Source organism: Photinus pyralis, unplaced genomic scaffold (genome assembly GCF_008802855.1).
Source record: "Photinus pyralis isolate 1611_PpyrPB1 unplaced genomic scaffold, Ppyr1.3 Ppyr1.4_LG1, whole genome shotgun sequence".
NCBI lineage: Eukaryota > Metazoa > Arthropoda > Insecta > Coleoptera > Lampyridae > Photinus > Photinus pyralis.
Window position 1 is genome coordinate 17,781,031 of NW_022170249.1, and position 144,179 is coordinate 17,925,209.

The 144,179-nt window shown below is 36.4% G+C and overlaps 4 protein-coding genes and 1 long non-coding RNA gene across 5 annotated transcripts; 3 read left to right on the forward strand and 2 right to left on the reverse strand.

The window, feature by feature from the left end:
- The first annotated feature begins 45,467 nt into the window (after positions 1-45,467).
- Positions 45,468-47,650, forward strand: LOC116159415 (GTP-binding protein Rit2-like). The gene is made up of 4 exons (XM_031472383.1): positions 45,468-45,852; positions 45,907-45,963; positions 46,011-46,084; positions 46,133-47,650. The coding sequence occupies exons 1-4, from the start codon at positions 45,657-45,659 to the stop codon at positions 46,574-46,576; spliced, it is 771 nt and encodes a 256-aa protein (XP_031328243.1). The 5' UTR covers positions 45,468-45,656; the 3' UTR covers positions 46,577-47,650.
- Positions 47,651-51,160: 3,510 nt separating this feature from the next.
- Positions 51,161-61,461, forward strand: LOC116170696 (spatacsin). The gene is made up of 9 exons (XM_031487204.1): positions 51,161-51,318; positions 51,366-51,557; positions 51,608-51,950; positions 52,329-54,154; positions 57,511-57,690; positions 57,740-58,892; positions 58,940-59,238; positions 59,980-60,902; positions 60,949-61,461. The coding sequence occupies exons 1-9, from the start codon at positions 51,292-51,294 to the stop codon at positions 61,304-61,306; spliced, it is 5,301 nt and encodes a 1,766-aa protein (XP_031343064.1). The 5' UTR covers positions 51,161-51,291; the 3' UTR covers positions 61,307-61,461.
- A 491-nt stretch (positions 61,462-61,952) lies between these two features.
- On the reverse strand, positions 61,953-89,946 carry LOC116158938 (adenosine deaminase-like protein). Its single transcript, XM_031471814.1, has 5 exons — positions 89,914-89,946; positions 63,102-63,144; positions 62,378-63,056; positions 62,231-62,331; positions 61,953-62,183 (listed from the first exon to the last, which is right to left on the reverse strand). The coding sequence occupies exons 2-5, from the start codon at positions 63,141-63,143 to the stop codon at positions 61,986-61,988; spliced, it is 1,020 nt and encodes a 339-aa protein (XP_031327674.1). The 5' UTR covers position 63,144; positions 89,914-89,946; the 3' UTR covers positions 61,953-61,985.
- Positions 89,947-106,037: 16,091 nt separating this feature from the next.
- On the reverse strand, positions 106,038-106,621 carry LOC116171090. Its single transcript, XR_004145372.1, has 3 exons — positions 106,449-106,621; positions 106,265-106,402; positions 106,038-106,208 (listed from the first exon to the last, which is right to left on the reverse strand). It is a non-coding gene; the product is annotated as an uncharacterized LOC116171090 (long non-coding RNA).
- A 294-nt stretch (positions 106,622-106,915) lies between these two features.
- Positions 106,916-108,194, forward strand: LOC116159030 (ATP-sensitive inward rectifier potassium channel 12-like). The gene is made up of 2 exons (XM_031471923.1): positions 106,916-108,014; positions 108,064-108,194. Exons 1-2 carry the CDS (start codon positions 106,958-106,960, stop codon positions 108,075-108,077), a joined length of 1,071 nt encoding a protein of 356 aa, XP_031327783.1. The 5' UTR covers positions 106,916-106,957; the 3' UTR covers positions 108,078-108,194.
- The last annotated feature ends 35,985 nt before the right edge of the window (positions 108,195-144,179 follow it).

A 144,179-nucleotide genomic window follows, 5' to 3' on the forward strand; every position in this document is an offset into this window, starting at 1 on the left:
ACACATGCACATTTTTATGGAATTATTAATTTCAATTTTGACATTTAAACTGGTTGCCTAGTGATGTACACCATACCACTTTGATCATTTCGATTTATTCTGCTCGTTCATTTCTTAGTGCATAGTTATATTGGTTGGATAATTTTAATTTCGATCGCGCAAAAAATTTTATAAGCACGTCGAACGTTAAGGGTTACCGTTCTCAGACAATAATTGGAGTCGTCGCTTCGCTCCTCCTCCAAACCATTGTCTTCGAACGGTAAAAATCCCTTACCGTTCTCCATACTTAATATACTATTTTTAACAGAAATCTGCATATGCATATCTCTACAGGGTGATTCCTATAGTACCTGCCACCGTTTGGGAGCGTATAGGGGGTGCCTAGGGGAAGTCTTTTCATATAGGACACTTGGGGCCGGAAATCCAAAATAAGGGCGCCAGAACCAAATTTATCTTCTGGAATTTCACGCCTGTATGTAGGCAACCCAACCGACCGACGTTTCGCGCGGAGCGATGCAGAGCGAGTTAGCGCGAGGAAGCGACATTGGAGGGAAGGAGGGAAAACGACAGTCAAAAGCAATAACGTTTACAAGTGTTCAACGTGGCCACCGTTGTTCTCAATGCACTTCCTACATCTAGCCAACCACTCCCCTCGAACTCGCGTGAAGACTCCTATGTCCTGGCGAACAGCCTCTCCGGCCATGACGACGCGCGCTATTAAGTCCTCTTCGGATTCGACGGGAGTCTCGTAGACGTGCGCTTCCATCACACCCCACAAGTAAAAATCTAATGGGGTGATGTCGGGCGAGCGGGCAGGCCACTCCACCGCACCTCCACGGCCGATCCATCTGTCCGGATAGGTTTGGTCCAAGTGTTCCCTCACCTGCCGCCCGTAGTGAGCAGGGCACCCATCGTGCTGGAACCAGTGGTCCCAGTACAAGTTCACTGGAACATCCATTAAAAGTTCTGGTAGCACCTCGCGCAGGAAAATCAGGTAATTATGGGCATTTAGACGCGGAGGGAGGATGTAAGGCCCCAGTAGGTTGTCCCCCAGGATGCCAGCCCAAACGTTTAAAGAAAACTTGTCCTGGTATCCTCGCGTAAACGTTTCATGAGGATTGTGCTCCGCCCAGTAGTGGCTGTTACGAGGATTGAAGGTCCCCTCTCTTGAGAATCCTTTCTCGTCAGTAACTAGCACGCTCCTCAGAAAGTTCGGATTAGCTTCTTCCTCCTGGACGACTAAGTTGCAGAATTCCAGCCTCCTTTCATGGTCACCCGGCCGTAACTCTTGCACTTTCTTAAACTTATAGGGGTGTAAGTTGTTGTTGTTGGCGATGTTCCACACTGTGTGTTGACTACAACCCACCTGATCTGCTACAAGTCGAGTGCTAGTACGCGGGTTTGCCTCGAAACGTTCCAACACATCCTCCTCTAAGGCATTTACCAACGGGCGATCGCGATCACGGGCGCTAGTGGGCTGCGAAATAGGAGGAGGTCGGTGTAAACAAACAAACTTTTCGAAATGGGTGCTTAAATGACCCAAGTATCGATGTGCATCACGAATCTGTGTGTAAAGTTAAGCCTCCGTCAGCTTACCTGCAATTGCCCTGTCTCGCACAGTCGGAAGTGAACTTCTTGAAAGACCTGTCTGCAGGGTAACTGACGGTTTGGATACCGCTCAGCGTACGCTCGTCGTGCAGCTCGTGCGTTACCATTTGCCAATCCGTACATGAAGTGCATGTCCGCGTATTCCGCTCCCAAACAGTGGCAGGTACTATAGGAATCACCCTGTATATGAGAGAGTAGAATATAAAAAAATGCACAGCAGAAAATTTAAAAAACCATACCAGTGAGCAAAATTTCCTAATTACGTCACAGTGGCACAAGGCTCGCTAGCTAAAAAACCGTTTGAGATCGACTATGGGTCAAGATCGTTAGATCAATCTCGGCACATTAGCTCTTGAAGCACAACTTGCTAGAGAAATTAATTTTGAGCGAGTGATACCTATTCACTTTTACCATAGTATGTTATATTATGCTTTTACTAATAAGAAAATCCGCAGAGTTAAATTGCAATTTGGTTATTTGAATTCTAACAATTCATAATAAATTATGAAAATTGCGGTGTCTGTATGAAAATTATTCAAATGTTCTCTTTTAAATCCAAGTAGTAAAGATTGAAAATGTCTAGTTTAAGATAAGGGTGATGGACAAAAAAAATTTCAATTATAGGGGCCCGGTCAAAAAATATTCCCGGGGCCCGTCGAGGCTAACGGCTGCCCTGCGATTTGTGCTACCTACCCCAAGTAGGTATTGTAGGTAGCACATCCAGTTGGAAAAGCGGATTTACAATAAGGAAATTTAAACATCACGAGTGAAAGTTACCCACGTGGAATAAAACACTTAGGCGAACTCTCATGCTGGTAATCCTTCGGATCAAAGTGAAATTTTACACATTGCACACGTATTTCTTTATACACTAATGCGTTACATGAGCGTCAAAGTGGCTATTTAAATTAGTGTCTTCGTTAAATATGGAAAAACGGATCTAAATATAAAATGAATTATGAATGTATTCGTAAACTTACTGTCATAATATGTTTACAGAAGCGGTTAAAGTTGTTAACTTCCTTATTGTTATTTTCATTGCCTTCTATCAAATTGAAGCATTAAGTCATGAGGCATTTCGCTATTATCCAAGTCTAAATATACAACCACAATGATAGCTACTGAAGGGGAATAACAATAACGCTACAACTCTTACCGTTTGCTAAACTAAAGTGTTTCTTCCATTTTGGAAATTCATGTTACCTAATTATAATTATGTAACTCTTGTTACAGATACAAGCCAAAAATTGTGATCTATCCCTAGATTTGTTTAATTTGCCTGTTTTCCATTTCTCAACTTCCTGCATACTTTTCGAATTTCGGCGCCTTTTTGCAATTTAACATCGGTTTTTTCAAAACGCCAAGTGTTTTGTACCATACACGACCAGAACAATTACTGAACGCCCGAATGTTATTCATAGTAGTTAATAGTCCATTGCACTCGTAATTAATTGAAATGAGCCAGTTGAGTTGAGAAACTAAATCGGTTAGGAAAGAAAATGTATGCAAACACTCATTTATTGAAAATGAATGTTAACGCAATATTAACGACTAACGAGACTTCTTGGGCACCCTCTGTAAAGCCATTGCGTAATTAAGCACGAATACTCTTAACAATGCCTTTTCGACTACACAAAGAAAATTTCTAAATGGCAGAATGGGATCAAGTGTTTTTGTTTGGTAATGAGAATGAGGTTTTCGCCTAGTAATTATATCTTCCTCCATCTTTTTTTTGTCGAAAAATTATTATAATGCGTAAACGAAGAACGAAATTTTCGAACTCGATTATAACGACTTTAATGAAAACAGATTAAAAATGTTAATAGCTCAACTTTATTTCATTACTCTGGCGATGGAAGGGCGACTGCTTTTATTTTGTATTAAAAGATTAAATGGGCTGTAATTTACGAGTTTTGAAACGGAAAATTTTAATTTCCCGTACCTATAGAGCGCGGTTTTCTTTCTTTATACAATTTCGTAGGAAGTGATTTAAAAAAATGACATTTGAATTAATGCGGCCACTTTAGTTATCATTCGAAGAGCAGTTAATTCATAAACACCCTCGTTTCACTCACATAAATTTACATAAACAGCTTGGAATATTGAAACGTGGGTATTTACTTACCGAGCACTGGGCACACGCACGGTGAAATAAGTTCACTAATAAATACTTCCATTACATGTGCCACGAGTTCGAGACTAGCAAAGTTATAATTACGGAAACGAAATTTTTTTAGTTAGGTACATAAAAATGAAGATAAATTTTGATTAGCTTCATCGTATTAATGAAAGAAGTTAGATAATAATTGTTTATTCTCCAAAGTAAGTAGCAAATTCAGTTTTATTAAAAATGATGAGCCGTACTTTCACAATTATTATGGCTACCTTTTCAGCTACGTTTTTACGAAATACCAGTTGGTGTCGCTCGTCAATCACTGGCCACGATATAAACACATATCACAAAATAAATCAATTAAACGTTAATTAAGAAAAACTAGTGCAATATCATGGAACCATCTTTCGTCGGTGTCATCGGTTATTAATTACATTGCGAGCTTCCAACAGCAATTTATTGTCGTTATTAGATGCTGAAGCTGCAGCGGCTCTATTATTCTGTTCCAGTTCTCTAGGGAAGCTCATGATAAAATGCAACGAAATACGGGTATGTGTGTTAAATGATATGATTCAGTTTAATCTTCGTTTTCTGCTTTCAACTGTAAATAATTAACATTAATGTAGCTCAAAATCCAGTTGACATAATGCTTTTTTTTTATTGTTTATACAGGGTGTATCTTTTCGAGCGAAAAAACTCTTCACTACGTGATTCTGCATGATTTTCTGAATAAAAAAGTCAACTAAAAATTTTCCTCTACATGACTACTTCAGAAAAAGCTATCCTAGTTCACATAACCCACTGCTAATAACTATGATTCAGTACACCATCAGGAAGTAAAAATCGGCAGTCAAGGTATAAGTACCCTTTTGCAATTATTAACCTTGGTTATAAAAAGAAAAAAATGAATAAACGGCCGGAAAAGAAGGAAAAAAATAGCGTTATCCGTACATAAATGAAATTAGAAACCGTGTAAAAACCTAAATTATCCTATAGCCTAAAGTAGCTATTGAAGTAAATTTTTAACCTAAACGAACTCGAGCTCAGCAACAATCATTACTTTTATTTAGCATATATCGACCACCTTCTAATGACGTCAGGTTGTTTATAAATCAGCTCGAAAAACTTTCACATTATTTTGTAAATAAAAATTCGCTAACCTTTATTTGTGGGGATTTTAACATCAATTTATTAGAAAAGAACGCCCAAGCCGACGACTTCATAAACACCTTCTCTTCATTTGGACTGCATCCATGCTTTCGAGAATGCTCACGTTTGCAGGGCCCCTCTAGGACATTGATTGATAATATCATTACAAATCATGATATGACTCAAATTGCTTCTCAAACTGTTGGCTGTTACCTATCTCATCACTTTGCGCAAATTATAGATGTCACTTTACCAAATCATATAAACCTATATCCAAGTACCATGACGTACACAAAAAGAAACTTTAGGAAAGACACTAATATAGCGCATTTTAAAGAGTTGCTTGCAAGCGAAAAATGGGACTCTGTATTCGCCCAGCATACCTTGGATGACAAATTTTCCAATTTTCTAGAGAAATTCCAATATTATTTGGACAAGGCATTTCCGATAGAAAGTGTGCACAAGAAGGCAACGACAGCATGTAAAACTAAACCTTGGATTACTAGGGACATCATAAATAGAGGCTCTCTTCTGCGTGAAATCTCTTTTATATGCAAACGTAGCGGTGACGCAAACTTAAAAATAAAATACAACTTACTCTACAAACACCACAAGGAACAGATTGAATCTGCAAAGAAACAATATCACGACTCTATCTACGAGAACGCTCCAGTGAAGTCCAAATGCGCGTGGAAAATAATCTCGCAGGAAACCAAATGCCCCTCTAAGCATAGTGAATATCCGAAAGAATTCCGAGATGCCACAAACAACACTTTAGTTGGATATGCGGCCATCGCGGAGAATTTCAATACCCTTTTTATTTCCTCAGTAGAAGAGCTGTCTAGAACCACAAACCCTACAACTTCCAACATCGCTATCGGCACCAACTGTAAATACACTTTATTCTTAAAACCCATCGATGAATTAGAAACTGAGAATATTATTAGGTCAATCACCAATAAGTATTCTGCAGGAAGTGATGGAATTCCTTGTGCTATTTTGAAACACATTACTAGCGATATTACACCCGTGCTGTGTCACCTAATAAATACATCTTTTGCAGATGGAACATTTCCAAAAGTACTAAAAACTGCAATTGTGATTCCGGTACACAAAAAAGGCGCCTTAAACGAATTTGGAAATTACCGGCCCATATCTTTGCTATCTGCTTTCTCAAAAATTCTTGAGAAAGCGTTTTATGCAGGATTAATGAACTTCTTACTACGCCACAAGATCCTGTATCCGCATCAATTTGGTTTCCGAAGAGGATTATCCACCCAAGATGCAGTCCCTTCATCTGTACGCTGTATCTTCCGAAATCTCGAATTAGGGAAAAAAGTCACTGGACTTTTTTTTTATTATTCTAAAGCATTTGATGTAGTAGATCAAAAACTCCTTTTACATAAACTACAACACTACGGAGTCCGGGGTATTGCTTACCAATGGATAGTTTCTTATTTAACCGGACGATCACAAATTGTCTCTATAGCGGCGGAAGGTAGTAAGTACAACTCGTCACGGAAAGAAGTGTGTATTGGTGTTCCTCAAGGAAGTACTCTAGGGCCTTTACTTTTTGTCATTTTTTTAAATAATTTAATAGACTCTTTCAACAATAACATTGAACTTCTGACTCTATTTGCGGACGACACTTCAGCGTTAATTACAGCTGATACGGTACAAGCGTCAACTGAAGGTGCAAACAGGTGCGCGTTAAAAATGGCGGATTATTGTCACCGAAATGGACTTATATTAAACAGTGAAAAAACTAACGTAGTGACTTTTTCCACCAAAGTGCCTAATGACAGTCTTTTATATAGTCAGACTCGACAATAAATGTATTCGCCAATATCAAACCATGAAGTTTTTGGGTATATTTATTGATTGCAATTTCACGTGGCACTCGCATATTGTGCAATATTTTGTCTAAAAAATGTTATGTGCTATGGCGCCTCCGTCATTCTGTTAGTCTTAAAATATTGCTTAATTATTATTATGCCCACGTACACTCTATAGTGTCTTATGGTGTGGTACTTTGGGGTAATAGCTCGAAACTTAACAGCATCCTTATTATACAAAAGAGAATGCTACGGACAATTTGTTACAAACCTTACGGGTACCCATGCAGGCAATTGTTCAAGGACTTGCACGTACTTACAGTGCCCTCGGTATATATTTTGCAGTGCGCGATCTATGTCCGTAAACATAAAATTCACCTCTCCGCCGATAGGCAGGACAAATACGATCTACGGCGGGACGACCATCTACCCCTACCGGCCCACAAATATACCTTGTCGGCAAAAAATTGTTATATCATGCCTATAAAAGTGTACAATAAATTGCCTAGAAACATTAAAAACATTCTATCAATCAGCTTCACATTTTAAAAACTCTGTGACAAAGATGCTAATTGAAAAAAGTTATTATTCCCTTAAGGAATATTTTGATGACAGATTATAAACCAATTCCAATTTGTATGTTCTATTTCTTTTGTTATTTGTGTTTACTGATTGTATTTCTATTGTAATGACGTATCCCACAACGATCAAGTTCAAGGGACGAATAAAATTATTATTATTATTATTAAAAGAAAATAATTAATGCTCAAGTTTATAAATTAGGATCTTGCTCTAATTTAACTAATTTAATATGTAGTAGTAGTAGTATTAAATACTATTAAATGATGCAAAAAACAAAAAAAAGGTACTTCTTAAATAAATGCAATATGTATAACTATTTTTTTTTAATGAAAGAACCTCGACTGTGGCTAACCTTGTAGTTGCTTTCGACGCCTGTCGTTCCAATGGATTTTTGAGGCTGAAGTGAAGTTCTGACGAATTACCAAGATGCTGGCTGCTAATTAGCTTAGAGTGAAGACGGACTATCACGATGTTGATTGCTAATTGGTTTGGAATGAAAACTGCCTATCAAGATGCTGACTTCTAATTGCTTTAGAGTGAAGACGGCGCTGGTACGTACTTAATTTCGTTTATTTTCTTTGTATTAATTAATTCCTTTCAGGGTTCCAAAATCCACTAAAAAAAACTAAAATGTTTTGATTTAGATAATTATATATTTTTTAAATTAAACTTACGGTACTAAAGACCTTTTTTTCCAAATCAATCAAACTTCCTATCGGTATAAATTTAATTTTTGTAACGTAACCAATTTTGAAAACATGTACTATCCGCTCAAGGCGTACGATTACAAGTGCATGTCCGATTTTGATAATCAATTTTGGTAATATTTTAAACATTTAAAATTAGTCAGCCTGATACATGCAGTGGCATCTAACAGTGAACGTGAATAATAATGTGTCTTTATTAGAATAACGAGTGGCAATTAGGTTTTATTATAACCATGTAATTAACATGTTTACCCGTTAATCTAATGAGGCGAAGTTCAGATGCTTTGGTACAAAGAAACCGGTCATCTGCTAAAGAAAAAATATCACGTCCTAACTGGTAATTCAAATAAGTTTCGTTACACTGAACTATACAATTTAATACGTATACACAAGGGAGAGTTAAAATACCATATTAAAAAAAATATATGTTTCAAAGGCTCAAGTACCGAACCTTGCGGCACTGACTCGCTATTCTCAAAACTATCTAAAATATAAGCTGTTTAATGCACTGCTTGTCGATCATTTGTAACGGAAACATTAGAAAATAAATTATTTGTTTCAAAATAATCCATGATTTGTTCTTTTAATAATTTTTCAAAAATTTTTGAAAAAATGGGGTGATATCTTTAATTTGTCAAAAATGCAAGCATTTACCGCATTAGTCAATGGAATTAAAATTACATAATGATCTTTACAATTACTATTCTTGATGCTATTGACATTATCTCGCACATTATTTTAAGATACTTCACAAAAATCAAAACATGTAGAATTATTTATATAAATATTAAAGTAGAACATCGGATTATTTTTCTCATCAGGAATTGATGATGTAATATTTTCTGCAATATCAACAAAACGGTTGTTAAATTGATCAGATGTCATAAATTACTACTGACAGGAAGGAAAATATCAGATGAGATAATTTTGTAACGAGTGGGTAAATTTTTTGGGTTTTATTCGATGAAAAATTGCAATAGGTATAGGAAGTTAATAGTAAGTTCATCATCATCCAGGACGTGTCTTTACGAAAGCTGTAGTCGGAGTTAATCAGCCATGCCGTCGGAGTAGGAATGGGTTTGCAGCCATCATTTTGTCAACTTTACCAACGTAAAGAATCATCCTCGTGGGTTGTAAACCACCTAGGTCTCACCACCAAAGATCGTCACGACAAGGTTAGTTACGCCATTGAATAAAAACACTTTATTCAATGGTTACGCATAGTGGATTGATATTGTAAAATCTGATCAACAGCTTCATTGTCTTTAAGAAAAACAAATTTTCAAATAGTACTAGGCAAATTAATTTCAGAACCGGATCATAAAGGTGTCTATAGAACTTATATAAATATGCATAAATGTTTGTATGCTCATGAAAGAAATTTCGGAGTTTGCCACCAGTCTTTACAGGGTTTATCATAGCTTTCTGGAATCCAAGCGACTTTCAATTAAGATTCATGTTAAGGGGGCGAACTCGAACAAAAAACTTCATTTCAATTCCAAAACATAAAATCGCTCTTTTAAGGAGATCGTTTAGTTGTTATGATGCACCTAAAATATATAACGACCTGTACCTCCCTTCTGATTTAAAATCATTATCACAAAAATCTTTCAGAAGAACTTAAAACCAATAGCAGCAACCTCACTTGAGCTCTTAATACTTATGCGTGCCCTTTTCTCAAAACGAAAAATTCATTTAATAAAACGCGTACGCTGACGCACACATACGGTAAGGCACATTTCACATCTAATTGTAAAATTGCTCTGCATGTTAATCTCGGAAAATCCACGGACAACTTAATGCCCTCGGCGTTTTTTTTTGCTTTGTCTGCAATTTCAATTTGCGGAAAGGGATCTGTACGTGCTAAACTTCCTTGCCCAAGAAAACCAATAGCTTTAGATCAATTTCCGCATAAATTGTTAGGGTTTCCTAAGGACTGGTTCGCTAATCTTATTTATCAGCGTAAAATTCGTTTTATTGAAGTATATGTACGTGTTTTCCTCAGCGATCGTCAAACTGCCCAAATTGTAAGCCCTTGCACCACGTGGTATATGGAATTTTCCTAACTGCATTATTTAAAAATGTAGACGTACTTTAGCCTTAGATATCTACTTCGTGTTATAAATAGTATATAAGATATCGATGGTGCCTTCTACCCTTTGCTTCAATACCTTGAAATTCGATTTGGAGAAGCGACGGGTATCTATAGTGTACAATAATACACCCCCTGTTAATTTTCGTTTTGCACGTTCTCACGTAGTTAGATTAATTCAAATTTTATTGAATATTATATGTTATTCCGTAAGCCGATTTTATTCGCCTGTCGAAAATCCCACCCACACTAAAGAAATTTCGATTAATTCTCGAGATTTCCACGCGTATACAATCAGTACCTATCCCGTTTCAAGTAATTCAATTTTGGAAAGGAAGGATTTTCAGTGGTACATCGTACTTTGTCACATTAAATTGCTACACAATCGTTGTCCTTAATTTAATTTATCCCGAAAACTTCCAAACACATAAATGTCACTTATCTACAAAAAATAGGAAAGTTGTACATCGTTTCAGATTTCTAAATTACAGCAAACGAGAGAAACACAAAGAAAAGGGAGTTGTAGCACCTCTCAAATCCACCCCGACATAATTTTATCTTCGCTCTAAATAGAGCAGGCGACAATTCTCGTTATGAATACCTTCACAAGTCTACGACGTTGAAGAGCAATAATTTTTTGTTGCAAGGAAGCGCATTGTAACTTGGTTTCCGCGTCACCTTTTATGAAGACTTATATACTGATGCATGTTATGTATTATTATTACGAAAACGGAACGGAAGAGACATCTCCAGAAATTACGTAGGCATTTTTAAGGGTCCTTCAGAATTTTAGAATTTGGATGCTCTCTGCTTTCGAAATTGTCTTCGTAATGGATGTCCTTATTGTAAAATTATGTAAAGGACGGTCTCCTGTCTATCTTTCCATTTCGGATATATTCGATAGAGAGGCTATCTCTTATTATCCTATTTATTCTGGACCGCTATACTTTCATTTTTATCGTAGCATATACTTTAGTAGGCTTAAAGTATGAATTTCAGAAAGTCTTTGTGGTATACTGTAATATCTAAGAAGGATGTTATAGTAAATGTCACCCGCAGTGATGTTACGATTAGATTATTACGAGATGCCGGTATTTAAGAACAATAAATCAGCATTTAGTAGCTTGTGTTGGTCGTAAAACTTCCCAAAGTACCGTGGTCGTAAAATGCTTAGTGTATTTAATTGCCGAACAAAATGTAACGTATATCAAAATATGTCTTACACAAGACATAATCCAACTTCCTATCTCTGCAAATATTAAATATATAAAGCAACTTCTCTTGTTATTAACAAATTACAAAATAATGCAAAAAATGTTGTTCCCAGGGAAGCAATTCCAAGATTAATCCCAGAGGTAATCGTCCGAAAAGAAGTCCACCCCAGGGGAAATTACACTCGCTCTGATAACTGATACATACCCAATTATTCTATTTGAATAATCGATGAACTCGCCATTGACATAAGAATAACTACAATGTGCTCAACTATTGGTATATTTCTATGACTTGACCTTTCTTCAAAAGATTTTGTTAGAATCCCCTTAAAAAAGGGTCTGCAATATTCTTCACAAGAGAATTTGTTCCTCAACAACTCCTGAAACAAAATGCACGTCCAGGAAAACTCGCTGTTGTTCAATAACTGTAAACTACTAAATTGCTATCTTTGTTTCGATCTGAGCTGTTAGAATAGCCAAAAATGCTCGGATGCCTATTTCTGTAACCCAAATCTTTTCTGGAATCTCTGCCCAAGAAACTCCATATTAACAACATCACTAAAAGTCCTCCTCGGAGTTGAATTGAAAATGTGCCACGGAAAATTTGCTCACGAATCCCGTATTAAAGGATTTTCCAAAAGATTCGATTCGAACGGAGAAAATAATTATCAAAAACATGCACTTACTCATGAATCAAAATACTAAGAGGCGAACATTTAGTTTTCTTGAGATTTTTTGAAGACTCGGAAATATGCGCCCAAAAACCTAACGTGAATGTTCGCCCTAAGAAAATGGGACGGGAAAGAGGGTCTTTCCCTTGAAAATTCTCTCCAAGAGAAGTAAGGACAAATATTCCGAAGAGGATTTAACATGCATTGATTTTTCTTAGTAGCCCTTTGTTTGTTTGCAAAAGCGCCTCCTTGTAACTTAAATCCATGGAAAATTCACGTTGTCAAAACCATGACACTAAGAGAAATTTCTCTCAAGAAAACTACTTTTGGATTCGTTATGCTGCAAAATACAGCTACACCAAATTTAGCGAAAGTCATCATCATTTGTACTCATATTTAGGGGTTGCGGTAGGAATTTTAGAATTTTTATTGCTAAAAGAGGTGCACTCCAAATCCAAGGTAACGTTGATAGTTTCAGCATTTATCGTGTAATAGTTATCGCTTTGGATTAGCTCTAATTTTTTGTATTTTATTTGAGGTAAATTCGAAATTTTTCAGATTTTAAGATTTTATGAGTTAAACTACTTAAGGCATTCCGTATAATGTCATATCTACAGGATGTAAAAAAATAGAGGGTGAATGTTTCAATAAATTATATTTGGTGGAATTTAAAAAGTCCGTGAGTGTTTGGTAGTGGACATGAAGATCGTCCTTTCTGCGTATTTTCAATTGAATGGAATATTGTTCTCTTAAGTAGGTTATTGTTTCGGAAACCAAAGCGACGATATGTCGCGGATTAACATCATAAATAGGAATTCGCGGTTTAATAACCGTGGTGACCAGTGTGTGGTCCTTAAAAGAGTTTGTAATTGATATCGCGTTGGGTAACGGGTTGAAACATCTTAATTTTACCTACGGGGTGGTCCCAGTGCATAGTTTATTTTAATCTGATATCACGCAACTAAAAAGCTCGCAAAATTTCCCTGGTCGGAACATTAATCTTGGAGAATACAGCGAAAAATGCAGGAATTGCTTGAGGAAATGAACAAGAAATTAGATAGAATGGAAGAACGAGACCAACACATGGAAAAAAATGGATACCCTTTAAATAGAACTGAATAAAATTAAGGACGAAAACAATCAGCAGAGAAAAGAAAACCTACAACTTAAACAAAGAGAAACACAACAAGAGCAGAGAATGGAAGGAATAGAAAGAGAAATGAAAAGAAAGAAAATAATCATGAAAGACATGAAGAGGAGAGCGACCTGCAACTAAAACAGAAAGTACGGACAGTCCTAAGGGATTTGGAGGTAACAATAGAAATGGAAGAAGGGATAACAGAAATTAGAAGAATTGGTACGCAGCAAAATGAGAGAAACAACCCAATCCTGATGGCACTAAAAAAATTGACAAAAAATGGAGATACTGAAAGCGGCAAAAAAACTAAAAGGCAAAATAATATGCATAGAAGAAGATTATTCAAAGTAGACCCAAGAAACTAGAAAAGAGCTGGTACAACATAGGAATAGAATCAAAACAAAGGGACATTACGCAGCGATTAGATACAACAAACTAATAGTAAATGAAGATGTCTACAACCTAAAACAATTAAATGAAATGGAAAGGAACAGCAAGAAGAGTAGAGAACATGTGAAAACGCCTGCAGGAAAAAAGGGAGGAAGAACAATCAGTTAAAGATCCCCAGAGGAAGAAGCAAGCACAACTAATCAAAATAATCAGATCTAATAGTAACATTGGTACGATCCCAAAAAAACTTAAATATGACGTAACCTCACAAAACGAAGAACCTACAATGCTACAAAAAAGAAACAGGACACGAAAAAAGGCAAAGACATAGGAAATGAAGAGAAACGGATAGGAATTTGGAACATAAGCACATTAACACAGAAGGAGATAGAAATAACGGACGAAATGGACAGCAAAAACATACAAATCTTAAGGCCAAATTAAACCTGTAAGAGAAAGGTCGAAGGAAGCATGTACTTATCAAACAAATACATACCATACTACTCAAAGTGAAACCGGAACAAAGATCAAAGGAGGGAGTAGGAATAATAGTCATAGAGGAAATGAAGAAAAGAATAACGGATTTTAAAGCAATCAACTTGAGAATAATAGCTATCAGTATTCAGTATAAAATGGACTAATCAATTACCATCATACAAATATATGGGCGAGTAGAAGGAACAGCAGAAGAAGAAATTGCAGAGTTCTAGATGAGTTGAAAGAAGAAAATGAGAGGACAATCATAATGGAAGACCGGAACAGTCGACTAGGAAAGGACTACAACAGAGGAATGGGATGTATGGAAATACATGGGAAGATACACTAAATAGAAATGGAATAAAAATGATAAGACTTTTGCAAAGAAAACGCCCTAATAATAGGAAACACAATGTGGGAACAACCAATAGAAGATAAATATACGTTTACGGCAGAAGAACGAAACGCTAAAAGCCCGATAGACTACATATAGGGAATGCAACCCCGCAGCAAAATCTCAATCCCGGTATTTGCGGGATTGTTAGATTTTAATCCCGCGGGATCCTGGTATTTGCGGGATCCCGCAAAACTTCTCCGTTATGCGTTTTATTAACAAAGTAAACAGAGTCGTCCCCTTGGTCGATAAATTCCTCAGTCCCGCAAATCCCGCGGGATCCCGCTCCATTTATGTGCGGGATTAATCCCGCAAAAATGCTGTGGGATCCCGGTATTGCATTCCCTAACTACATAAATATACACAAGAATTAACAGGGACAATACAACGAATTAAAACGATAAAAGAAGTGGAATTAAGGACACAACACAGATTAGTAACAGCAATAGTTACCGAGGAAGACTAAGCGTATCAAAAACGTACAGGATATCGTCCAAAAAACGTTATTTTACGTTATTTAGTACATATCTATGGGCGAAAAATCGTTCCCTAGATAAATATAGGATAAATATAAACATAAATTAACGTCCAAAAACTCGAACAAAAATCACAATTAAGTGTTTGTGCAAGTTATATACAGGGTGTAACAAATAATTAAAGAGAAAACGCAAAATGTGGGACTTTTCGTGAATGGTTCCTAAGCGACACTTTTGAACCTCCCGTGCATTAGCAAAAAAACAATTGAATTGTGCAGATAATTAGAACCATGAAAATGCGAATGTGAATGTGATTACCCAATCCAGACGTTTTTGAAGCCTAGAATTCTTTTTTTTTTGGAAACTCAACTCTTTAAATCTCTATATACGTCCACTAATTTTGGATTCACGAAACGACACATAAAGTAAAATTCAGGCGTCAATTTTTAGCTTTTAACAGTGACCAATAAATCGCGGGAGTTGCGCACAAATTAGCAAAAAAATGAGTACAAATTAGTTTAAGACTATTCGGCTCTTGAACATGGGGCAACAAATTAAGGCCCGTCTTATTATCTCTAAGATTCTGTTTCAATTAAATAGACCGACTGTGAATATTAATAGCAAAAGGGTGCAAATTAGAAATGTGGTTTATAAAATAATGTATAAACTACTTTGTAGTGGAATTGCTTCTCATTGGATGGTACACGTCAAATGTAAGAGCTCAAATAAATGACAAAGACGTGTTTAATAATGGTAGAGAGTTTAATACAAAAAAGTAACAATGTCACACACGCTTGCCTGTGCATAAATGCGAAGCTTTACGAAAAGCGGTATTATTTTGAGAGAATGTAGAAAATACAACATTACAGAAATAATACGTTCTTAAAAGCGTTAGAGAAACAGTTGAGCGTACGCGTATAGGAAAAGCGATTTTCTGTCATCTTAAAAAAATAAACTTATAGCTTAATATTAACACACATTTTCTTTGTTACCCTCTTCCGCTTTTAACAAAAAAGCCTGAAGCCAAACACAGGTTTTCCCCATTTATTTTGATGTGCACCAAGAAAACGGCCCGCTATATTTTATCCGAATTACATGGGCAACGTTTCTTTATTCATGTTGATCCATTTCAATCATTTCAGTCCGCGCAAATAATCCATAAACCTTCACTGCGGGTCTATGAAACGTTTGAGCTATCTTTACTTTTAACAGAAAGTGATGGAATTGGCCACATTAATCAATGTATGATTGATCTCGTTTACTAAGTTCTCATAAATTTACCTTAAACTAACCGGATGCTGCTCAATTTTGCATATGAGCGAAAAACTTAGAATATTGCTTAGAGGTCAGCCAATCTTTATTAATTTACTTAACGACTTTTTTGCTGGTGCTGGCAAGGTAAAGTTTAGAACTTTACTTGCATGTAAAATTTCATTAGAAAGTTTAATTGCAATGTCTATAACAGACATTTTCTTATGAGATAAAGTCTTTACATTATGATCGCAGTTTATAATTGCATATGTCGAAAGCGTATCATAAAGTCAACTGTTTACAACAGACCACTAGAGTTTGCTAAATTATGTAGAACTTTTTTAGCAAATTGAAAACATGGCACGCAAAGAAAACCGATTTAATTTATTTTAAAAGGTATCAGTTTACTGAAATCACTATACTTTTGTTTTTCAAAAGGCGCGTTCCATTTCAAAATGACAAAATAAGGTTCAATTTCTGGTGCAAATCATGTGTCAATTTTGAGATTGAGTATAAGGGAGTCTATTAATATATAATACAATTACCTTTTTCTTGCGACCTAAATTGAGTAATAGAATATTAAAGAGGTACGATCTTCAGCATCCCTTAATTTTATCTTTTATTCATCTCCATTGTAACGAAATTTGTCGTCCTGTTCAGAAATCGAATATACAAATTCGAACTTCAATTAGGCAAATTTTTCATAGGGTTACAGAAATTTAAAAACCTCAATTATTTGGCGAAAATTAACCTCTGCCAGCAGCCGTAATGATTAAAAAAAAGAGGGAAGGTAACAGTATAAATCGGTACAAAAAATTGCCCGTGACGGTAGAGAAATTATTAATTCTCATACATATTTAATGGAAACTCTGAAGGGAAATCGCATGAATTTCTATTCTGCTGGACGCGTACTTTAAAGCGCAATTGAAACGGATGGACTCCCATTTAAATAATTTAAAAGATCCTTTTATTCGGCTAATTAAGTATCTACCAATTTTAATTTTGTACCTATCGACTAATTCGTGCAATTTAAAATAATGCCAAGGATTATTAGAACCTCGATGTGAATAATTAATTTCGACAACCGTAAATAAACAAAAAGTGAAATTTACCCTTCATAGAGACATAGTTTCTTGCGCATTTCATTAGGACATGTTGACCGTTCGTCCGTTCCTCACTCTACTTTCCACCAACAAATATAAACAATACCTCGTAATACAAATGCGATATTTAATCTTTCGGTTATTATAACGAGCTCCTAGCGAGTTTATAATTTTGCAGTGTCTGTCCGTCCGTCCGTCCGTCAGTCCATCAGTTAGCACGATAACTCATTACAATGAAATTTTGTAGGTGGATTCTTTATCAAATTTCTAGATCCGAGTTTGTGAATTGGCAATGTAGACAAAAAAATAAAGTAGGCCCTTTTGACATCTCCGTTAGTTATGAACCGAATTGCATGAAACTCAATACGCGCATAGCTTTAGCCATAAAACACAATTCCAAAAGTTGAGCCTAATCGATTAGCATTCACAGTGCTCTTCACTGAAAAAAAGGTTCACGTAAGAGTCCATAACTTAATGTTGGCTATTTTGTAACCAACGATAAGTATGGTGAATTTCCAACGCTAAATGTAATTATGTTTTTGCATAACATACTGTGTATTTAATTAACGCTATTCGTCTTGTTTAATACATAAATTATTATTAAATTGTCCCTTAATAAATCCGGTTTTTTAAAAAATTGTCTTGCATATAACCCAAACTGATAATGTAAATTTACACATGTATTTTGAAAATTATATACCTTACTATTCCAATTTACCTACATTTATTAATATGATTTTTTAAATCATAAGCTGGAAAATAAACTTAATTGATAGTGCCATATTGCAAACTTATTTTGAAAATTATCAAACTTGTTATTAAAATTCACACTGATTAATTTGCTTTTTTAAATCATGTGGTGTAAATATACTATACTAGCAATGTAATTTTACAATTTAATTTTGGAAATTACATAATTTGGTATTAAAATTTACTAGTTATTAATCTGTTTTTTTTTTAAATCACAAAGGTGTAATTGGACTGAAACTGCAACTGATAATGTAGTTAAAATCTCTATTTTGAAAAATACATACTTACATAATATGTTTATTAATATCTACATCCTACATACAACCTCTTCGAATCATATACATAGTCTGTCTCATTCACTGGTTAACACAACTTTTTAAATTTGTTCTTAAAATTGAATACTTTTCTTCAGGATTCTCTGCAGTAGTTCTAACGATGTCGAATACGTTTTGGAATGGTTAAGTAGAGCTAGAAGTAGAGTATAAGAAAAATGCTACTTTTAGGGCATCTAGGAAACAACCGTATCCGTCTGGATTAACAGATTGTTTTTCCATATAGGGTACACGTAGTCATTTTCTTGCGACTCTGAAAAGAGAATATGTAGGTATATCAGTAATGTTTTAAAAACGGACAATCGAATGGGAAAATATTTTTTAAGAGGTTTTAAACGTTAACAATGCATAAATCTATTGCTGTAGTTGGTTATAACCAACTACAGCACACTTCTTTTAAATTTGGAACTGATTCCAGCAGACGACGAGTTGATTGTTTCGCGAAAGATTACACTTGGACATTTGATTGGTTAAAATTGAACATTTTAAATTAAAATAAGTATTATGTAGTACTTACCAGTTTGTTTTTGTTATATCACTACCTTTAGAGCACTTCACGAGCGATAAAAAACAAAGCTTCCAATTTGAATGTTCACCTTGCATCTTACTCAATGCGCATGTGCAAGATTTTTTTCCAGAAACAATCACGGAAACTTGCAGATTAAGAAGTAGTTTTCCCAATTTCCTCCGGATGTTTCATATTTAATCAGTAAAATTACTTTGTGTTTCATTTTTTCATTACATATAGTGTAATATCACTTTGTATTTTCATTTCACATAACATGTTTTGAAAAAATTATTTTTCACTAACATACCCTGGATATTTCGCAGAATTTAACAAGGAGATTTCCTGCCCTTTTTAGCGCATTTCCACAAAAATTAAAAAAAATGCGCTATTGTGGCCACTTTGTCCGTCCGTCCGTCCGTCCGTCCGTCCTCTCGTTTTGCGACGCTACTAGTTCTTTATCTTAAGAGCTATTGTTCTACTTTTTTCGCTATTTGGTTCGTTATGGTGTCGAGTCTTGTACCAAGGAAGGATTTTTTCTGTACCGCTTACAAAAAAAGTTATTGTAAAAAAAACAAAAAACCGTTTTTTACATGTTCCATAATTTTACACTTTTGCCGTTTATTAACGATCCTAGAGATCTTTTATAATTTTGTATTGCTGTCTGTCGCTGTCTGTTGGTCTGTCCGTCTGTTCCTTTGTCTGTCTGTCCCTGTATCTGTCCGTGTGAACGATAACTTTGTTTAGAAATGTCCGATCGCTTTTACATCTCCGTTAGTTATTAACTGAATTGCATGAAATTCAATATGGGCATAGCTTTAGCCATATAATACGCAATGCCAAAAGTTGAATCGAATCGATTCAAAATTCACAGTGCCCTTTTCGCATCTCGACCATTTATAAACCGAATTGCAAACTTTTTTAATTATAAAAGTATTTGAATGAAATTTGATACATAGGCACTTGGAATAAAGGAAAATCAAACGCCAATTTCAAAATTTGGTTTTGCGCATGCGCAGTGCCAACTTTTTTATTTATGGAAGAATTTAAACGAAATTTGATACATAGGCACTTGGGATAAAGGAAAATCAAACGCCAATTTCAAAATTTGGTTTTGCGCATGCGCAGTGCCAACTTTTTTATTTATGGAAGAATTTTAACGAAATTTGATACATAGGCACTTGGGATAAAGGAAAATCAAACGCCAATTTCAAAATTTGGTTTTGCGCATGCGCAGTGCCAACTTTTTTTATTTATGGAAGAATTTAAATGAAATTTGATACATAGGCACTTGGAATAAAGGAAAATCTAGCGCCAATTTCAAAATTTTATTTTGCGCATGCGCAGTGCCAACTTTTTTTATCTATGGAAGCATTTAAGTGAAATTTGATATTTAGGCGCTTGGAACAAAGGAAAATCTAACATTAGTTTCAAAATTTAGGTTTGCGCAGGCGCAGCTCCAACTTTCTTATTTAGTTTTGCATTGAAATGAAATTCTTCTCATAAACTGAACTTGAAGAAGCACGGCAAAAATGGATTGCCCATGTGCAACGCTATCTTTCATATTTGTGGCCGTATTTTTACGATTTTAACAGAAGTTGCATCTTAGAAATGGGAAATGAATGCAAGTGGAAATGCGCTTTGTGTAAATCGTTTACGATTACTTTTTAACTTGTTTTCAGTGTTTGTGAATCTCGACTATTTACAGACCGAATTGCAAACTTTCTTATACGAGTATATGAAGGTACCTATTTAAATGAAATTTGATACATAGCCACTTGGAATAAAGCCAAATTTAACGCGAGTTTCAAAATTTCGTTTTGCGCATGCGCAGTGCCAACTTTCTTATTTATGGAAATTTCATACATTTATACACTTTAAATAAAAGCAAAACTAGCATCAGGTTTAAAATTTGGTTTTGCACATGCTATAGCCATACCCAGGAGCTCGTTTGCTACATTGGTGCTAGAGTCTGATAATAAGAATAACCGAACGATTAAATATCGCATTATACTACTAATTTCGCCTGTCTATCCATGCCACGCCGTTTTAACATTTAATATGCAAAAATATTATAATCTTACAATAAAATTCTGTCACATGATAAAACTCAATCAATTAGGCTATCTTCCTAATAATATTAAATTAATCTTTTAACTCCAATGATCTGAGATAACATTAAATGGCGCCGTGCGATCTCTTTTTGATCCTATAAAGCAGCATTTCCATCTCAGTATAAGAAATTGTTGATTGTTGTTGATCATTTTAATTCTGCTATTTAAAGTTATAATTATAAAAAAAATTATTTTATTGTATTAAATAGGAGATATCAACAAGATAATGAATGATGATAGATAAATATAAATACAAGCATTAAAATGATCTATAGCAAATAGATAACAACGTTATATTCATTATCTTTTTGATAAAATAATGCCAATTTGATAAAATATTTTTATCTTTATGTTAATAACGAATAATTTTAATTCTTCTGCCACTTATTATTATCTTATCTAATTTTAAAGGGTCACCTTTTGTAACGGCTATAGGGGTGAGACACCCCTCTTTAAAAAAAAAAATTTTATCCTCTACGGCACTGGTAAAAAATTTACTGCAACAATTAATTTTTTGTAATGAAATAGCTAATACAACGGCTAGCTCAGTAATGAATAAATTATCCATGACTCGTACGTAGCGGAAGGTTGGTTCTTTATCTCCACTTATGATCTGAAAATTAAAACCTGGTACTCCGGTTGAACTATACTAGCGCTCATATAAATTGAATTGTTTTAGTATTTTGTTGAAAATAATCCATTTTTCTTTACATGGATTGTGATATAAAAGATTGATGTACTTCATATAATTAATACAACATAAAAGTTTAAACCTTGTCTGGTGATTAGGTACGTCCATATCTAATTAATTACCTACATTTTTTACTCTTTATACATACCCCATTCCCAGAAATATAATAATTTTTATGTGTGTTGTAATTTCACCTGTTGATATCAATTTTTTTAAAATAGAGGCGCCTACCATGTCGGTTTATCCATTTAACTTTAACTTGGACGTGTTTAGTACAATTTGTAAGTTTTAACACTTTAAAAATGTATTAAATTACTTGGTGAGTCCAAAGAAGAAGGACAGCGATCAAATACAGTTACTGAATCAAGTTCTCTTTCTTTGGCCTACCAACTTTCAGCTCTATTCTAAAGAAGACCGCCATAAAAAAATTATACACACCAGGATGTATCATTAGGACTAGAAACCAAAAGTAAAGCAAATCAGGAAGAACATCTTAAAAGAAGTGTCACTATAACTTCAGGAAGACAAGCAAAAAAGTCTATAACTGTCGTGAAAACGGTAGGAACTATGGAAACGACAAATCGGCAAAGAAAAGGGTATGAAAAACAAGGTTCACACAACCCAACGTAAAAGAGGTAACCCAAATAAATAGTAATAATGGAGAAAATTAAAAAAAAGTTCTGTGATAATTAAAGGATAGCATGGAACGTAAGAGAAGGTTGTAACGGGTGATTGCTTTGCAGTTTCGAAAACTTTTTTCGAAATTGTATTTCGTTGAACATAGGAAAATTTGAATTTGTACCGCTTCATTGGAAACGTGAACTAAAGTAAGTCTGGCGATAAGCGAAGCGCGTTTAAAATTAAATCTGGACTGGAAAATAAGCAAAGCGCGTAACTGCTGTGACGGAAAGGCAAACTCTCCCGCTTCACTAGTTTCCGTCTTCGGATTTTTTGCTGGGCATCTACAAATATTCAACAAAACCGGAAAACCGGCATTCGCAACTTGGCTTCGACCGCAAGAACGTAGAAAATTTCAATCACGTAGCTGTGAATGCGTTCTAATTGCGATAAGGTGCGAGTTCTTTCTTTTTCCACGCCAAGTTTTGAGTGCACTCGAGATAAAATTTAATGTCCGGAAATTTCAACACAAAGACAGATAATTAAACGATTCACAAAGCAAGCTCAACTTTACCACCCCGAGAGCGATCCAGATTTCATATTTTCTCGAAGAATCTTTGTACTATTTGTTGACATAACTGAATCCATACAAAAAAATTTCATTTTAGCAATAATTGCATGGATGTCATTTTTGTTTAGCCCTAAGAAGCGTGTACAAATATTTTGTATAAAAAATTAGCAAAAAAAAGCTCTATAACTGTCGTGAAAACGGTAGGAAAAGTAACTAAGCCGTTACAAATTATGAACAACGGGAAATAGATTTGGTCTCAGAAGCTAAAAGATATAATGTGGCAAAATGGCAAATCAGATCAAGAAGTTAAATAAAAATGCAAATGGATCTGTACGCAATTTTGCTTTAAAAATTAAACTAAAATACTGTTTTTAACTGTCCTAATTATGTGGACATTTCGTCGACGAAACGGTCCAAAACACGTTCCTTAATTGACAAAAACAATTTCTGCTGCTTTGTAGACAATTACGTGCACAACCATGGGGAGCTTCATAAACATTGCGTGCATAATTTAAAGCACTTCTAAATGGCTTCCTGAAATCGTAATGCCTCGTTTTAAAAGAATTCGCGTTTATACTTTAGCTTTTTCAAGCAAGCAGTGAAACACAAAAACAGCGCAAAAAACAAACAAGCCTTTAAAATAATTACATTTGTGTCTTTTATCTGTCACTTAGGTGAATATAAACAGCGAGATACGGAGAGGTTTTGCCATAAATAAATGTTGAGTGTATGGAGTCTGCATAATCTGCCTACATTTTTTATATGGCAACATTAAAAATTGGATTAGAGAGTGCGTGTGTCCACATATTTCATAATCGGATCTACACAGCATCCTACGTAAAATCTACAATTTTCAAAGAGCTCCCGAATGTTAAGTTCCATTCGATAGCGCAATACTTCATCCGCTCGTAAAATCCGATTTCAGTTCATAAATATTCGGAATTTTTGGAAATTGATTTAGAAAATCAAAGACCCCAAACACGGACATGTAGCAATGGAAAAATAAATGAGAACTTCTCTACTTCCAGTTTGATCGGTCCGGCCGTTACTGTTTTTATAGTTACCTGGATGTAAATTGAGATTTATGAGAATCTGAGTTTTGAACTTAAATGTGAATTACAAGTTGGTACATGGATACTATAACAAATAAAAATTTCGATCTTAGTACAGCTTTAATTAAACGTAACGTTAGTGTATTTGCACCTTTAATTATAATTTAGCAAGAATGGGGTAGTTTTCTTGATACAATAAAAGTTGCTAAATACGAAAGTAATGAATTTTTTGAGTCAAGTAAATACCAGTATAATATCAGGAGATGTAGATGTTCTTCTGATGCATTGACTTCTTTCGCCATAAAAGCGTCGCAATGCAATGAAAAATTAGCAAATACAAAATAGGATAAGATTTTGCTGAATCTGGAAGGCATCGAAGAAAACCGACTGATTCTTTTCTTTTCATCTGTGACCTTTTCTGTGATGGGTGCACCGAGGAGTGTCGAATTTCGTTTTCCCTTTCCATAATTTTATGCACATCTGTCTGGGCAATTGTGGGATCATTAGAAATTGTGTCGTCATCAAGGAACCAAGAGTTACGCTCTGACTCCATTGCTAATACGATGGGATTAATTATAAAAAAAATAAAGACGTCCTGGACACTGGCACTCCCCTTTGTGAAAGGGAATAAGAACAAGAATTTTCTCTGTAGGCTTGATGGAAGAATGCGTAGTGCCATTGGAACAACTCTTTTACTCTTTGGAGGACCACAATTTATTAAATTCGTTCCTGAAGTCGATTTGAAGGATGTTTTGCAGAGAACTAGCTTGAATCCCCATGAGCTCCCATCTCTCAGCCATTCTTAATACCAACACCAAGTTCATTGTGGAAAAGATCCAGAAATATCCATAAACATCGAGGCGCCATGAAAGATTAGTCATCGGTGATAAAGAACGAAGACGGATGTGACGTAATCTTTCCCTGAAATAGGACGTATTTTGTTATGAAATGTTCGCGACCGATCGGGAACACTTCTTTACTATATAAGCAAATTGTTGTAAATTGTGTATTCATGAGTGATAAACACCTAATATTTTACTGATATAATCTTTTCATTTCAAGACTTATAAATGCATTGTTAATTAGTTGTAATAAATAAACTAAGTAATTGAATTTACAGTATAGCGCATGTAATAAACTATGCATATGTAGCTAATGTAACTATACATAATTAACATTGTTACTCTATTCCACCCTGAGGTACGTTTTGACAAAGGTAGAGTAAACAAGATGTGGGAATGTTACACCAACTACTAATTATAGCCCTTCTCAAGCAGCCCATTGTCCCATATTTTCTCATCCACGTCGTTAGCTACGAGCTGCTAATTGGACTAAGGATTTTATCGTAACAACCTCTGACGTACCGAATGGTGAATATACTGTAAAAATGTTCCTTTTTAGGATTTATTTGACAAAGAGCAGCGTAAGATTTGAGTTTAAGACATGTGGATCATGAAAAGCTTCCTGATCTCGAAAAGGAAAGCGCACGGTTTTCGCCATTTCGTCTCGAGTCAAAAGCTCGCAATAGAGTTTTCATTTGGCATTTGTTTACACGAATTAAAACTTCCCTCACAGAAAATATTAAAATTAACACGGAAACTCAGCGAGCACGTGCATTATCAAATCTCATTACTTGAACATCCATGACAAAACAAACTAACTCGGAAGCTTCATTCGAACACATGCATTAGTAAAGCGGAATTCTATAGTTTCCAACAGCTGGGCTTTCATCGCTGTCTATGGAATATTGCTGTTCGTGTCATGTTAACGATTATCGTGTGAATTAAACATGTGCTGAAACGTAATCAGGAAATGTAGAAAAATACGATCATCCATATCGTGATTTACATTATTTTCTCGACCTTTTCATAGCATGGTTCAAATCGTACGTTGGAAAATAAATATTGTGACAAAAAACTAAGCGATAAGTGTTATCAGTAGTCCCTGAGTTTTTACAGGGCCAAATAACATAAGTAGTTATGTATTTCTGATACCCACACTCAAGAAGGGATTGAATTATCTGTACTTTAAGGCTTGTTTATGCTGTTCATTATACAGCACCTTACGTGATTAATATCGAACAGCCCATTCGTGTTCGTTTGCTGAAAGTTATTTGCAGCTTTATAATTTTCCTACGTCCAATCATTTTTGAAGCATCCCTGACATCCCTCAATAAAAAATCCCACGGGATATACCCAATTGCCGTTGGTAGGTACTAGCTGAAGAGGGCTAGCCGCAAAAATTCTGTAAAAGAGAATCCAACAATCTCTCACTAACCACCTCTTCCCGCAATAGATAGGGATGGAGATACCAGGAGGTGTGGACGTGTTGCAACAGGTTTTAATATAAAAGGGCATGACGACCCCTTCTGTTGAACTAAAATTTTGACTGTCTAAGTGAACTTGAAAATTCATTAGCAACATACATTTCACGGTGACGTGCTGAAGACTTCTCCTTTTTTCTTCAACTTCAAAACCTATTTTTCTAGATTGGTTGCTCTTTAAATTAAACCCAAAATTAATGTAAAGTTTCGAATATATTGACGTAAAACTTTACGAGTGAAATAGTTTCAATTTACAATTCCCATTTATTTATTCATGTTATCGTCACTTTTAGGTCCTGATATTTTCGCTCGCACAACGATATAATATCTATTGAGGAATACAAAGTTATTTGCAGCTTTATAATTTCCTACGTCCAAAGTTTTTGAACCGCCTGACATCCCTCAATAAAAAATCCCACGGGATATACCCAATTGCCGTTGGTAGGTACTAGCTGAAGAGGGCTAGCCGCAAAAATTCTGTAAAAGAGAATCCAACAATCTCTCACTAACCACCTCTTCCCGCAATAGATAGGGATGGAGATACCAGGAGGTGTGGACGTGTTGCAACAGGTTTTAATATAAAAGGGCATGACGACCCCTTCTGTTGAACTAAAATTTTGACTGTCTAAGTGAACTTGAAAATTCATTAGCAACATACATTTCACGGTGACGTGCTGAAGACTTCTCCTTTTTTCTTCAACTTCAAAACCTATTTTTCTAGATTGGTTGCTCTTTAAATTAAACCCAAAATTAATGTAAAGTTTCGAATATATTGACGTAAAACTTTACGAGTGAAATAGTTTCAATTTACAATTCCCATTTATTTATTCATGTTATCGTCACTTTTAGGTCCTGATATTTTCGCTCGCACAACGATATAATATCTATTGAGGAATACAGTGGCGAGGCAATAGCACACCTATTTGAAAAGAATACAAGTTATAATAACCGCAGAAAACGTACACCTTTTGGACACCGCTTTAACGGAAAAATGAATCATTGGTATCCCGGCAAGAGGAAAAAATTAAAAAAGGGCTTTCGTCTTAAGGCGGTTAACGCCCTTTTCTATCGCTTATCGCATGTTCCGGATGATTCCCGACTTTTGAATTTCTTATCATTTCTGCCACCCATACGATGTTGATGTGAAGATTTGATTCATTGAATCTTTTGAACAAAGGCTTACAATTGTTTAGATACGCAAGAAAATTAACTCTACATAGACTCAAGACGGATAGTAATAAACTAGTCGTTAGCTAATGCTTCTACTCATCTGGTTGTAAGGTTTCCAGTCTACAATTTTGGTAAAAGTGACGGTTTACCACCTTAAATTCTCATCTCATACTGAGATTCAACAAAATAACTTACAGTAATTAACGCGAATAATATTCCCTTCTGGTAACAAGTGATGGTATCTCTCCTTGGAAAATACCGCTTCCTTTAGAAATATAGAAACAGATAGCTTTAATGGTACAGTTGACTTTTTTTCACCACCCTGGTAACGATATTTTTTTTATGAATACAAAATTTGGCGGAAGAAAAGTTCGTATGAATCGCGAATCCAAGCAAATCGGCTACAATTTGGCAAAAGTAATAGTCAAGATCGTTATTATGTAAAGGAATAAAATGCCAATGTTCCGCTGTGTTGATATTAATTGTGCCCAACTACTAAGTTCTGATGCTGGTAAATGCACCGATTAATTGTCTTTAAATCCCCGTCGTATGTCGATGTATACAACATTTTAATTACCGCATAATGCGCTGTCCAAAGATGTCACTCAACTTTGAGGAACTTTCTTTTAACCACCCGATCCGAAAAAAACCTTTTTTTATCACAATGAGTTTAAATCTCAGTTTGTTTACTCGCAGTTTGGTTTTAAAGGCGCTCCTACTTGAAAGTGTTCCTTCGCGTATATTTTACCACTCGTAAATAACAGACCTTGCAACAAATCAGGTTGCTAAATAGTCCCATACTTGACTGTAATTCGTTTGTTCGCACACATATAAAATTGCAGGTAACCAGCAATTTTTCACAACTTTCGGTCACTTGTTCTTTAATGTTTTTGTTCTTTTTTTTTTTAATCCTCAAAACTACAAAATGCAACAACAATTGGAAGCCGTTTTTGAGACACCTTATTCCTCCGCCATCCCCGACACCACTCCTGACTTCTCAAAGATCTATAGATATATACGTACTGTGGCGGGTATCATGGGCTTGATCTTGGAATATCGGAAAAAATTGAAGTTAGGGAAGTGCTTCTGGAAGCAAGGTCTTCATAATCGGAAAATATCTGTGTGTAAACAGAGCCCCCTCCCCAACCCCAACCTTTGAATATTTTAGATGCAAAGCCGAACTGATTACTTAACGGGCAACTGTTCTAATAAATAAAACATCTTTGCATGCTAATACCAATTTGTGTCAAACGTAATCGCAAATGTGTGAAAAGTATTGCGAAAAAGAGAAACCGGTATAAACTGTAAATGAATATTCAATTTTATTGAAAACTCTTTTATTCATCGGACTAAACAAAATACCGAGATATCGTAAGATTCTGTTGAGATTAATTTCATTAGCACCGCGGCACAGCGTTGTCAGTTTCCGCTGCGAACGCTTATTTGATATTTAAAAGAAAAACTCCCGTGAAGTAATTAAAGATTGCTTTTGTTTAGATTTACTGTCTGGTATAAGAAAGAAAGGAAATAAAAAATTTCATTCTATATCAAAATTAACGGGCGTTAAATAATGTACTAGTCAGATCGCAAAACGTATGACTTTGTCGTATTGCAAACATTATTACACAACTGTCTTTTGCTTTTTAACTTGCTGCATACTATTGGAATTTCTGTGCGTTTTTACAAATTCATCAAAAATAGTACATTACCACACAAGAAACATGTGTATAATCAAGTCTATATGCAAGTGCTTTAAAAACGTATTATACCCGCGTTTCTTATCATATTTTTATTATACCTGCAACATATTTTAAATATAAGGGAAATCAATGTTGACGTTATACTCGAATACATGTCTAATTAAGTGGGCTATTTATTAGTAATTCGATTTCCATAGAAATGTCCCTTCACGTTTGCTTGTATCTTTAGAAATAAAATGAATTTGGTTGAAATAGATAATAAACCGTCCAGTCAGTGGTTTGTTGCAGAAGCAGAAGAAATGTAGTTACCCATCGATATTCCTGGCATATATAAAGGAAATGGCAACATAGCAAATAACAGTTTGATACGTCATATATGAAGGAAATCAGGTTTAATTAGTACGATGAATGGTTTTCAACCCCGGTATTGTAGCATACTATTACACTGGCTGTTGTGGAAAAATTGTCGGGCACGTCGATTAGTAGGTATTTTCACTGCGTGTTCTTTTTGTCAAAAAATGCTATAACTACACAAGGTGTCTCAAGTATGACGTTGGCATTAACTTATCAAATGGAACACTCTGTATATTGTTGCAAATTTCAATCTACGATACTCTCAGAACATATACCCTGAGTGATTTGTTAAAAAAAAATTAATTCTACGTCATACGTCCTACTTGAGATACCCTACGGTAAAGCTTTCAATGCAAAAAATGGGCACGTGAAAATATTAATCGACGCGTCCGGATTTTTCCAAAAGCCGAGATTGTAAATGAGTTTATCCCCATTAATTTATTCACTGTATAATTTTAACATAACTCCATATTGGCGATATCTATTTCTACATCCCAAGTACATAAATATTCTTAATTGTTTTTTAACATGATTTAACATGATGTCTTGGTCAACCTGAATTCGAGAAAACAAAAATTATTAAAAATAAATTAAGAGCATTTGTTGCGTGAGTTGTACATCTGTAATTCAATTGGTATAATGATTGTAGGAATTAATTTTCCGAACTGGGAAAGTTATTATCCACGTCGTAAAACCCTCCGATGAATCCCCGTCAGGGATTTTAGTTTTATCACGCCATTGTCCAGCCGAGTTATTCAACGCATTTTAGAGATTATGCGAGATCTGCCGTATAAAATGAATTATGCGGCGGATTTTCGAAGTACGTAATAAATCAATTCAGGTTACACTTGATTCCTATACAATTATTCAGTTACTGTTTCGTTGTAAAGCTGTCCTCTAAGCTCGCCTGTAAGGTATACATTAAATATGATACACCCAATAAATTATGTTAGGATGTAAGGATGTATTTCAGAGATAAGTACTAAAAATATCATAACTCATCACAATTTAGAAGGAAAACTTGAGACAGTTGAGTGCATGTTTTTGGATATTTGTTTCTGCTTCCTAGACGACTTTAAGGATAGATTTATGGACTTTCATAGTACAGTGTTTTCTATTAAAGTGGTGTTTACCTACAACTAATACAGTCGTGCAGCTAGAGCATCATAAAACATGACAGTATTAGTATATTTTGGTAACATGACGACGCGATCACGGGAGGATTCCCAAGCGCGTTGACGTTTTGCGATGTTCGCCCAAATTGAAATGCTGGTGGCGGAAAAGTTTTTTTTTTATTATTATTATTATTATTATTCAACAAATTTACAATCTACTCTATACTATGAAGAGCAATAAGTAAATCAGATGTATGATTATCGCTTGTGGAGAGGATCAACCAGCGTTGAAGCTCTTAAAGTACCAATAGACGGCGGAGGGTGATTTCGGTATTTTCATGGATTTTGAAGATCAGATGGCCATTGTCTCTTCAGTCTGCGGATTATGTTAGGTGGATGACTTATTTCTTGTATTAGGCTGTTGAGTTAGGTTAGACACATACCAGGGCGCATTGACTACTGTACGGAGAACTTTTGACTGAATTCTTTGTATAATTTTTGTATTAGATGGTTTGGCGCAACCCCACAATTGAATGCCAAATGTCCATATGGGTTTTATAATAGTCTTATATAACAACAGTTTGTTGTTTACTGTTAATTTTGAATTACGACCCATGAGCCATGCCATTTTCTTGAGTTTAAGATCTATTTGCTTTCTTTTAGTTTTAATATGATGTTGCCATGTGAGCTTTGAGTCTAAATGTAATCCGAGATATCTCACCTCGGTGTGCACTGGAATTGGGACGTTGTTTATTGACACTTGCGGGCACTCAGACTTCTTATTGGTGAACGTTACTTGTACTGATTTAGTGTGGTTGATAGAAATTTTCCATGTTGTGGCCCATTCCTCGTAAAGGTTCAGATGGAGTTGTAAGTTGTGTGATGCTTGAGCAGGGTCTATGTTTGTTGCTAACAGGGCTGTATCATCAGCGTACATAGCAATGCTGGTTCCTTGTGTAGTGGGCATGTCTGAGGTGTATATCAAATAAAGAAGGGGACCCAGAACACTTCCTTTCGGGACACCGGCTCGTACTAGATAATGTTCTGAGTACGCATTGTTATGTTTAATTTGGAAGTGCCTCTCTGTGATATATGATTTAAGCAATAAGTAGTAAGTGCTGGGGAGAGCGCTCTTCAGCTTATGTAGGAGACCGGAGTACCACACCTTGTCGAAGGCCTGTTTCAAGTCGAGAAATGCTGCCGTGCAAAAAGATTTTTCTTCCATACTTATTGATATGTTGTTCACTATCCTGTGTGTTTGCTCTATCACGGAATCATGCTTCCTGAATCCAAACTGGTAATCGGGAATAATGGTGGCAAGGTCTATGTCAGAATTGATTCTCTTGAGGAGCAGCTTTTCAAATAGTTTCGATGTTGTTGGAAGCAAGCTGATTGGACGTTAAGAGCTTACTTCATGAATTGGCTTTTCTGGTTTTGGCACCATAATTATTTGAGCGTGTTTCCACACCAGGGGGAAATACGATAAACGTAGCATACTGTTGTATATAATTGTTAGAAATAACACTCCTTTCCTGGGAAGTTGTTTTAGTATATCGCCTGTAATAAGATCAAATCCAGGAGCTTTGCGAACATTTAGATTATTAATTTCTAGTTTAACTTCTTTTGGTGAGAATGGTTTAATAGGTAAGGACATTTGGCAAGGAACTTCAAGAAAATTTTCTATGTCACTATCAGAATCACTAGGAGGAGGCGGGGTAAACACTTGTTCAAGATAAGCTGCAAACACTTTAGATTTTTCACTGTCACTACGCGCCCAGGTTCTGTCCGGTTTTCTGATAGGCGGTATAGTTGTTTGTGGTCGTTTAAACTTTTTAGTGGCTTGCCAGATTGAGTGATCGTCCCTAGATAGGGAAGTTATATATTGTTCGAAAGCCGAATTTTTTGCGTTCTTGAGCGTGTTGTGCAATTTTCTTTTCAATCTGTTGCACGATGTTCTATCCTCATTATTTCGTGTTCTATGCCATCTACCTCTTGCTCTTCGTTTTTCCGTTATGAGTTCTCTGATGTATAATGGGATGTTATACGTTTGTTTGGTTTCTTCTGCTGGTGCCGGCGTGGCCCGCCATGCAGCTTGTTGAATCAGTGTTGTAAAGTCCTGAACTGCATCATCCAATTCGTCCGAATTTTTAATGCTTATCCTTAGGTCAGCATTTTCTTCTATATATGTGCGAAAGCTATCCCACTGAGTATTTTTTGATGCGAGTACTGGGGCAGTAATTTTTTGCATATTATGTGAGCAGAGGGTTGCTAGGACCGGTGTATGATCTGAAGAAAGATCAAAGTTGGATTCAATTTGGATATGATTAAGCGACACACTTTTTAAGATAAAGAAGTCCAATAAATCAGGTACCTTGTTGGGATCGGATGGCCAATAAGACGGCTCGCCAGTTGTTAAGAAGTTGCAATTCTGATTTGTAAGGGCATGTAAAAGGTTTCATCCTTTAGAGGTGGTAAGTCTAGCACCCCATGCTGTATTTTTGGCATTCCAATCGCCGCCTGCGATGAACTTGTTTCCTTGAGTTTTCAAGAACTCTGTGTATTCCTCACCAGATATCGCGTGTCTAGAAGGACTGTATATTGCTGTTACAGTGAAGGGCCATGTGCTTGCGTTGATTTCAATACTGGCTGCTTGCATTTTTGCAGTTTGGTGATGAGTTAGTTCATGATGTGGTATTCAGGTTCGGATTAAGACAGCTGCACCGCCGTGAGCTGTGTCATCAGGATGAGTGACATGGTAGATTTTGTATGATGGTATTTTAAACATTGTTCTTGATGTGAAGTGGGTTTCTGATATAAGTGCAACATCTATTTTCTGATTTTCTAGGAAGCTTTCTAATTCTAATTTATGGTTGAGCAGCCCATTGGAATTCCAAAGAGCGAATCGTATCATTTTTGGATTGAATTTAGTTTAGTTTACTTATAACTGCACTTAGCATGTTTAGTACCATGCTATTTTGATTTATGAGCTGATTAAACATAGCTTTGAATTCGTTTAAGAACATTGTGAGTTGTTCTGTGATATTTATGTTAGTTGGCTGTTGATTTGATGTTGTCGCTTGTGCGTATGTCATTTGTGGTTGTACCGAAACTTGGTTCGCGTTAAGTTGTGGAAATTGGTTATAATCATTTGTATTAATGTTTGGGTTTATTTGGTTTCTTCTAATGTTTTGATTTTGTTGCTGTCCATTTTTGAATCTTTCATTTCGTAATTTTATATAGGTGTCACAACCCTTATAGTTTGCAGGGTGGGCGCCACCGCATAGGCCACATTTGGCTGTGGTGTTAGGACTTTTACTGCAAAAATTTGTATGATGGCCGCCACCGCATTTGACGCACATAAATGGTCGAGCGCAGTAAGTTTTCGTGTGACCATAGTTTTGGCATCTAGTGCATTGAGCGATGATATTCTTTTTTCTTGGAGCTTCAACCGTTACTAAGGTGTTTTCTATGAATTCTATGTTATAAATAGTTTTATTATTGTCTTTGGGTTCTAGGTCCACAAAATGCAGTGGAAGCGGTTGTTTAGTTGCACGGTGTCTTATGTTAACCACATTACGGACTGCATGTCCATGCTTTTCTATTTCTTGTTTTATGGTGTCTAATGAGACGGATGGGTGAAGGTTTCGTATTACAACTCGATAGGACCTTTCCTCCTTGATTTGATATGTATGATAAATAATTTTATCTTGTTGAAGGACATTGATTAGCTTACGGTATGCATCTGACGTACTTACATTTATTTTTATTGTATCATTTGATGTAGTCTTACAAAAATATTGTTCTGTTTCTATTACTTTGTTAATATAATCAGCCATTTGGTTGAAATTAGTCACTCCATAGATGAAGATAGGGGGAGGTCTGTGGTTCTTAACGGTTGTATCTTTCGAGGTTGTTTCATTTGGTTCAGTCTGGGTTAAATTATTGTCACCTTGGGGTTGATTTAATGTAGCATATCTGTTTTGGGTGGTAAATTATAAAGGGGCTCTCACCTGAGCGTCCGGGGTCAATTTGCCTATTTTTCTTTTCTTTACATTTTGCCAGGGCTGTTCACTTGTTTCTCCTTCTGTGTCAGTTAGGTCCTCGTTAGTTTCGTCGTCATCTATATTTCCTGCATGATAATTCCTTGGCGGTCTTTGGTGTGGAGTGCAGAGTTGGACTGGGTCACTGTGTCAACTGGGTCACCTGGGTCACTAAATTAAACTGGGTCACTGGGTCGCTGGGTCACGTCATACTATTTTCAGTTAGACCCAGTGACCCAGTTTGACCCAGTGACCCAGTTTGACCCAGTGCACCCAGTTTGACCCAGTGACCCATTTGACCCAGTGACCCAGTTTGACCCAGCGACCCAATTTCACCCGGGGACCCAATTCAACCCAGTCATCTAGTTTGATCGAATAACGCAGTTAAGTCAGTGCCCTCGGTTCAAGTGTACAGATTATGAAATAAATGAAATGCTGGTTTGTTGAAAATAATACTCGATTGCTTGACAACTGCCATTTCTGTGATGTTTGCTTTAATACTGCCGTAAAAAACTTTCCATGTCCCGAATTGTATTAGAATACTGTTATTTCCTTGCTTCAGGGCTTACCAGTTTGCTTACAGGTGTTTATTCACATTTAATTTTTTTCTACTAGTTAGCTTAATCCAAATAAATCTTTTCTCTAAATACTTTCATTGCCTACTTGACTACAAACTATAAACAAATGCATTTGATTTTTTTAGGTATTAGTTCCCTTGAATGAAATTGGGCTACGTGCTTGTTGCCGAATATTATTGAGGAAGTTTTTTTAAAAATTAAAAGTTACTTGAAATTGTTTTGGATGATACCTAACAATAATTTAATTACTGGGCCACCGGGTCAAGACGGGTCACTGAGTAAAGCTGGGTCAAGATGGGTCACTGGGTCAAACTGGGTCACCGAGTCAAGCTGGGTCACCGGGTCAAGCTGGGTCACTGGGTCAAACTGGGTCAAGCTGGGTCACCGGGTCAACTGGGTCACCGGGTCACTGGGTCACCGGGTCACTGGGTCAGTAAACTAACTGGGTCACCGGGTCACTGGGTCACTCTATGCTTGACCCAGTCCAACTCTGGTGGAGTGTTAGGCGGCAATGTTTGCTGAGTTGATTACTGGCTAAACGTCGTCTGCGAAAGTGGAATATTTGGAAAGGGTTGATACGTCATTTGTTGTAATGGTTGTTGTGATGGTTGTTGGATAATGTCTTGTGGTGGCTGTTGTAATATTAATGGATCTTGTCTCATGTTGTGGTACCCTCCCGGTTTGCCACCGGGCGTGAGTTGTGATTGTGGGAACATTATTGTTATCGCTAGGTTTTTGGTTTTAAACCGGTAGTCTTATTATTATTCATCACGTCAAATTATTTGCCGGCGTCCGAATTTGATTTAGCTAATAAATTATATCAATGTTATGCACGCCCAAAAACTAGGTAAGTACGTCAATTGCGAGGTCAATAAGGTTGCGTTATGTTATGATTATGGGTATATTTTATCACAATGATAAGAGCACGAATTTGAACACGTCCGTTACCGGAGTGGTTAGCAGATCACTATACTCAAAAATAAAAAAAGAAGCAGTCTCGCTACGAGCCCAAAGCTATAGTGTTCTCTTTTCAAATTTATTTTAATGCACGTCATCTCCAGCGCCTATCGACATCGTAATCAATTCCCTTTAATGTTCACTAAAATTCGTTGCTCCTGTCTCCCCCTTTATTTGCTTCAATTTTCCCTTAAGCTCCTCTTAATTCGTTTTCTTCAAATATTATTCACATTCTCCTGATGTTTTTCTCAATTTCCTTATACGCCGCTCTCAAGATCCTCAAGTTAAACCAAATTAAACGGTTTTTAATTAATTACCCCTTTCCCCGATATCGTAAAAATATGGGACCGATGTCAGACTTCAAGTCTTTTAAGCGCACTTCTTTTGATATAAGGCCCAGCTCAAACGGACGGGTTTTAAATGTCAACCCTTAATTATACTTATCTAATTAGTCGAAATGAAATCTTCAAGTTCGGCATTCCAATTACCACCCATTGTTAATTGCAATTCGCAGGTCGTACAGCAAGATCATCGATATCGCCTGCTATCTAAGAAAGCTTTGCGATCTTGTCGTTCCAATTGTTGCTCTAAATTTACCATAGAAAACAAAAGCTGCTAATAATAGCTTATCATGTCTAAATTTCTAAAATATTCGTTTGCTCTCTTTTTCTCTGGCAAGAGAGTTTTCGGCGGCTGTAAAAACAATTTAAATATTCCTACCGGAACGATTGCAAAACTGATAAATTTACTACTTAAATTACATTACTTTATCGGCGGTAAAACAAAGAATTAAATTATAAAGAATTAAACGCTCCTGGTCTCCTAGTGCAAATGAGTAAACTCAGGAACTACTCAGTAACGAAGCGCTCAACTTAAAACCATTCTAGATACCGGGTGTTTAGCAAAGCTGGTCGACTTCACAAATATACGGTGTGGTCATAATTTCGGGTATGAGACTTCAACGGCAAAAATCGGTTCCGTCCGGATAAAGCTTAAAGCACATTTCTCCGGATGGAATCGGCCCACACCGACCGGCAAAAATTCCGAAGTTGGGTATTTATGAGGAGACGTAACGCCCCCACCTTCGGAGGATACACACACGCATTCGCACAAAACACGTTTCGTTTCGTTTAAGTATAAGGGAAATACGTAACTAGGCGCTAGCCTGTTTATTTCAATAAATAAATAAATAAATTGTGCGTACACTTATCTGGACGGAGTGGGCCTGGAATGGATTTTTGCCGATGAATGCCCTTCTCATCAATACCGCCTTGCCGGTAATTCCGGGACGGTTCCGTCCGGAGAAGTGTGCACAATTAAGTATAAAACCACCACAAGGAGTACTTGCCGTTAGATTACTACAAGTTAGTATCAATTATTGGGTATCGGCTTCCAGACAATCATTAAGTTACAATCCTTTATTTCTAAGTCAAATTTTCGTGAATGGTTAGTCACTTCATCAGGACACGATTACAAAAAGTTAATACAATAAAATTATAAAACATTAAAGTGTATACTTACAATACATTAATTAAAGTTAAAAGTGCAAGATGACATAAACATTATAAAATTAAAATTTTGAAAAGGCATGGCATGGCCTACGTAATAAACTGACTTTAATTAATGTATTGTAAGTATACACTTTAATGTTTTATAATTTTATTGTATTGACTTTTTGTAGTCGTGTCCTGATGAAGTGACTAACCAGTCACCAAAATTTGACTTAGAAATAAAGGATTGTAACTTAAAGATTGTCTGGAAGCCGATACCCAATAATTGATACTAACTTACGTATAAAACCATTATGAACATGCCATCGGGATTTTTGCCATCCGGCCCGGGCCGATTCAGTCCCGACAAGTGTGCTTAAATCTTAATTGTAAAAGTAACCATCAGAGTACCGGGGCAAATGTGCTTCAAGCTGAATGCGTCCGTTTGGTTTGGTTTGCTGAAAATAATTGAGAGATTGCCTTGATGCCGCTTGGCGGAATTTAATCGATTTCTAATTAATCAATATGCGTGGATTGCTACCACGCGGCACGTCAAGATGGAGATATTGCATATTATTCGTGGTCATCTACATTCATTTGATTAATCCGCTTGTTAAAAAGCGGAAAAACCGTTGAGAGTTCTTCAGTGGGTTGTCGATCAAATTGATTCGGTTGATTCATTTCTTTATATGTTTGCACTTTATTTTTAAATGGGCGGGATTCGGCTCAGGTTGTTCTACCAACCCAACTCACTGCACATTTACAAGAAGTATCCATGTCCGAATCCGGATTTGAAACGCAGTCGCGCTTAGTACCGCAGTCGCGCTTCCACGCCACTGCGCCATACAGGGTGGCAAGTTATATCCCCTTGCCTGTGAACTTCTCACTATCACGACCCCAATATCATGCAAATTGTATGGTACTGAGCGGGATGGCGCAACAAAGACAATGCGAATACGGGTTCTCTTATACCGATGGTGGGCGAGTGGGAACACAAGAGCCTTGTACAAATCAGATTGTGGCGTCGCACCATAAGGGAGGGGAGCAGACGGCGCTGTCCGAATAGCTAGCGTAACTAGTGGTAAAATGGTATATGGCATAACTAGCGGTCATACTGATAATTTTTACGCAAGGAGTGGTGTCACAAAAGCGTGAAAAATCGCTTTCCAGAAAGTTTGTACATTATTTTTCCTGCAAGTTCCACTAAAACATCAAATGTCATAATGCTATTCAAAATCTTCTTTCACCTGTACCCCTTGTTTACTAATGGGTGAAATCTGATGAGAAACAAAGGGGCCGTAAGTTTTCCTTTCGGTCGCGTTTCTCCACAAATGAACGAAATTTTGTTTTACTCCGATTTACTTTGACCAAACGCAGTACTTTCGAAAGAAGTTCTAGGTAAATATACTTAGCCGCTCGTAATCAAAAACAGCACCTGTTGGTAACGTTTTTTGTACACAGTATAGGATTTTTGCACGTGTATGGACAGGTATGGATGACTTTCGACTATAGAAAACGAGAAATCTTAAGTTAAATTAATTAAAACGTTTAAAAGTTAAAATGTTTTCATTATTACTGTTCAGTTTTTTCACCCAGCATATAAGCACAAGTAGACAAAAAAATTCTACCAATCATTTGTACTCATTTCAGCAACAAAGCTACTTGCATACCTACGTACAATATTGCTGTAAGTAACGTGCCTATTAATTTTAAAGCCACAGGTAGTGTTCCGTATAGTTATATAACCACGGTATAAGCAAAGAGTAACTCTTTGGCATGAGTTTCTCCCTTGCAACATATTGGACAAGGCATTGGAAAGAAAATTATTTACATGGCGTAAATAAATGGGCAGTAATTACCCGTTCAATTTTAAAAATTTATTGTTTTCAATGACTTTAGTTCTACACGCAGATTTCCAACTGTTCAACGAAACAGCAGGCCGTCCGCTTTAATTAAATTTTTACGCGTTTATTTTTTCGCTTAACGCGGCAAGGGAGGTAATTAAAAACGCTAAACTTGTTAAAGTGCGTCGAAATAACTTAATCAAGACAACTGTGCCGCTTTTCCAAGTTTCAAGAAAAACGCCACTTACCGGAATGCGACTGTAACTTGTGAGCCAAACCCAAGAATCTCCACCGGGAGCGGCGCCTTTTAGACCAGTTTTTTGACGTTCCAACTCGTCTTTGGCCTCCAGTTCGCTCCTAATTTTTGGCGAGAAAAACTCAACGTTTGGTCCATCCTTAGGTAAATTCAATAAATTCTCCTCGTCTATTAATAAAGCTTCACGCTTCTTTCGGCTGAAGTTTCGCGCACTTTGTTCATAATAATTTACTTCTTTTATAATTCGATTAATTTCCTCCCTTACGATCGCACTTCGTAACTCGTTAACGAACTCTTGATGGAAGTTTATTTTTGAGACGTACTCCTCGTTCGTTTCTGATTTGATAAGTCTATAAATGTAGTGGGCTAAACAAATTTCGGTTAAGAAAATGAAAACGACGCAACAAATCACACGGACCGTATAACTGGGGTTAATCTGATAGTAAGGAAGTTTAGCTGTTAAATTAGTTTCGCCCGGTTTCGGTTTCGTTTCTGTTGCCGACATTTTCGTGAACGTTTTATGGCATCGCGACGTCTCTCGTCTGGTTTCAGAGGGAAATTCGACGTTACTGCGACGGAGGTTCAAATAGAACTAGCTGACGTGCGCTCTTGTAAGCAGTAATGCTTTATCATCTTGAGAGTGCGTCTTTTGAACTTTATGAACTCAATTTGAGATAAACAAGAAAAAAACCATGATCTCGATTGAGGTATTAAGTGCTTTTTTTTTAAAGGAAACTTTGCCGCGTTATGGAGTTGATAAGCGGACGCGTATTTCTTTACAAGGGTCGTTACATTTGTAAAGTTTGATCGATCTGTAATGCACAAGGAATAAGTAAACACATCAAAAAGTTTTGGGTTTCTAACTTTCAGAATCTCGCCGATTGAAAATGTAATACTGCCGTTTGCCACTTTGAAGGATACATATTCTACTGTGGGAGTTATCGTGAGACGTGACTATACTTTTGATATACACGATTTGTATGTATATAGTATAGCAACTAGATGCATACATTTTAATGAGACAGTGGTCTGTAACAGCTAATATCAATTGCTTGCCTCTATCGTTCGATCCGAATCTTGGTATTAATGTAAGTAAATATGAAATATGTATAATGTTCTTCGTACTCCACTCTTACTTTTTTGGTATCTTACACATTAAATTACAAAAATCTTGATGATCTAAATTTTGGGTATTTTTTGCGCATTACCATAGAGTAAATACTTCCTCTATGGTATTACTCAGAGACTCAGATTTTCGTAAATATCCTCCTGTAATAATTCAGGTTGCTAGACTTTCAGGTCAATTTCAGCCTAGTAACTGGAAAGTCAAAATCATGTAGATTGATAAAAAAAATACGCTTCCCCTTCTTTACGATCTGTATATTTTCCTACATATTTTCGATACTCAAATTACATTTTTGGAAAGTGGACATATAAGCAAGTAAGTTTGATGTTCATAATTAATTTACTGGTTGAAATCATATGGAGTGTTTTAGGTTTAAAAAACCTTGTTCGCGGTTCTAAAAAGTAATTCTAAGGGTTATCAACCTAAAAAAGCGAAGACATTTGACCAAAGATCAATGCACAAGTTTTTTAATGAAGCTCCTGACGAGATTTACATACTTGCTAATGAAGATGGTTATTGTGATGGGAGTTATGGACGCCTGATGTAAGTGTGACGAGCTAGTAAATCGTAAAAACAACAACAAAACGAAAAATTAAACATTAATTGTTTAACCATATATCGAAAATATGCAGCATTATGTCCAAAAGCTCTTGGGAATGGAAGATTTTTCTTAAAGTATCGTTCAGGGAAATGTACATGATCGATAATTTAAGAAAAGTCTTCCATTCCCAAGAGCCTTTGGAGGTAATGCTGCATATTTTCGCTGTTAAATAATTAATTTATAATTTTTCAGTTCAGTTCAACCAGTATCTACTTGAAACTACTTGAAATTGAAAGATGTCCACCTTTATACAGGACATTGCTTTCGGCGGACCTCAGCAACACTACTGGCGAATGTTTCTGCTACGATATGAGAGACTAATTTTTAAAACAATGATCGATGTCAAAGAGTGGTAGGATTTTTACAGAGCGTCGGAATTATTAACTAATTGTGATAGTGAACTTTTATTGAAATATTAATGTCTATATGTTCGTTTGGACATGACGTGACCTGTCAGACGCGTATTCAGAGGGGGGGCTGAAGGGGCTGCAGCCCCCCCCCCCGAAAGGTTGCCAATCATCTTAATATTTTCTGCCAACAAGGAAAGGATATGCAAGAACGGGAAAAAAAGAGTGGGTATTTAAAAAGACATATTTTAACAGTTTGGGTTACGCTTACCTAAAAGTTGTTTTATGTATTTAAAAGTTCGAGCCCCCCCCCCCCCCCGAACAAAATTTCTGGATACGCCACTGTGACCTGTCTATACTTTTTTGTTACATTTCAATTATAAAGTTAAATTTAAAATTCCTACTCCAAGTTACAGGTTAATGGCCGTAGTATCCAACGCCTAGGTGAGTTTTAGGGGGCATACCCGTCGTAAGGGGGCCCCACACTGCTGGAACTCCTAACGAATAATAGCCCCATCACTATTTCTTCAATATGATCCAACATCAACACAAATAAATTTATAGTTCGCGTTGCTAGCAATACAATCGAAAGGCTGCCTTTGTAATTATAAAACGAACGTCCGTTGATGGGACAGCGTACGTTTATGTGTTTCCTACCAAGAGCCCCAATGCAATTGGGGACATTCCATATGTCTTTATGCCGTGCCGCAACTTGGTTGAAATTTTTTCTGATGGTTAGGGCAGCGGCAGCACAAGTGGTCCTAATATTTCCCAAACTGCTTTGGATACGCCTTGAACAATTCCACGTAGGTACTGTGCTAAACGCCATGCTATAGCTAAACGCTATGGATCGAAAACTATTGCAAGTAGTTATAAGTACCTAAGTACAAGAAAGACAATTATAAATTGTGCACAATTCTTGTGCAGATAAAGCGCATTTTTTTAACCGAAATAGCTTTTGTATTGACATAACCAATGGATATATTTCTTGCAGACGTCTCAATCGGAGTTTCTGAGTACCCTCTTCCGACAATCCATTCTTGAGGTATAAGGGAATATACCCGATTACGATAAGAGGTCGAGGAGGAGGGCTATGGTTGGTAGAAATTAATTCCTTTCGTTGAGACCTTTCATTAGAGTACCATGAAGGATAAAACTAGTTCCACTCCCCCACCCCCTCCCCCTTCGCCCCGTACTTTGATAAGAGGACAGAAAGAAGGGCAGTAGTTGGTAGAAAACGGTTCCTTTCGTTGAGACCTTTAATTAGAATACAATGAGAGATAACATTAATTTTATGCCCCCCCCCTCCTCCTCAGACCCCGTCGCTCACTGATCTCGAAAAAGAGTCCAGAGTCCCACGGGAAAAGTTATAGTTTGTACAAACCAATTTATTTCGATGAGAGCTTTCATTAGAGTACCATGTAGGGTAGGACACGTGTTTACCCTCCCCCCCTCATTTTCTAAAGTTTAACCTTGCACCACTGAAGGCATGCGTATGCAAAATCTGAAACCAATTGGTTGTCGTATGTGTTATGCACGTTTTACTTTCAAAAACAGCATATCAGGAAATAATTCGTGGGGGGAGGGGGGGCGTTTAGACAGCGAAATTTGATGGCCATCTGGCACACCTTCAAGGTATAGGCTACCTACTGCAAAAAATTCCAGGACTCTAGGAACCCCTAGAAGTTAGAAGTTCGAAATGAAGTGGGTCCGGACGGACGGACGGACAAAACGCAAAAGCACATTTTTTAGCGCAGTTTTTAAGAATTAAAATTATTACTTAGAGAAAGTTTCAAACCTCTGGAACTCTAGTCAGAAGTAAAATCTGCACCATGAGGTTTTTACTTTTGCGAAATCAAACTTTTCTTGGAAAGTGTTAAGAGTTCTGGATGGACCCTCATCAGTTTGAAAACTTTCGGTAGTAGAGCTTTACGGCAAACCTATGAAAATTAAGTGCCAAAGGAATATTCTTCACCGTTTGTGGTAGATTTTTTAGCGCATTTTTTAAGAATTAAAATTAATGTGCTATTGTTTGCGTTTTGTCCGTCCGTCCGGACCCACTTGTGTTGTTTTCAACTGCTTCTAGGGGAATGGTTCTAGAGTCCTGGAATTTTTTGCAGTAGGTAGCCTATACCTTAAAGGCGTGCCAGACGGCCATCAAATTTCGCTGTCTAAAAGGGGGCCTCCACCACAAATTACAAATTATTTCCTGAGATGCTGTTTTTGAAAGTCAAACGTGCATAACTTTACATACGACAACCAATTGGTCTCATATTTTGCATACACATGCCTTTAGTGGTGCCAAGTTAAGCTTTAGATATAGGGGGGGGGGGGGGGGGTAAATACATGTTCTACCCTTCATGGTATTCTAATGAAAGGTTTCATCAAAATAAATTGGTTTGTACATTAAACAATAATTTTATCTCTCATTGTATTCTAATTAAAGGTCTCAACGAAAGGAACCGTTTTTTACCAACTACTGCCCTTCTTTTTGTCCTCTTATCAAAGTACGGGTAAGAGGGAAGGGGGGGGGGGTGGGAGTAGAACTAGTTTTATCCTTCATGGTACTCTAATGAAAGGTCTCAACGAATGGAATTAATTTCTACCAACCATAGCCCTCCTCCTCGACCTTTTATCGTGATCGGGTATATTCCTCTATACCTCAAGAACGGATTGTCGGAAGAGCTGCAAGGACTCATTCGAATGTTTTGTACTTTTTCCTACCTCTTGAATAACTGATATTTTAAAACTGTTATATTTATCGGTTTAGGTATTTAAGTTCATAATAAATACAGAGAGTAGGTATAATACATTTATTTGCAAGTAAATAGATAAACGATACTTACCGTAAGCACATTGCTAGACGCTCTTTGGAACTTATATAGGTTTTCGAAAATTAGTATGCTTCTAGCAAACTATGAACATATTCGAAATCAGTTTTATTCATCCGAAAATACATCTGGAATCGGATGAAAACATTCTTCTGTCTCCAGAAGGTAAATCAAGATATACTGTATTTACTGAACTCCTCTCGCACACGGTTAATCTGGTGGACCCACAATTTCCTACACTTTCTCCTCTTTTTGGGAACCACCACTGCCGATGCAATCTCTTCCATTTCTTGTTTAATTCGTCTGATGACAAATCATTGCAATATAATTCTATTGCGCTGGGGGTCTATTTTGTTGCTGAACTTTAAGTGCTTTGGGTATCGTGGCGTGGCATCAGAAAAATATGCACATTGTACAATCTGATGCGTCACGTCACGTACGTGGTGTAGCATCGGGGGAATGTGTTTTTGCCTTAAAAAACGCATACTTTCATATGGAAAAATCAAAAATGCATATCCAAAAATGCGACAAGTCGCCTGTTGAAGCATCAGGCAAATGTGTTTTTGTTTTTATTTTTATTTTATTATTTTATTTTTGCTTTTATTTTTGAGTACCAACCCAAGCCACTATACATTTCCAAATATCCATGCCCGAACCTGGATTCGAACCCTTAGCACCACAGTTCAGCTTTAACTGAACTGCGCCACCCAGGAGACGGTTTTTTAAAATTATGCAGTAAGTAACTCCAAGCAACAATAAATCCTCTTCATTTTGCCCTCTTTCAGATACAATGTAACGGCCTTAACATTTTAATTGCAATAATTTCTACTTCTACATGTAATTTCCTCCACTCTGTATATAAAATTGATAGTACAGCATGTTCTCGTTGGATGTCGCCACTATTGTCGTCACCTGTGAACGAAATGTTGTGAACCAATCTAAATGTCAAATGTGAAGAACCTCCAGGAGAGGTTTGCAAGAAATGAATCAAATTTTGTAAAAAAAATGTAGTATTTATGGAAATAAATACAGAACTAAAAATCAACACGGTGTATCACCGTTTTTATCTCTATTTGTAGTTGATATTTAAAATGGCAGGAGAGGTAACACCTACATCTGGGTGTAGTAGAAAAAGGGGCAAATTGTACAGGCAAGAGTCACATAAAAAGGAATCCGATGTAGAAACTGACAAGCCAAACGCTGCCATCAATTCTGATTTAAATACAAGGGGCGGTGTTAGGGTGTACAAGATTGTGGTTTTAGGAGACGGTGGTGTAGGGAAATCAGGTCTTATTTCCTTTCACTCCTTTAATATACAATGTTTAATATATTAACTTGTAGCCGTCACACTACAGTTTGTGAGCCACAGCTTTTTAGACTACCACGACCCGACAATTGGTAAGTTAGCTCGTAATGTGAAAGTTAAGCGACGTTTGCACTTGTAGAAGATTCATATCAGCAACAAGCGGTTATAGATGGAGAGCCTGCCTTATTGGACATTCTGGACACTGCGGGACAGGTGCATACCTCCTCTAAAAATAAGAGCCTAAGCCTTAATTCATTCTAGGTGGAATTCACGGCAATGCGCGATCAATACATGCGATGCGGTGAGGGATTTCTCATTTGTTACAGTGTTACAGATCGTCATAGTTTCCAAGAGGCGTTGGAGTACAGAAAGCTAATTCAAAAAGTGAGAGCATCCGAAGATACGCCCTTAGTTTTAATAGGTAATAAATTTGATCTTCAAATGCAACGTAAGGTTACAGCCGAAGAGGGGAAGACGTTAGCTAGACAATTCGGTTGCCCATTTTACGAGACCTCCGCAGCTTTACGTACGTACGTAGACGACGCCTTTCATACGCTAGTGAGAGAGATAAGGTCGAAAGAAAGGAAAAAATTGGGGCTGCCTAGCTGCGGCGAGCGTAAGCCTCACAGACATAGTAAGTGGTGGAGGCTACGAAGTATCTTTGCATTGGTCTTTCGACGGAAGAGACACACGAGTTACTCTTAGAAATGCAAGGTGGTACAAAGTATAAGAAAATTCTTGTGCGTGTTTTTTGTTTGCTAATTTATTTATGTGTTCAGTAGGTAGTAGCAAAATATTGCGGCAGAAATTCTTTTTATAAACTTCGGTTGCAAGTGACCATGATTCGCAATAATATTTATATTTATTTGGAAAAATTGAATGTTAATCGGTGCTTATTAGATATACAAATAGTACAATTTTAAGTAAGATGATACTTGCCATGTTAACCTCATGACGTTTTAGTTTTCGTAAGTTATCCTGTACAGTACAGGTAAGAGACCAATCAAATGCATTTAATGTTTACAGAAGGAACTAGTATTTCTAAGTATTTAGTCTTCATTTTAAGAGAGGCTATTTATAATATTTATTTTAATTATAACTTTTTGTACCTGCATGTTATGTGTAATTTATTTCTACTGCTTTTTTAATTACTACTTGTTATTAACAACCGAAGAGGCTTTATTTATACATAATTTGTGATAAAACACTTTGCCACAACAGGGTGTTTTTATAATATTCGTGTACTTATTTACGTTTAGCAGTGCTTCTGTTAGTTAATTGTTGCATTTTCCACATGAAACCTTGTTTAGAAAACGATCTCGATATATTATAGTCATTTACAGTTTTTGATAATTTCACATTTTAAATTAGATGTTAACCTACCTTAAAACGTTTTACACTAAGTTACCACTAATTGTACCTTATTTATGCGCTAAACCTGCGCAAAACTGATAAAATTATTAAAAGTATAACAGTAGTATAATAGTAAATGAAATGTATGATTGTTATATAAATTCAAGATAAATTATAGATATTATATAATTATAAAAACCAATCACATAATGACGGGTATATATGTACTAATAGCTATGTAGTGAATGTTCTTTTCGTACATATGCCGGCAGCTTAACTTTTTTTTACCATTTATTTATGCAAAAACTTGCTTAGAGCGTGTATAGAAAAAGATTTTGTTAACACACTACATAAGAAACGGCAATTTTGATTCATTTCTATTTTATATAACTGGTATGATTTTAACAATAAATTAAAATTTTTAAATTAATTTACTTTATTACGATTACTTTAGAATAACTTTCACATTCCAAAAACTTCTATAGAACCATTCCTATTGTACAGTTGACGGGTTCAAAGGGCCATAAAAAATTTAATCAAAATTATTGAAGTTTAGTAATATTCACTCATATTACTATTGTAATTTTGATAAAACAAAAATTGTAAAAAAACGATCATTTAGATTCTCGCCCATAGCCAGTGACACATTGCAATAATTAAGAAATTCCCACAAAATTAAATTTAGATGGTCTTAAAAAAACCAAACACTGTAAAAAAAACTTGTGTATCGCAATGGATTCTACTTTCACAAAAAGAAAAGTTACGGAGCATTGTAAAGACTAAACACAACGCTCCATGGCGGCCAAACGAGGCCCCAGTGATTTTTTTCTTTAATATTGAGCTCCATCAGACGCCTAGGTCCATTTTTTCTAACTCTTAAAATTAAGGGTGTTACCATAAGAAGGTGCAGTCCAATTTGGACCACCCTGTACACTTCTCGCCGAAGCAGCTGTTTTTGAAAAAATTTAAATTTTTATCAATTCTAGTATTTGTAGAAATCCATTCTCCGATAATCTTTGCCCCATTCTAATTGTAAAATTTGTACCTTGTATGACTTTTTCTACAGATGCAGTAGTTAATTTTGCGACCGTTGGAAGTCATGATAATTTGCAGCAAATCTCAATTTTGACCACTTCATTCAAAATTTTTGGCTATGTGACTTTTTTATTACACACTGATCACGTGGTTTGAATCTCCATTAGACTGGTTCACTTTTCGAAGTTTCTCTGTCCTAGGAGCATTTCAGACAACATTTGACCAACAAGGCTTTTTTTACTAATTGGTACCTGCTGAACACGAATATCGATGTTGGCACCTCGAAATCTGAACAGGAAGTCCAGAATTCAAGATGGCGGCCAATTTCCGAAAATGTTGATTTCACTCATGCGACCGATTTTTTCGATCTAAAAACTAATTATAATGTTATTCCTGACGTACGTCACGATAATAACAGTTAACTATTGTTTTAACAATAATGTAATAGTTTTTTTTAGCGGCAGAATGCGTAAAATTAAATTAAGAAATTCCTAGCTCTCCTTGCCAAAAGGAGGACTTGCAAAACGATTGTTTCTAGTAATCCCGATATAAGTTTCCCGACATGCGTTTATATTGCATAATTCTCTTTATAAAGTTTTGATAACTACAATGTTTCGAATTTTACGTTAATTTTCAAATGAAAAAAATGAAGGAGTTCAACTAAACTGCCGGTGTTTCGGAAGATTCTTATTTTGCTAGGTATTATAATTACCGTTACTCAGGATATATTATTATTATTAAAGTATGAAAGCATATAGAAAAATGAAGGCAAATTTATCTTATTTTCATGGTGTTAGGTCACTTGTCTTCTTGAGAATTAGGTACCTCTAGTACAAATCAACAAAGTTTTGACGAGCTCTCCTATTTACAACCACAAAGGACGATATCTAGAGCAGCCTTCGGAATTAATCTAACGTTGTGAGAATGGGGATGTAGCCATTTTCAATTCTTTCCCCAGGAAATCAAGGCTAGATATGCCTGGGCGACATTTCAGAGTTTAAGGTCAAAGAACTACCTCTTCAGATTTACACCTGATATGCCGTAATTATGGAAATGGATGAAATGCTAGAGAAGATTAGATGGAATCCCAAGAGAATGGAGTTCAGAATTGTTAGATCTAAAGCTTCGCAGCTCCTGAAACCTGACAATGCTTCTCCACTCTGGGAAGTCCTACTTGATTAACCGAGATGGGGCAAGGGGCGTGCGCATTCTTCCAAACGGACGTCTGGTAGCGACTTCTCCCTACTGAACTAAGCGGGACGCGCACCGTGTCGGTGGAAGCTATGGTATCGGCTACCTAAAGAGAAGAAAAGACGCCACCTAAAAGATGCGAGCCAAGTCGATACTCTGAACATGTGAAGTTTCATGTACCTAGTTATGATACCACCCTTGTATAATTTTGTCACGAAGATTTTTGCAAAAGATATACCTTCTTGCTGAGGAGTATGGTACCCTGCGTGAACAGTAAAGAAGAGCGCTTTTGAAACACTCTCTGGTTCACATCCAGGTTCGGATATAGATATTTGTAAATGTCTAGTGGGTTGGGTTGGTAGACCAGCCTTGCCTGAAACCCACCCTGCTTAAAAATAAAGGTCAAAAATAAATAAATAAATAAAAATAAATGCATCCAAGCGTGGAAATTCACAACAGCAAATGACGTGACATCACTTCCTGTGATAGCGTAAAAGGACAGGATATTATCGTTACTACTGCTTTTGGCCAGTTCCTCTGCACATCATTATGGATAGGAACAAATACATATCTTTCTTGAAGTACCGGTCAGCAAGCAAACTTCGTTTGCCAGTATTTTTTCGACGTGATGAAGAAGCAACAGAAATACATCTGTTATATCCGTAGCGTTATCCTAGTATCCGCTTCCTTGTGAAAAGCTTCTAAGGAGGAAATCTGTGTCGTCTGACGGTTACAGAAAACTTTTCTTTCGTCACTGAAGCTTCCAGCAATCACCTAATACGCCGTCAAATGAGGCGTCTTCAAGGTGATGCGACAATAACTCGTTTCTTTTGTTTTCCTCTAATGAAAGGAACTTCTTCCATATGTGAGATAATGGAACATCGCGGATATCTATCACACGACGCACAGGAACCAAAATGCTTGCCAAAACAGAAATAATGTGATGTGAACAAATTTAAACAGTAGCCATACAATAGGTACTATGAAAAAAAGGTTTCCACTTTTACGCACTTTGACGTTAGAAAAACTATGGAATCATTGTTTAAACATTTGTTCCCTATTATCGTGCCGTACCTCCGTCAGGAATAACATTATAATCCGTTTTTAGATCGAAAAAATCGGTCGCAAGAGTGAAAAGATCAACATTGTCGGAAATTGGCCGCCATCTTGAATTCTGAACTTCCTGTTCAGATTTCGAGATGCCAACATCGATATTCGTGTTCAGCAGGTCCAAATTAGTAAAAAAAAACGCCTATTTGGCCAAATGTTATCTGAAGTGCCCCTAGAACCTGTTAAAACGCTGCTTTTTATAAAAGTGAACCAGTCTACATACCATTATTTTTTTTATTTTTATTTTATTGCCTTTATTTTATAGTGGGCGGAGTGTTAGCAATTTGCTATTCTTCCCCCTCAACCCACTATTGACTATACAATCACAAACAGCCATGCCTTACCTGGGATTCGAACCCAGGACCCTTGTAGCCAAAGTAGTATTAATATTAGTGTATATGCCATTATATACTCGTCACTCGTATGTTACCTACCTATTGACAGAGTTAATTATTCTCTGGTTTAAAACATAGTTTTGTCTTTTACAGGCTCATAATGGTTTGGAATTGCCTTAAATTTATTTTGAAGTACCCTGTATTGGTCTGTACCACTACAGTTCAATGTGAAGTTAGCTATGTATCAAATTTATATTCACCTTACTTCGCTATTATTTGATTACAATCGAAAGTAAATAAACGTGATTCATGGAATTAATTAGAAAGCTTCTTGCGTATTACAATTTATATGATTTCAGAATATTATTTAGCATTAGGAATTAAATTAAGACAAAAATGGCAAAAAGAGAGAACATATTTCAGGCAAGTTATAAATGTGCATGCTCCATTAAGAACATTTTTTGCAACAGATTAAACCACCACCGCCCCCCAACTTGAACAAGGAATTACTGGGAGTATGGAATGCTTGGTGCCGAATGGGGGACCGCGAAGTTGTTCGCGAGGCTGCTGTTAAAGGCCATCATATCGAATTTGCCCAGAACTTTCTCGCGGCACGCAATGAGTTAGATAATGACACAATCCAACAATGGTTTAAGGACGAAGTATACCTATCCCCCATTGTCACATACTAAGTAAATCATTTCATTGGTAGGTATTCGTATGGATCTTGGAATTATTAAAGCGGCAACAAATTTTCAAAGCCTCCCATTTATTTACTAACATTAATTTGGATCCAATCGAAGAATTTACAAAGATATTTCTTGAAACATGTAATCCAACGCTTCGCGATTATTTAGGAAATCATCTGTCCAAATCGGAAAGACTATCGTCCACCGATATGGACACTTGGAAACTACTACAAATTGTAATGGATAAACAGGAGTTTTTGCTGGATTTTCCGTATAATGTATCCGAACTGAATATTAATTATTTTAATGGTCAAGCGTATGATTGGAAATGCAAAATTGGTACACAGCTTTTTTTTAAATCGTTTGGTATGTTTTGTTTCTAATACTGTCAGATAACTATACTATGTTCGCACCAGATGCAGTACTGGTTTTAATGGACTAAACTCCCCTCTTACTAATTTGCGTCATTCTTCAATAAAGGCTATCCTTGTTGCTCACTGCAATGATGCCAAACTGACACATGATTGAATTGACATATTAAAACAGTACACAAGTTCTATAGCAATTAGCTATATCTACCAACCCGATTAAACCGGTTGAATATTCGGAAACTCCTCTTGTGTTGTCAAAGTCAAGTTTGTTAGTAAGTTTGGCAAGCATGTCCATTAGCACCATACTGCATCTGGAGGTGCGAACACGCCATAAGTTTATAAATTGTGTACTGTTACATTCGCCCTTTTTTAGATGATAATATTAAACCGTTTGTGACTGCTAAGCATGCCTGGGAATTTCTCTTAAAAGACTGCAATTTAGAAATTTTAAAGTTATGGATAAATGTTTATTTCTCCCAGTCGACCGAGTTTCATTGCAACGTTGTACCTGCAGAAAAGTATGAATGTGTCAGTAGTATGATGTTAAGTTTTACCATAAGTGAAGAGATGGTCGATTGTATGTTCCAAGGAAATGTTTCTGAGGAGCTTCGAGATGGTGTGCTCAATGAGTTGAGTAAATTTGGACTGTTTAGTTCTGAAGAGAGAAAATCGATAACAGCAATAATACGACGCCTTAATCACGCAGAAACTCTTGATTCTATTTATGCAATTCTAAACTGTGAGCAGTCTACAGTTACTTTGACAAATTTTCATTCACTTCTGCTGGATTACTGTATTAAAAACGAATTATTCTTACTTGTGAATTGGTGCAATGTAGACTTAAGACTAGTTTCTAATGTAAGCTCTAAGTATTTGGATTTGTTGTCCTACTTAAAAAACTGCGATTATTTTACGAGTGAAACTGGGGTTGGCCAACTTATCTTGAAAGTAGCTAATTTTTTATCCGACGATTTGGCAGAATACTTCAAAGAAAATCCCCTTATTATGCTTGGAGTTATATTCTTCTTGCTTCCCGAATTTAATTTTCTGAACTTACTTTCTTGCATTGACAGATATGGATTGACACCATCAATTGTTGAAAGTTCCCTGCAGAAATTACCTATGCTGCATACAGTCCTCACAAAGTCGCCAGTAAGCGTAGCAAACTTGTATCAACTACTGAATAAACACACCACAGTTAGCACTGATATTTACAAATTTCGACTAGAAAACGCCCCTCCCCCTAGCTTTAATTCCCCATCCCTTCAGCTGTATGCCTACAAGAAAAAGACTAATTACATTTTCTTTATAAAATTAGGCAGACCAAGTTTTGCAAGTAAATTTTACCTCGCCAATTCCAACCGGTCCTTAAACAAACTTGGCATTAACCGAAAAATACTCAAAGTGTACTTTAACGACATTACCAACACCGAGCTCGCAGTCAGTTGTATCGCATTCTTAGAAATGATCGGCGAAAATTCCTCGAGTTTACGAATCTACGTGCAAGTGGCAAAGCTGCTGTTAGACTCGAGACAATTTTCACCGAACCACATTCAAAAATTGTTTATGGGCATCTTTCAAAATCCGGAACGTGTGCTCGACGTTTTGGAGAGCATTTTAATGCTTAGCTGCTCTTTGAGCGCCAATTCTTCCAACGCAGAGTTGGCGGAGGAGATTAAGAAGCACGAAATTGTCGTTAAGCTCGCCGAGCTGCACAGCTTTAAGCTGCCCGAGCTGTTTTTGAAATACTGCGCCCGCGGCGATTTTTGGTTTCCGTTCTTGATTTTTATTCAAACTTACAATTACCCGCTCGCGCAGGTGCAGAAATTGTTTCAAGAGTTTCGAAGTGTGTTTCTGGCGCAGCATTTGTACCACGGTTTGTCGAACGAGATCCAAATCGACTCTCAGAAGGAGCTGTTGATGCGTGATTCGAGAAACTTCTATTTATCGCGTATCGGCGTACGGAAAAATGTCGATGCATCTTCGGATAGTATGTATTCAAGTGCAAGCTCGTATGGGAGTACAGGAAGTTCTAGTACCAGTTCCGATCTGTTTGATGGTGAAACATTGGATTTTGAGAGTGATATTCTGCACATTTTGATAAGGTGTCATAATAGTGTAGATCCTCCAAAGGCACTGCTCCAAACCTGTTTCGTTTACAAATGTCCAATATTTGCGGTATTAGCTACCAGTTATGAGGTAAGCGTATACAACATTTTTGCTAATGTACACATTAAATTGTTTGTTTATACATTCTTCATTATTTTCATATTGAAAAATGTGCAAAATTCTTCCTAGCTTCCTAGCTCAAACTAAAAATCGCGCTTTAGGGAAGAGTGTCTTCAAACAATGGTAAGTGTGGGGAAGAAACGTTTCCCATGAAAGTTTATTATTTTTCGATGTAGAATAACCTCGAGAAATAATATGCAATAAGAAGTATAAGGGTTCTGTTTGAAAAAATTAGTTGCCCTGCACTTGAAAGTGCGAAACAGTGTGAAAACGTGCATGGCATGATATATGAAGCATTTTTCGATATCCTCGCCAGTTTCCTCAATAATCTACTGTCTCAAGATAAATGGGGCATCCTGTATATACTTAATTAGTTGCGATACACCCCAATTCGTCTCGCAGGCAGCTGCAATTAAACCCCAATAAATCATCCCCTGAAACTGATATCTTTTCTAGGCAAAAATCCTTGCCTCAAGAGTATCTTATATTCCATGCCTTTGTTATACTTGGACAAAAACGAAGTGTAATCTTTTTAAATTAATAATTTTAATTTTACGTTGCAATTTGAAAAAAAAAGTTCGATGCTGTTGCGGTGTCCCAACATTTTTTTCCAAAAATCTGGCCTGTTATTTTTCGTTTCCGTGTGCCTTAATATCCATATTCAAAATTTGAATAAAATCCGTCGAGCGGTTCTCTCGGAAAATTGCCAATGTACGTATGTACAGGGTGGCCAACTAAGAGTGCGAGGTACTGTATCTGAGAATCTATCCATCATAGAGGCTTGCGGTAAAAAAATTTATTACTAAACCGGCCACGAGTAAAACCTGGAAAATATTTTTAAGTTTCTGAAATGACCGCTAGGGGGCGTAACTGCAATCTGGAATTTAAAAATGTGATGTTTCTGTGAATTCCGCTATATTAACCTAACAAAAAAATGTCCGGTCTTTGAAGTTGACGATAATCTGAACAATTTTTGTTTGACAATTTTTCCTGTATCTCTAAAAATGAACTGGTGGGGGGTATTCAAAGGTTTCCGTAAAGAACACCCTGTATCTTCGCAACGGCTGAGCCGATTGAAACAAAATCGGGTTAGTTCAAAAGAGCTATTCTTCAGCTACAAATATTATACTATTTGAAGTTTTGTTAGTTTCACATATCGCCGCTTGAGGGCTTTTTTCGACATTCTGACAGAAATGGTTAATTTTCTCAAAAAAATTAAATGCATTGGTTCGATTTTTTTTTCATGAAAAAGTAGCTAAATGATGCCTAAACAAGTTCGCGAAAACAGCATATATCTTGAGATATATATATATATATTTTTATATCGTGATGGCCAGCATTTCGAGCATTTACGGCGGCATTAAAAGCTTCCTTTTTTAAATCGATCCACCTTAGGGCCACAAATTATATAATAAAAATAATTCCGGAAAAATTAGCTTAAAAAAATAAAATTTTGAGGGTATAAAATTTTCTTTGGCCTAAATTTTAGGTTAGGAACAAGATATCGAGATGCGGTTTTCGCGAGCTTGTTTAGGCATCATTTAGCTACTTTTTCATTTAAAAAAAAATCGAACCAACGCATTTAATTTTTTTGAGAAAATTAACCATTTCTGTCGGAATGTCGAAAAAAGCCCTCAAGCGGCGATATGTGAAACTAACAAAACTTCAAATAGTATAATATTTGTAGCCGAAGAATAACTCTTTTCAATTAACCCGAGTTTGTTAAAATCGGCTCAGTCGTTTCGAAGATACAGGGTGTTCTTTACGGAAACCTTTGAATACCCCCCACCACTTCATTTTTAGAGATACAGGAAAAATTGTCAAACAAAAAAGGTTCAGATTATCGTCAACTTCAAAGACCGGACATTTTTTTGTTAGGTTAATATAGCGGAATTCACAGAAAAATCACTTTTTTAGATTCCAGATTGCAGTTACGCCCCCTAGCGGCCATTGCAGAAACTTAAAAATATTTTCCAGGTTTTTCTCGTGGCCGTTTTAGTAATAAATTTTTTTACCGCAAGCCTCTACGATGGACAGGTTCCCAGATACAGTACCTCGCATTCTTATTTGGCCACCCTGTACATACTGCAGTGTGTATTCGTATGAGGTCAACTACACCACCCACAAAACACCTGTCCAGTGTCCAACTAGCTCAAAATAAAAATCCCAATTTAAACTGAAATTAATAATTTGGGAGACTCACTAGCCTCAATTCAGTCCGAAATTCCAAAATTATTTATTGATCAACACCAGCAATAAATATTGGATACGAAGACAAAAATCTGAGATAAAGACTATGCGGGTCGCACAATGGAATCACACAATTAATTGATTGACAATACGAGTAAAAAAAATTTATTCCGATACACGTAAAAGGGAAATTAAAACAAAATTTTTTGAAGAAAGAAAGGCTACACAACCTGTTTGGACATATTACCTCGCACGCAAGCGGTAGATAGTGAAAATAAGCAATCTTAAAATTACTTACAGTCGTAAACAGGTTTGCTATAAACAAGTGCACTTAACTCGGTACAACCGCTCACAGCTTCAGAACTTCACATTTCTTTAACATACAAACTTGATGACAAACAGGCATGTTGAATACGAATAACTTTTAATTTTTAACCACAAGAGAACTTCACGTTGGACTAACTTTACCCGTAAAACGGACAACACGCTTTAAACTTCTCGCAACTTTTAAACAACTTCAGTTAACTTTCTTCCGTACAGAATTATTATAATAAACAACAAACTGCGCCTTCATTTAATACCCGAATTAAAAAATAGCGTAAAGAGACGCACACTCCTTTCCAACCTTCGCGAACCAGTTACTTTTTTTCATTGCACCAATATTTAACGGAACACCATATTGTAACGAGAGCAATTATTTGTGTTAAGTTTTTTGCGAAGTTGCAAAAACTCGTCATCGTAGTGATTCAGTTAGTAAAGAACATCATTCGTGTAGATAAACGCCTTCATCAGCAAATTCCTTAAAAAACTGTATCGCGTATTGTCAGTGGAATAAAATAAAAAGAAGTTGATTTTAAGTTTATGTGTAAAACGAAATTACAACAAAGAAAACTGTTAGTAAAACCAAATAATATTCTAGTTGATATCTGTGCCGCCAAGAAAAACGGCGGTTAGTGTTAAGAGATTTTCATAAACGTCACGCAATTTTTTTTGCGTCTACTGCTCTTAACATTTGAAGATCTTAATTTGGTGTTATACCGATCCTGTTGCAGTGGAAATTTTAGAACCACAACAGTTTATGACTTCAGGTTCCCAACACTATATCTACATAAATTGAAACACTTGTCCTTTTTTAGCCAGACTCATTTCTTACGCATTGGTTAATGTGGCTAACTGTATCCTGCGGATTGGACGGTGAAATATCTAACTTCGAGATGGCTACGAACGACGCAAACATAGTCAGCGCTCTATTAACATCCACCGTTAAAATGGGCTATTGTCGAGTGCTGCATGACAGTTTCCAAATTTTTTTACCGGTACGGAAACGATGACACAAATTTAACATGTACATGAATATGTTTACAGGATAACCCTCTTTGCGTATTTGTCGAGTTTTTATGCGATTGTATCGATCTCAATTTTGACGTACCCAACCAAGAGAAGAAATTAAATCGGTTTTTTAGCGAAGTGAAGAAGAGAAAAATTAGTGCGCCCTTTGCGCAAGTTGATTATGAAATGGTGTACTTGTCAAATAAGATGTGGATCGAAACAACCGCACTTAACTTGCTCGCTGCAACTCTACAGTACAATTTTACATCTCAATTCCATCAGCTGACTTGCATGAAATTTCTGCACGATGTCGGCGTTGGCAAGTACTTTGGCGCGGATGTGCCGGATTTTTCAAAATATTATCAGATACTAAATTGGATAATCGACAGTAGTTACGATATAAAACTCGATTTATGTTCCACTTTTCAAAGTGAGGAGATTCACGAAGAATTGCTAGCGGTAGTGTCCAAGCTTGTAGCTACACGATCGTACCGTCACGCATCTCAAATTGCTCAGCTCCAGAAGATATGCACAGATTTTATTGTAATTGACGAATGGTGCTATAGGTTTAAAGAGCGTTGTGACAATAAGCAATTTTGGGAAGATTGCAATGCAGCTTTTCACGACCACCACTTAGACGAAAATGCGGCTGTAAAATTTTTCGAGCAGTGTTGCGAAGATACCAGTAATATGGCAGAAAAATACGTCATATTAGATTTGGCTCATGACTGGGCCAGTATGAGAAATTTAGCTAATGTGTACGACTTGGAAACGAAGATGTGGATCGCGTACTTTCAAATGGAGGGCAAGGGTGAGTGCAAGGTTCGTAATTTGCCGAGGAATTTGATGTTGTACACGGAAATGAAACAGATCTTGTCGGTTCTGGAGAATGACGGCGTGCCTGATTTAAACGAAAGTGGCATTTCTCGCTTAAATAGTACAATTGAAACATTTTTAAATTTGGGGGACTTTTGGCAAGCATTTAGGCTTACAAAAATTTTTAATTACAAACATAGTGACGTGGATATAATCGAGCTCTCCTGCAATTTGGTAGAAGGTTTGATAATGCCGTACCAGTTATCTGCAGAGCAAAGATTACTGTTGGTAAAACACACCAATGTCCGGACACTCGGTCATCGTCGACGAAGGGCGCTCATGTCTAGTAAAGGATTGTCGAGCTTCAGTTCAGGTATTCTGTGGTTTATTTCGTTTCGTACTCAACTATAATTGTTGCAGCGTCCCTTAGTCCTATGGCTTCGAGTATAGCAACTATGGTAGATCACGTTGATGTTCCCTTTCACGATACATTGGTTATCTTAGAAACCTTACAAGAACGCCTACAGAGTGGAAACAAAATCATTCAAAGTATCCTTGAAACCTACAGAATTGCTATAAACATCGAAAAATCATATCAAGAAGTATTTAAATGTAGTGATTCTGTTAGTTTGCTCAAGGAAGCTTTGAAAGAGGACTGTCCTAACAAATTGGAGGTTGTTCATGATGTAATGTCGTTGTTTCGCTGGACTAGTGATAAGGTAAGTATCAGCCCCAATTTTCGGGGTTTGTGTACTTTGTTGTTTAAAATCTTGGACATTCCCCGCCATAGAAATCCTAAAACTCCTAAATACAAACTTTAATCATAAAATAAACTGCTTTTTCCTGTAAAATATTAGAACGAATCATTATTTAATCATTGTTCTATGACCATATGAAGAAACATAAGGGAGTTACAGTAGCAGGTATGTATAATCGCAGATTTTAATCCGTAAGTCCCCTGTCTTTCGGTGTTGATGTTGCAAGTTTATAAATATCCCTTTTTTATGTTCACGTTGGAATACGCAGACATGTTTTCCTTCATATTCTTACTACCAGTAACTCTCCTAGACACGTTCTACGAAACTCATCTTATCTCGAAGCACCACCATCCCCAAAAATTGATACAACCTAGAATCCAAAGTATCTATTATTTCTTACTTAAATCTAGATAGACCTTTTTTATTTTCTCGTTGGATGAAATTTCGTTGTATTTGTTTAACCGTTGTGAAAATATTGTTTAAAAATTAATTAACTTAACGATAAGCGCATCTCTTATCCATGACCAGAGAAAAACATGAGATAAACTTTTCAAATATTACGCAAATAATTTCCAAATGTTCCTCATCTCATAACACGTAATTTCTTTACAATAGACAAAATAAACAAATTACAATGCGGATATAAACAAAAATTAAACATATTTTTTGGGCCTACAGTGGTGTATTTTTTAATTATTGTAGGTGGCCGATTTTATAAGTGAGCAACTAATTGATGCCATCACCGAACATATAAAGTTAAATAGCGACACTGTGATATTATGGAATCTCACTCTTGACACCGATTTTAGTGTAATACTCCAACTTTTAATTGAAAATTGCTCTGCACTTGGACTCAAACTTTATTCGTACGCTAGTGCCCTACACAGATCAGAATTAAAGCCGCTTGACTACCTAGAGCTTAATGTAATAATTGAGTTATTGATTCGAGCCCACGATTGCTTTACAGCAGATTGCAACATGGAAGGAATCTCGATTATCTTACGAAAATGTCAAACTATAATTCTGTTGTCTTTGCAATTGAAAAATTGGAAATGCATTGTTCGGTTACTGACGGGGGTGGCGAGATATACCGAAATGAATTACGTCTTTCACATCCTACGCGAAAATGACCAGTTTGAATTTTTACTGCGCAAAGGTAACAATAAAGACAACAGCCTCAAAGTTGCTCTTTTAAGATATTTGAAGAAGTATTGCCCCGAAGATCGCGAGCTGTATCGAATGGTTGCCTTACACTTCACTTTGTTCTCCGAAATTGCTCAACTGTGGCAGGAGGAAGCGAGAAGTATTACGCGAAATTTGATCGCAATATCGAAATTGGAAATGCAAAACAATGGAATTAACATTGAAGCTGTACCTTTCGTACTTTTAACAAATACAGACGGCACGAAAATTTGTTTAAACAAAGCCATGGTGAATTACACGCACGCTGCCGAATATCATCTACAAGGTGAAAAACTTACAAAAGCCATGCAAGCGGCGAAAGTGGCCGAACTATTAGCTTTGCAAATGTCCATGCTGAAAGGATTACCTGCCAACAGTACTGCAATTTGCATTCTCAATATTGGAGATGACCAAATTTTGAACTTGATTTCCACAGAGCTAAGGTTTGTATCGTTACATGATATAATCAATAACAAAGTAAAATTGCAGCTTTGACCAATCGCTGATCCTCATTGACTCAAATAACTATAAACCCGACTGGTCATCAGTGATATTTGAGCAATATATTATGCGAAACAACATCGCCTACTTGGATAGTTTTCTGTTGTCATTTCCCCTTTCCGACGCACTCCTTCATGATATTTCAAGAAAATTTCTCGCCCTAACTAAACCAAATGGATCAGCTATTAGAAATATGAGAGAAATGATAAATCGTTGTTCTTCCGTCCGGGTCAAATATCGAATTGCTAGCGAACTAGGTTTTACTGATTTAGTAGAAGAATTACTTTTCAGCAATCAGTTGGCCTATTTGAAAGATACAGTGTGGAAGAAGGGATATAGAAGTTGATGTTTGATATATTTATTGCAACTGTGATCTGTTAAAAATTTACTGTATGTTGTTTTATATTATTGGGTGTACCTGTAAAATATGTTACCAAAAGTTCATGTGATTTAAAGTGATATTTTTATAATTTTATGTAATAAAAAATCAACATTTTCAGACGTTGTCATTTTCAGTAAAGGATTTAGGGATTTATTTGACTGTATAGAGTCTAAACCAATTTCGAAAGAAAATTCAAAGGGCTGTAACTTTTGAACTAGTAGCCCAATCTTGGAACTGTTTGAAATTATGGGATCTACAGGCCACATTCTATAAGAAAATTTTTACGGGTCGATCTGAGACAATTTTTTTTCGGGCCTCAAAAAAAAGCAGTGTATAGGTAACCTTCCTTTTTTACCAAAAATCTACTACACCAAAATTTCTCGGGAAAACACTTTTTCTTATTAATTTTGGTGCGTAGAATCCAAAACAATTTGTACTTTTTCGATTATACTTCTCAATCAAAAAAAAGGCAATTTGTTTGTTTGTCTACATTAATTTTAAATAAAAGGTCACTCGCATCCTCTTTACATTGTTGGATAGTAGCGCAAGCTCGTGCAGAATCTAAACACATTCATGCAAATATGTAAATACAATAAAAAAGAGATAAACATAAATTTTTTAACATTTATTTTACAAGTTCTAACTAAAACAATGTATACTGAGCGCTTTTCCATTGTGTTAGTATTCCCTTTATTTGCTCCTTCTCCTCGTCGCTTGCAAACGAATAATCAATCGCTTTGTAATTACAATTGAATATATACTCTTTTGAAAGATTAAACGCTTCTCCCATTAGATAATACTCATTCGATAAATTTGTAGAAAATATTCCTTTATCATCAGTCTGAAAGGCAATTCAATTACAAAGGAACTTAATTAACAGTTTGTTACATTAATACTGAAAGGCAACTCGTGCTTAATCCACTCCGCTACATGGTGCTCTTTAAAACTTTTCACTGTACCAGAGAGAACATTGGAGGTGAGGCAGCATTCTATAACAATGTCATCTATCATCTTGTAAAAAGACACATTACAAACCTAATGGAATTTTTAAGTTATTGTACAACTCCCAATTTGTCTGCGAGCCTCCATATTTCGTATGTAAAGTGGTGCCATGTCCAATGCGATCAGGTTTAAACTGCAAAATTGTATTCACTTCTTCGTTATTGACAATTTCGGCACAGTGTAAAGTAATTTTTAACTTCTGCTGGCGAGCTCTTTCAAACATGTCTTTATAAAAGTGACCCGAGTACGGACTGCCACTCAGATCGAGTCCCTTTATGATATTAGGGTACAGTTTGTGCATTTCTAGAATGGTCTCCAAGCTTTCATTTGATTCGTCCAGGCTGTGCGTACGGTTAATTGACAACAATAATTTGACAACAACTAAATTTTGGTCGGTGATAGCTTTAATAACGGCTTCTATGTACTCTTTTCGACTCATAGCACTTTCTTCTCTAGGTGTTGTACGTAGTTCTAGATAAATAACATTGTCTCGGTAATATTCTTCAATTACATGTTTAGTTGCGGTGCATACTGCGTCAATTGTATTGGTTGCATCGTGAGCTACTTTAAACAGAGAGAACGCCAAACGTAATCTTTCCTCGGCGTTGCTCTGTTTATGTAACAATTGATATAAATTTATGTTATGTTCGGAAACGTTTAAAATCCTCAAAGTTCGTTCACTTAAAGAACCATTTAAATGAGCGTGCAGCTCCTAAAAGTTATGAAATTAAATGGGTTCTTTGGAGAGACCACTCACAATTTTTGGTAATCTTTGACAAAACTCCAATAGGGTCGTCATTCTAAAATCAAAAATTTAACGTATGCTTTGCAGTTTTGATTAAAAATTAAGGTTAGATTTCATACAAATATCATGATACTAAACAAACACCTAATAGATGGCGATGTAAGTTATATAATCTATGATTTTATATACATGGTGTTTCACAGTAATCTATGCGGGACCTGGTTAGAATGAAAATCGAAGTCGGTTGGTATTTAGCTCTAAAACGTATACATAATTAATCTCTCGTGTTCATACTGTTGGCTGACTATTTTATGTCTGGACAGTCCTTCCAATTTGTCTGGCTGATGAACTTTGTAATAGTTGTGTAAATACCATATATGAAAATCAAGTACATATTTAAATATAGGTAAGCAAAAAGTAACTAATAATTATTCTTTGATATAACTAAAGTTGATTAATTTTTTTCCGAGATTTAAAGCGTCTGTGAGAAGTTTTAGTTACAAAATCTCCATGTTCCGTTCGTAAGGCTAGACAGTACATACAGAACGGAGTATGTAAAGTTGCCTATAGTCAATCCCCAAATTTGGTTATTTATAATATTAATTTGTGTTCGATGGCAGAAAGATAATGCACATTTTATATCTGTATAAAACCAGCCACGCGGCGGAAGCTATCTTTTCGCGCTTTTGAGGAAAACTTTTAAGTTGTTTTTCCAAGATAACTTATCTATAAATGAAGTTGGAACAATTTCCAAAATTGAGAGAAGTTCGTAAACTTAATATCTAGGCAATTACGCGAGGAAAATTTATTTCCTTTTTTCTTTTCTAAAATATGGCACCCTAACAGACCTCGGCGTTACCCTTAAAAAAAAGATTATTTTAAAACATTTTTTTAAATATTTTTTAAATGATTTAGTTGGATTTTCTTCTACGTACGCTAAACGCGAACGATTTATTATTTCGGCATTGAAATTGGAACTGAACTGAAACGCAATTATTCGATTTGCTTAAATAACAAATTTGAGTGTTCTCGAGTGCTTGCTAATGTTCTCGAACATTCTAAACGAAAACACGTCATAATTCCCAGAAAGATTGCATCACAACCGCCTTGTTCCTTATCGCCGATGACTAATCTTTCATGGCGCCTCGATATCCATCGGAATTCCTGGGGTATTGGCTACAGTATAATTTTAAAATCTTCCCTGTGATAATGTTGAAACCTCAAAAAGTGTCTTTTATAATTTCATATTCTTCGTTGCGGTGGAATGTTAGTTACAGTGATGTTTTTTCCTTGTTGTCCATTGCCCAACTAATCCATGTCCGACTAAGTCTAGCATTCACATGAGAAATGAGGAACCCATTTATCTTTGTTTTTAATAAGTACAGCAAAGCAAACGTATGCAACACGGGTTTGCAACATTCGCTAATAGAAAGTGCTTTATTACTCTACCTAAGTAATATAATAGATTACTCTATGGTAATATACAAAGTGAGGTAATCTTCTATAGGCGGGAGATAGTGCCCAAATGGCTGAGAATGGTAGAGATAATGTATTATAGTAGAATTTTGTGGTACCTACTAGAAACCGCAAAACCTAAAAATATTTTCAGGAATACTTGTGGGGTGTAGGTAAACTTTGCCAGGAATTATCTTATCTAAAATACATTTTCTACGAAAACAACGTTTTTTTTCCGATTAAAAGGCATCATTATCTCTTGATAAGTAATTACATCCATAAACGAAATACCAAATAAATTAAATCTAAATTGTCACATACATGAATTAACAAAACAAATTGATAAGGAAAAATGCGATTGCATTTTCCTATCCTTAATAATTCTAGGAACTAATCTTTTTTTCAAACTAAACAAACACCGTGGATACAGGATAGATACGCAAAATAGTTTTATGTTTAACCGTATGGAATACAACAAGATTAATTAAACGAATTGATATGAACATTTGATTAGTAATTGAACGGCCCGTATTCACTTTAGGCGACTGGACCTAAACCTCAGCGTCCAACCCGACATTGTTTACATACTATTAATAATAATAATAATTTTTTATTCCTTTAGATTCTTAAACACGAGCATAGGAGTGTCAAATTTTACAACGTTCTCGCATATATACATACACAAGTTATAATATTATTGACTGAGGTCGCTATTAAAATATTCTTGTATTATATAGGAACAGCAGACACGGATGATATCCCTGTCTGAACTCCGCCATTTAGACAGGCTCTGTATAGAAATTGTCTATTAAAGTCATTTATTATTATGGTCGGTGTTTCTTGAACTCAGGTCTAGCCTGGTTAACTAATCGCACGGATTAAAATCAAGTAACGATTAGTATCTGTGTCTGTGTCTGGTGAAGTGTTATGTAGGGTCCTAAAAAAAACACCCCTGTGCAATGATATGCGGTCAACTCAACCACCTACCTAGCTTTTTGAAATGTTTAAAATTTTCTGAAGGCATGAATGAAAAATCCTAACATGGCTTAAAACTCTTATAAACTTGAACGATCCAAAGGCCGCAAACCAATGAAATCAATACTCAAATTGTGAATTGAAATTAACATTAGGATAAAAAGAAGTTAGAAAAACCCAGGGAAAAACCTAACAGAAAAATATAACTCTACCTGAATCCAACATTAGGATGCAAACTAAATATATTGAATTGATAAGTCTGCCTTTTTGTTGTTGTTGTATCTGTTCAAAAAACATCAGAAAAAAAATAAAATCGAAACGGCAAACTTCGGTTTTTCTGGGATATTTGGCAGTATTTGGATTTGTTTGGTTTTCTTTAAAGCATGCAGCCCTGTAATATATCACTAACGTTAAAGTTAACGCGGCTATTTGTAGAAAACGTCAGTTTGTCCATACTAAATAACGCAAAATTTTCGGCAGACCTGTACGTTAAGTTTGACTTTTCTGATATATCAGAAGGCTGATTAACTTCTTAATTGCGTATCTTTTCTCTAATTTGGCCATCGTCGTATCTTGTATAGTTTCGGAGATCGCCATGACAGACATCCTTATCTTGGACACGGTGTATACAATAATTATCTACCTATTTCAACAATATCGTTATTGTTAACGAAAACCCAATTTTAGTTCATCTATACTACTTAATTGTATACAATTTAACTTTTTTCACTGAAATGGATCAGTTATTAAAAGATATAACGGAATTCCATAGTTATTAGAGGTTGTATCACGTCTTTTTGATAGATCTACTGCAATTTCAAACCTTCAACAATCGATTTCTAGCAAATTGTTTAATTTAATTTAATTAAGTGGGTTAATACGTAGTATGTACACGTGTATGCATTTTGTACAATGCATTAGTATACGTACAATTATAATAAAGTAAGCGTTACAGGTATATTCTATCAACTTGAGTTAAAATAATTGAAGTCGTTGAAAAACATCGAAACGTTAATAAAACAAAGTTTGGACGGAAATTAATGGAAATTTCTCTATATCGTTTTCACGGTGACAAGCAAAACTATCAATCAGCAGCACAAACCACGCACAAATTGCAGAATTCCGCATGCAAAAACAGCTCAACTGTTTTGGGCTTCGATGGCGTTTCCCCAGATTCTGACAGACGTCTGTAAAACTTTTAACTTCGTATTTTAACAATCTTCGTGTACTTTGTCCTTCTTAGAATACGACGCGACAATTATATTGTAAGGGATAGCAGTATTGACGCTTTGCGCTTTTAGGGGATGAAGTGTACTTAATATCAGCGCCGGGAAACATCGTTAATCTTGTTCTGCCTATATAGAATGTAATTATCGGCGATGTAGAATTGCTACATTCGTACAACTTTACTTATATACCTACCTACTACACGCAGATGTATAAATGAGAGTGTTAAATCATCTAATTTAAAAGAGGGTTAATTTTATATCCACTATACTTTTTTGTTGTTGTTTTGCTAAGAGATTTCAAAACTAAGAAGGCCATTATATAATTTTTCCATGCAGCTTTAAAATATCAACAATGGTTACTGATAACACAATAATTTAATCTAAGAAAAGGCTAAAACGTTTGAATTGTTCTGAAATCAGCCGACAAGTAAGTTGGTAAATACATTATCAGACGTTGTCGCCAACGTGATTCATGCAGACAAAAGTACGAAATAGTCATTATTCAGAGCTGGGCAGTATTCGATTTTGTAAATACTTTTTAGTATTCAAATCCTTTAAAGTATTCAAATACTTTGTAATTAAATACTTTTATGGAAGCAGTATTTGTATTTGTATCTCAAATACTTTCACGAATATTTAGTATTCGAATACTTCGCATAGTATTTGAATACTTAACCTTCCTTTTTTTACCAAAAATTGACTACTCCAACATTTCTCGGGAAAACAATTTTTCTTATTAATTTTGGTGCATATAATCCAAAACGATTCGATTAGACTTCTTAATCAAAAGTTATGGACTAGAAACCAATTTCGAAAGAAAATTCAAAAGGCTGTAACTTTTGATCTAGTAGCCCAATCTTGGAACTGTTTGAAATTATGGATTCTACAGGCCACATTCTATAAGAAAATTTTTTTTCCGGGTCGATCTGAGACAATTTTTTTTCGGGCCTCAAAAAAAGGCAGTGTATAACCTTCCTTTTTTACCAAAAATCGACTGCACCAAAATTTCTCGGGAAAACACTTTTTCTTATTAATTTTGGTGCGTAGAATCAAAAACAATTCGTACTTTTTCGATCAGACTTCTCAATCAAAAGTTATAGACTAGAAACCAATTTCGAAAGAAAATTCAAAGGGCTGTAACTTTCGAATCAGTAGCCCAATCTTGGAACTGTTTGAAATTATGGATTCTACAGGCCACATTCTATAAGAAACTTTATTTTTAAATTTTTAATATATTTGAGTGACAAGTATTTGAATACTTTTTACTGTATTCGAATACTTTTTATAGTATTCGAATACCTTTGATAGTATTAGAATACTTTTGAAAGTATTCGAATACATTCTAAAGTATTTGAATACTTACTTATTAAGGATCCTCAGATCCTTTATAGTTTTGTATTGTCGTCCGTCCGTCCGTCCGTGTGCGCTCTAACTCTTTTTAAAAGTGGCCGATTGTGTTGAAATTTGGTATACGGGTACGTTGGACATTAAGAACGGACGCTATTGATTTTCAGGAAGCTGGTTCAACAGGAACAAAAGTTATACGACTTCGAGTGAATCGGGAACACGAAAAACTGCGAACTCAATATAATAAAAATTAACATATTTCATTCCCTAGGTCATGTATCGAGTTCGGACTTTCGCTAGATTATTCCCTATGACTCTTAGATGGGTAACAATTCAATATAACTCTTCTCTGTGGTCTCGGTCAAAAGTTTTAGAGCAAAATGTACCCAAAATTATTCTTTACACATGAATTTAGAGTTGTAAAAGCTTTCAAGCGCATTATCTTGATGCTGAAAGAGTTGATAACGTGCACGTTTGATAACCGCATGTGTGTGATTCAAAAATGTTAAATTATTTTTCTGAGGCCACATGGATTTTGATCAAAATATGTCAAAATCGTTAATTATGCACCAAGATCGTTGGGAAAAAGACTACGCGCATTATCTCAATGCCCAAGACATAAATTTGATGCATTTTTGGCGACCACGTGGATTTTGATCAAAACATGTCAAAATCGTTATTTTATGCACCAAGATCGTTGGGAAAAGACTAGGCGCATTATCTCAATGCCCAAGACATGAATTTGATGCATTTTTGGCGACCACGTGGATTTTGATCAAAACGTGTCAAAATCGTTATTTATGCACCAAGAGCGTTGGGAAAAAGACTAAGCGCATTATCTCAATGCCCAAGACATGAATTTGATGAATTTTTGGCGAAAACGCGGATTTTGATCAAAACATGTCAAAATCGTTATTTATGCACCAAGATCGTTGGGAAAAAGATCAAGAGCATTATCTCAATGATCTAAACATGAATTTGATCTATGTATTTTTATGGACCACATAGATTTTGATCAAAACATGTCAAAATCGTTATTTATGCACCAAGATCGTTGGGAAAAAACCAAGAGCATTATCTCAAAGCCCAAGACATGAATTTGATGCATTTTTGTTAACTATAAAATGTATTTTGTAAGATTAAAATAAATTGTCGTTAAAAGTGATTGTAATACTGAGGATCCTTCGATATTTCGTTGTATCGGTTTATTTTTAAAGTATTTGAATACTTTTCAATGTATCTGTATCTAGTATTCGCTTGTGCTGGACGTGAACGTATTTAGTATTCAAATACCTTTCATTTGTGTAAAGTATTTACTATTTAGTATTCAAATACTTTTTTAAAGTATTCTGCCCAGCTCTGAGTAGTTGAAAGGGAAAATTTGACAAAAAAAACTATAACCATCCACGTTTCGAATTTTGAATGAAATGATAAGGATAGTTGAAGTTGCAACAGGCTTTTGAAAAAAAGGGATTGAACCTCCCTTCTTTAAACAGAGTTTCGAAAATCCTTCAGAGTTAATTAACTGGCCAACGGCTAGTCCCTAACAAAAATTTTTACGGTGACATATTACTGAAAATTCCTCCTTTTTTCTCTTCCTCTGAAAATTGGTTTTTTCTTCCGGAATCACTTGCTCCTAAACAATCACATAAAATTACGGTAAAGTTCTCTATAAATTTAGTAAAACCACAGAGATATACGCTCACAAAACTGTATTGATTTTTGGTGGCCGCAGTCCTTACGAAATATCCTTAACCGAATATTGAATTTAATAACAAAGTTTCGCTTAATAATAATAATAATAGTGCCTTTATTGCAGTGAAAAGAGTTCTTTGTAGTACACAAATATGTAGAGGCGAAGTTCAGCGAATGCTGCTCTTTCACTTAACCTCTACGTTTAAATACAAAAAGTAAACTTAGCAACGTCAAACATATATTACATTTGCAGTACATGTGTGCGAGTCTTTAATGGGGTAATAAACAATATAGAACCATAATGTAGATAGCTAACATTTCAAAAAGTACACACAGATAAAATTTAAAATAAAAAAAATAAAATAAAATAAAAATTGGATAACTTTTTATTCCAAACACGAATACTGGTCGCAAACGAAAACCCAAATACGCACAATTTTCTCAGAGACTACGCGGTACGGTTTACTGTACTGTCCTCAAAACGCGAATTAATTACCAACTTTAATTTTCAGACTTGACACTGATTATACTGCTAGTAAAAACCCGAAGCTGATGGGTAACACTCTGGCCGCGTGGCACGTCGGGCGTTTACACGTGAATTTTATGGACTAACACTAGTCACCTCGGCTGCTAAAACGCGAATCATCCCAAATCTCCCGGAATTACCCGCCCCCCCCCTCCTTCATTTTGTAATTAATTAATAACCATCTACGAAGTTGGGCATCGTTAATTGTTAATTCGTTAAATTCCGCCCTAAGGATCCAATAAAAATTAGGGTGATAAATCATCTCCACATATTTTTGGTTATGTAAATCTCAAGCCAAAATGGCATCATATCGAATGTGCATTTGTAACTAATTAGAATCATTCGTTTTATGAAGTCCTCCATTGTAGATTGTAACTAATTACGTTGAACATTGAAAATAAATTTAAAAAACACAAACTAGGCTAGTTTTTCTTTAGGCGATCGATTTCGGGTGATAAATATTTCCATCATCAGGCCGTGCTGAAATATGCATACATCGTGATTAGGTGAGTATGGACTAACATTTTTTATATAATTACCGTCTAGTGGTTTTTTGCAGGGACATACATAAGTTAAAGAACATTTAAAAAACGAGGGTTGTTGAATTAAAACATCTGGAGATCCAAATTGGCAAATCAGGTTAATGAAATTAGAAAATTATATAGGTGATCATTTTGTAAGTTAAAGTTGAAAATCTGAAAACGTAGGCTATATAATTTTCTAATTTCGTTAACCTGATTTGCCAATTTGAATCTCCAGATGTTTTAATTCAACAACCCTCGTTTTTAAAATGTTCAATGTTAACTTATGTATGTCCCTGCAAAAAATCGGACGGTAATTATATAAAAAATGTTAGTCTATACTCACCTAATCACGATGTATGCATATTTCAGCACGGCCTGATGATGGGAATATTCATCACCCGAAATCGATCGCCTCAAGAAAAATTTTAATAAAAAAGCCTAGTTTGTTTTTTAAATTTATTTTCAATGTTGTCCAACGTAATTAAAATCACTTCCGAAATACAAACTGTAAACTTTCTTTGATATGTACTGCATAGCTGTTTTATTCTTATAATTCTCAAAAGTTTTAATTTCGAAACGAAATTTCGAAAATAAAGTTAAATGCAAATTTCGAGCTACCGTTCCAAGTTCCACGGAATTTTGAACAGTATGTATTTTTCCGTTAAAAAGATGTCCTATTCAGGTGATCCCTCCAACGAGCTGATACTTGTCTATTCTGCTTTTGATAAGGGCCTGTTATCAAGTATTAAGCGCTAAAAAGATATAGTGACTAAAAAATGTTTTTTTTAGAACCCTTCTCCGATGTTAGCGCATTAGAGCATTATAATACCTCAGGAGGATCATTGTACATAAAAATTTTGAATCTAAACTTAGTTTTTGAACTTTAAAAAATTCATTCTAGTTGTAATTGCAGTTTGTTACGTACACTTTGGGCAAATGCAACAAAATTACCTTACACTGCGATTGCAACTGTGAAACTCACCCAGAAACATATTAGAATAGGTAAGAAAAACTGGAAGATTTTAATTTTGATGAAATTAAACTAATTATTAATGTTGAGTCTTCATTTTGTAATAAGGTTGGTTGTTCATCACAGTTTATTAAGGCAGGCTGTTTTACCATTTCCTCAGCGTTTGAGAAATATTTTAGAAAAAAATTCCAAAATATTTATTTAAGAACAAAATTTTAGAACAAATTTTACAAAAATATTTTACAAAATATTTATTTAGGAAAAAATCGTAGAACAAATTTTTGAAAAAAATAATTGAAAAAATTCAGAAAAACATTTTTACAAAAAGATAAGTTTTAGAACAAAATTAGAAAAACTTTAGGGAGATATTTTAAATACGTTTCAAAACTTGTGAAAACTTTCGAGTTTATACTCAAATGATCGAACTACTGATCCAGCAGTCTGTTACTTTAGATAATGGAAAAATTAATTTAAAAATGCCGATGTACATAAAAACGATCCGTTTTATTATTATTTGAATTTCTTTAAGTAGTAATAATCAACTGTATCAAAATCTTTACTTCTCATGATATTTCAAAAAAGTTTAATATTTGTGGAGAAGAGAATCTAACAGATCGCCAGTGCACGAAAGAGCGCAGCTAGAATAAATTTTCAGAAGTCGTTTGTAGGTATACGTTACTGACTGAATGCAGGGGGCATTGTTCTTCTGTCTAAAAAGTAAAAGTAAGTGTTGTGAAAAGTGGTCACTTATTTTTTTCATATGATATGTGATCGGGTGATTAATATAGATCGGTGCTTATTTAACAGCGTAATAACGAACAATTTGCAAGCTACAAACACGAAACCTTGACCGTGCCGCAAATTTTATTTAGCTACATAATTAAATCTCACATTAAGCGCAATAGAAAAATTACTATAAAACATTCAGCATATGTCAGTAATTAACAGGTTCCTATAAAGGTATTTACGTACTTCCAACGCCCAGCCTATAAATGTTAAATCAATATTGATTCTTGCGTTCCTAAGAATCACTCAAACAACCTCATATTATCAATATTAACTTTGTTTTACCACCAGACATCCTTTCATTGTTAAAATCGTTGTAATTAGTTATACGTATGGGATAGCTGATTTCATTTCATTTAATTTAATTGAAAGCTCATCGCAACGACACTGTGGGGATATTTAACATCATGCGGATTATTTTATTTTATTTTATTTTATTTATCATCCCTCTCTGGTTCTGGGCCCTCAACAGGCTTGCGCCCAATTACAGAGTGACCCGCATAATGCTTAAGATAATCTTTCTACTTTGACTCAAAGCTGACAATTTTGCGATTAAACTGATTTTTTCATAAATAGGTATCTAATGACGTTCTTTTTTAAAGTGTATGACAATTTAGGCAATAAGACATTTTTCAAATTCTGTGCTACATAATGAATGGCTGAGCTGCAAAAACGATTTTCATGCAAAACTTATACTGAGACAAATGTTGCTAAAACTATCTAGCGAAAAATCGTATCACTATCAAGGGCTGAGCTTATAGGTAAAGATAATCATAGTAGTAGTAGTAATATAATCGCATGAAAATGTTTCCAGTGACGACTAGACCGGCGCGGCGGCGGATATTTGGAAAACTTTTGAAGGAAAAAAACATTCATGTGAATCATATATTATCAAGGACCCAAAGTCGATAACTATTACTGCATTCGAATTCTGATTGATTGACGAAACCCAAGCCACGAAATATAACAAGTTGTCAATCAAATACATACATTTTTGATTTTTTGAAAAAAATATTAAAAAGTCGAAAGTATCTATAACTCAATAACGTCGATCATATAAATATTGCCTAAAAAATGGGATGGTAGTATAGAGAACAACATGAATCAAGTGTTCAACATGATTTATTTAAGAGCTACGTCCCTAAAAGTTCCCAAATTTGATTTTAATTTAAATTTTTCCAAAAAAACCTTGTTCGAGGGTTGTATTTATGTGTGTTATTTTATTTATGCATCGCTTTTGAATTCCATGACAGAAATTATGACGATCACTAAAACATTTTGGTAAGTCTATTCTTTTATACTTGAGAAAGTTGTAATAAAATGATAAGTACTTATCAGTGATGGAGTTCGGACATATGGTGGAGCGCACCCTTATAAAGACGTGGATGGGACCCTCCCACAAAAATGGAAGCAATGCAGTGGATCCATAAGGGCTCTACACCCCGATAAAAGGTAAAAACGCATGCTTTATCTGTAAAATTGAAGGGGACCATTTTTTGGGACTGTGAGGGAGTTTCGCCAATTGAATATATGGCAAAAAGTACGACGATTAATTGTGAGTTCCACACAGGAGGATCCACACAGATCCAACCCTGTTCAATCCATTACCGCAAACCATTAGTTCTCAGAACTACCCCATCCACCCTACAGATTTAGTACTATGTGACTTCTTTTTTCTGAAAGATCGCCAAATTTGTTTCGGATAATGAACTAACAAGCGTCATTCTTTGAAGAGCGTAAAATGTGCAAAATGTAGATACGCCGGTCAAAATTTGTAAATACGATTAGACGAATTTCCAACTACAATAAACAGGTCTGGAAATGATAAGAGTAACTACGTCAATCTCACCTGCAAGAAATCGCGCCAAGTACATGCAAGTTCAGTGTGTAATTGTGCGCAGACATGAAAATCGAGTCATGGATAACCTAAATTGCAAAATATGTAAGAAATTATTTTTGCAAAAGAACCATAATGGGCGAGGGGCTGATATTTCATCCATTGGTGAGTACCAAGGCGCATGTGTTATACTTTTGATCTTTGCAAATGTTTCTATAATCTTCGACCGCCGATGAATAATCCAAGTCGGATTTTTTGAGTCTTAAAAAAAGTTTCGACATTAAAACGTAAAATTACAAGTTTGTGTGGGCCTATGCGTAGTATGAGTTTTGATTTCAATCTGATGTAACCGTCCTCTGTTCGATTGCAAAAAAACGCACACTGTTTTTCAAGTCTGTTTTCGATCATTATTTCTGGAGAAAGCGGGATAAATATAAAGTCGGTTATGGGTTAATTAAAAAAGTCCTTCTTGAAGGGATACTGCTCGATATAATTATTTATTTCATTAGGTACAAGTAGACACATTATGACCTGTTTTCCTTTTACGAACTATTCAAGTAGTATAGACTATCGGCATAATTTATTTATATTCAGAAAAAAATGGTATATGTGTAGTGTTATATAAAATTGACTGGATTGAATAGCTTGCCTAAAAGGCACACAGCTCATTCAATGGATAAAATGTATGATACTTTAATAATGAATATAAATCATTGGCCCGTATGAATAAAAATAAGCAAATGCTTATACTGGCAAAATTCAAAGTAAATACTCGTAAGTGCTCCTTCGCACTGGGCGACTTAGCAGCGATTCTAAGCAGGACAGGACGCAATGCAGCGCTGCTAAGCAGACCAGTATGAAGGGGCAGTTACGAGTATTTACTTTGAATTTTGCAAGTATAAGCATTTGCTTATTTTTATTCATACGGGCCATTGTACTATTTTTTAAAGCTTTGATGGCCCCTACATTAATTACAAATTATAGATTATCTTTATAATTTATAATATAAAGGAAATGTGCTAATTTCCCATGTTACGATCACTAGGTATATGCAACGGTTGGGTTTCGAATGGAATGTCAATTGTCATTACTACCAATTTTATTTTAAAGGACCTCTCAATTCATCTAATCTGGTTGGGTACTTTTCCGGTTCCTCAGTAATAAGATCTCTGATGGCTAGGGTGGTTTCAGCTGTGAAAATCTCCTCAGAAGAAACATTGATTTTTTTTCTCTTCTTGTTTTTTTTTATATTTCATCTCGTTCAGTCCGATTTGTTGTTGTGCCCGTTTCTGTATTTGGATGTGTCCATTTGGATAGTATGATAGTGGGAGAAACATTTGATGATGACCTGTCAGTGTGTTTCCTATTTAAATGCAATCTCGACCATTCAATAAGAGTTATCCACAGTGTTAGTAGTTTTCCGATACAGGCACACGCGATTGTTACTCTCGATGGATGTGTCGCATTTTTGTGGTAGTCAAGGAACTTACTTGTAAATCTTTGCTACTCCTGTAATCAGGAGTGGTCAATGCAGTGGTCATTCTGTGATTCTGGGAGGCGAATGAATAATACAACAGATATCAAAGTAGAGCGCCTTCCAACTATACTCGTTTCTGAATGGTTGGTTGCCCGTTAAAATTTGAGTGTTACATCTACTATCTGTTATATCCTGCTGTTTGTTACTGAGCAGAGGAATGACTATTTACGTATTACAAATTCAATTTATGCTGTGATAAATTACTGATTGGCGTTAGGAAGGTATTTGTTATCAACCCTTGAGATCAAACAGCCATGCCTAAGCTTCAATTGAAGTTACTGTAATTAAAATCACTCTATAATATTCGAAAAACTTCTCCGAACCTAGTGTTCTTTCCTTGATTCTGTTTATTTGAGTGAAGACAAAAACCTTTAGAAATAATCACAAAATCAATGACACTGTTTTGCAATAAATAAATAAAATTGTCTTGTGCAAGGTGGAGCAACCGAGGGTACCTAAATGATTTGGGGTAGCCACGAGTGCTTGTCTACAGTATGATTACCTTAGCACTATGGCATCTACAAAAGAAATTGAGAAAAAACATTACTCTAGAAACTACTGGGCATACATAATGTAACACAAGAGTGAAACTAATTATTATTAATCACTAACTCCCAACACACGATTCAGTTCACTTATTATATAGCAAGCGGCGGTCTTTCACGAACGCTGTTGAATGTTCTCGAATAAACAAGCCATAGTTCCCGGAAAGATTGCGTCGCATCCGCTTTCGTTTTTTATCATCGTTGACTAATCTAATGGCACTTCGATGTCTATCGGGATTTCTGGAATATTCACTACAAGTTTTTGCTACTATAATGATACATCGAGTTACGTGTTTACTATAATTGTACAACAACAACATTTAATGTCCAAATTTACAGTAGCTACGACATAGGTGTTCACACTAATATTTCGTAATTGATTTGCGTGTATAGGTCATGAAGCAATTGTAACAGTTTGCAACGCTCGTTGTATACAAATTCCTTTTGCAAAACTGCATATACAGATGTATGTCAGTGGTAACATTTTGACCAAGCAAGTTACAATTATGACAGTGGCCGTAAACAATTAATTTTATTGCCATAAACCTCTAGGTCAGGATAATTAACGTTTTTGAACTGCTTTAAAATTCATTAAAATCAAATTGTATAGATATAATAGGTACATTACAATAATCAAAAGAAATTTTTCGACAAGTAGACCTACCCTTTACCAGAATTACTGTAAGTTAAGCCTTTCTTCGTTACGAGTTGCGAGGCTGCTTCCTGTGGTGGTTCATCCCTTCATCCTTCTATCCGATTGCCACAAGTTAACGTTACTTCTACTCAGAACGTGAGGCTGCGAGTGGCAATGGCCCCAAGGGCTTTACCCCTAAATATTTAATAATGATTGTAATAAGATCAGTGGGTGGAAAAGTTACAGTAGCCTTCAAGACATACTTAACACTGAACTGGGAAGAATTGCATTCACTAAGACAAAGTGAGAAGTTTACTGGTTAAACTTTCTTTGTAGACGGTATCAATTACTTCCGATCAAAATTCCTCACATATGAACTAAATTATTTCAAGTAAAAAGATTATCGCCCTAAGGCGAGTAACTTTAGCGCATTTTCCATGCACAGATCAGTACCTCCCGAAAAGTTGCATGCCCATAATGCCCACATCTGATTTTGACTATATGAGATGTTCGCCTTTATTAGAGGATCCTGTGGTTAAAATTTCAATAAAATATATTATGTAATAAATAACAAAGTTGATATTGCGCGGCCTCTGCATGCCCATATTAATCGTCAAGAGTGAACTAAATATATTGAAAACTATATAGGTCTCGTACGGACGGACGGACAGAAAAAGTGACTGCAATAGCGCATGTTGGAAAATGCGCTAGAAAGTGCAATGGCATGCAGGTGACTGACTCATTTTTTTAAGCTAACGCTTGAATTCTTAGTAATTTTTAACACAATGGTCTAATATTGATTTAAAGATAATTAATGTTATCGTCATTAAATATTTTTCCAATTTGACGATTAAACGATCCTGTATGTCTAAAGTTAATATTGACAAGTTTAACGTTTTCGAATGTGAATTTGTGTTGGTGAACCTATTAAAAACCTATCTGGCAAAGTAGTAAAGAATTTACTAATGGGGTAGTTTCGATCACACTTTAGGGAACATTATCTCAAAACGACCATTCCGATATCTTAAGAATTCAGCCATATTTCTCTTGTAACTATTGTAGTTGTACTATCTATAAAACCAACAGATAACCTTCGACAATTTTTAAATTGTATTATTTAGTGACTATAAACGTTTTTTTACAAAGTTTTAATTGCCGTGTCGCGCGTAATTAGCATTTTATACCCTGCAAATGATTAATAATTCATTATGAGTTGTTGTCATCGTTCGTGATATGTAAAAACAATAAAATAATCACAAAGGCCATACAATTTATACACGCGTATCGGCATTTTCTTAATTAACAAAGTTAAAAAAACGAAACGAAATTAATATTCGACCTAAACCTGGGTAAATATTGACAGTGTTATCACGACCCAGCGGATGGGTTGTGCTATTGATTTAATTTAAGGTGTAGTTTCATTAGAGATTCTCTCCTCTCTGTTGAAATATTTCCAAGACTTACCACATAATAAACATACGGGTAATTAATAAGTAATTTCAAATCATTTATGTTACCTTTTGTCAGTGTTATCTTCTAATAATGGGAGTGTATTATTAGATTTATAAATACTTCATTATTCATTATTAACCTTGACTGCAGAAAATATGAATTATTTTATTAGATTTGCCAATATCACCACCTGTAAGTAATGTAAATTTATACTACACAAATAGTAGAAAAATTAACTGAACCTTGGTTTTAAAAAATAGAGCTTTTTGCAAATGAAGCAAGTGAATTGTATAACCTTCTGGGACGATGGTTTCCAGTAGCTACCAAAGTTGCATCTGAGTTATTTTGCGCGACCTTTTGCGCCAACTCCCACGTTTTGGGCGTCAATAGGTACCTACTTGTTACCTTTCACTGTTTTTTTAGATAAACGCTGTTGAATTTTAAAGAATGTGCAAAGGCTTGGTGCCTTGTGCGTCAATATTAACGGAGATACGAAAATTTTAATCTGCATACCAAATCTACAATACACGGGGAGTTATGCTCGTTTTCTACTAGTTTGTGCGCCATGTTTCAGGTTTTTTTGCGTCAAAATTTACCTTGATATGGAATTTCTCATTTATGGGTTACAAATTTATGCTAAAAACGAGGGTTTCTAATAGCTACCAAAGTTGCATCTGAGTTGTGCTCGTTTTGTGCTCACTTTTGCGCTAGCCCCCACGTTTTGTGCCTCAAAACTCACGGCGAACCGTAATTTTCGGTTATTAGGGTTAAACAACGATCCCGAATCGCGATCAAAATTGACAAAAGAATTGTCCCCTCCCCCGCTCCCCTCTCGTAATTACGATCTACGGACGACTTTTTCGATTAGACTTCTCAATCAAAAGTTATAGACTAGAAACCAATTTCGAAAGAAAATTCAAAGGGCTGTACCTTTTGAACTAGTAGCCCAATCTTGGAACTGTTTGAAATTATGGATTCTACAGGCCACATTCTATAAGAAACATTTTTTTCCGGGTCGATCTGAGACAATTTTTTTTGGGGCTCAAAAAAAGGCAGTGTATAACCTTCCTTTTTTACCAAAAATCGACTGCACCAAAATTTCTCGGGAAAACACTTTTTCTTATTAATTTTGGTGCGTAGAATCCAAAACAATTCGTACTTTTTCGATCAGACTTCTCAATCAAAAGTTATAGACTAGAAACCAATTTCGAAAGAAAATTCAAAGGGCTGTAACTTTTGAACTAGTAGCCCAATCTTGGAACTGTTTGAAATTATGGATTCTACAGGCCACATTCTATAAGAAAATTTTTTTTTCGGGTCGATCTGAGACAATTTTTTTTCGGGGCTCAAAAAAAGGCAGTGTATAACCTTCCTTTTTTACCAAAAATCGACTGCACCAAAATTTCTCGGGAAACACTTTTTCTTATTAATTTTGGTGCGTAGAATCCAAATCAATTCGTACTTTTTCGATCAGACTTCTCAATCAAAAGTTATAGACTAGAAAACAATTTCGAAAGAAAATTCAAAGGGCTGTAACTTTTGAACTAGTAGCCCAATCTTGGAACTGTTTGAAATTATGGATTCTACAGGCCACATTCTATAAGAAAATGTTTTTTTCCGGGTCCATCTGAGACAATTTTTTTTTGGGGCTCAAAAAAAGGCAGTGTATAACCTTCCTTTTTTTCCGTGCCGTGCGTCTACGAATGAATCTTTTTTTAATATGACAACACGATCATGAACTCATAAAATTATAAAAATAATTAACACAACTATTTTTCTTAATTCTAAATCCAAAAAAGTGTATACTTTAATAATATGTAATGAAAACTCCAGAATTTCTTAGTTGTCCTCTTAACGTATGTTGCAAATCAAATTGAAATTGAGGCCAGGATTCTGAGTGTAACTAGGAAATTCCTAGTCTGAACTGGAAATACTTATGTTCCAGTCACCAGTGTCATAGCTACAGGGTGTCCATCCATATTCAGGATAGTCTTAACATTGCGTTGCAAATAAAAATGGAAAGCTCCAAATTGAGTTGAGTTGATATAGTAAAATTACGAGTTTAAAACAGAAATGTTTGCACTCAAAGACTTACAGGTTTACATTGAAAAGAAATTTGACCTATTCCATTCCATTACTTATATTTTCCCTTGTCTCTTTATTTGGAATAATGGAATTTATCACAAATTGGACTAATGACAATTGACTAATGAGAGTTCTATTATTGTTAATAAATCCACATTCCCCCTTCAATAGGTACTTGTATTTTATTCTTCTAAATGTAGAGGATGTAGCATCTAAGGCCCTTCAGATCATAAATTCCTTTACCATAAAAGATATTGAAAAAAATGCACGAGCAAAATACTTTATACGAATACTTTATTGGCCCGTAACCTATGCAATTCCACCTGGCCCGTAAGTTATACCCAGTCCGCCCCTGGTGATACCTCTCACTTTGCAACCGCAATTTTTTAGCGCCACTTTTCCGAAGAGAGGTCGCCAAGTTCACTGGATGTAGCCCCATGGGGTTGCATTTGAAACCTAAGGTTTATGTGACTTTCCATCATCTGTGGAAAACCGCATAAAATGTTACACAAAAAGTATTCAGAATGCATCGCAGAATTGAAAATTACAATAATTTAGAGGAAGTTCCATTAAAAAAAAAATAATGCCGACGTCGCAAAAAAACGCGAAAGTTGCAATAATTGACGTGGCCGTGGATTTTTCTAGAACTTAAAACCGGAATTGTAAATAAATTGACTCCTTTAATTGGGAAGCACGGTATTTTTTATATCAGCAGCGAGATATGGAAAAATATAGTTTTCTGTAGACTATGAGTATAGAGATGTGATGTCTTGTATATACCATGGTTTGTTTTTATACTTACATTGGATTAAAGAAAATTCAGCTAAAATTTTATCCTAATCGAGATTAAGATTTTTGATCTAACCTCCAGCGAAATTCAAAACTCTTAAAGCAATCATGAATTCAGATTATCCGTAACGTTTTTGAATCGTCTGTTTATTATCTTACTGTGGTTATAGTAGTTTGATGTTTCTACCACTAACTTCGTCTATACATAAGTTTTTTAAATAAAAATCATTTACATTTCATATACCTAATAAAACCTACTATAGAATTAAGTTTATAAATAGAGAAACTAATATTGTAACCCTAACTAATACAGAAATTATAGCTAACACAACATTTGAACTCTCATAGTAACGCTCTGTCTTCATCATACAGAATAGGCGCCCATTAACAAAATTAGCTATTTTCGATTTTATGCGCCTCGTACCCCCTTTAACAATTTTAATACGATCGAATAAAGAAAGGAAAAGCGATTAGTGAGTGATTTAATATGTAGTATATATTCGTTATAAAGCGTGTAATCTTTTGTAAATTACACATCATTTATAACAGAGGCGGACCTGGGTCAGTATCCCATGATTAATAGATGAAGAAGACGGTGCTAATGGCTCTTGATATCCTCCACTTTATAAGTATACGAGTTACGAAACACTCTGTACTGCGCTTTATAAATAAATACACATAACGATCATTAACTCGCAACATCTCATACAGTTGATGGCTTTCATATAAAAAACCTAATTAAAAAAATTGACTTTTGACTCAGCCCAATTTTAATTTTTAACCATTCGCTTTAGGGTTTGTATTTCTAAGGTAAATTTTTTTGTAATATACGCGTTACATAAAATTGACTGTTAGATATATTTAAATAAATTCTTTTCGTAAGAGCAATTAGCATGACTCTGTTAACCCTTTATTTCTATGGACCGCCTTATTAGCATAATGGGGAAATTTATACAATAACGCGCATTGTTATATTTAATGACCAGATTTACCTGTATATTCAGATAAGAAGCACAATTACTGAATACCTAATACACTGGAATGCTTTGCAAAATAGGAGAATTAAATCAATCTATTGTGAGTGACAAATGTTATCAAACAATGAGACTCGACCGAATATTGTATGTTACCCAGTTACAGCAAGACAAGTATATTACATTAAAATGCCAAACAAAATGTATGCCTGCCGCCGGTTAAGATAGTAAAGTACCGGAATTTTCAGTGACCCCTTGATTACCTATACAATATACCCGATAGATATGATGTGGGTTCAAATTGGACTAACGTAGTTTTTGATTCGATGGCAAAATGGCGTAGGTACAGTACCTACAACTTATTTTTTTCTTGTTGTCTTCAAATTTGGAATTTTTTAAAACCGATCTTTTTATGACGACGATATAACTACGCATTATGGATATTTACGTTGGTGTTTTTACCTAAAATACCTAATTAATGAATTTGTCTTGGAATCGAAAGACGATTATAGCTGCCAAACCTTGATTGTCCTAGTTAATTATTTAATTACAATTATCTAAATGCCCTCTTCAAATGACGAGAAGCGTAAATAATTAGATCTACTGTGTTCATTCGGTCTTTTTCAATTGAGAATGTTGTAAAATATGATGTAAAGTTATAATTTATAAATAATTCACAACCTTTTGTTTTCACATATGGACAGCACCTATATGTATAGTAATATAGACGACATAAATTACGAGGGGACATTTTTTATGCAATCTACCTAGATATGAAAAAAAAAGAAATTTAAGGCAAAACAAAACTAATTTTTTTATTATACCTGAATCACAATCTCCGTTTTAAACACTCAAATGCGTGCGAAAAAGGGCCTTTAAAACACACGTGCTTTAAAGTTGCTAAGTAACGATGCTTCAAGTATGACTTTTGAAACTGTCATCTGGATGAAATAAAAAATCCTCTTAGGTCGCTTTCTGTAAATGCAGAACATTTCTTTGGCTTTTGTACCTATCCTTTGGTTGAAGCTTTCACAAACGCGCGTAATTTAGGGTATGCTTCCAAATCTGTTCCACTTTTTAATCGCAGCATTTCTTTAAAGTTTTGAATGAATGCTCCAAAAGATAGAAGATTTAAATACCTTTGACATTTCCTTCATATATGCCAGCATTATGGATGCATTTAAGACTGTATTCGTAAGTAACTTCCTATTCGTCCATGGAAACAACTTTTCATATTCTTTATAATAGGATTTACTGGAGTTGGATTTTACACCTACCAACGTTTGTTTAGATTTTACAACAATCGATTTAATGGACGGTGTATTATCTTTTTCAACGGAAATCGTTTAATTCACAAAGACGATGATTTTTATAAGCAACGTCAAGTGACATTTCCATGGCAATCGTGAAATTACGAACACCCAGCCCACTTAATTAGACATGTATATTTGAGTATAACGTCAATATGACTTCACTGTATTTCCTATTTTTAAATTATACTGCAGGTATAATAAAAAATACTATAAGATACACGTGTATAATTGGTCTTTGTTTAAAGCACTTGCAACGTTAAAGGCACTCCGCTTTGCGTCGTGCCCTTAAACTCGTTGCGCGTGCTTTAAAGACTTGATTATACACTTGTATCTTAATATACTATTTCACATAACTTATTCCGCCGTTTCTGCAATAAACAAATATCTTTAAAAACTCTTTTGTTATAGAACTTCGCAAAATAGCCACTAACAGCAGCTTTGAGATCATCATCAGGCCTCGTACATAAATGTTTTTTCGGCTTGGGGAAAACATTCATCGATCTCTGCAATTTGTCGAGCTTTTTGAGCCTTGATGTGCGCCCTGCAATTGTTGTGCAGTATATGATCTTATCGGTAAAATTATGAGGTCTTTTCTCTCGAATGGTATAGGTTTCATAGATCACCTTTTTCATATAGGTATTCAATTAACAGAATCCCTTCATAAACCTAGACAACCGTCGTGACAATCAATGTTCTCGCTGAACACTTCGCTTTTTTAGCTTCATATAGCTCGAGCGGAGCTAATAACGATCACCGTTTTTTGGACATGTTAAAATATAGGATGTTTTACTTTAAGCAGAAAATAGTTATTTACATATGAGTATGGTAAATCAAGGTTTACCTTAACGAGTGAGATGTTTACTGCCGAAGCGTAGCTGAGGCAGGAATTTCGAAACGAGTAACGTAAGATGATTTGACATACAAATAATGTAAAACATTTTATTTGTTACTCAGTTGTAAACGTTGATTAACAAGACAAAACGCAAACGGGTAAACGTCATGTTTAAACGCTACTGACTTGTAAAACTTGTAAAACTGACAGCAGACTTGTAAAACTGACAGCAGACCTGTAAAAATTTTACAAGTTAGTAATCTAGTAATTTCATTGGCCAGAATTAATGCGAAGTCTCTGTTACATGGATAACATGATATTTTAGACATTTCTTCAAGATCAATTTAAGAACTAATTATTTACGTTTACTATTGTTTACAAATGAGTAACAAATAAAATATTGTACATTATACGCCAGGTAATAGTTTTTACTGGCTCTAGGAGATGACAAGCTCGCCTAACGGCTCGCTAGTCAACTTCTCCTATCGCCAGTAAAAACTCACTTACCTGGCTAATAATGTAAAGATAATTTATGAATAGGTATGTCAGGAACCGCTTGAGATATTTCGATGATTCATGAACCGTATCCGAGACAAGAAGGGCCACTATGGGCAAATGTTAAATTTGTTTAAATATAGGAGAACAGTTGTGGAGCTAAAGGTCTAAGAAAATCGCTTGTAGAAATCTCTGAAAATGTTTTTGGTTTTTGCATATTTTGAAAAAATCGGATTTTTCGATTTACGAACTATTTCTTTCTGGATTTTTCACCACCTCAACTTTTAATGCTCTTTTAGGTGGAATTGTTAATTTTTTTATCCAACATTTCGTCTTTGCGAACCATCACCAACTACATTTTTTAGCGTATTTTCCTCAAAGTGAAAAATCGCTGTTGGTTGCACTTTGACCTCCGTCCGTCCGTCCGTCCGTCTGTCCGTCACACGTACTCCTTCTAAACCACTGAACCGATTTTGGCGATATAGGACTCATTTGAAAGGGCTTGGTCCAAGGATTCCGTGCATACCCATATTTTTTGGTTTTGCGCATGCGCAGTGTCAAAAATTTGGTTTAACGCATGTACAATGCTAACTTTTTTCCCTATGAAGATATTTAAGTGAAACTTTATATGTAAACACTACGAATATAAGTAAAATTTACGACACTTTCAAAATGTGGTTTTGCGCTTGCGCAATGCCACTTTTCTTATTTATGGAGGGATTTAAATAAAATTTTATACATAGGAATAAAGACAAATTTAACACCAGTTGCAAAATTTAGTTTTGCGCATGCGCAATGGCAACTTCCTTATTTACTGAAGCATTTAAATGAAATTTAATACATAGGCACTTGGAATACAACCAAATCTAACACCAGTTTTAAAATTTGCTTTTGCGCATGCGCAATGGCAACTTTCTTATTTATGAAAGCAGGCAAACGGAATATCATAATATGTAGGCACCTTGAATGAAACTAAATCTAATACCGGTTTCAAAATTACTGTTAACGCATGCTGGTATGTTTTATTTATGAAGGTATTCAATAAAATTTCTAATGTAGACAATGAGCAATGCTATTTACGAAAGCATTTAAAAGCGTTTCATGAAGAGAATGGGACAGCATTAACTATTAGGAGGAAAATACGCTCTCGTCATTTATGTTTGCATAAGGACTTATTAACTTGTTTATTACGAGGTTCACTACAAATTTTCATTAAGTAGAGAAAGTTGTAGAATTGTTCCGAAATTGAGAAATCTACTAAAAATTCCAACAATGCACAAGAAAATCTGTTTTGTATTTTTTAGTAGCAAAAGTCATCTTCTTAGAAGCCATCAAAAACTTTCTTAGAGAAATTTCCAGTACCCTTAAGGGGATACCGGGAACCCCAACCATAACTAAAAAAATCTACCACAAACGGTGAAGAATATTCCTTTTTTAAGTCTGCCCTAAAACTTTACTACGGAAAGTTTTCAAACTGATGAGGGTCCATCCAGAACTTTTAACACTTTCCAAGAAAAGTATGATTTCGCAAAGCCCAAAGTAAAAGCGTTTAATGGAAAACCTCATGGTGCAGATTTTGCTTCTGACTAGAGTTCCAGATAGCTCCTCAAGAGGTTTGAAACTTTCTTTAAGTAATAAAGTTTTGACTGGCGACTTATAAAGAAAACTATAAGAAAGATTTTTGCTTTTCGCACTAAAGAAAGGGTTGGTGTTTTGACTTACATTCTGGACAGCTTCTCACAGGTTTAAAACTGTCCGTATACATAGTCCAGTCAAATTACGGTTTGGGCTGGATGTTGTCATTTCACTCAATGAAACCAAGCGTATCCCATGTAAAAAAAATCCGCTGAATCCGAAAATCATAGTCCCCTTGACCGGAAGTGGCCGGAACATATTGTTATTAACAAAAAACGAAGTAAAAAAGAGTAAATGTCGTGTTTTTTCGCATTTAAATTCGAATATCTCGTTAACTATTACTCTGAGGGAAAGAATGAATAGAAATGAACTTGTCTAGAATAAAATTTTATACAGTTGGTCTGGAACGCTAATTTTCAACTGTTATTGTTTTTTATGGAAACATGTAAAAAAGTAATCTCGAAAATTAACAGTTTGTTATTACCAAGTAAAATTCATCCGATTTTTTTAAAAATCCGTATTTAGTAACTTCTTTCGATAACAAGACAATATGACAAACCCGATCACCGTAGGTTTCATAGTAATTGATTAATTAAATATGACAAGTATAAAAAGGGTTGCTTTGTTTTTCAAACTGGGGAACTACAAAAGCGTTCCCAATTTGTTTATACATAGTTTAACCCTAAAATAATCTTTTTCAATAATTATCCCGAATATTTCCCTCATATGTAATAAATCCCATATGAGGTGTGCAATTATCGCTCAATTACAGCGGTAGGTAATTGCCCTGTAGAAAGCGAAAGAGCCCTGCGATAATTGCACTGTCCATATATCCATGGCAACTGGCACCTGATAATTTTTTATTCAAGCATGTTGTCAGGAAAAAACTGCATTCGGTCATTTTCATATTTTGTTAAAAGAGCCAAAATATGAAAATAAACTCATGCAGTTTTTAGTCAACATGCTTTCAAAAAAATTATCGGTAATTTTGATGCACTTGTGCAATTACTTACGATAATTTTTGTAAATCAACGCACTGTGGAATTTTTTTAGTTAACTAACAAATGGAATAGCTTCCAAGGTACCTATAACAAGAAATTTAACTGTGTAATCGGGCCTTGGCACTCGAATTAATAAAAATCATTCATTTTGGTGAAATAGAAGCATAAAAAAGTTCACGCTTTAAAGAATCGATCGGTGCGACCCGATTTGCAAAAGCATTTTTGGTTGTTTCGAAAACTGGCTTCATAGTCAAAAGCTGATTTCTCGTGAACTATCAATCGGATTTGGTCGTATTTTTTTTAAAGTACGTCTTTCTTTCCGAGAGCTTTCCATTCGCCTATTATAGAGTTATATTCTTTGTTATATTGCGGGAGTTATTCCATTTGTCAACAAGGAAAATTCTTCGAATTCCGAAAAAAAATTCTACAGTCCGTCGATTTGCAAGAATCATCGGGACAATTCTTGGAAAAGATTGTTTTAGGGTTAAACTATGTATAAAAAAATTGGGAAGGCTCTGGTAGTCTCTCAGTTTGAAAAACAAAGCATCCCTTTTTTTACTTGTTTATTTTTAAGAGGTTTTTTATTCCAAATTCCAACGAAGTACTTGGGACATTTCTTGTCATTTTTCCGATAAAGTTTTGAATGTTATCGTCTAATATAAAAATTATGGAGGTTGGTTTAGTTAGAGAAATACAAATTTGTGTGGGAACAGTAATTTGAATTCTGTCCAGAGTTCTGTGCAGCCCCTCATCATTTCTCAAACTTTCCTTAATGGAGTTTTATGGCAAACTTTATACAGGGTGTTACATGACCGCATGTAAAAAAGATTGTATGATAGAGGGGATCAAGACAAGCACTTTTTCCAAATAAACCGAGGGTTCAACGTGTTTAATTCGTTTGGGAGCTAAAGAAGTATTGAAATTTGGATTTCTTCTTTAATTTTTTTCTCGGCAACCATAAGAGTTACCAAGCTGGGTGGCACGTCTTTGAGTTGGTTGTCGGGTATGCCCCATCCGATTTTGAAAAAAAATTTTCAAAATTCCTACCTTGAAAGGGCGCACCCCTACTTGGGGGTGCGAACAAAATTCTGGACAGCCCGCCAACAGTGCTAAAACCTTTTCAAATGAAGATTTGTGACGAATTAGGTAGGATAATAAAACTTTTTTTCGTATTTCAAGTGCTAAAGGAACATTCGGGACTGTTTCTGATGGTTAGAATTTTTTCGTTATGATGGTTTTGGCTGGACCCTATAACAGTAGTACCTATAATAGTATAATAAAACTATAAGTATAGATGTTGATCCTGTGTATACCTATATAGCGGATTCGAATTCTGGTCATTCTGCGGAGACTGAATAGTTCTGAAACCCCGTAACGGAATTTGGTGGTAAACCTTATACATTCAAAAGTAAAAACGAATCCTAAAATTATAATTAAGGTAAAAAGACTCCTCATATAACTATAAGATGCCACATACTTACCTAGGTATAGGTTGTAAGAAGAACATGAATTACCTATTTCCAATTTTACGCAAATTTTGAGTTCTGATGTGCAACGTGCAACTCCTTATTTTGTTATACCGATTTAGTATTTTTGGTACAATTTTAAAGTTCGGTTTGAAGTGTCGGATAGCCCTTTAAAGCCACTGAAACTGTTTATAATGAAGTTTTGCGTTTAACACTAAAATATGATTAGGTTCATGTTATTTACCTATCTATACCTACCTAATATTTCACGCGTTTTCTTTAACGTTTCCATAAGAAATACCTATTAGTTGAGAACATTTTTTGGTTACAGTCCCGGATCACCCTACACAAGTTCATTATATGCCTAAGATTTTGCTGTAAGTCAAAATTGGAAGTGTTTATTTCAGAAAATTTGACGAGGTCTTTTGTATTAATTTTTTTCGCGGAACTATTTCAATGACAACCTATGGTTTTTTTTATGTGTATAGAACCTGATCTGTGGATAGCTATATGAAGATGAACTTCTTCGAACAGTTTTGTATTAGGAGGTATATTTGGCAAACTGGCATTTTGCAACGAAACCAAACAATAAAATATAATTCCAATATTAAATGATAATGACACACACATAAATTTAGAGTCACTAAAATACTCTACGTTATGTCTGTCATGCCGTAAGTACTAATACCTATTTATGCATAACAGGGAGGAAAATGCCTTACCGGTGCCTATTGTTTGAACGAACTACAACTCTTACTCAGATGCAGGTAGTGTGACTAACAACTGTATACGAAAGTGGTAAATTTTCAAACAATTACAAAATTACCTGCTAAATTATACTAGGTAATTATACGTTGTACAGTACGTAAAAGTCCATCCCTATCTAATGATTATAAGTAAAAACGAAAGAATAGAAAACCATGAAGCTTTCAAGAGAGTCCACCAAATGTCAATATTTGTTTTTAAAGTTGTTTAATTAGCTAGATACCCAAATATTTCAAGAATGTAACAAACGAAATTAATTGAAATAAAATTGCATTGCAAAACTGCGCAAACATTGTGTAAGTAAAAAATCAACATAAACAAACGTAAATCGATGTGAACAAATCTTACAATGTATGGCAATCACATGTGTGATTGGATAACACCTGTAATAAAAACATATCATTACAGGACAAAACAATAATCCCCACCATTCAGTTAAGCTCCACCTGAAATTTCTATTGGCGGGAAAATGAATGGAGGGGTTCCCGTTTTTTCAGGGCAAGTTTTAACATAGTTGGCATGCAGACACGTCCCAACGTAGCTTACCGTTTTCAGTTTAGAAACACATGTTGGAACATTAGCAAAAAGAACTGAAATTCATGTGATGTTGCAGTTGTTCAATTGTGCTCTAGTTTTCTCTATGTGCGTGTCGCGAAAGTTTTTCACTACAAAATAAATATTACATCGTTGCTTTGTGTTGCATGCGGAGTGCTCGAGCATTCTGCAGTAGACGTTTCCAAAATTCGCGTCAAAAACAGAGAACCCGTACCTGTCTACGCGATGGAAATGGATCCACATGAAAGGGATACTGACATGGAGGATAGTCCGGTAGTGAGTTTCTTGTGTTTATTATGTAGTTAATGATAAGGTTGCACGAGTCAGTTCTGTTAAAGAGATGGGAACGCATGATAGCCGGTTGTAAAATACCCACGTGCTACGCTTCCTTGCATCATGCTCGTTAGCGCTCTAGCTTAAATGACCGATTTTGAGTAATCATTGCTCTGTAATGTTGAGGGATGGAATTTTAGTTTAATTGCTCAGTGTTTGACAACCTTGAGTCGAATTTCCTTAAAATAGGCGACCTTCGTTACCGCGTTGCTTGTACCAGATGCATGAATGCAGTTTGCAGACTATTTGTTGGAATGAGTTGTTTATTTTCCTCCAAAAAAAGATGGGCAAAATTTAAATGCCACACGCATTTTTAAATGGAAAGTTCCGAAACGGAATATACCGACCATAAGCGCATTATTCAAGAGTAGGTATTAATAAATGTCATTAAGGATTTACGTATAGGTACCTCTTCGATAATTAATTTTTAATAATTTCTTCGAATCAATTTAAAATTATAAACCCATAAACTCCTAATTATTATTACATATCTAACAAGTTATCAATGACAGAACCTTGTATGGTAAGATTAAGTTGGTCTATAGATGGACAACGTTTTCAATTTTCGGTCATACCTATTCCTAGTAGTCCCGGTTCACCTGGAGAGAAGCTAAGTATACTAATAAAAAATGTAAATTAAATAAAGATTCACTAAAAGCCGGGATATTAATAACCCAAGGGTAAGGAAGAGAGGACCGTACCATCAAATTAGTTAGTAGTCATTGGAAGCGTTTCTTTGTCAAATTTATGTATGATATAATAGGTATCTGTCGACATCAAATCTTAAATTGAGAAATTTAATACTTGTAGATACATTATACAATCAAGGGCATTGGACTTTTTTAAATATTTATTTTAATAGAGTTTCTTAATGAACCCAAATAAAAATACCGCCCAGGCCGATAAAAAATTTAATTAAAACTCTGTAACGGGCAATTACTCTCAAATTATATTAGTCGAATGTCTTATAAGGATTTAATTTGTTACTTCACTAATCGTCAGGATACGTCTTTAGGTATCTATATAGCGCTTTTTATGTTCGATTTGGTTATATATATAAACTTAATTAGATTAGTTTTGTATGTGCAGAAAGAAGCGAAGATCCAAATTAATAAGTTTCTTATAGGTAAGCGATCTAATTCCAATTATAAGTCGCAAATTTCTGTAAATTGTAAGTATAAAATAAAAATGCAGGCAATTAAAAAAGGGAATTTTTTCATATACCTACCTAGGTATACTTGCATCTCTATAAGTACCTACCCACCGTGGTACCTATACCTATACAAGATCAGAGTGGGTGTATAAGTATAGGTACACAAAATTAAGTACTTCTACTATAATCTACTTAGTACTATATACCTAGGTATCTAGTAGGTACACAATTTTCCTTTTTTTCTAATGAACTATGTGTATTTGTTGGAATATGATGCCCAATTGTATGATTAAATATACCTACTATAGGTACCTAGTACTGAATAATTTTCACATTTTTATCTGTTGGCACTATTTAGTGTAAAATTCTGAAACAAATTGGTTTCAGTCAATGAACTTGCGGAAATGTCAGGCTATAGAACTTATATTGGGAAAGCGGATGTAATCAAAATTTATTGAAAACACGAAATGGAATAAAAAAAACTATTTAGGTAGCGCATAAAGTAGCAGCAAGATAGTGTTAAACGGCTCTAAGCACATAAATTAGATTATACTTAAAAAACCATATTCCAAATCGAATTGCTTAGAATACGTAGACAATTTTTAATTATTTTCAGATACTTGGTCATTCTTGCGCGATTAAACCCCCATTCCATTGCCTTATTTTTCACTATTTCTGTAAATAGATGGAACTTATGTGCATAGTTTTAACCCAAAGCCTATTTTAGACTAGGTACAGGTATGTGCTGGCAAATTTACGCTAGTTTGTACCTATATCCTTTAATATTGCATACCTATATCAGGAGATCACTACTGACTCTAGTGATACACTTCCACATTATTGCTATTGGTGTATTAGTAGTTGTACCTACAGACAATTGCATCATTAGGTACTACACATATATATATACAATCGCAATAATTCAGAGTAGTTCTAAGTATTTGTGAAGCTTTCAAATGGATATTCAATATATTTCCCTTTAGTTTATTAAACATATATTTTAGCATTATAAAATCTTAAATAACTTTGACATTGACATTATTTATTGAAAAAAGCAACTTATGAAAATGCCCGTGCAATGTGGTACTATTAACTTTATGTTATTAAATAGTTTCTATATACAGAGCCGAAACTGAAAAATTTCTTTCTGCCCTCCTCCTTAAGAAAAATGTCTGGATGTGCCCTTGCTATGCGTTTGTAGGGGTGAGATGGCCACCGTTTTGGAAAACTTTTATGAAACAACTTTATTAATGTCGTTTATCAGAATATAGGTACTCGTATACTGGTTACATATACCGTGAGTCCCAGGGAGAACGCACCATATGGAAACAGGATTAATGTATTTTTTCGAGAAGGATCCAAGAGGCTTTTTATATGTATTTGAAGTTAGCGTTCAACGTACGTTATTGCACTGCCTGATGATAGAAAGGGATTGGAGTATAGTACGTTAAACGCTAATTTCAAAGGCCTCGTGGATCCTTCGCGAGAAAATTCATTGTCGTTTCTCTATGGTGCGTTCTACTTGGGACACACTGTATACTTAACTATAATGCTTTGGTAAAGCGTAAAAAGATCAAATAATGGCAAGTTAATACAAAAAACTCAGGTATTGTACATTAGCCATCTCAGTAATCTGGGTGAATTGGCCAGTCGATTACATATAGGACAGATGGTCATTGTTAAAAAAAAGGGGCAAGTTTCACTCCCTCGATCGGTCGCTAAATCTATATAGCTTTATATCCTTCCAGTATATTATATTATATGGCTGCCACAGCAGCCACTTTTAAGCTGTTTCAATTGTCCTCCGCCAGTGGACGTTCGGGCGTGTTCGGCAATTTGGCTGCTGAAAACTGGCTGCTAACTTCTCACAGGTTTAAAAAAATGAGTTGAAATAAATTTTCGTTGTGCTTCGCAAAATTAACTTTATTTTTTCTTCTTCGCTGCTATCTTGTCACACGTTTGACACATATTTCCAAAAGAGGTTCCGTTTTCATGACACCAGTCCAGTTACCGAATAATCCTCTCCACATCAAAGACACATATTGTCCATGTCCTCATATACGCGAATATTTACGTCACTGTCTTCCGCAAATCCCACAGACTCGTCTGAGTTCCCTGAAGTAGTCGAAACATGCACTTTCTTTTTACTTCTTCCTGCTTTCTCATTTCTTTCTTCGTTTAGATTTGTTTCTTCTTTTCCGTTTCGTATTTTCTTCTCGTTTCCTTTTTGTTTTGCGCTTCATTTCTTTTAAGGGTCTTTGCCTTGTGCAATATTTTTCGGCCTAGTCCATACGACACCAAGGTTTCTAGCTTGTTTAGTAACATTGCAGCAAGGAATGGCGGGAGCGGGTCCGATTTGATCTAATATTTCTTCAGGAGTGATGTTTGAGACCAAAGTTCCTTGTTGTGGGGTGGTACTTCTAGGAACCCCAGGATGGCTAGATTTTTCTAATGTTGAAGCAATGCTAACGAATGGTTCATTCTTGTGAGCGACTGTCATCGGATATTGCATAGGCGCGATCAGGTACACAATCAGGGTTCTATCTAAATATTGCCTGTGGCTTTAAATGCCGATACAACGTTTCCAACACTAGCAGATTTTCCCCAACTTTTGGATAATAGTTCACTAAAATGTAGTCTTGTTAGGTTTCTTCTTGGATGAGTTTGATGCCTCTCTTTAAAAGCACTATAATAATTAAAGGTTTAAAGACGGCTCTATCTAGGGGTTGCAAATAGTGTGTAGCGTGACTTGGTATGGTAGATACAGCAAAATAACACTGCGTTCCTCGGGAGTTTCCAATAGTTTAACAGATGAACGGTAGTGCGACGCCAGGCTGACCAAAATTAATAACACCTTCCCTTCATGGTGTGCGAGGAAGAAAGTGGCTTACGAACCATTACCAAACAAACTGTATTTACCTACGTAAGCCGATTTTTCAGACATACATTATCTGATCCAGGCGGTAAGCCTTCTTATTTTTAGCCTTGAATACACAATAAATTGGTGGCAAAAACATTCTCTTGCCATTACATCAGCAAACAATGCAGGATGTCAGCGCGGCAACATCTTTAGATCCTTCTTCAGTAACCACATAACCTGCCCGGTTGTTTAATTGCAGTCCTACTCATCAACATTAGAAATGGAGCCTGGTTCATTACAAAGTTCATTTTCCTTTAACGTCACTTTTGGGAGTTTAAAATGATTGGATATTTCCTCACAATTCATTCCCTGAACCATATAGAGTCATTTTCAGATTTTCTATATTCCCTATATTTCTTTTTAAAAAGTCAATCGAATCCAGCAATCCCTTTTAGTTCGATTGAATTTATGATTTAAATTAAGAGTTTCAGCAAAACTGCATTTTTTTAATATGTAACACTCATTTTTAGCGCATTTTTGCAAAAATTTTTTTTTGTAAAAAGTAGCTTTTAATCTCACTTTTGGCTGGCTGGCTGGCTGGCTGGCTGGCTGGCTGGCTGGCTGGCTGGCTGGCAGCAAATGTGGGCGCGTAGAAGAACTCTTGTAGAAAGGCAACGGGTGTACGTGTATCTACAGGGCCGTGAAATTTGTCAACCTTAGGGACATGGCTACATGATGTGGGGTTGGCGACATCTGGGCGTCATCCTCGAGCGTAGTAAACTAACGTGAAGGTTTTTCAGTTTTTTCCTATCTTCTACTACAGTTTTGGTCCGATTCTTTTGAAATTGGTGTCGTCGGAAAGATGTTGTAAACGCGCACAACTCCTGCGTGGCGGAATTTTGTTTTTTGTCATAGGGGCGAAATTAACGACCTTTTGCGAGGCGGCGCGCGCGTCTTCGAGAAGTAGTCAGGCGCCTTTTACCTTCCGTTGCGAACTCACGCGGTTTAACGTTTCGTAAATCTCGAATCGCTGTCTCTCTTTCTCGTGTCGCCAATAGAAGTGAATTGCGAGTGAACCGGACGTCGGAAGTGGGTACCGTAAAAGAGAATGTGTTAGCCCGCGACACGATCTCACTGATGGTGGAGTCAAATCTTCAATCGCGAATTGCGGGTGAACGGGACGTCGGAAGGGGGTACCGTCAAAGGAAATGTGGTAGCCCCCGACACGATCTTCCTGATGGTGGAGTCAAATCTTCAAACGCGAATTGCGGGTGAACGGGACGTCGGAAGGGGGTACCGTCAAAGGAAATGTGGTAGCCCCCGACACGATTTTCCTGATGGTGGAGTCAAATCTTCAAACGCGAATTGCTGGTGAACGGGACGTCGGAAGGAGGTACCGTCAAAGGGAATGTGGTAGCCCCCGACACGATCTTCCTGATGGTGGAGTCAAATCTTCAAACGCGAATTGCGGGTGAACGGGACGTCGGAAGTGGGTACCGTAAAAGGGAATGTGGTAGCCCGCGACACGATCTCACTGATGGTGGAGTCAAATCTTCAATCGCGAATTGCGGGTGAACGGGACGTCGGAAGGGGGTACCGTCAAAGGAAATGTGGTAGCCCCCGACACGATCTTCCTGATGGTGGAGTCAAATCTTCAAACGCGAATTGCGGGTGAACGGGACGTCGGAAGGGGGTACCGTCAAAGGAAATGTGGTAGCCCCCGACACGATTTTCCTGATGGTGGAGTCAAATCTTCAAACGCGAATTGCTGGTGAACGGGACGTCGGAAGGAGGTACCGTCAAAGGGAATGTGGTAGCCCCCGACACGATCTTCCTGATGGTGGAGTCAAATCTTCAAACGCGAATTGCGGGTGAACGGGACGTCGGAAGTGGGTACCGTAAAAGGGAATGTGGTAGCCCGCGACACGATCTCACTGATGGTGGAGTCAAATCTTCAATCGCGAATTGCGGGTGAACGGGACGTCGGAAGGGGGTACCGTCAAAGGAAATGTGGTAGCCCCCGACACGATCTTCCTGATGGTGGAGTCAAATCTTCAAACGCGAATTGCGGGTGAACGGGACGTCGGAAGGGGTACCGTCAAAGGGAATGTGGTAGCCCCCGACACGATCTCCTGATGGTGGAGTCAAATCTTCAATCGCGAATTGCGGGTGAACGGGACGTCGGAAGGGGGTACCGTCAAAGGAAATGTGGTAGCCCCCGACACGATTTTCCTGATGGTGGAGTCAAATCTTCAAACGCGAATTGCTGGTGAACGGGACGTCGGAAGGAGTACCGTCAAAGGGAATGTGGTAGCCCCCGACACGATCTTCCTGATGGTGGAGTCAAATCTTCAAACGCGAATTGCGGGTGAACGGGACGTCGGAAGTTGGTACCGTAAAAGGGAATGTGGTAGCCCGCGACACGATCTCACTGATGGTGGAGTCAAATCTTCAATCGCGAATTGCGGGTGAACGGGACGTCGGAAGGGGGTACCGTCAAAGGAAATGTGGTAGCCCCCGACACGATCTTCCTGATGGTGGAGTCAAATCTTCAAACGCGAATTGCTGGTGAACGGGACGTCGGAAGGGGGTACCGTCAAAGGGAATGTGGTAGCCCCCGACACGATCTTCCTGATGGTGGAGTCAAATCTTCAAACGCGAATTGCGGGTGAACGGGACGTCGGAAGTGGGTACCGTAAAAGGGAATGTGGTAGCCCGCGACACGATCTCACTGATGGTGGAGTCAAATCTTCAATCGCGAATTGCGGGTGAACGGGACGTCGGAAGGGGGTACCGTCAAAGGAAATGTGGTAGCCCCCGACACGATCTTCCTGATGGTGGAGTCAAATCTTCAAACGCGAATTGCGGGTGAACGGGACGTCGGAAGTGGGTACCGTAAAAGGGAATGTGGTAGCCCGCGACACGATCTCACTGATGGTGGAGTCAAATCTTCAATCGCGAATTGCGGGTGAACGGGACGTCGGAAGGGGGTACCGTCAAAGGAAATGTGGTAGCCCCCGCCACGATCTTCCTGATGGTGGAGTCAAATCTTCAAACGCGAATTGCGGGTGAACGGGACGTCGGAAGTGGGTACCGTAAAAGGGAATGTGGTAGCCCGCGACACGATCTCACTGATGGTGGAGTCAAATCTTTAAAAGCGAATTGCGGGTGCACGAGGAAAGTGGGAAGCGGTTAGTGAATGTAGTAGCCTTCGACAAGATCTGTTATTGATGGTTGAATCGAAAGTGGCTAATAGAATACTGATCTGCCACACAAAAATGCGCTGAAGTCCCTTCGATCTCAAACGAGGACTTTGATAATTTTTTTGAAAGTGGTCGTTCTTTCATTATCACTCGGCGTATCGTTAGACGGCACTTTAACATTCCACGTCGTGCTCCAGTTCCGTAACGTAATGTGATCGCGAGTTGGGTTCTGCGCTGTTTTTCGGAGCATCAACGCTTTGATTGAAAACCTGACCAGGCGAAAGATCAGGCGAATACGTTCCGACAATGGATCGGAATTCGTCAACAAGGAAATGGAAGACATCTGCACCAAGGATGGTATCATCATTGAAACTACCGTGCCATACCTACACTCCGCGTTTCTGAAAGGATGAACCGCACCGTGCGCGTTATATGCGGTGGGACAGCGAACTCGGCAAAGAACTTTGGGCTGAAGCTACATATCATGCATCTTTCCTGATCAAGAAGAGATCATCGTCAACCGAGATTCGACGTTTCTCATCCTATCCCAAGAACAATTAGAATAGGTTCATCATTTGTTGTTGACTACAATGATGATCACGAGCCTGTAAGTTCAGTTGGGGCATCGAAATTAACAGAAGTTGAAGAAAGTTCATCGATAGTCGCTATGTTGACGCTATAAAGAAAAATCAACTAATCGAAAACCAGATTAATGAAGCATCCGATGATGCTACTCGTAATTACCGTGAATTATCACTATCCAGAGGGCGATGAATTGCGACGTTCGAATCGACAAAGTCCCGTTGTTCGGAAAGGTTTCATGTCGTACTTTAGAAGTCACCGCGATATGGAAGATCCCTTTACTCGTGACGAAGGTCTTCGTGCGCACGATAGTCAACAATGGTTGGAGATGATGAAGCAGGAGTCATTCGCGATGAACGGGAATTGCATGCTGGTGGATCTACCTACTACTCCGAATTAGGTTTTCCTGCAGTTTTCCTAATTCGTAAGGTAAATACCGGGCTAGTATAGACCAGCTTAAAACCTTCTGCAGGGACACCTCTAGAACGCATTATGTACTCTGTAATTGGTCGCAATCCTGTTGAGGGCCCAGAACAAAAGGGACAATGAATAACTAAATAAATATAAATTTCCCACTGGGAAGAAAACCCGTAAAAACCAAATGGGTCTTTAAACGAAAACGAGCCGATGATGGTACTGTTGTGCGACACAAGGCTCACCTACTGAAGAAGGGATGCTCACAAAAGTATGGCATTGATTACAGATATTTTCACCTGTTGTACGATACAGTTCGATGCGACTGTTGATCGCATTGACTGCACAACGAGGTTTGATTAGCTATGTTGAATGAAGACTAGGATGAAGATATTTATACTCTTCAGCCCGATGGTTTCGAAGACGGCTTAGGACGAGTCCATTCAATTTGATACACAAATTCAGTCAGTGTCAAGGATATCACCAATTCAATTCTGACGTGCTATATAGCGAAGCTGTAGGAAGCTTGTTGTTTCTGGTACAAAGGACGGGGCCCGATTTGGCTTTTGCCGTCAGCAACATAAGTCGATTCGACGATAAGCACAACGAATCTCATTTTACTGCTGTAAAGCGCAACGTGCGCTACGTCAAGGGCACTATTGAATTTCTCCTGGTCTATTGCACCGATTTGTTGGAACCAATTCACGGATTTGTGGACGCGGACTGGGAAAACGACGATCTGGATACCTATTTAGCAGCAAATGAATCCTGTGTTTATTGAAATACATCTGTATCATTTACATTTTTGCTCCCTTTGTATATATTTTATTAAGAATATAATTAATAATCTTAAATTAATAAATAATTTAGATATTACCCTTCATTGAAAAACATTTGTAAAAGATAAAACTAATTATTGGGGTTGTTCGGAAAGTCATTTCGTTTTGTGTGGTGAAAATGAAAGACGAATTTTTTAAAGTGTATAAACATTTTATTAAATTATATATTCTCCATTTTGGTCCAATACCTTTTGCCATCTTTCGGGCAGGAGATTGATTCCACGTTCATAAAACTTCTGGTCTTTGCTGGCAAAATACTGGTCCAAGTGAAATTTGACGTCTTCATTTGAGGTGAAGGTCTTCCCGTCCAAAAAATTTTGCAGAGACCGGAACAAGTAGTAGTCTGAAGGTGCCAAATCTGGAGAATATGGTGGGTGTGGTAGTACATCCCATTCAAGCTGTAAAAGCTTTTGGCGGGTTACCAAACTTGTGGGAGGTCTCGCATTATCGTGGTGGAACACTACACGTTTTCTATTGACCAATTCTGGCCTTTTCTGTTTAAGTGAATCGTTCAATGACCACAATACACTTCAGAATTAATCGTGGTATTGTCCGGTAGAAGCTCAAAAAAAACTATCCCTTTGAAATCCCACCAAACATATAGCATAACCTTTTTTTGGTGAATATCGGCCTTCGCAGTGGTTTGAGCTGGTTCACCTTTTTTACTCCATGATCTCTTCCGCTTAACATTTTTGTAAACAACCCATTTCTCGTCGCCAGTAATGATACGCTTCAAAAATGGATCATTTTCTTGACGTTTGAGAAGCAAATCACAGTCGTTAATGCGCCGAAGCAAATTTCGCTCTGTAAGAACATGTGGAACCCATATGTTAAGTTCTGAAATAAAACCAAGACGTTTCACGTGATGATGAACGGTCGAATTCGATAAATGTAACCTCTCAGCAATCTCACGAGTTGTTATTTGACGGTTTGCATCTACCAATGCCTTTATTTCGTCTCCATCGGTTTCAACGGGTCTTCCAGAACGTGGTGCATCTTCAAGATCGAAATTGCCGGAACGAAATTTTGCAAACCAATTTTGGCATTATCGTTCAGTCAGTACATCTTCTCCATACACATCGCATAATTTCCGCCTTGCCTGAACTGCATTTTTACCTTTTCGATAGTAAAAGAGTAAAATATGTCGAAAATGCTGATTTTGATTTTCCATCTTTGATAGGGCACCAAACAAAAACTATTGCAAAGAATCAAACAAAACTTTTAACATACAAGCATTACTATGTCAGCTGTCAAAATTTTAATGTTTATGCGGCTTAAGTGTAAAGTTGGCTGTGAAACAATACAATTAGGTTCTCTGTTGAAGAAAAACGAAATGACTTTCCGAACAACCTGATATTTACTTTCACGATTGGTTGCATATCTTAAGGGGTATGTGACTTGTATATTTAAGAATTGACCATATAGGCGTTATTTGATTACTCAATGCCATAGGAGATTTGTATGTTTGTATATCCAGAGTTAAATTTTACGCACTTCACGCAAATCCTGCATATTATGATAGCTTATGTAGGTAGGTATATATAGGTACCCATTAAAATGACAAGGTTTATCCTTAAACATGACAAAGTAGATCAATATGCAAGAAGTTTAGGCAAACATATGCTGAGGGAATGTGCAATGTGTTTTATTTACATAATACTTTAAATTATACACGAACGTATATATCGTCAAGCGCAAAATATTGGATGATTGAATAAAAAAGGCCGGAATTATTAAACATAATTGCGCTTTTAAACTGGGCAATGTGCGCCCTACATTTCACGGTTTTATATTTGGCATACACATTTATGTCCTTTGTCCCAACGTAAACAAAAACGTTTGTTGGTAATTGACATCTACTTTGGAAGTAATATTCTACAGCTGTCATACCTTTTTATTTAAAAAAATGTTCATTCGCAATGTGCATACCTATACTTATAATATAATTACCGTCAGCAGAGAAGAATTACAACTGATCAAGTAAATAATTTAACCGCGATTATAAACTAATGTAGGCAAATTACCCTACATTTAAACGCATAGGTACCTATGTGCGCTGTCACACTATGCGTTTTTTCCGCTCCTGTTAAAACCCTGATTAAATCGGATTCGGTTTGACAGGACTACCTCTACCTCTACCTGTCACACTGTTCCGGTCTAACGGGATGCATCACACTTATTTTTGCTATTTACAGTTTAAACTGAGGCGCAATTGTTAAGTATGGTTTCCGCGCTTGAAGCAGAGGAGTTACTGCGAAAGCAGATAGATCGTCAATATTAGATTTCTACCTTAACCCAAGCTTTCTCCCTACAGTTTTATCTACATACTCTCTAATTGTTTACCACAATTCAGTTTGTTGGGTCCGTTAACTTGGCCCCCCCACTGAGAGATTTCATAGTAGTATTATTTTGAAATGAATGCGCTCGTTATGCGCTCATATGCGCCACCGATAATAACTCTTGCGCCATTATCGTTTTTTAGAAATCCGAAAAAACATTTGGGGGGGCCAAGTAAACGTAGCCCCCCCCCCAGTACGTATTTTGTCCCTTATAACTAGGTCACCTGATACATTTGGTTATGCGCTCAATTGCGCCACTTGAATTAAAGCTAGCGCCATTACGGTTAAGCCGTGACAAATTTTCAAAGAGTGGGGGGGCCAACTTAACGTTTTTAAAAAGTTACTTTTTTTTAACATCTTTTCATACGAAATTGTACTCTCAGGTATGCGCTGAAATGCGCCGTAAAAAGATATCTTTGCGCCATTATTGTTTTTTGGCTATCCTTAAATATATTTGGGGGGTCCAAGTGAACGGAATCCCCCATAACGCATTTTGCTACCGGTATTTGTGCCACTTGATACATCTGGTTATGAGCTCAATTGCGCCACTTGAATTAAAGCTGGCGCCATTACGATTAAGCCATAAAAAATTTTTAAAAAGTGGGGGGGGGCTAACTTAACGTTTTCAAAAGTTACGTTTTTTAACATGTTTTTTCTACTACATCGTACCTTTCATCATGCGCTAAAATGCGCCGTAAACAAAAAACTTGGCGCCATTATAGTGTTTCAGAAACACTATACAGGGTGTTTTTTTGGGAGCTTTAGTTAAACGATTCTGAGAAAGTAAAATAGGTAGGTTTTTAAAAATTTGTATTTAGGAGTTACTCCGAAGGCCGAATCGATGTAAAATATTTTCAAAATGGACGCACTTCCGGAAATAACTTTTGAAAACGCTAAGTTAGACCCTCCACTTTTAAAAATTTTTTTATGGCTTAACCTAATGGCGCTAGCTTTAATTCAAGTGGCGCAATTGAGCTCATAACCAGATGTATCAAGTGGCACAAATACCGGTAGCAAAATGCGTTATGGGGGATTCCGTTCACTTGGCCCCCCCCAAATATATTTAAGGATAACCAAAAAACAATAATGGCGCAATGATATCTTTTTACGGCGCATTTCAGCGCATACCTGAGAGTACAATTTCGTATGAAAAGATGTTAAAAAAAAGTAACTTTTAAAAACGTTAAGTTGGCCCCCCCACTTTTTGAAAATTTGTCACGGCTTAACCGTAATGGCGCTAGCTTTAATTCAAGTGGCGCAATTGAGCGCATAACCAAATGTATCAGGTGACCTAGTTACAAGGGACAAAATACGTACTGGGGGGGGCTACGTTCACTTGGCCCCCCCCAAATGTTTTTTCGGATTTCTAAAAAACGATAATGGCGCAAGAGTTATTATCGGTGGCGCATATGAGCGCATAACGAGCGCATTCATTTCAAAATAATACGACTATGAAATCTCTCAGTGGGGGGGGGGGGCCAAGTTGACGGACCCCAAGACGCGGCGTTTTTAAGAAAATTTGTACAAACGTCGGAAACCTCGAGGGAATGCAAATAAGCGAAGAAGAAAGAAATGTATGAGGCCTTTTCCGCCCACGCCTACCTCGTTTTCGTGTTTCTCCCCATAGAACCCACGTCGGGGGGCAAACGGTAAGAGTTAAAAGTGCGGCGCTGCGGCTGAGGGCTGCCGTAAGAGGCGAAAAAACTCCGGCTTGGCGCTCGGTGACGGGAAGGAACGGTGAGGTCCCCGGGGCGCGCGACGCGTAGCGGAGCGCGTGGGAAATTTTCGAGAGAAAGTGCGCTTTTTTGGGGGTAAAACGGATTTTCCCCTGGGAAAAATAGGAAATGGCATTACGTAAAGGCTGAGGTGGCGAAGCTCCCCCCCCTCCGTAGCGAGGTAACGAGGGGCCGTATCGAGCTGCGGTTTTTTGAGTTGGCTTCGTAGTTCGAGGGTGCTCCCGAGGTGACGAGTCTTGGTTCGATCGCGAAGAGGCGGAGATGTGGGGGAAGACGAGAAGGCGCGAGTGAGGTTTTTTAGGCAATTTTTCGCGAATCACTCGAAAACTTGAAGAAATTGCTTAAACTTTTATCAAGTCGAGAGCATCGGCCGACACGCTGTCTGTAATAGTGTTTCAGAAAATATTACCTACATTGGGGGAGGGGAAGGGGGTCAACAAGAAAGCGGGCGAACGGAGGAAGTAACTAATTGCGGCTTTGAGAGTTGGCTTCGCAGTTAGGCTGCATGTCACAAGCTTTGAGATGCACCGCCCTGCCCCCCCCCCTCAATTTTCTCGTAAATCGCACTTCCCTCATATTTTGGCGTTTACTCGAAGACGACGATGCTGTGTCTTACGTTGAATTTTTATATCGATTGGTCGCGTTTTAGAATTGACGGCGATATTTAACATCCCCCCCCCCACGTCCACTGCGTAGAGGCAAAGTGTTGACGCCTTAACGGGAGAACGCGAGGACGCACCTCCTCTCACCTCCCACATTTGTTATAAATGACAATTTTGGCGTTTATTCGGACACTACGGGGAATTGCATCATTCCATTTATTACGTTGGATTCCAATATCGCTCGGTCGAGTTGTACAATCGAGGTCGATTTGTGTAAATGCGCGAGGCGAGGGGGCGCAGCCGCCGAAGCCCGAAATATGTTTCTTTGTGTGTTTTAATGTGCGAGGCGAAGCCGAGCAATGTGCCAGCGATCTTGTACCATCGTAAGACTGAGTGTCCGTCTAAATTCTGGTTACATGCCCCCCCCCCCTCCTTCACGCGTATGGGTAAAGTTAACACGCCGTTGCGAGAGGATCGGTGGACGTATCGAGTCGCGGTTTTGTGCGTTGACCTCGCAGTTCGATTGCGCTTCCTAGGCGCCAGGTTGCACCCCCGACCACCCCCCACATTGCTTATAACTGTCAGTTTTGGCGTTTGTTCGGAAACGACGGGGGCTGGAATCATGTCGTTTTTACGTTGGATTCCAATATGTGCGAGGCGAAGTCGAGTAATGTGTCAGCGGTCCTACATAAGTGGCGATTGGGCGTTATCTACATACGGGTTACATTATACACATAACTCCGCACCCTACCAATAGCCTATGTGCATGCGCAAAACGCAACTTTTTTGTGTATAGAGCAATTTGGTAGAAATTTTAATAGTATGTCCCCCTAATAAAAGTAAACAAATCGTACTGCGCGTACGCATAGCGCAACTTTCTTATATATGGAGCAATTGAATCAAAATTTCTATGATACGTTCCTTTAATAAAAGCACACCAAATGCGTAACCAATCGTACCTACTGCGCATGCGCAAAACTCAACTTTCTAATTTATGTCAAAGAATGGGTGTACAATTAAATCAGAAGCGTATCTCATCTATAGCACGTAACGAAAGCAGATAGCACACAGTATCCAAAACCGAATAGGTTTATATTACACCGAAGAAATGAAGAAACAAGCGTAAAAAATACCCCAATTTCCGGCGGAACATGTGTGAAATCAACTCACGCATGCGAAGTCTTAAAATGCTACGCATTTTTACCAACCTATACGCTAAGTGTGACTAAAAAAGATACTGTCTATGTATTGGTGCATTTTTGAGCCGAATCAACATTCTTTTCCTTTGCTTTTGGCATTTTATAAAATTCCAACGTTACTTAAAAACAACCCCAAGTACATTCTCGCAACAATCAAGCAAAAAAACGAAAAATTGACAAACGGAAAACAATAACAAACGGCATTTGCTAACACAACGGCTGTGATCTAGTTGTCTCTATAAAAAAAATACTTAGAGTAAGGTAAGTATATTATGAACGAGTACTGTAGGAGGAAAAGTGACCAGATCTGACTTCGGCCTCACAAAGAAAATGAGTAGCGATATTGGTATATGGTTCCTGGACAGGAATCGGCTTCTCGGCCTATTCAATACTCCCAGGTGATGTTAAAAGCTCGCTGAAAATGACGATGAAAAGCTCTGAAAAGCATATGATTATCCTGAATAACGCTCATAAGGTTCCAGGGTAATTTAACCTGCTTTTTCTTTCCAAAATGCTTGACTTTTGCCAGTGCACAAGAAAGCTCCTAAAGAACCCGGGAAGATTTTGTAATGTAATGTAGAACAGGTTGAAGAAAATACTTAAATGCGGTTTTCCAGAATTTTCTAGCTTACTACAAATTTAACAGAGTAGTATTGTTAATCAACGTGAAGAATTACCAGCGCCAGTAGCTGTTGTTACTTATGGGGGTTGCAAACCAGACATGATACACCATAAATTTAGCGCACCTCATTTTAGAATTACCATTATCTGATCCATTATTGTAAGCGCTTCTCTTGGTATGTACTGAATTTGAAACACAAAATCAGATGTTACGTCTTGATAACTTCATTTAGAGTGGTTCTTTTTATGGTTCCTGAAGCACCAAACTTATATAAGAATTACGATTGAGTATCCACCATGGTTTGATGGCATTTTTCTTACATTGTGGGATTTTGGAAAGTAATTCCAAAGAGCACAAGCCTTGGTCTACATTAACACTACGTTTTAATTAGAGTCTGACCCACAACATTATCGACATTTGCCAGATTTTTATTTTTAATCCAATGATATGACGTAGCAGGTTACTAACTACCGCATCCTGTTTCAGAACGATAATTTGTATTTTGCTCGTCACAATAATAACATGAGTGTGTTCGTTAATTAAAGTATCCGACGCGTTGCGTTCATGTATAATACGTTTGCGTTTTTCCGAAAGGAAACCGGCGATGGTCCAAAAAGGAGGGCGGTTGCGAAAAATGGCGACTGTAACGTTAGCTACACGAGAATCGCGGAGCACCGCAAGAAGTTCGTGCAAGATTTCTTCACGACGTTGGTTGACGTGAAATGGACGTGGATGCTGTTAGTGTTTGCGCTGAGTTTTCTTCTGTCGTGGTTGGGTTTTGGTCTCTTATGGTGGATCATAGCGTTTACTCACGGCGATCTCTACGAGGAGAATCTGCCGAAAAACCAACAAAAGACGGGATGGTCCCCGTGCGTCACGCAAATCAATTCGTTCGCGTCCTGTTTTCTGTTCAGCATCGAAACCCAGCAAACGATAGGTTACGGTTCGCGGACCATCACCGAGGAGTGCCCCCAGGCGATGGTGTTGCTCTACCTTCAGTGCATCGCCGGCGTAGCCATTCAAGCTTTAATGGTCGGGATAATCTTCGCGAAGACGGTCAGACCAAGCGAAAACGCCCACTCCATCATCTTCTCCAACAGCGCCGTGATCTGCCACCGCGACGGCTACCTTTACCTGATGTTCCGCATCGGCAACATGCGCAAAAGTCACATAGTCGGCGCGAAAATGAAAGCCCAACTAATCCGCACGAAGATCACAAACGAAGGCGAAAAGCTCCACCAGTACCAGACGGAACTACCGATAGCAACGGACGACCGGACCGACCACCTCTTCCTAATCTGGCCGCTGCTCATCGCGCACAAGATCGACGAAAACTCGCCGCTACTCGGCCTGACCGCCAGCGAGGTGCGGCAGGACCTGTGCGAAATCGTCGTGATGGTCGAGGGTACCATCGAGAGCACCGGACGTTCGACGCAGTCCCGCACCAGCTACCTCCTCAGCGAGATCCTGTGGGGCCAGCAGTTCGTACCGATCGTCACCTACAACGCCAAAAGGCGAAAGTATCACGTCGACTATTCCAAATTTGACGATACGGTCTCGGCGGACACGCCGTCGACGGCCGGTACAGATTTAATAGATTTTTACTCGTTGCAAGAACGCGGTAAAGAGGTTTGATATTCTTCAGCTAATTACTAATCTTGTGCTTTTAGAAGGAATGGATTAATTACAGAGTCATCGTTACGCATGCGCAGATTAATTATATGGCGGTTAATTTAAAATTGATTTACATTAGGGTTGTTGTGTGTCGCAATCGATTTTCAATTAAATTATTATACAATCATTTAGGGGATTCCGTTACTTCATTACCCTATAAATCGCGGACTGCGTATGCATTAACATTTGTTTACAGGTTTAGATGCTAATGGAAAACGCCATCACCAACCATTACATAATTAAATTGATTTGATCCCAATTTAATTAAGTTTTAGAGATGTGGTATACGGCAATGCATTGGAAATGTTATTGGCTTGTAGTGCAGTGCGACTACAAGTTTAAAATTTCTGTGGAGCTTCAATTTTCTATTAGCAAAATTGCTCTGTATTTGTCTGGTTAATTTGTTTAACCCTGTGACAAGGGCACGCAAGCCCTTAGATTACATCACATCCTTTTACTAATTTGACTGGTCCTGGATCCAAACAGTTTGGTCACCCCGACCATACGAACTGGCATTGACCTGCAGTCTCAAAACCAAACCCATCTTTGATTTTCGATCTTCCATTCTTACTCACCTCTTTTATGTTCCGTTTTAACCGTTCATTCGTTACTTTTCCGATTTCAATCTTTATCGTAGCATTTTTTTTTTTTTTTTAAAGGTGCAGCTCATCAACTACTGGGTTATTAGTGCTACACCCTCCTTTGATCGTTAATCGCAAAACGAGTGTACTACTTCGGAATTACAGTAAGAAGAAATAAGGTAAGAACAAGTTATACATATATTCACGTCTTCGGGTCTGTGAAGACGACTTACTTGAACACACACAAGATAAGACCTCGGATAGAAGGAAAACAGGTAGTAACAAAAGGTAAGAAACAGAGGAAAAAACCTAGGAAAGAAATACATGTACTATTTCAGTTTTGAAAAACCACAAATAAACGACGTTCATCAGAATTCTTTGTCCAATCTAGTAATCCTAGCGAACAGGAGGATAGTTTTCTGGTTATTTGGAGACAGTGCTTCTTCCAGTGTGAGTGGCACCCGTAACGCTCTTCTTACATTCTGGTACCTCGTGCATTCTAACAATAAATGAGAAACGGTGATTTCAGTGTCGCATAGGTCACAGATATCTGGTGCGGCTTTTTGGAACAGGTGGGAGTGAGTGACTCTAGAGTGGCCAATTCGCGCTCTGGTAAGAAAAATCTCCTCTCGTCTTGTTCCGATAGCAGGCCATGGATCGATTTTTGCTTTTACGCGTCGGAGTTTGTTGTTATTTTGTTGATCCCATACTCTTTGGAATCTCTCCCACATGGACCTTCGAACTTTTATTTTGATATCCTCGGCTAGGATCATGTTGTGGGACTCTCCAGAAGTTGTCGCGTCCCTAGCGACAGAGTCAGCGCTTTCATTTCCCTCTATACCTATATGGGAAGGGACCCATATAAATGTGACTTTGCGGTGACTCTTAGATAATTCTTGTTGGATTTCCGAGCTAAGTAGATTTCTTGGGTTAAACTGTTTTATACTCATAATTGCACTAATGGAATCTGTGTGAATGAGACTATCTTTATTGTTATTACCTTCATTAATATGCTTAAGAGCCTGCCATATAGCGAACTGTTCGGCTGTATGAATACTACACATCCTTGGTAGGGAAAAACCGAGGTGAATTTCATTGGCGACAACTGCAGCCCCCACCTTTCCGTCGTCCGTTTTTGATGCATCAGTGTAGATATGACTTCCCAGCTGACGGTCCTGTATTTCCTTCAAGGTATTTTTGAAAATGTTGGGATGTGTTTCATCTTTGTTGGAGGTGTTAGAGAGTTGCAGATTTATTCTTGGTTGTGATAGAGTCCATGGAGGTATCGTCTTATTTATTTTTAGTGTAGATACAGGTAACTGTTCAAGGTTAAAGTCGTTGTATGCTTTTCTCAGCCGTTGGTGGACAACTTGAGGCAGATTTCTTAGTCTGGATGTCAATTGAATAGCTGGGAAGAGATATTTTTTTGTCGGGTGATTATCAGCATTTTTCACGTTCACGCTGTAATTTAAAAGAAGTTGCTAGACAGTGGTGGTTCTCCCGCTTCACATAGGAAGCTTATTATGGGACTTGTTCTGAAGGCGCCTGTTGATAATCGGATTGCATGATTTTGGATCGGGTCCAGGATTTTTAAGACTTTTTCCTTGGCTGATGAATATATAATACTGCCATAGTCGATCTTTGATCTTATAAGTGTCCTATATATTCGCATCATAGTTTCTCTATCCGCTCCCCATTCGAAATTTGAGAGTGTTTTTAGGATTCTCACCTTGGTGGTACAATCATTCTTGAGTAGTTTAATGTGTGGGACCCAACTTAGTCTTTGATCCAGGGTCATACCTAGAAATCTCACTTGGTTCACGCATTCAATTTCTATATTATAAAGTTTAAGAACCGGCGGATGAGAATTTTTTTTGTGACGTCGACTGAACATAATTGTCTTGGTTTTATGGGGTGAAAATTTATACCCTGTATTCTCGGACCAGTTCTCAAGTTTTCCTATTGCACTCTGTAGCAATTGTTTGGCATTGTCTGGGTTTTTTCCGCGGTAATATATGGCGAGATCATCTACATAGAGAGATGTTTTTATTAGGGGTGATATCGAGGTGGTTATTTTATTTATCGAAATCATAAATAATATAACACTGAGAGTGGATCCCTGCGGTACTCCGTTTTCCTGCCTGTATTGAGATGATAAGAAACTGTTGTGTTTGACTCGAAAGGTTCTATTTTTCAGGAAATTTTGTACAAAGTGTAGAATGTTTCCATCAAGTCCAAATTCCTTTAAAAGTCTTAATATGTTAAATTTCCAGGTTGTGTCGTAAACCTTCTCCAAGTCAAAGAACACTGCTGTTACTTGCTCATTGCAGTTAAAGGCTTGTAGAATTTCTGATTCAATGGCAATCAGTTGGTCCACTGTTGATCGTCCTTTTCTAAAATCACTCTGATCTTGATTTATTAGCTCATTACTTTCAAGAAACCACATCAATCGCCTACAAATCATCCTTTCTAAAAATTTACACAAACAGCATGTCAAAGAGATGGGCCTATAGTTTGTTGGGCTTGTTCTGGGCTTGTTGGGTTTCAAAATAGGAATTATATGGGCTTCCTTCCATTTATGAGGGAAAACATTACCCGACCAAATATAATTTAACAACTTGAGTAAGTAATTGAGGGTATCATCAGGTAATTGCTTGATCATTTCGTAGGAGATATTATCTGGGCCAGGTGCTTTATTTTTGGATTCACCTAGAGCAGAATCGAACTCCCATTTGGAGAAAGGGATATTAATGGGGTGTGGAAAATTCTTTTTAATATCCATACCGGTCGCTTCAATTTTCGCTCTGTTGTCAATGAATTCTTGCGTGTATTGTAGATTACTAGAGTTTTGCTGGAAGTTTTCTGCCAAAATATTCACTATGTCTTGTGGATCAGTTATCATATTATTGTCGTGCTCCAATGCAGTGATTTTATTGTGGGAGTATTTGCCCTGAATTCTTTTAATTTTTTTCCACATATCAGTTGTGCTCGTATCCGTATTAATTTCAGATACATACTGCTGCCAGGATTTTCTTTTGCTGCTTTTTATTGTTCTTTGTGCAATTGCTTTGCATTGTTTATAATTTATGAAGTTGTCTTGATTGGGATTGTTTTTATATCGATTGTAGGCTTTCTTGTGTTCTTTTATTGCAGTTTTACACTGGGGGGTCCACCATGGGACTGTTTGCGCCTTTTTGTTTATCATCCGTTCAGGAACACTTTTACTAACTGCCTTCATTATTAACTCCGTTAAACTTGTCACTATTTGGTCAACATCCGCATCTGCCGCGTCTATGTCCGGGAGCATACTAGATGACGTCAAGGTTCTGTATTTTATCCAATCGGCCCCTTTGAAGTTGCGTAAGGGAACTAGGTCTAGTGGATCTACAGTTGCCTGTTTATGATAGATTTTTATAAAAATAGGAAGATGATCTGAGGTGTTGGGGTCTTGCAGGACCTCCCATTCAAGAGATATCGCTGTTCGCGGATCGCTTAGTGATAAGTTGATATTTGAGAAATTTCCGGTGGAGTAGTTAATGTGTGTCGGTTCCATAGTATTTAAAAGAGAAATGGAATTCAATTCAATGATTCTCTCAATGATACCGCCTCTGGCTTCGGTATGTTGCGATCCCCACAGAGTGTTGTGTGCGTTGAAATCCCCAATTATTATGAAAGGAGTTCTTAGTTGGTTCAACAAGCCTTCTATTTCTGCATAGTCAAAGTTTCTATTAGGGGGAATATAGACATTGCAAATTGTGATGGAGTTTTTATTGAGTATCTTTACCGCAACTGCTTCAAGATTGGTGTTCAAAAAAATTTCCTCCGCTACATTTTCTTGTTTTACAAAGATAGCTACCCCTCCGCTGGCTCTCCCGTCATTATTCCGATCTTTGCGAAATGACGTATAGTTGCTTATTTTGATATAGTTGTTTGCTTTTAAATGTGTTTCTTGCAGGGCAAGAATCCAGGGTTGATGTTGACATATAAGGTTTTGTAGGGCTGGTAATCGTGTATATATTCCATTGCAATTCCATTGCAATATAAATTTTTCCATAGCCATTAAGTATGTATTTTTGAGTGTTTTGATATATAGATATAGTTCAAAAGGAAAGAGAAGGACAGATACGATAAAATAGGTGTTAAGTTGTTTAGTTAGTTTCTTGAGACAGATCAGTGTCATTTTCGGAGGATTCCTCGTAGTATTCCTCATTTTCGTTTATACTCAATTGCTTGCGGATTTTCTTTTTTAATTTTGTGATTTTAGTTTTCATATTTCTGTTTGTAAGGTGAGGGTAAATTAAGTTGAGAGTGTCTAGAAGCTGGTTTATGTCATCGGTGTATTTCAGAGCAGTGTTCAGCGGGTCAGGACATCCTGTAACGTTTTGCATAAAGTCCACAAGTTGCTCGTATGAGATTGTAGGAGTCGAGGATGCTTGTTCTAGTATTTGCTTGACAGGTGATAATATCTCGGTGATGGGTAGGGAGGGTAAGCTCTCGGTCGATGAACTTTTCCTAATTTTCTTAGATAGCTGCTTTTTTGACTTCAGGGCTTGATTTTTTGGAATAACAAATTCTTGTGTTTTATTTGTATTTTGTGGAGAGTCAGGGGTGCTGAGTGGTGAAAGTGATGTAGTTGATGTTGGGTTATTAGTGTTGATACTGATAATGGTCTCTTTTTAGATTGGATTATTGGATTTTCAGCACTGAGTGACGGCTGTCCAATTTGTGGTTCAAGAGACAGAGTTTCATTAGGTTGTAGTGGTTCGTCTTGCTCAACTCTTTGGGGTAAAGAGTCTTGCTCAACTCTTTGGGGTAAAGATTCTATCAATTCATTGGTATTAGACGTATTTTTATCTGGACATTGGTCAGCTCGGTGCCCTGTCAGTTTACATGAAAAGCATGTCAGCTCACCTGAACTGATAAAAATTCTGTACTCAGTGCTTTCATGTTCGACTGTGAAGGATGGAGGAATCGATATATTTTCGTCTGGTTTGACATATATCTGACGTCGAAAGCTTAGTATATAATTATACTCGTCACCAGGAATACCAAGTCTGAGAAACGACATTTTGGAGACAGTTATGAGGCCAAGATCACTCAACATATTCTCGAGCAAATCATTCGGTATCGATGGGCACACGTTAGACAAAATCAGTCTGGTGGCTGGGGTAATTAATCGGCGTATTGAAACGTTCTTTCCCTCCATGACAATTCTTTCATGGTCGCGAATGACATTATCGACCATCTGTGTGGATGCTAAGTAAATACATATTCTGTTTTTTGAAATGCGCGACGCAAATGAAATATTTTTTGGTTCGACTATTTTTCCGATGGCAATCACATAATCGCTAATTTTCAGGTCGTCCACCACGTCCATTACCACCGCTTGTTCCTTCTTGGGGTACAATGAAGTTTTTATTGCATTCGCATAGCTGTTGATGTAACTGTTTGATTGGGATATATTTGGGTTTACTGGATTGATTGACATTGTTTGGATTTGATTCATTGTTGATGTGGTTTTAAGAGATTCTGTATTTGGATATCTCTTACAAATAAATTGTTATTTATATGCAGATTATTGATGTTATTGAATAGTCCGTGCATGCCGATATTCGATAGATAATGCCAATATTATCGCGAATGTACCCACCAGCTGATCAGCTGTGAGGGCACTAAAAAAAACAAACACGGTCTACACTCTATAGCAGATAGGACGTTTATATTAATTCAAATTTTAATATTAATAATTTTCAAAAGTACTTCCCGGATTTCTCCTTGTTGGCACAAACTTGAACTATAAACACGCGGGCGATATCGACAGTGCCTTTTAGATGACCTGGTTTTTAAATACCTCCACAAATAACGATTTTTAATCCAAAAATCAAAAACGTCAATGCATATATTTTTCGCCCTATTTAGGAAACTTGACAGCGGGTGTAAATTTTGTTTTCTTGATTTTATTAAAGAAAAATAGTAAATTTTGTCACAGTGGCATAAAGATCGTTTTCCTAGTGAGATTTATTCCACAAAGCATCGGAAAAGCCATGAAATTCAATTCTTGGACATCAATTAACGCGTATGAACGTTTTCCCAATCAAATTGAGTGATAATGCTTTTGATATATGTTTATAAAATGCATGTAATCACATAATGCATTATAGTGAGGGGCTGTACATCTAGATAACATATTTCGACGTTTTTCAAATGAAATTAGTAAACAAATAATTTTATTTTTTTTTGTTTTTTATATACATTGTACTTTATTTTATTTTCAGTATTAATATATAACATATAATATTTCATGGATGGCTTTGACTGTAATAATTTTCCAAAAGCCAGCATGTTAATTGTTTAATAACTCAACAATTAATTAAGCTAGAGGTATAATGTGGTATATTTTTGAATTTAGAAAGGTATGGGCATTGCGAAGATTAAATAAAATACAGGGTGTGTTATAGCACGCCTCTGTGTTTTTTGAGATCAAGACGTCTGGTCACTCTTACAGCGTTTACATACTTACATCTTCTATAATAACAAAAATATCTACTTATTGGGCAATTTATAATCAATATTCTTAGACATATGGGAGGAGCGAATTCTTTGGCTTATTTTATGACTAAAATTCTCATAAACATAGGTCCGCAAACGCTGCGTTGCCGATCTACAGGGTGTTATAATTTCACGATTTTTAAGTTTTTTCGTTATATTCCGCAAGCACAAGATACAATTTTAAATGCGAACTGTCAAAACTAATTTTAAAAAAATTATTCCAATGAAGCCAGGGTTTACTGGAGCATTTTAAAAATTTTACTTTCATTTAGCCAACTACACAAAATTGATTTATTTTCTTTCTCCATAACGGTAGGAAATATGAAAAAATTACGAGACAAAAATGTTTCTAGATAGAAAATTAGTTTCTTATTTTGCAATCTAGCAGTGGAGCACCGAAAAAAGTTCAGGGGTAGAAACCATTGAAAAAACCACCATCCTGTAGATTCCTACTACCATTGACCAATGATGCAACCCCTATAGCATAACTTATATTCTAAATTCTAAATACCTCAAAAACTGCAGGAAAACCAACCATAACAAATCGTGAAATTAACATAACACCTTGTAAATCAGTAACGACCCGTTTGCGGACCTATGTATGTGTAATTATCCCCTTCTCTATGCACATGCATATTGTTGCCACTTTGTACGTCCATCTACGGCCACTAGATCTTTACCTTAAGTTATTGTTCTACTTGTTTCGCTATTTCATTCGTTATGGTGTCGAGGTTTGTACCACGGAAGGAATTTCTGTACCGGTTAAGAAAAAAGTGATGATCAACAATAATTTTTTTTCATATATACAGTATGTACCATAATTTTACACCGTTTATGAACGATCCTAAAGCTTATATTGTATTGCTGTCTGTCTATCGGTCTGTCTGTCTGTCCGTGCGCACGATAACTTTTGTATTTGCGAAATCCAATTTTTTATTTGCTAAAATACCTCAATGACATTTTGTATGTAGGCCTTAGATGTAGATGTAGACCTCGAATAACAGTAAAACTGGTATCAAGTCAAAAAATATAATGTGCGCATGCGCAATCTGACTTTGTTTATTTGTTTAGATATTACAATGAAATTTTGTATGTAGGCACCTCGCATAAAGGTGAAACTAATGCCAAATCAAATAATTTGTTTTAACTACGCGCTCTGCCGAAAACCAGGTTTTACTCCTTCATTTACGGGAGCAAACTGTGCGTTTGCTTTTGCAGGAGGTAGAGTAGGTAATCAAAAACTCCCTACGGGAGGAAACGTAATGTCCATGGATTGATAGCCGGTTTCCAGATGACAATGAGTGATCGCGGGTAAATTGATATCATTTAATTATCTCCAAGCATTGTGTCGTTAACATAGCTTCTCTGTTTTTTTTTTAATAACGAAAAGGATTTAATGGTCGCGAAGATTAAGCCAGATATATACCACGAGAACAAAATATAATTTCCTCTCCTGGCCAATTACGATCCTCCCCTTGGCGTCGGGTCGCAAACTTAACCGCGGGGGGAAATTACATACTTTGCTCGCTTGGTATATAAATAGCTATTACGCATGCGCAATCCGATCCGGCTAAAAACACGTAAAACAAGTGATGCGCATGCCCAAACCCACATTCGATATTTGTGAACCAATCATTCTGTAAGTTTAGGGTCATATAATAATAAATCGTCTTCATTGAACATGTTCTCTGGCGAAATCTAGCTCAAGGCTATTCTATTTAACTATATAGAAAGCATGGAAATAAGTACACAAATTAAATATGCACAACACAAGATAATCAAATGATAATAGAATACAAAAAAAAAAAAAAAACCACAGCATTATACTCGTACATCTGCAAGAACTATCCCAAATTATGATAATGATTGAGAAGATATGCTTTTAAATGTTTTTTATAATTATTTCCGCGATATTCCGTGATGTATCGGGGAAGAGAGTTATAAAGTGTCACAGAATTATAACTAAAGCTTCTTTGAAACATAGCTCATATAACAATGGCTTGGGTGACTGCATCGAACAGCGGGAGAGGATAGGGTGCCAGCGGGTCGGTTAAGTTGGTCCCCCCCATTAAACATTTCGTTATGATATTACTATGTAATAATGCGCTCGATATGCGCTCAAACGCGCCGCTGAAAGTAATTTTTGCGCTGTTAAAGTTTTTGAGATATTTTGAAAAACATTTGGGGGGGTTCAAGTTCACGCAGCCCCCCCATTATGCAATTTGGTACATCTTATGATTCCAAATTGTGCCTGTAGTTATGCGCTAAACTGCGCCACTGGATTAACATTTTGTGCCACTACCGTATGGCCATAACGAAAGACAGAAGGTGGGTGGGGCTAAATTGATGGTTTTAAAAAAGTGCACTTTCTTAAAGATTCTTAGTGCTATATGTTCCCTTTACTTATGCGCTCAAATGCGCCGCTGAAACTAACTTTTGCGCTGTTATAGTTTTTGAGATATTTTGAAAAACATTTGGGGGGGTTCAAGTTCACGCAGCCCCCCCATTAAGCAATTCGGTATTACTGGTGATGCCAACTTATGCCTGTAGTTATGCGCTAAACTGCGCCACTGGATTAACATTTTGCGCCACTCCCGTATGGCCATAACGAAAGACAGAAGGTGGGTGGGGCTAAATTGATGGTTTTAAAAAAGTGCACTTTCTTAAACATTCTTAGTGCTATATGTTCCCTTTAGTTATGCGCTCAAATGCGCCGCTGAAAGTAACCTTTGCGCCGTTTAAGCTAAACAAGTTAAAAAGTAATCGTAAACGATTTACATGAAGCGCATTTCCACTTGCATTCATTTCCCATTTGTAAGATGCAACTTCTATAAAATCGTAAAAATCCAGCCACAAATATGAAAGATAGCGTTGCACATGGGCAATCCATTTTTGTCGTGCTACTTCAATGTCAGTTTATGAGAAGAATTTCATTTCAATGCTTTTCTAAATAAGAAAGTTGGAACTGCGCATGCGCAAACCTAAATTTTGAAACTAATGTTAGATTTTCCTTTGTCCAAGCGCCTAAATATCAAATTTCACTTAAATGCTTCCATAGAAAAAAAGTTGGCACTGCGCATTTCCACAAAAATAAAAAAAAATGCGCTATTGTGGCCACTTTGTCCGTCCGTCCGTCCGTCCGGCTGTCCGTCCGTCCGTCCGCTCGTTTTGCGACGCTACTAGTTCTTTATCTTAAGAGCTATTGTTCTACTTTTTTCGCTATTTGGTTCGTTATGGTGTCGAGTCTTGTACCAAGGAAGGAATTTTTTCTGTACCGCTTACAAAAAAAGTTATTGTAAAAAAAACAAAAAACCGTTTTTTACATGTTCCATAATTTTACACTTTTGCCGTTTATTAACGATCCTAGAGATCGTTTATAATTTTGCATTGCTATCTGTCGTCTGCCTGTTGGTCTGTCCGTCTGTTCCTTTGTCTGTCTGTCCATCTATCTGTCCGTATGAACGATAATGTTTAGAAATGTTCGATCGCTTTTACATCTCTGTTAGTTATGAACTGAATTGCATTAAATTCAATATGGGCATAGCTTTAGCCATATAATACGCAACGCCAAAAGTTGAAAATTATAGTGCCCTTTTCGCATCTCGACCATTTATAAACCGAATTGCAAACTTTTTTACTTATAAAAGTATTTGAATGAAATTTGATACATAGGCACTTGGGATAAAAGAAAATCAAACGCCAATTTCAAAATTTGGTTTTGCGCATGCGCAGTGCCAACTTTTTTTATTTATGGAAGAATTTAAACGAAATTTGATACATAGGCACTTGGGATAAAGGAAAATCAAATGAAATTTGATACTTAGGCGCTTGGAACAAAGGAAAATCTAACATTAGTTTCAAAATTTAGGTTTGCGCATGCGCAGTTCCAACTTTCCTATTTAGAAAAGCATTGAAATGAAATTCTTCTCATAAACTGAAATTGAAGTAGCACGTCAAAAATGGATTGCCCATGTGCAACGCTATCTTTCATATTTGTGGCCGGATTTTTACGATTTTAATAGAAGTTGCATCTTACAATAATGGGAAATGAATGCAAGTGGAAATGCGCTTTATGTAAATCGTTTACGATTACTTTTTAACTTATAGCACCTTGTCCCGAACTCTCCCAAACTGTTCTCACTTTCGTATTTACAATTTCGACCTTGATTTCTAAAGTTTTGTTTAAATTAAATTGGACGTCGATTATCTTAAAAATGTAGCAGCTGTCAATTTTATCTACCTACTACTTCGAACATAGGAGAAGTATATTGCATACAAAATCCTATGTTCGCATTAACAAAAAATTCACTGTATATGATCTCCATCAACCGTACTTTCAAATAATCAATCAGGTTAAAGTGCATACTAATTACAATCCCGCGCGATTTATTAATGCTGATGAGTGATGACATTTTGAATTTCTCGCACAAAAAATTAAGGGTTGGTAACTATAATAGACACATATTTCAAAATATCTCAAAAACTATAACAGCGCAAAAGTTAGTTTCAGCGGCGCATTTGAGCGCATAACTAAAGGGAACGTATAGCACTAAGAATGTTTAAGAAAGTGCACTTTTTTAAAACCATCAATTTAGCCCCACCCACCTTCTGTCTTTCGTTATGGTCATACGGTAGTGGCGCAAAATGTTAATCCAGTGGCGCAGTTTAGCGCATAACTACAGGCACAATTTGGAATCATAAGATGTACCAAATTGCATAATGGGGGGGCTGCGTGAACTTGAACCCCCCAAATGTTTTTCAAAATATCTCAAAAACTTTAACAGCGCAAAAATTACTTTCAGCGGCGCGTTTGAGCGCATATCGAGCGCATTATTACATGGTAATATCATAATGAAATGTTTAATGGGGGGGGCTAACTTAACCGACCCGATGCCAGCTCATAACGGAGAATTCTTTAAGCTGTTCATCGGATTTCTTGAGGAGTGCTATCCGGTAGAATGTGGTTTCAGAGTTCACTGGCACATTCTCACCACCAATGGTCACCTTAGATTTGAATCCGTGTATTACTCTATGTTTGCGGAAAAATTTGACTTTGTCAAAGGTTTGATTAACCATGGTGAACATTGAAGAATTGCCAATTTTAAAAGACATATGGCAGTTGATAAGAGTCATCTCCGGGTACTCTTGTGCTGATAGGCATAACAAAATTAGTAACAGGGAAAGAATCATGACATTGAAAGCACTCAATAATCTTCTGAAGGTCTGCAAAGCCGAAACTACTGGGCCTAGAAAGATGAAATGTAGCATATACCTAGGGTCCTTGGAGATTGTAGGGGAGCACAAAGAAAGTATTTTCCGAAATTTCATCGGGAACGAGAAAAACGGGATTTTACGTTTTATGTTTAAAAAGTAGACTTCTTTAAAGATGTGATACTCCGAAAACACTTCCCGAAATTCCCAATGGAACGAGGAAAAACTAACAGAGGGTGATGCTTATGCGCGTACGAAGTCGCGGGGGTAAAAGCTAATTTTTGATAGATGTGTAATAAAAATTACACACATTACACTTCTTGTGTGTGCTGTAAGTATGCATAGTTGATGAAGTAACGTATTTTCTGATTTCCTAACGGTCCTTATGCGATGTTCTGAGCAGATGGCATAAATACAAACATTTTAAGCTTTCGGATCAGCATGTAACTAAATTCGATTAAAAGCATGGCGTAACTCAACCAGAAGCTTAATATGCAAAGATAATAGAATAATGTTATAAACGGTTTTATAAATAACAGACTCATTTCATATAGACAACATCATCATAATCAAAAGTTGAACGATTAAATATTTTGTAATTAATTCTAATTCTAATTCTATTACAGAACTCCTGATGCGAAACAGCGGTGTCATTCCATTTTTTACTCAGCAGGAAGGCGTTAATTAGAGCTGTTGTATGGGAAGAGCCGATAAGATTTAGCATAAAGGTCAACACTTTTATATAAGGATTACAATAGCAGATATTAGGCTTCGATTTACGGTTACATCTTCAAGGCGCAAATACAACGACCCACCATATGCCTAAAATTGTACTCAAATACCAAAACTCCATGGCATCGATATTGTAAAACAGAAACTTCTGGTAAAAAATGGAACTTATGTTTAGAGTCCTAATTATAAATTTTCTTGTCGGCTTATTATTATTATTACTAATGGTGTCGTGATAAAAGGAAGTTAATTTATTTTGTAAAAGTGTTGGTCGTAATTGAACCGGCGGCAGCGCAGTCACATATCTCGATATGCAAATGACCGCCCTCCCGGTACGACACGCGTTCAGGTTATTTGTGAATACGGACTAATCGACTAATTGCCTTTGATAATTGTTTTCGCTATTCATTGCTTTGTCTTAAATAATTGCTCGTCCAGCTGAAGCCACTTTTGAAGTTATATACAAAAATGCAGATTCCACTAACAAATGTTTCACCTACAGCTATGGGCAAACTAGAAAATGAGCTGTTTTAATTAACTGTCAGTCGTGGTATTGTATACAGCATAGATCTCTGTCGGAACTTCAAGGTGCATCGACAACGATCGGTTTTCAGGTAGCAGAATAGTGTAATATCCCGTAAAAAATCGCTTCATTCGTGCAACATAAAGTAGCAAAATACCGTAACGGAACAGTTAAGTTTTAATTAAGTGCTTAGCTTGCTTGCTCCGTATCAAATCCCAAACCGTAACCTTTTTGAAAAGTAAATTAGAACCAATTGAATAAATGTATAAAAAAGAGAATGAATTTCCTTCAATTTCGTAATAATGCCAATCTAATGGTATTTGAAATACAAGGTGGTCTGCTATTAATTGCTCTCAATGGTGAAAGATTGGATATTTTCCAATTCGTATATTCGCAAATAATGTACGAACGAGATCATTAATCCTTAACAATGCATATAGCGATGTGAATAAAGATACTTCTATGAATCTATGCGTTGTTTTTCTAACACCACCATATTGATTTTACAGGTACTACGTACAATTGAAACGATTTGTGTTCTGCCAAAAATCTGCTGAGCACATTATAGCTTTTGGAGTTACGAAAATTTTGCTACCCCGCGCACCTCTGTACGATGAAAAAAATAGATTTTTCATCTCCTTGAAAAAGAGGTGGTTTTTTTCAGAAATCGTGAGACCTTGGAAACGGTTTAACTTTACGGGCCCAAAAAATTATCCCCTTTTTCATCATAAAACAAGCTATGTTTCCCCCAAATTTCAAACTCCTACGACATTTTTTCGCAAAAATAAGAATGAAAAAAAGTTTTTCCGGTTTTTCTGCCTGAAAAATTCGGTTTCGCCCGGTAACTAATTTTTTTTGAAAATAAATTATTATAGAGCAATTTAGCCTAGACTAATAATAATTGAATAGGAACCTAGTTCAAGAGCCACTTCAAATTGGCACATAATTCAATGACAACCTAAGATTACAAACAGTTATTATCAAACAACGGCAATTAATACAATAATTACAAATCCCTGTAATAAAAATTGTAAGGCGAACATAATAAAGCCTTTCTTTCTGTACACAACCTGCTCACGGAGCGGACATAAAAAAAAACATATAAATGAGGAGATTTCAAGAAACATAAACAAGACCTGATTTTGTTTACGTTACTTGCTGATTGCTACGAAGATCGATTTCTGTTAGTTTGATTACATTGTGTCCTTCATATTAGCTGTGTTATACAGATATTAGCTACCGTTGCTGTGTGAATTAGTTTTGAAGCTACGGATACTTTGTCCAAGGCCGATATCTACAATTTTTTTGTTACGATATTTGTTTACTGGCTCATATTGTCTTGTTTATGTTTTGCATTGATTAGATCAATAGAAATTAGTTATTTGTGCATAGTAAAGTATTTTTCAATCAATTGTATGCTTTTATACATGATTGTAAGGACAATAATGGTCGATCAAAATTTCGCTGCTTTTGCTAGTGTACAGTCATTCGATTATTATTAATTCTTTCTTTGTATATCCGATTGCCTACATGTCAGACGTTAGAATAGCTATTTCGCAATATTTTATCTGCACCGCGATTCACTACCCCTTTAATTTATTTGTTTGTGTTGTGATCTGTTACAGATTTGCAGAATGTGCCCTTCTGAATTTAGACAGCCGCTACGACCAGAATTCAAAGGTAATTTTTTTTTCATCGGCTCCTTGATTAACGTATAATTACATACTGGTTTTCGATATAATCGAATTGTAATTATTACATTTGCTTGATATTTACGATTAGCTCCGTTATTTTCAGCGGAGCTTGTTTTATTATTAATATTTTCTCTGATTACGTGTTGATGTTGATCGCCTTTTCCTAAAAATCAATTTAAATTAGACACTGAATAATAATAGAATAATAATAAGCATAATAAATAATTGGTGCTCGTATATCAAACGTTATTTACACGTCAAAAAGATAAGAAAATAACACAAAGCATATAGGAAAAGGTTGACATGACAACAAAATCTATTTAAGTTTTTGCATGAACAGTACATTTTCCTCAAATGAATAAAATGCGTTCGTGATTATTGGGATAACTCTAATTGTAAAATTTTACACCCCAATAGTTAGGACCATTAAAGGATTTTGGAAGTTTAATTGATTTAAGCGTAGAAGAGAACTTGTCGAATGTTGGTGTCTCACCGATAAGCTATAGCGTTAAAACCAATCAAATGCACACGAACGTAGATAATTAGATTTATCAAATGCATTATTGAGTAACTTATCTCCAATGCTGAATGTCGTGTCATCCGCAAACACCAAATTTGAATTAAAAGTTTGTGAATTGAGAATTATCTCAAGATCATTCGCATAAATCAAACACAGCAAAGGCCCCAATAGCGATCCCTGCGGCACACCAAGTGTAATGAGGCATTTATTAGAGAGACTGTTATTCCACTGCACACACAATACGATTTGAGTAGATCTATATACTGTCGTTAGAGAAATACAGAGTTCGAAGTTTTGCTATTAATGCGTAATGAGAAATGCAATCGAATGCTTTGCTTAAGTCACAGAATGTGGACATTGAGAATTCGCCATTTTCAAAACATTTCAGTGTAAATGAAACAAAATCGATAATAATTGCATCACAGATACTTATATCAGATCTATACATTGCAGTGATATTTTGGAGATCATTATTTTATTACTCTCGATTGTAACGTCAATTATTGTTTAAGTTCTATCCCTATCAAGTATCTTATTTCTTTAGCTTTTCAAAACCAGAACAAGGATTTCTTAGTCTACCTTGTTTCCCGCTTGTGGTAAGTATTCTCTCCTCTCTTTTGAAAGTGACTAAAGACTAAGTGGCGCCTACCCGGTTTACTATTACTATATTCCTTTTTGTATAGTTTTGCTAGCATATAAGAACCCCAATATTCACCCCGACCCACCTCTACTTTCCCTGAGCTTACATTTTCCCAAAGTGAACGTAACGCAATCCTTCTAAACGGAGACGGTCACTTCCTAAAACTTAACTCTGACGTAAACAGGCTGACTAAAACTATCAGCTTAACTTGAGACAAAATGCGTAAAAAAAATTCTTCGTTATTGATCGAGGAAAAACGAACAACTAATTATGTCGCCAAATTAATGCCCATCTGCGTGGCGCTTATCAGTACAGGTGTTCTTTTATCAAACCTGGCCAATTAATTTGTCCTATAATAGTTTCTTTTTCTGCGAATTAGGGGTCCTAAAAAGTGTTAAAGTGTGTCCGAATAACATTTTAGTCTTTTTTTGGAGCGCGGAATTTGCAACGGTAGCCGATGGAAATGTCTACGGTGAAACTCAAAAATGCAGACCATCATTCTAAGTATTTATTATTGTGAATTATTATAAGTCAATGACATATGTTTATTTTTTATTTTTTTCTTATATACCAAGGACCTTTCAAAAATCTACCTATGTGATGTAGTGTGGTCCTACAGTGATGTTTTTTTCAGTTGTGAGATCCGCCATGTTTTAACCAAGTACACCGGATTGGAAAAGTAACCAGAGAATCAAGGTGCTAAAGTCACCCTGCTGGAAACAACTGTGGCAACCATAGCAAAATCTGGCAATTCTGTTAAAGAAATCTGTTCAATTATAAATTTGGAAAAAAAATGGCGAAAATAGAGCATATGGTAACATAGTCTTTATTTGATTCAAAAGTAACAACCTTATCGAGGTTGGGGTGAAAAAGTCAAATGTCACCAAAATAAAGTTTCATGTCGTGTCATGTCAATACTCCGTTCTATCGGTTTATTCTCATATAAGCGCCTGCGTAAATTATCCATTATGAGCAAATATTGATGTTACTCATTTGATGCTACTTTGGTATTAAACACAAAGGTAAATACGAAACCGTGTAATTAAAGGCACGCGATAACTAAACACAGCTCTTTCACTGGTCATAGACAGATCAGTTTTGTCATCTATCATCGGCTTTCTTTTAATTTAAATTTCTGTTTAATTATGATAATTATAATAACACTTAATGAACAGGCATACGATTTATTTCTTACCTAAAAATTATAGTTCGGGAATAAATTTAAATTAAATTAGTGATTTAAATTGTATCATGAAGTTTTTAAATACTTCTTCAAGAAATCCCCCAAGTTACAACTATTAAAATGCGTTTAAGGCTAATTAATCAGATGACCAGAGATCTGATTAAATCTTTCCATCTTTCCCATAAAAGCTACATTGCCAGTTTGTGTGGTCTTAAAACCAAACACGAAGCATCTATGTAAATTATCTAAAACGAAGCTATACCCTCATTCATCAAAATTAAATTTGGTATTCGTTTATTTATCGATTTACCCTTTGAAATTGTTTCTGAGTTGTAGTTACGGCTTTACGTAGATACGAATCTAAGATTGTAACCATTTCTATAGATATTTTCGGTATTTCTCGTCATTGCCAACCGACAGCGGCTAACAAATACCGCTGACGTTTTTTTTTATTGCGGCAAGATGCAAAGGTGAGATGGCAGACAGCATCAATTCAAATATCAAACAATTTGATATTCACATTAATCTTACGTAGTTATTTGAGTATGTAGGTGATTTGTGCTTGTCATTCTCCGTAATTCATTTTCACTTATATTTTATTGTGTTTTGATTGTGATTGGTTTTCTAGTTGTCTATTTTCATTGACCTCGGTCAACAATATATTATTACTAAGTTAGAGGACAATGTAGTTGACTAATCATATTTTATTAAAATAAATTTGTGCTTGAGGCATGGGAGTAAGCTACAGGTTAGGTGTGTGCGTATGCAGGATTTTGCCACACACACAGTGGTATGATCTTATCTTATGTCCGGTAGTAGCCGTGTCACGTCTACCAATAGGTCACAAAGACTTCAAAACCCACAATGAATGGTAGGTCTATTGTTACATAAGTGCATGATGTAAGATCTTAGATATAAGATGATTGCATTTACACATTGTATTGGTATTGTGACATTTAATTATAAATTAAGATTTGTCCTCGATTATGAATCAATTGTTGGCGCTCCAAAAGAGCACTTATGAACTACTTCATTGAATACCTGACATTGACTCTTGGTGAATAAACTATACTGTGAATTGCAAACTTTTACAAGACCAAACCCTTATCCAATAGCTTTCCCACATCAACCGTGAGATGAAATTAGTGCAATGCATAACCCTTTACTTTTAATACAAACGTTAATGATCTGTTATGAAACAAGAATTAGTCCAACTCGAGGGTAAATAGCCGACTACAAACTAGAGCAATTATGACACTCGACTTCGCCTCGTGTACAATGTTTGACTCTTTCTTAATCGGCTACTTACTCTCGAGTTGCGTACTATACTTTTTTTGCATAGTGATCCAATTACCGAACTTTTTTTGACTCATTTTTACAGCGTTTTGAAGTCGGTATTAAAGAGGAAAATGTAAATTCACTGCTCGGTAATTTCATAATTGAACACTAGAATTCACGCTACCTTGTTCAGGGGGAATCTGAACTCGAATGCATATGGCATACCTAAGATCTGAAAACGATCCGTTAGCACGAAAAGAAAAATTTGTATTTATGCTAGTCACCAAGTTGTCTCAGTGCGAAACCTGTATCCGTACGTTAGACGTGGGTCACTGACACGATTCAATTTCACATCACATATGAAATTCCAAAAAATAAAACAAAAACTCCAATAAACCACAATAATATATTATTGTTAATTAGAAAACTCATCGCTACGCGGCTCGTTTTCTAAACTCGAACTCGTGCGATAAGCGCGCTTCTTATGAAACCTTTTTCTCTGACAGTTTGGTATTTTGGAAAGTGTTTAATCATTGCTGGGTAAATTAATTGGAAAATCATTGTTATGATGACATAAATAAATTCCCTATATAATACGACCTTGAGTTTTGCCTTTCCCATGATTGCAAAGGTGTTGTGACAGTATTGTTGCGCTTGCGTTTGTACAATCATAATGTTCGCTTCACTCATGGATGATTGAATAATTACACAAAACAAATACCATTTCTCTCTTCTCTTATACAATATTTGCCACTTTTAAAACGGTTTTAATAGTTGTAAGCGGTTCCACTAAATGTGGTAAAGATATGCCAATATCGACTGTGAAATAAATGTCGACTTACATCACTTACTGAAAATGTTTTCTGGAGTAAATTTCTATGTAAAGGATCCTGCTCGCTATTCTGATGTAAAAAAGGCACTCGATGTAATCATTAGTCAATAAAACTAGTTATCAGGTAAACTCCTGACTTGACTTTCCGACTACTTTTAATAGCATCATTGCAAATAGGTCATGGTATAACATTTACAAAATGCCCTCTAGCGCTTTTATTTTGAACCCGACGCAAAAAGTGTAAAGCCTTTTTTGTAGATCTCATCAAGACACATCTTTTTTGTAATTAACATTTTTCACTCTAATGCTTATTTTTAGAGAAAAATGCAGATTTAGAAAAATAAAATAAATAGTTTAACTTTTCAATCCAAAACTTCTCAAAAAGAAGGAACTCAGAAAAAAATTTTAACAAATTTTTTTGTAGTTTTTTAAACCATTTTGGTCAGTGTATCCGAAAAAAAATTTTAAAAATGTGTTCAAGCCGTTAAGGCTCTTAAACTTTTGACAGCCTCAACAACCATGAAGATGGTTATGGATCAAAACCAAAATAGGACGTTTTCGATTCCCCATACCACCCTATATGCACCCCAATTTTGTCCAAATCGGTTCAGGGAACCACATACACATACACACGCACACCCACACGCAGACGTAAAGCTAAAAATCACTTTTTTGGGACTAAGAGCAAAAATGGACATAAGTTATTGTGAATCAAGGCAATGCATTTTGCAGTTTCCGTCACAAAATTAGTGAAGATTTCGCTCTAATAACTTAACCAAAATGAGAGTATAACCAAATTTAGCTCCTGTGCATCAAGTCAATATGTTTTGCAGTACTGCAATGACATTGGTAAGTAAATAAGGATTTTGCTGTACCAACTTAACCAAAAAGTGAATACTGTAGCGAAAAAATCCCTATAGACATCGAGGCGTCTTGAAAGACTCGTCATCGGTGCGTGACTATAAGGAATAGGGAAGCGGCAGATTCCTTCCTTGAAATACAATCCACGTTCTAGACCTTTCCAGACGTTTCGCAAACCTTCGAGAAACGTTCCATTTTACTATACAGTACAGATGTCTATCATGAAGATATTCAAAACCGTAGAATATATGACGATGGTCAAATTAGAGAAGCAATTAAAGAGTTATTATCATGCTTTAAAGAAATCCAGAAAATTCCGATTACTTCCGAAGATACGCCAGAAAAACCGAACTTTGCCGACTTTTTTATGTGGCCCGCAAAAAAAGGTACATACTGCCTTGAGCAGAATTTTTCATTACGAACACAACGAAATGCGGCATACAAAAAAAGTTGGAAATTCATGGTTTCATCAGAATGGCGCAACCGCGCACAATGCTCGAATCATGCAAGAATACCTATCGGACAAATTTTCCATTTTCCAGGAAACCTGTTCGATAGGTATTCTCGAACGATTAGGGCGTTGTGGACGGGTGCACCATCCTATTGAAACCGACAGAAGTCCCAACTTTTGTTTTTTTTTGGGTGCGTGCCGTACATCGTTCTACTCGTAATAAAAATGCTACTCAATACAGTGCGTAAGTACTTTTTTACGGACCATATAAAAAAATAATTTGATGATGATTGCTCCGAAACGACACGTTGTATTGAAAATCTCTCAACAGTGTCTTTCAGAGCTCAAAATGTGGCAATAAGTAAATTGTTTTATTTCTTTGTATCTGTCCAAATCGTCAAATTTCGGTGTTCCTGGCATATCTTCGAAAATAATCGGAATCTTTTCGATTTCTTTAAAACTAACTTTAATTGCGCATCTTTTCTCTAATTTGACCATCGTCGTATTTCGGAGATCCCCATGATAGATATCCTTTATCTTGGACACAGTGTATATCTTAAGGTCAATTATTTGCATTCGTTTTCCTGATTAGATTGATGTATCATCACAACCTATATTTTTTATATAATATATTATCTTATATTATTTTTCAAAATTTTGAAATGGCGTTTTTACCGTCAGCAATTTGTATTGATGGGTACCGGCTGCCATGATTACAATAAAAAAAAACAAAATCTCCATGAGTCCATGGTCTACTATTTAAAAACCTTAAAAAATAAGGTTTTAATTTTTGGTTTATGGTTAGCAAGCTACGGTAACATCCCCAAAAGTTAAACTTTTCGTTTTTACCCTGTATCACAACAAACGTAACTAGATTGATTCTGTTTATGGTATTGAAAGTTTCACAAAAAGCGGCGCAGGGTCGCGCAAACCGGAAGTCTCTATCTTTAAAAACAGCTGATATACACCACAGTATCAACCAAAATAGAACAAAAAGTACACCAAGTCAATGAGTTTTGCAGTCTTCCCGACGAAATTAGGGATACATTATTCCATAATTGCGGCATCATCCCCAGGTAATTGGGGAAAAAACATTCTATTGCTGCGGACAGACGGACGGAAAAACGCCCGCATTAGTGTTTTTTTAAAAATACCCTAAAAACATAAAAAACTGATATACTGGGGGAAGAGCCTTAACATTAATCTTTAAGCAGCTGATCCAACTGTAAATTAAAAATTTCGTTCAAGGAACTTCAAGCCATTTCATTTAAATATCTTCATAAATAAAAAAGTTAGCATTGTACATGAATTAAACCAAATTTTTGACACTGCACACGCGCAAAACCAATAAATATCGGTATGCACGGAATCCGGGCGGACGACAAAGTGTAGCCAATAGCGATTTTTCACTTTGAGGAAAAGACGCTAAAAAAAGGCCTCTGTAAGATGAATGATAGTATGTCCATATTATGTGCCTTATTCGTAGCAAAAATCAATAGATATTGTATCCATTGAAAATGTTGCTAATTAGCACACGGATATTAAAATATGTTCCCAATAATGTTCCTGAATATGGATAGAAAGTTACAAAAAACAAAATTTTCATAATGTCAATTGCTAACAATTATATTGCAGTTAATTACCTCACTTATGTACTCATTTATCTAAATACATCGTAATAAACTACAGTATACGATTCGTAAGAAAAATCCGCTTTTGAAGATGCGTAATTATTTGTTATTTGTAATATGTATCCACTTTTTCTAACAGCCATAAAAAACAAACAAAACATAAGAAACTTACCCTGCCGATGGCCGGTTAGTAATCTTCTTACCTGTAAAAAAGTATAAATTAGTTTTCCTCGGATTTTTTTTATAACGAAGACAAGCAGACTAACAAACTGCAAACAGCCTAAAGGACACATTCAAGTACGCCCACTAATTTTGTGACGACGAGTCGAGGAATGAGTGCTCCGGTAATTAATAAGTTAACATAATACTTTTCTCGATCGCAATATCAAATTAAGGAAGCTGGAATTATGCTGGGGATTTAATTATTATCATCGTAACGAGTGCAATGGTATTACTACTATACACCTACTTAATGCACCTGTCATGTACACTCCATTATTATGGTAATTGAAGAATTATTTCTAACAAACGAGTGACAGATTCTATGATCCCGTTATTAAGAGTCTGTGAATAGGCAGCGGATGTACACTTTCAGTAACATCGGTAAGCAAAACTAATTGCATGAACTACGACGGTTATTCAATAATAACGAGACCTCAAAAACGGTTTAAGTTGGGTTACCTTTCAACACAGTCCTTAGCAACACTTATACATGGACTACTACAATTTTGATATATATTTATTACTTCAATAAAAGTGCAACAACTAATTAGTCTCATGCCCATGGTATAATAAAAACTCATGCTGAACAAGGTGTAACGAGTGTATGCGTAAGTAGGCATTTTCTATACATCGTAGGGTTCTGGCCCTCTGGATATCAATCAATCGTTTCACGATGTCCATAAGTTTCATAAAAACAATGGTCTTATAAACCCAACTATTACTTCAGTAAGAAATTTAACTTTCCAGTAATATACCAACTGTTGCTAGACACATTTTTATGCTTCTGCATTTTTCCGAGATCAGTTAATTGCATGCATTAGGTTGTAACACTTTTACCATTCTACCTCGAGCTAGGTGGCTTTTGCGATCACCGTTTTTTGGACATGCTAAAATTTCATCAAACTTCGACATTTTAGATCATTTTAAGGAACTTTTACAGAATGAAATTCTTTCCGTCAGTATATTACGAGTAAGTAGGTAAGTACATACGTTGGCAATTTTTCGAGATACGGCTTTATGGAGTTTGTTCAAATTTGGGATATTGGTATATTAGGCATACGGAAACGAAACGAGTTGGTTTTTGACAAAAATTTGCAGTGCTGCCACGGCATCGAACGTTTTTTCTATGTTTCGCATTTATAATGTCGTTGTTCTGAGTTCTGTTTAGGAATTGGTATCCCTGTTATGTGTGACAGCCAACAAAACGTCAGCACAAGAGTACCGTTTATAGGTACTTTATATGCTGGTCTAGACCACTCGTTGCGTGAAAGTCATGCGCAGTTCCAGCTACAGGACGGATCTTGCAGCTGTTTTGCTATAGAGATTATTCAGTGCCCTAACCTATAAATTCACATATTTTCCGTGAAATAAAACATGGAATTGTTCGAGGATTTTCTGGTTATTAATAGCAGTATCCATAATGCAAAAACAAAACAAAATACAAAACTGACAAATGACAGTTCAATTCTTGTCTGTGATTGGTTAGCGCATAAAGTTTGTCCACGATTCGGGTATGCAGCTAAACTTGAACTTATCCCTATCGTATACGATCATGACGTCTTGGCAGCCGGTCACATCACGGATCATATCGACTAACTTCGGGAATCGATGCCCAGGAGTCTAAGCCGCACTAGGAGTAAACTATTGGCAGACGACGACGACATGTGAGGGCGACGGGAAAAGAGATAAGTACTTAACAATTTTTATTTGTGTACTCGCGAGTTCGGCATTCATTTCGGGCGAATAAAAAGAAAAAAAAACCTTTCCATGTTTCTTATGGTTGAATTAAATAGGTCTTATTTGTATTAGAGTATTGGATTATTTAGCTTAAGCGAGGTAGAAATAATATTTAGTTGTATGTTTAGGGAAGAGAACAAGAATTTGATTTAAAAAGCATTGAAGAAAATATACTGGTATTGTCATTTTGCATTATTTTTTTTTTCTATCGAAGCAGTGAATTGTAAAACACCCAGAAGTCCGGGAGAGAAAGAGCATCTCACCACCAATGATTAAACCTTTTTTTTTAAATTAACAAAAGAAGAGATAGAAAACTCCAACCAATTTAAGTGGCGATATTAATTAAGAAAATGTTTTAGGTTGAAAGATGCATGTAATAGTTTGTTTTCTATTATTAAATGAGTTACGTTAATTGTGGTGTTTTATAACAGGAATTATTATTTATCACTTACAAGGCATAACAGAACACAAGCGCATCGAAGTTGGAACTGAACTCAAACCACAATTCGATTTGCTTATATAGCAAACAACATTCTTGCTGGAATGTACTGGAGTGTTCAAGGATGCTTCAGAATGTTCTAGAACAAACACGTCATATTTCCATAAACGATTGCGTCCCATCCGCCTTCGTTCTTCGGCGATAACTAATCTTTTATGGCGCCTCGATGTGCGGAATATTCGCTACAATATATTATCACTTTATTTTTTTCTTTTTGACCACCTGCAATACGTAGTACAGATATGGAGAGGTACATACCTCCAACTTTTACGACTGAAATCTACGTTCTGGATCCCTAGGAACCCGATCCGCCTATTTGTGCACTTATTTTCCGCCAAACCTCTAATGGCCGTTTGCACCGACAAATTTAAGTGGAGCTTAGCTTAAGCGTATCTTAAAATCCATGGCAAGCATTGTCTCAATAATCGTTGCCATGGATTTTAAGCTACGCTTAAGCTAAGCTCCACTTAAATTTGTCGGTGCAAACAGCCATAAGCCGAAATTAACTAAAGTGGGCACGTGTTCTAAGGCGTAAAATGAAAAGCTGAAAAGCTTTCGAAAATATGCTTGTTATTTTTATTTATTAAATCAATTAAACGTTGCCTATGCTACCAAATTATTTATTTATTTACCCTCTCTTGTTTTGGGCCCTCAACAGGCTTTCGTCCAATTACAGTGACCCTTTTTAGAAGTACCCCTGCAGAAGGTCTTAAGTTGTTCTATACTACTCCGGTATTTACCTTACGTATTTGGAAAACTGCAGGAAAACCTAATTCGGAGTAGCCGGCAGAATGCTTGAAACTGATCTAAGGAAATTCCCATCTCTATCACAGATGAAAAATTCTTACGGCAGCCCAGGTTCGAACATCGACCTCTCGGTTATGTAGCCCAACGCTCTACCACTGAGCTACAAAGTGTTGCAAGAGCAATTAAACCAAAAGCACTACGTGGGAATTTCCAGCACAACCTACTCACAAAAGCCGACGGATAGACTATTTTTAAAGTGGATGCGATGGCGTATAGATAAAGATCGATTTTGGCCAATAAAGTGATGGATGACAGAATTCATTTTTGCTAGTTGCACAACTGGAACCCATAAGCTTTCATATCGCGAAGTCGATACGACGCCTTCTTTCCAGGAGGACATTTTTTGCCCAAACACCAAAAATATACAGAGTCCACTTTTTGGGTATTGAGCAATCGAGTTTCCCAAGAAAATTGATGCATAAATAACGATTTTGACATCCTTTGAGTAAAAAATATGTTGGTCACCAAAAATACACATGTATCATTTCTTGGTCATCGAGTTTGCTCTTTTTCCCAACAAAAACACACAGCGGACGGAAATGTGAAGACATAAGCACCAGAACTGGGATAAAACGCTCAAGAGCGGAAAAAGCGCTCGGGAGCGGAAAAACTTCGCTTAATCCTTCAGTGCTTGAGGGCGGTTATAAGCCCTCACGAATTAAAAAAACGCTCAGGAGCAGAAAAAGCGCTCGTGAGCGGAAATAGGGCTCGCGAGCGAAAAAAGAGTTTGCGAGCGGAAAAACCGTAACACGAGCCTTCTGGGGGAGATATTCGTTATTAGCATAAATAATCATTGTATGACGCAGATTGTCAATCATGGTAATTACTCTCCGGCGTCTCTTAAATTTAATTGAAGATTTCCCTTTTACATGCTTTACACTTTTTAACTGTAACTTTAATCTTTGGAAAAACTCTTGTACTCTTGTAAATTAACCCGAAAAGCAAACAATTTTGGTTTGCGATCATTTTTTATCTAGCTTTCTCGCGATGAGTCGCGTGGTGGCCATCTCTTTCGAAATTGAAGACCAAATCGTTACAAACCGTGTTAATTTAGTTAGGTAATTACCCGCAATCTCTCGCTGCTCAACCCATAATGCCTTCAAAACTTTCCCCCAGATTCATCCGTACCCCACAAAACAGCGTCTTATTCATGAAAACTTAGTATTCGTTCTTGTCCCGCGAATTACATGAGAGATATGCTATAGTTATCATTATGTTTATATTACATTATTACACTAATATCTAAGCGGACGAATCCAGGAAACCTTACGCCAAAGCAAAAAGCGCCTGTCTGTTTTACTTTCGGTTGCATTTCTTGACCAGTGAACGAAATAAATCATTTTCACTCACTTTGATAGAAAGTATCGTTTTCGAATTATTTCTCTTACTTTGGCCAAGAACTATCTCATGGATTCTAATGCAATTTGCAAGGCGATGCAATTCAATTTTTTTGGTTTTGTAGTTTGCGTGGTCATTGTGAAGATGTGGACCATGAGTTCACTTTTTTTATTACACGTACTCACTGCTACATCTATCCATTTATCTTCTACAAATTTATAGGTAATAAATCTTTACAAGCTCTTTACATCTATAACATTAACACGTCGCCATATTATGTGGATGCAGCAATAAATAAAATATCTCAAAAATTGATAAAACGAACGAAAGGTACTTCGGCAGTCCGAACGCGAATTTAATCACGTAAATTAGACAAGGAAAATTCTCGACTATTCCAAGATTTTATCCGAGATTTATATGCAATATAGCGTCGGAATATTTTCTGTTTAAATCTGGCAATCCTCTTGTTATTGTATTTAGGTTCGATTAAATTGAACTGTAAGACAATTTATGTTCGTGTTTCTCAAAAACATGACGTGTAGACGGGGTGACGCGACAACGGATAGCAAAAGATAGCATCGCTCGTCATTACAATAACAAATAAGAACAGAGAACGCCGTGTTCCTCCGACAGCAAGAGCATAAATAGCATTCTGTGTTGGCGAGATCACTTCTTGTTTCAGAATGGGTATTTTCTGTCTACTTCTGCTTTAAGTCGGCACTTGGTATATATAATTTAAAAGGAATCCATTCTAGAGACAAATGAATTCCAAGATTTTTCAGATCTATTTACAGGAATCCGCAACAACGCCAACCTTGTACTGTATTACTCAGTTCAATTACACGCATTTTACACATTAAATAACTTTGACAATTACCCATTTATTTTAAATGAGACGAAGATTTTTATCGACAGTCTCGCTTTTGTACTCTTCTATTAGATCGATGTACCAGTTTGAATTTCATTACGATGTCTGTCCTTTATATTTGATATTAGCGCCAAATAAGACACACTTGACATCTATTAAGTAATGAATGCCCCTATGTTATGAATTAAATTTTCGTACAACTGTACCTACAGGAAAAGAAGCAAACAGTTACCCTGCCGTTTACAATCAAACAAATTGGAAAATTTGATTTTGTAATTTATAAATTTTAATGTCAGTCACAAGTGACGGATCGTTTCAAGTCGAGAGATTTACATAAATTTATGTCAAGTCGTACTGAATTCCATTTAGTAGGTACTCAAGCTTCAGATCTCCAGAGAAACTCTTACATCTTGGCCTTTTACAAGATAAATCGATGGAAAATATAGTGAGTCCCTAACACCCCCTGAATTATAAATTATATTTATAATAAGCGACTAGTCAATATCTCAGAAGGTCACCCACAACGTCTATTTTCGAGCTGCAAACGTTAATAAATCGTTACAAACGTTACATCTAAATGGATATTTACGGCGTTCATAAACTCTAGTTATAATGCAATATATTGTAAGGGGTGTGTTCATTTCTAAGGTTAAGAAAATTACCAACCTAATAAATTTCACATTAAACGGCACTCGTTATAGCTTACACTATACGTGAAAAAGAAATAGCGAAATAATAACAGATGTTACTGACCCGTTTTTTTGTGGTAGAGTTTTATAGAAATAATACACATTTTTCATTTCACATCCTGATTCACATTCACGTATTAATTTCAAAATGGCACCCGGTTATTTTCAGTGGCACTAACACTCCGTAATTAGTTACGTGGTTCCTTGGAGATTTGTGCAACCCAGATAGACTTAGTAGAGCTTGGCTGTCACGGCCATATGGAACACTTTATCGAGATAGGAATTCTTACGAGGGAGAACTAATTGAATTTTATATTAAATAAATATTGAAATCTAACCTGCCTAATAATAAAAGTAATCAGCTTTTTTACAAGCTTATTCATGAAGTCCGGCATTAGACGTTTAACTGGGAAGCGAGCTGGGAAGCATTGAAGCTTCAAATATTGCAAACCACCCAAGTGAAGATAACTATACTAACAGCCACGCTTTTAATATCAAGCAATAATTGTTCACTTTGATTACCAAAATTTCTACAATCGTGGAGAAAACCATTGGCTTTTGTTGCTGTTTTGCAGTGGTGTATTTACGAAAATTGTAACGAACGTAAAAAAAATATATCACTCGATTTCACAAGTAGACGATGTGGTTATAATAACTTGAACTTTTAGGGCGGAAAACGCGTACTTTGTTACACCCCAAATGAAATTACACTCTGTTTTCACAAAAAGTGTATGAGATTTAGCATAGGGGGACTCCTCTTCTTCTGTTTCCACAAATATCTTCAAATGATTCAATATATGTTTAAATTCACGTTGTAGTTGTTGTTGGAGTAGAGTCGTAATTTATTTTATTTTTAGGTAGGCGGGGTTTTAGATTGCTCTACCAACCCAACCCACTCCATTTACACAGTATCCATTCCCGAACCCGGATTCGAGCCAGGAACCCTTAGTATCGCAGTCGAGTTTCGAGCCACTCAGGCTAGCTTTTAATCTTTGACATTACCTTACATACAGTGTGTTCCAAGAAGTCGTAGCTGTATATTTTTATTTATCATTTTAAAAGAAAGGCATCTCTTTACTAACATTTTTATTTGTTCCGAACAGCTCTTGTTAATTGTAGGTAAAATCATCATTTTCACACAGGTTTGTCAAGAAATCACAAAAAAATGTTAAAACTGGATCTATAAGATAAAAAATCCCACATTTCGTCGAAGAAACGGAAAAAATACATTTCTTTAATGCACTGGAATTACATTTGTCATCTTCCTGTCTTTGTCACATATTAGGTAAACGAAGTCTTCATTTATTCAATCATTTTACCGATGGTACGCAAAAATAAATCTTCTCTATGCAGATCATAAACGAAATGTTGTTGTTCTTGCTTTGCTGTCCTTTTGGTTAAGATGGTAGAGTACACCATTTTCGTCTAGAAAACGGTAATTGCGTTAACGCATAGGAACTTAATTGTGTAACCTTTCTGTTTGGTTACTTTGTGATCGATACACAAAATCAGACAATTTGTTTTCAGTGTTTTTTTGGCGACACACAGGGTGAGTTTTTTTTCATTTTTACTATGAGGATCTCGTAAAATGAAATAGCAAAGTTATGCAGAATTGTATACGGATGAATTTTCCCATTCATAGTTTCTTGTAGCTCCACAAATAGCGCTATGGCCAAAAAAACCGAAAAATGTCATTTTAGAAAATAAGCTAGCGTTCATTTTGCTGTGTGCACTGATCCCTAGGCCAGAAAGACCGTACACAAACCACCAAAACAAAAACATAGCTAGCCTTCATTTATTATCACGGTACAAAACTTCTCCCCAGTACAGAGGAGGAGATTCGACTCTGCTCTCAATTAACCTGTTAACTTCTAACAGATAGTGGATCAAACTAAATACCTTAAACTCTAAACTGATCCGCAAAATTTTGAATAAATAAAATGGACCTTGGGCAATAGTAACACAGGTCAATTAGAAATGAAGTCGTTGTGAATGAAGCGCACGGAAATTAATGTGAAAATTACAAAAGTGCGACGTAATTTTAACACACAAAAGGAAAATGGTACAAAAACACAAACAATCGTTACAAAGGGACTAAAATTATGACTTAACTACTTACATTACTTGTCCGGGAATTGGAATATCCAAATAAAAGGTATCCGTATCCTCGGGCAGAGAAGGACGTTCCAATAAAAAAACTCAACTTCAAACTGAGTTACTTATGTAGGCGCCGACAAACACCTCTCCTTGCAGCATCGTTGATGGCCAAAACTTCTAACTTCAAAACGTAGAACAATAATTATTTAAATAATTATTAAATTCTTCAACGAAACCGTGGACTGTGGCTAAAAGCGACGCTTTTTCTGTTAACGTCCTATTTAAGGCAAAACCCTTCTTCCGATATTAAAAATTACAACACCCAATCATACACAGTTGACAACAAAGACCCTCAACGTACGTTATTAACCAAGAAAATCGAGGTAGATTAATTTTTTTAAATCAATTTGTTATCAGACATTAAGAGATAAATCCAAACTTAAATTCTAGAAAAAAATAAAATTTCATCTCCCTTAACTACACAGAAAAGGCGATAAATCACATCCACCTGTCAATTAAATTCAGTAGTTACATTATACACAAAGACCAAACAAAATTTCCGGATATGTCTACGTAAAATAAAATGTAAACAAAAACAACCTTGATTGCTTTCTCGTATGACACAATAATCCCCATGTCGTTACATCGACCAACAACAAATTAATAAAATTTAATTACAAATGTTAATTACGCAGAAAGGAGACGGGCGGTCTCCTATCCTCTCTATTGTCCAAGATCAAAAAATGATTTTAACATACGCCAGTAATTTTTTCTCAACTTTTTGATGGCGCTAAAATAACATTTTTATGACTTACAGGTTTTGTGTAAAACACATCACATCATTTCTCATCCCTTGATTTTCCGTCACTGTTTATATGAACGTTTAGTCGTAAAATAAGCCAAAAAATTAGCCCTTTCCGTATTTACATCATATTTAGGAACACCCTGTATTTATGCTCAACCGTTTATGAATAGTAAGCATTTAAATATGTGTATGTTTTTCAACAATACCTACGAATGCGCGACTTACGGGAGTTTCCGGTGGCGTAGTCTACTACAGGTGTTTTTCATCGATTTATTCTTTGGATTTGTGTCGGATTCACATTATTCGTAAACGCTATTAAAATAATACGATACTTTCTTGAGCAAATAATAAATCTTAAAAGTGTGGGGCTACGACATCCTGAAACAAACTGTAATGTCGAGTATTAAACAGAAACTGTTTCCTACTGTATAAACAAATGTTCTGAAAAGTTTTGGTGACATTTAAAGAGATTTAAAATTTTAAGATGTTGGTGCGAACAGAGGGATCTCCGCTTTTGTGCAGGATAAATCCCATATACTTTTAGTAAGAAGTCTAATTTTCTTTGGGGTTGACTTTTTTTTATAGGAAATGGGTCATTCTCACAAACGACTAACAACATGTTGACACATTCCCTTGGAGCCACCAACATGGCAAGTCTAATTGAAATCGGAGTGTTACAGTTTGGAATGTTCTCTAGTAGGTACCATCTGATCTGATCTGATCTGATCTGATAATATAGGGGTCATGTGCTCTTTTTGGATCAAACATAAAAAAAATTTTGATTTTACCATTTTAAGTTTAACCCAAAAAGAGGACACGGCGCCTATATTACTTTTGTGATAGCACTTACAATTACGGAGGACTATAAGTGTCAAGAATGGAACATCCTGTACATATTGTAACAAGTGTCCTAGACATCGGGGCCTCCATCAAGTCGACAAAAAATTAGTCACCACCGAAAGTGGATGTGACGCGCTCTTTCCACCAAATGTGATACGCTGACTTCACAGGTATAGTCGGGAATTCTGGAGCACGTTTCGTGATCGTTCTAGAAACTTTACATTTGCTATTTAAGCAAATTGAGTCGTGTTTAATGGTTTAATGGTTTCTACATCAATACCGAAATGATTATTGGTGAGGTTTGGGCTCATATGCGATAAATTTACATGTTGTAAATTTGTGTACTGTGACTGTGATATATTCATTAATAATTAATTGTAAATAAATAAATCATGTAATTAAATTTACGTAACAATATTTCTCTTGATATATTAATGTGTAACCTCTGCTTGCGGTAGAATCAAATCACGCACACATTCGGATATACCTACCTATGTTAAATTCACGCGGAATTTTACCGAAATTATTGGAATTATACTTACCAATCGTCTGTGTGAACATCTTCAAATAAAATACTTAATTGATAATAATTGATAATAATTACATTTCCCGATATTAATAGCGTGTCCATTTCCCATTTAAATAAAATTTAATTAGGTGGCGGCATTTTAAAGTTTTTTTTGTTAAATAAATGTTTATGTGACCTGTATAACCTGTATATAATATAGTAGCCGTAAAAGAAATAATTAGAATCAACATAAAAAAAAACAATTTAATTTAAGTAAGTGATGAATTGGTAATTTATATAAAATGAGTTATGGTTTGTCTATTAATAATAATCGCATCATGATTGGAACTGTTAACGTACCGAGCTGAAGGTCTTATTTTACTAAATATAATCAGACCAATTTATTAAATCTCATGATGGTTTAATTTGGACACTGACCTGTATTCGTGGCCCATTATGTTAAGTTGGCAAACAAGAATGTTTACTATTCCTAACAAGCTAAACGAAAAATTCTCGGCTTTGTTCAAACTAGATTACGCGATTCGGAGAGCGATTTAATTAGAAAATCAAATTTGGTAAGGTGAAACGTTTTCTATTGAAATTTCGTGTAATCGAATCAGACTTTTAAGGTGGTTGTCAAGTAAACGGGCGCCATGCTTAATGAATTTCAGTAATGGTGTTCGCATTGGGTAAGAAGAAGTTATCTCATATCGCTTATACACTTGCATAAATCTCGGGCCGCTATTGCGCGTTTAAGAACAAGTGCGAAGGCCAGTTTTTCGCATTGAAAAATAAATAGCTTCCAGACAAGGTTTGTGTCGAAAAATAATTGGACTCGAAAAAATGTCGAACCACTAAAAACCCGCTCTATGTGAGTTAGCGCTCTAGAATTCCGAATTGACGCGTCGAGTTATATATGGGAGCCCCTTGGGAATAGTTAAGTCTTTACGTTTTGTCCTCACAATAATAGCATTGTGTCTTTGTCTTTTCGAACAATCGATCGGATTTTAATGTAAAAGGCAATTAACGTGAAACCCGTCAACATTTTGGCTATTTTTGGCAAAATTCGGTCACCGAATGCCACCTAATTTGGCAGGACACATTTTTAATTAAATCGAAGGAATAAATTACGAGCTACCATCAATTATAAAATCCGTAAAGAACACAAGCACCTTTAATCATCATTGTTGTCAGTATGAGCGGTTAGGCTATGGAATCTTCCGCCCATACGTTTGGGTCTCGTTATGAAGCGGCAACCAGTTGAGACTTGGCGATGATGAAGGGGTCAAGACAAACTGTAGTGGCAGTGTGAGACGCTGCACGCCTTCGCGCTAAGGTAATCACTTTGACTGCTTGTTAAGACAATACTTGTTCGCATCTCTTCGCTGCTTTTCATGTTTCAGAATTTACATTAAAAATGGATACAATTAATGGGGCGCGTACGCGGTATTTTTATTTGATCTAACGATAAATCGGTGCGAGAGGTTCGAGAAAGAAATTCTCACTCCTTGAATTACTTCTTTTATCTTTTGCGTTAAATCATCCTTAAAACCTTAAAAGTCGTTCTGACTTCGCAATTACCATCGTACGCGCAGTTTTTTACACTACGTAGGGAAGAAAATTTTTATCTCTAGATGCGTCGAGGGATTTTATTATTAAACGATCAGCTTTTTCCCCAATTACCCAGATCATTAGCCTCAGCTTCGTTACTCTGATTTTCGCAAGAATTTTGAAATAGTAAAGAGTTTATTGCGATTTCTGTTTCATATACAGGGTTAGGAAAAGTTACACGAACGGTTGATTATTTCAAAATATACAGGTGCTATTAAAAAATGTCTTATTTAGAAGTTGTAGGGCTATTAAAATTTTATATATCTGTGCTGAATTAAAATATACAGGGTCGCCCACAAAGTTGTGGAGAATGAATAATGATTTTTTAGCGCATTTTTGCAAATTTATTTGTAAAAAAGTAGCTTTAATCTCACTTTGGCTGGCTGGCTGGCTGGCAGCAAATGTGGGCGCGTAGAAAGAACTCTTGTACAAAGGCAACGGGTGTACGTGTATCTACAAGGCCGTGCAATTTGTCAACCTTAGGGACAGGGCTACATGATGTGGGGTTGGTGACACCTGGGCGTCATCCTCGAGCGTAGTTTACTAACGTGAATGTTTCTCAGTTTTTTCCTATCTTTTACTGCAGTTTTGGTCCGATTCTTTTCAACTTGGTGTCGTCGTAAAGATACATTTTTGCGATAATTTGTATCATTGTCAGGTAGTAAGTAAATGGGGGTGATTTTTAACAGTTATTAAAAATAGAGCCGTTTTACCATGATTTGTTATACGTTTTTGTTTAACTTATTAAATTGTATATTGAAATTTATTTTGTGTTTTGTAACTGATCAAGATGTCATCAATGATATCTAGGAAACTAATACATTTAGGTATAACATATGGTTAATAAAAAATTGAGTCGACAATCAAGATAAGTAATAATATATAGGGTGTACCAAAATTATCATTTTCTACAACTTTGTGGCCGACCATGTATATTTCAATTTATCACAGATATCTAGATTTTTAAACATCCCTACAACTTTTATATAAGACTTTTTTTGATAACACCTGTATATTTTGAAATAATCGACCGTTCTGGTAATTTTTCGTAATCCTGAATGTGTAACCTTAGGTGTGTATAAATCTATACTTATTCATCTCACGTAATACCACACAATCTGATGCAAATTATTCCAGGAAATGCACAACACAAATGCAATTAGAAAAGGAATTGATAAAGTAGTTGGACTGTTAGGATTACGTGTCCAAAGATGACGACATAGTGCATATTTCGAGAATTTACAGACAAATACTTTGTATATACCCTATAGCGAACTATAGTTATCATCAAATCTACGGCTTACAAGCTGAAAAGACTAAAATCAATTCGATGGGATCTGTATAGAAATTGATAGCATTGTTTGACTCAACACGTGAGCACATCTTCGGCTTCGACAATTGCGCCGCC

Excerpts from the sequence above, each read along its gene's own strand:
- LOC116159030 (XM_031471923.1), top strand. The coding sequence starts at position 106,958 with ATGTATAATACGTTTGCGTTTTTCCGAAAGGAAACCGGCGATGGTCCA.
- LOC116170696 (XM_031487204.1), top strand. The coding sequence starts at position 51,292 with ATGGCAAAAAGAGAGAACATATTTCAG. Across the intron at positions 51,319-51,365 it reads AAAGAGAGAACATATTTCAG|ATTAAACCACCACCGCCCCC; the intron begins GCAAGTTATAAA and ends TTTTTGCAACAG. Across the intron at positions 51,951-52,328 it reads GCTTTTTTTTAAATCGTTTG|ATGATAATATTAAACCGTTT; the intron begins GTATGTTTTGTT and ends GCCCTTTTTTAG.
- LOC116158938 (XM_031471814.1), bottom strand. The coding sequence starts at position 63,143 with ATGACGACCCTATTGGAGTTTTGTCAAAGATTACCAAAAATT. Across the intron at positions 62,332-62,377 it reads TAACTTAAAAATTCCATTAG|AATGCTGCCTCACCTCCAAT; the intron begins GTTTGTAATGTG and ends ACATTGTTATAG. Across the intron at positions 62,184-62,230 it reads AGTTGCCTTTCAGTATTAAT|ACTGATGATAAAGGAATATT; the intron begins GTAACAAACTGT and ends ATTGCCTTTCAG.
- LOC116159415 (XM_031472383.1), top strand. The coding sequence starts at position 45,657 with ATGGCAGGAGAGGTAACACCTACATCTGGGTGTAGTAGAAAAAGGGGC. Across the intron at positions 45,853-45,906 it reads CGGTGGTGTAGGGAAATCAG|CCGTCACACTACAGTTTGTG; the intron begins GTCTTATTTCCT and ends ATTAACTTGTAG. Across the intron at positions 45,964-46,010 it reads CTACCACGACCCGACAATTG|AAGATTCATATCAGCAACAA; the intron begins GTAAGTTAGCTC and ends TTGCACTTGTAG.